General features: G+C 37.0%; 4 protein-coding genes across 9 annotated transcripts; 3 read left to right on the forward strand and 1 right to left on the reverse strand.

Annotated features, from left to right (window-relative positions):
• Positions 1–4,950: 4,950 nt before the first annotated feature.
• On the forward strand, positions 4,951–40,980 carry LOC139150317 (uncharacterized). Of its 4 annotated transcripts, none has more exons than XM_070722614.1 (9): positions 4,951–5,213; positions 24,127–24,768; positions 25,766–25,879; positions 26,737–26,904; positions 27,748–27,828; positions 32,989–33,089; positions 35,373–35,399; positions 36,370–36,502; positions 37,519–40,980. In XM_070722614.1, exons 2-9 carry the CDS (start codon positions 24,184–24,186, stop codon positions 37,939–37,941), a joined length of 1,632 nt encoding a protein of 543 aa, XP_070578715.1. In that variant the 5' UTR covers positions 4,951–5,213; positions 24,127–24,183; the 3' UTR covers positions 37,942–40,980. The 4 variants fall into 4 exon arrangements, with proteins under 4 accessions (XP_070578715.1, XP_070578717.1, XP_070578714.1 ...); XM_070722613.1 differs by lacking the exon at positions 4,951–5,213 and adding an exon at positions 12,644–13,257; XM_070722616.1 differs by lacking the exons at positions 4,951–5,213; positions 25,766–25,879 and adding an exon at positions 12,631–13,257.
• On the forward strand, positions 7,387–8,178 carry LOC139148843 (uncharacterized). Its single transcript, XM_070720273.1, has one exon. It carries the CDS (start codon positions 7,387–7,389, stop codon positions 8,176–8,178), a length of 792 nt encoding a protein of 263 aa, XP_070576374.1.
• Positions 40,981–42,122: 1,142 nt separating the features above from the next.
• Positions 42,123–87,554, reverse strand: LOC139150316 (kinetochore-associated protein 1-like). Of its 3 annotated transcripts, none has more exons than XM_070722612.1 (41): positions 87,455–87,554; positions 86,955–87,074; positions 86,165–86,308; positions 85,259–85,357; positions 84,382–84,485; positions 83,843–83,945; positions 83,585–83,722; positions 82,214–82,369; positions 81,817–81,960; positions 80,876–80,995; positions 79,852–79,919; positions 79,449–79,550; positions 78,874–79,043; positions 78,183–78,280; positions 77,315–77,537; positions 76,656–76,816; positions 76,145–76,243; positions 75,864–75,992; positions 74,950–75,066; positions 74,142–74,254; positions 73,135–73,324; positions 72,392–72,487; positions 71,811–71,906; positions 71,430–71,520; positions 70,961–71,019; positions 70,191–70,425; positions 69,288–69,361; positions 54,761–54,968; positions 54,273–54,394; positions 51,626–51,681; positions 51,142–51,211; positions 50,381–50,490; positions 50,064–50,199; positions 49,450–49,545; positions 48,625–48,736; positions 47,253–47,316; positions 46,771–46,900; positions 45,630–45,719; positions 45,044–45,189; positions 44,733–44,844; positions 42,123–43,444 (listed from the first exon to the last, which is right to left on the reverse strand). In XM_070722612.1, the coding sequence occupies exons 2-41, from the start codon at positions 86,973–86,975 to the stop codon at positions 43,367–43,369; spliced, it is 4,680 nt and encodes a 1,559-aa protein (XP_070578713.1). In that variant the 5' UTR covers positions 86,976–87,074; positions 87,455–87,554; the 3' UTR covers positions 42,123–43,366. The 3 variants fall into 3 exon arrangements, with proteins under 3 accessions (XP_070578713.1, XP_070578712.1, XP_070578711.1); XM_070722611.1 differs by having other exon boundaries at positions 76,656–76,810; positions 78,165–78,280; XM_070722610.1 differs by having other exon boundaries at positions 78,165–78,280.
• LOC139150320 (complement C1q tumor necrosis factor-related protein 5-like) lies at positions 56,873–63,963 on the forward strand. Its single transcript, XM_070722618.1, has 3 exons — positions 56,873–56,983; positions 60,294–60,508; positions 60,741–63,963. The coding sequence occupies exons 2-3, from the start codon at positions 60,301–60,303 to the stop codon at positions 61,370–61,372; spliced, it is 840 nt and encodes a 279-aa protein (XP_070578719.1). The 5' UTR covers positions 56,873–56,983; positions 60,294–60,300; the 3' UTR covers positions 61,373–63,963.
• Positions 87,555–114,918: the final 27,364 nt, after the last annotated feature.

Here is a 114,918-nt window from a genome sequence, read left to right on the forward strand (position 1 = left end):
GAAGACATGCGCGCCGCGTAACATTTTTGAGCTCGCGCAAATTTCGAACGCCAACTTGAGAGTTCAACACGCCGTAATGTCGAACAACTCTATGGCTTCAGATTGTTTTTGATCGTTAAATTTTAGGCTAGTGCAGCTTGACGAACCAAAATATGAAGAGTTTCTTTAAGCAGCGGAGTATGTGTAACACCACCACAATTTTTTAAAGTTTTATGAGCGTTTTTTTTAAAGAAAAAACTCTTCAAGTTCGATGTCTAATCGCGATATCGATGCGTTGCGTAACGTAACCGTAGTTTATGAATGCAACTGTGCACGCGCGCGCGCTCTGAAACGTTCGTTTTTAGAGTTTGTATGAGGCTAGGCTGGGCGCTCCTGAACTGTCGTTCCAACTTCGGCCCTAAATAACGAAATTGTCCACTTGTTTTTAACTTCAACATATTATAATGAGGTTAATATGTAACAGGTCTGACCTGAGAGCGAGCGCAGCGTAGTATATCGTCATTGATGTTTTCAGTCAATAGCATGCTAATTTCTGTGTTTGATGCATGATTCATAACTTAGCCATTGACTCGTTGAGGTTGAATCTTTGTCAATTGTTTTTTAGAATAACATTTATAGCAATTTAACTCGGAAATGCCAAGTTCACTAACGAAAATTATTTAAAACTGGTAAATTATATGATTCCGATCAGTTTATTATATTAAACAGGGGCGGGAACAGAGGCAGTCAAATAGCTAGCTCTCAGCACACTATTTTTAATTCTCGCGTGAGTTGACCGTTCGTTCTCGCGAGAGTAGGCTTGTTTCAAAATGGCGGCGCCTAGTGATGACCGATCCGGGCCTTCAAAAGTGATCGAAAATAGTCATTTTGAAACAAATTTCACACTTTCTTTGGAACAGAGAGATTCTTTTGTCGGCAATACACATTGTCGAGTAGTTTTTGTGTAGATGATATCTTTAATTTCACGCAATCCGTGTAAAAGTATTCAAAATGGCCGCCTCCACGGAACTGTGCTCTCTTTTCAAACTCGTAGGTATATAGAGATTCCATTCTAAATTTCTTGTACAAGCATTAGTCTTAATGCTCGCTTCGCGAGCGGCCTTCGGCCGCTCTCGCTGCGCTCGCTATAAACGGTGCGCTCGGTGAAAATTAGCATATTTGCGGGAAATAATCACCGAGCGAAGCGAGGTGATTATTTCACCCAAATATGCTAATTTTCACCCCAGAGGTCTTATATCCGCAACCAAATACCCTCGCTTGCCGTTTATAACCTCTAAATAAAAGTATTTTAGCATGTTCTGATCAGCTAATTCAAATTTTGCATATTCTATGAACTTTCATAATTAGAGGTTATAAACGGCAAGCGAGGGTATTTGGTTGCGGATATAAGACCTCTGGGGTGAAAATTAGCATATTTGGCGGGAAATAATCACCGAGCGAAGCGGCCCTAAATAACGAAATTGTCCACTTGTTTTTAACTTCAACATATTATAATGAGGTTATAAACGGTGCGCTCGGGTATTTGGTTGCGGATATAAGACCTCTGGGGTGAAAATTAGCATATTTGGGTGAAATAATCACCTCGCTTCGCTCGGTGATTATTTCCCGCCAAATATGCTAATTTTCACCCCAGAGGTCTTATATCCGCAACCAAATACTAGTACCCTCGCTTGCCGTTTATAACCTCTAACTATTCACCTTATCAACACGGTGTGTATATGATTTTTTTTATTGTTTACGTTTGTATTATTACTAAAATTCACTTTCCAACAATATAACCAACGCAGTCTATATATATACTGGCTGAGTTGACAATTTGAAAACTGTGTTCTCAACATGCCCTAGGCAGAAGAATAAGAGCTGTAGTTTACATGCATTACATAAAAACGAAAACATAAGATCGCAAAAAGTTACAGTAGCTGCATAAATTTCCGGGGACATTTCTTTCATGTGCTACTCGTGTTTAAAATACGGAGTTACAGGGTATTTATAACCTCCCAATGCTTTCACATATAAGACTGTTGAGTGGGAGAAGCATGGCGTCGACCGTGCATGTATACCGTTAAATGTAAGGGGATATTAAGGTACAAAGTGTATCATAAGAGTATCTTGGAACTAGTAGATGAGACTCACTCGCAACACATAAATTTTAAATATCTAGAAGATATTTTCATGTTAAAGTGTCATATTCGACAGTGCCGGAGAGATTTGGCGTGAGTCGACTATTTGCGAAATTTAGCCATCTATACGCTTTAAATATTTCAATTTTAATAAATAAACCTGCCATAAAATATGAGGAACGAAGTTCTAAGTCTTCTATATCGACTGCCATCATAATATCAGCTGTCCGATACTTTTGTTTTTATCCTACCTGACGTCGCGTCGGCCCGTTGGCATGCAAGTGTTCACCTTCTTGGATAGGAGTCTACTCATCCGATCAAAGTTTAGAGAATTGTGAATTTAAGTGTTAAGGAGCACGTTTTCCATACCGTGCCAAACCTAGCAAATATTTGGCGAAAGAGGTCAACAACAAATTCAAAAATCCCGAGTCACTTACTCTGTGACGTCAAAGTAATCAATAGCATGGCACTCGAAATTTAAAATGGAGAGGCATGGCATTTGACAATAAGTTTGAGTCGGTTACTTGTGACATACGCGGCCGCTGTCTGCACAGCCCATCACCCCAAATGTCAATACTTACATCTACCCAGATGATTTAGAAATAAAATAAACAACTGAAAGTGTGGACTCGGCATCATACCTAGACGTATTTTTTGAAATTAGACAAAATACACTATATACTAAGCTGTATGACAAAAGAGACGATTTTAATTTTGAAATCATAAACTTTCCCATTTTGTCAAGCAATATACCATCATCTCCAGCTTATCATGTGTATATTTCACAACTCCTTAGATACAGTAGAGCATGCAATTCATATGAAGACTTTCGAGTTAGACACATCCTATTAGCTCAAAAGTTAGTGAGGCAAGGATTCTCAGAAAGTAGATTAGTGAAATCATTTAAGAAGTTCTACGGTAGATACGGAGATGTTGTATCAAAATATGACCTGTCTGTTTCTCGAATGATGATTGACAGCATACCAAATTTTGACTCACAAAAGTAATTTGGCGAATTCACCAAATAGGCCTAACAATGGATTTGTCCGAGTCGCTTTGGGTCAATCTTGACGGGTGCAGCTAGCTGGCAGGGTACGCTTACCCATTCCGGACACCTGGTACCACCACTATTTCGTGGTTCAAGATGACCCCATTGCCTTTGTCATTTTCGATATATTCCTTGGACCTGGTAAATTTCATAGTTACCTTGAATGATAGTGATTATTCGACCTGATTTGATGTCTATTACGAGTTGCAGTCTAGTTTACTTTGCGTCCTGTGGTCATTGTTCTCTGTGTATTCAACTTACTAACATGGTATAGGCCCTATTTGACCAGATTCACGATGAATATACCATCATGACTAAATTCCAAATTCCTGTTTCAAATAAATTTGCTTGTCTAGTCCAAGATTGAAGCTCAGCTCGCACTAGCTCATTAGGCATGAATAGGCCTATATTAATATCATAATGATGAAATAAGAATATTCTTTATGAGATCCTTCTGGTATTTCATCAAGGTTGACATTGTTTTCTGCTCTGCAACGTTCACTGAACGGGTATGGGCCAACCACAGGCGCGGTGTGAACTATGGGTTCTGATACGTAGACTATTACGTATCAGAACGTCGGAACGTAGTGTAAACTCTGCACTATTCATTTTACTAAAACTACCCAGTTCACATCGTGCCTGCATGGTGGCACTCTTCTACACCATGCCATACCAAATCGGTAAGAATAAATCGGTAGTAAGGATCGTTGATTAATCGTCGCCTTCCTCCTTCGGTCTTTACAATTATATTTTTATTGTCCGAAATATACGAAATCTTCTTCGAAGATTCATGTCACGGTAGGCCTACCGTGTCAGTTATCGGTTAGAAAAATGTTGTCGCAGGGTTTTCCGTTAAAAGCTACAGGAATACAGGTTGTATGTAGAAATTTTGATCCATCACTGGTCGGGTTCAACAAATCGTGAAATTTGCCGAAACGTAGTGCCTGTATGTTTGCTCATTTTTGTTTTAATTAGGAGGGGAGACAAACTATTTAATGCGAGAGGCCGCTTTATATCTATCATTCGAGTTCGTACATATTGCATGGAACCTTCGATGTGTTTAAAATTGATGCCGTCCCACTGAACTAATTTGCAGCTGGGAGCTTTAATAGTCATTTATTTGTTAACTTTACTTTGTAACATGGGGTTTTCATGGAGATCGTTCAAAAAGATAATTAAAATCCAGATTTCTTATGTGGACGTTGGGTAGGTAGAGAATTTTTTTTCTTTTTGTCGCTCACAGTCATTCTACACAACCAAACAATTTTCGAATCGAAAAGTTTTAAGAAAGGTGCATTGTAGGCCTGAAGAATAACTTAAATTTGCAAATTTCAGCCGTCATGTGGCTTTGAACAGAAGACATAATGTATTGCTTTCTTTCAAATATTTTTCCGAGTATTAAACCATGGAGGTAGCATACAGTGATGTCGAACAAGTGAAGAAGAGAAGAGAGGAAGGGGAAACCTTGGCCGGCAGTTAAGGACCGGCACTGAACGTAATACAGTGTCAGCATGTACACATGTATCTCTCAGACTATGAATTCTCATGCGTACCTTCAACTGTGATATAGATTGCAGAGTCAAACACGTCTCCCATATTAGTTAACTTTTCCTGGTGGAAAAACGTCCTTAAAAATAAACTTTGCCAGATGTACAAAATTAATTTGTTCTGGCAGAACGTTCACATTAGTAGTGTCATTTAGCGGTCTCATAATTTTGCCTGTGACATGTGATTGGTCCATTTCTTTAATTTCTATAGGCCATAAAACGAGGGAAAAGGCCGAGTCCAACCCCCGGGCCCAACCGTGAAATTTGGAATTTTGTATGCAGCAAGTACGACGGTGGACTCGATGACCATCATTCACCGAAATACCAGAAAGTGGTATGGCATCAGAACGAGGCCAACAGGAAGTTTGTATTTTAGGGAAAGTTAGGGAGTCCGTTGCAGTCGAAATATTTTGTGCGGTTCGCTTGAAAAAAGTGAGGAACGTCTTCCGTGTGCGACTCGTGCAATATTGAAAATAATATCAAGAAGCGATAATGGAGGTAAGTTGTAGTTGTTTAAATGTTAATGCAGTTTGACGATTGCGGGTACGACTGGGGGGAAAAGACCGGGGTTAAAGTCCTACCGCGATTTTGTACAATGATATATGTTGTGACATGATTTTTTACTGTGCGGAATATTAAATGTTGGTAACTTGGATGAAGGAGTTTTTTATTCGTATATTTTTTTTAGCAGTACCGGTGTTTGGCATTTTAGTTCATGTAGTATTTGACCAATCAAATTCCTTTTGCCTAATGGCAAATGCTGCAAACAAAAGGAGCTTCATTACTGCAACTCCGACGCTGTAAGTCCAGCGGGACGAACTATATCATAGCGTATGCTTCAGCCTGGCTCGGATCGGTGAGGGAGCCGAGCAATGGCATACGTCACTGAATTTTGGAAGTCCGAAGTTGAGATTTTTGCTTGTTCAAAGTGTGACACAAAACAATGAACAAGATACAGATTGAGCCATCTGTTTTATCTAATTTTAATCTCAAAAATGTATTATTCTGTGAAAAGAATTTAAGGAATACTTAGTACAGTTAATTTTAAATGATATTACACTAATTTCAACAACTGCTGTTAACATCCTAACAGTTTTGTCTGGCATTCTTCCAAAATATTGATGGGACGCTCAGTACAATAATATATTTTATAGTGCAAACACAGGACCAAGTGTGCCCTAAGGTAGGTGACCATTTGTCTGATGTGAGGAGGACAACTGGTCTCCTGCCTTGAAAGTACATAGTCCCTTGTTTGGGCTGTAATATTTTTATTACAGGCCTCTCTTACATAATTTTCACTCCAAATTTTTGGGTGTACATACAAATGACAAATTGACAATCACACTTTACTTTCATGTTGGACAAAAATCTGTTGAAAAGTAGAAAACGATTTTAATCATTGAACAGTGCACTGATATATTTAAATCACTGTTATGTGGTTTATTGATTTTTTTTTTGCATAATTTTGGTGAAAATTATATTTCCTGTAAAACATGTAATTTTAAAATAAATCCCAAAGTTGTAAAATAGTTCCAGTTCACTTTCAGTCAAATAATAACTGTCATCAACAAGTTACCATTGGCGTGCGTGACGTTCGATATATGAGTCATGCAACAAGACATATCTAGCCTATTATAGAAATACAAGCCATGTTGAAAAGTAAAGTGGGAAGTTTCAGTTATTAGTTCATTTTTACGCACAGGATCTCAACACAAACATAGCTGTAATGACTCCCTTTTGTTCTGCCAGTGATCTATAGGAAAAGATGCAAGTACCAGTCTTTTCACCCATTCAGGTCTAACTTGGTCATGAATGAAATTAATGTGAAGTCAAATGTAACTGGCTTTTACAGTAATGCCATAAGAAAAGGTTTTCATTTCACTTTGTCCAATAAGAGTAGGATATGTGTTTCAGGATATTGTTGGTAGTCTAGACATGTATACAATCCTTCCTCAAGCCTCTCCAATATTTAATCAATACCGGTATACTCATCTGAATTATACTAAAGCAAGGCAGCATAAGCAACTGACACACCTTTGACAAAGGTATGCAAAAGAGACCCATGGTGATTTTGCTGATGTGGCAGTGTTTGTGGATGGCGCTGAACGATACTGTTCACATCACAAAAGACAAATAATGTCATTAATAGTACATGTAATACCATTGCAACAAGGAGTTCTTTGGTAATATCATGTTAACTATTGCACAAGGGAGCATTTCAATATTTTTTTATATTTTAATAGCCTTGTCTTTCAATTTCAGCTCTTTGCAGATACTAATTTGGATAAGCAATGTTTATTTGCAAAACATAAAAAGGGATATTTCTGCTGGCTTCTTAAATCATTCTTTTACCACAGGAGTTAAATAAGTAGGGTACTTTAGTATTAAAGGGTGATTATCTTACAGTCTTTGGCAAAATGATGTGGTAATGAAGATTTAATGAAAAATGGAATTTCATATGTGTGTATGTGCAACCCAGTTTCATCACAATGTGTTATAATCATTGCACCTTTTTGTGTTAGTTTAATGATATATTATGTAAGGTGAATGAATATTGAAATTTATTTCTATGGATGTAAAATTGTATAATTTTGTCAACTTCATGGTTGCATTGCCAAGCCACAATGAATATAAAAACCACATGTTCTAACTTTACAGTGATCATATAACTATGGCCATGACTGTAAGTAACTGGGCATATCAAAGCAAGCAAGAGTGTCTCCTGCACAGTAAAATTGTGGAATCAAGAAACAGCCAATGTCTGTCACTGAACAACACCAAACTCTCTTGTGTACCCCCAGAAGTGTTCACAAAACTTACAGGTTTGAAACATCTCTACCTGAGTGGGTGTACCCTGCAAGGGACGATTCCTTCTACTCTGGGGCAGTTCACAAAGCTAGAGACATTGGACTTGTCCGACAACTCCTTTGATGATTTTCCCGGAACAATATGTTATCAACTTCACCGGCTGACAACTCTTGATGTAAGCTTAAATAATCTTGTTACTGTTCCGTGTGCAATTGCTGAAATGAAAAATCTGAAAGAGCTGAACTTCTCTGGTAACAGACTTGTTGATCTTCCTGTGGAAATAGGATCTCTTCCCCATCTAAGGATTTTGGATGTTTCATCAAATTTGCTGAGAGAGATACCCTCCGATATGTTGACAGGACCTATAAGCAAGAATCTCCAAGTTCTCAAATTTGCTGACAACTTGCTGGAGCATTTGCCAACTGTGATTGGAACGCTGACTTCACTGGAAGAACTTGATTTGCGTAACAACAACTTTACTTGCTTGCCAGGGACAGTGAAGTCATTGCTGAAACTGAAAGCATTTCATTATTCTGGGAATCGATGGATAATGTACCCACCATTCATCCAAGGTGTTCCTTCGACAGAACAGTCCAGTTTTGGAACTGCTGCAGTGGAGAAGTTATACAGTTACATTGACCCAGACACTGCATGATCAGCATCAACACACACACACACACACACACACACACACAATGGAAATATAATTCTTGTATTCATGACAGCCTACTACAATATTTCAGGAAATCTCATAAGACTGGTGATTGATAAATTGAAAAAAAAGCCAGATTTTTTTAAAGAGCCATGGATTCAAGGACTATTTGACACAAATATTTGACACAAATATTTATACCTGTGTATAGAAAATGCAATGAATTAGGGTCAGTAACTTTTCTGAATGTACCCCTTTTTGAATACGATGGTTTCAATCGGGTTCAAATTCACAACGTACGGTACCCAATCACCTAGCGGAGAAAGCTACAGACAAAACCACTCGGCTGAAATTGATTTATACTGTATCAGACTTCAAAAGATTTGCACCATTTTGTAATATTATTGCTGATCAAATTGGAAAGTTAATGTACCGTTGAGTTTTCATCAGTGTGTGTTTGTTCCGATTATTTGCTCTGTTGTTGCTGTAATGTGTTGCGCGCTCATAATCAATTGAAATTAAGTAATAGACTGACTAATTTTAGATTGAAAAGACCATGGTGAAGATGTGACTGCCAGTGGATTATGACCATTTTTGGGTGCATGCCATCTCAAACATCTGTGCATTCTACTTGAGATTGTATGCATCTCAAAACTGAAATTCAATTCAATTCAATTCAATAGAACTTTATTTATCCCAAACACGGGCAATTAAAAAGCGTGGCTCAAATACAACATCAAAAATATATAATACAAATTACAAAATGGTAGGAGACGCAGGACTATACAAAAACAGTTTAGGAATCATTTAAAAGCCGCACAGCGGTTGGAATGAATGACAACTTGCGCCGGTTTGACCTGCAAGCCGGGTATCTAAAACGCCGACCAGAGGGAAGTGTGTCGAACTCTGCTGATAAAATGTGATCACTAGACAAAAGAATTGAGCGGGCTTTCCTGAGTACTTGCTGATTATAAAACGTAGAAAGACTTCTCTGGGGTATACCAATTAGTTTTGAGCTAAGTGAAACAATTCTATCAAGTGAAGTTTTGTTTTTAACAGACAGATTTTGATACCAACAAATGAATGAAAATGAGATAACGCTTTCAATGTAAGATTTATAAAAAAGAGATAAAATTTGTCTATCAACCATGAATGAACGCAGTTTCCTTAAAAAGTACAATCTTTGCTGCCCCTTCTTCAGTATAGCATCGGTGTTATGATCCCATTTCAATTTGCTGTCAAATATTGAACCAAGGTATGTATACTTCGAAACAATCTCGACTTCTTGATCGTGAACAATGGACGTAGGAGGGTTGGTTCTTGCCTCCTAAAATCAATTATCATTTCCTTAGTTTTCTTAACATTTAAGTTTAGATACGAATTATCACACCACTCAACAAACTCACTAAGAGCGGGACCATGATGACATTCTGATCCCTGTAGAAGTGTAAGCAGAGCACTATCGTCAGCAAACTTAACAAGATGGCTACCTTCATGTGTACTTCTACAATCGTCAGTATAAAGGATGTACAACAGAGGAGACAGAACGCAACCCTGAGGAGAACCTGTATTTGTTTTGAATGATACTTGACAAAATACCATTGGCAAACACCCTTTGTGATCTATTGTAAGAAAGTCAATAATCCAAAGTACAAGTTGATTGCTAAAATTAAATTTAAGAGTTTTTCTGCAAGGATGTGGGTTGGATTGTGTTGAAAGCACTGGAGAAATCTGCGAAAAGGATTCTTGCATGAGCACCTGTTTTTTCTAAGTGTTTGTACAGTGTATTGAGAATGAAAAGCTAAGCATCTTCAACACCTTTTCCCGGTCGATATGCAAATTGTAGGGGGTCTAGTTTGTTGCCAACCTTTGTCAGAATAATGGACTTAATTATTTTCTCAAATGTTTTCATTACCAGGGAAGTAAGAGCAACAGGTCGAAAATCATTGGGTTCTTTAGGGCTAGCTTTCTTTGGGACTGGTACTACTATAGAATTTTTCCATATGGCAGGAATACTAACTGTATCAAGAGAAACTTGGAAAAGGTGTTGTAAGACTACACTAAGCTGATCAGCACAGAACTTCAGGGTGCGACCACAAATACAATCAGGACCTGGACTTTTGTTCACATTTAATGATTTTAAAGTTTTAGCTACTTTCTCTGTCTCAATAGACATCCCTAACTCAGGAGATAATGACTGTTTTAGATTTGAGATTTGAGATGAAAAATCCTCTGTTTCAAAACGAGTGAAGAATGTGTTCAGGACCTTTGGCAGCGCCGCTGAGTCTAAGTTATTTAGTGTAACTTTTGATTCTGAAGGAGTAACCTTATTTACTGCTGCCATATGCTTGATACCTTGCCAAGTAGATCGAAAGTTACCAGAAAGAAACTTTTAACATTCATTCAAACTTTATTCAAGGAAACTTTAAACCTTTTTGTTTCAAAATCAAGAAGGAAATCAGGGGGCACCATGGAAATATTTGTTACCAGGACAAATCAAATTTACTGCTATTTGAAATTAAAAATGGCCTCTATATGTTAATTCTTGCTGGAAAATTAAATTTTGGACTTTCACAAAAAGTAGATAGTGAAAATTTCATCTACCGCACAAGTTCAAAAAAAGTCCAACGAAACAGTATACCAGCAAAGTACAGTGCTAAGGCATATACGACCAGTACCTTGTGAAAATATTTCTTTTGTCAGGATAGGTTTTAGAGAGAAATAGACAGAAATTTTCAGTGTGTCCACCAGCCAATGTTATGTTCCACTGACATACTCATTTCATTGAGTGGAGAAAATTTCACATAAGACTGAATCAAAAATATTTCAAGAATAATAGCTATTTTTAAATGAAATGTCAGACAAAATTTTTCATGACATAAGTTTGTTATGTATGGCCTTAGCGTAGTAGAAAGGTGATCTTAGTTTGGATACAATGTGTGCTTGAAATCAACATGAAACCTAACTGCCAGTACAGTGTGATGCAAACTTTAAATACATCATTTTTGCTGCCAACGCTGACTGATATTGTAATTAAGCGTGTCACTGTAACCCTGGCATTATTTATGATTATAACAAACTAATTACTGTCACTATTGTCACTGTGTTTTATGTTCAAATTGTTTTTCTTAATTTGGTGCTCTTCATTTATGCAGTAAACGACTTTTTTCCACGTTATTTACATGATATCACTGCTCAGAATGCTTCTGAACGAAACTGCATTAGTGATTATGTGTGGAGCCTTTTCTTCCTATTATAATCTCAATAAACTAGAGAAATTCCCCTTTAATTTTTGAAAGTTTTGTGTGGAGATATTGGTTTGCCTGTAATGTGTATAGTCATGCAAATGTAATATACACATAATAACAAAAGATGCATTGGCTGTTTTTTTTGCTCATACTGATTTTCTTCACTTGCTGACATCTTTGTTTAGTTATGGAATAATGGCTTGTCTAAAGTGATTGATGATTATCATCAGATTGACAACTTTCAAACTTTTTGAAATCAAACACGATAACATGGCTCCATGGATTGGTTGAAATACCATGTAGTATGTATGATGGTAAAAGCACTCTCAACCCATAAATCCCCACAAAGTACTCATAATAATAGCTGTACTGCTGTCAACCAATGCTCAAAATCTGCCTCACATTAGCATAATACCGGTAGTAATATACAGCCAATGATCAAAAGCTGCGCAGATGAAATCTCAAGTGTAAATTACCTCTTGCAAACTGAATTTTCCTGAACAAAAGACTTCCAACACTGTTGTTTCCTATACAGTCATTTGTCATTGCAGTACCAATGATGCAAATAGCTGGGGTATCGTTTATTGACATTGAAACCAGACAGAAGAATTACCAGGCTTCTATGAGTATTTCTTAAGAATTAATCCAGAGAGTGAAATGGGAGTTTTCATTTACTTAGATAGACTGGGGGTAATATTATGTGTTTCTGATCAACTCTGTGACCCCATCACCTCTGGCTATGTTTTCCCTTTTCTTTGGCTTGTTTCATGAGTACCATCCCAGCTAAAGGGATCACCTCGTCCTGCTTCCTCAAAAGTTCAAGACACAACAGAACATTGAAAAAAATTCTGTGTCAATTGTCTTCCATTGTGGACTGAGATCCTGGTAGGCGACTTTGTAGTGTTGAGCGTCGCAAAGAGAATTCAAAACCAACCCGTTGGAAAACATTGAAGCCAGCTTGAGATGCATTTATTCCAAAAGTTACCATGGGGTGAAATAATTTACAAGCAATTAAAGAATGAGAGTTCACAACAGGTTAAGTAGAGCCATTAGCTTGTAATCCATTAGTCAAGATAGAGACACATTTTCTTTGATGTACTGTTGAATACTTCTGTAACGTTTGCAAAATTTACAATGCTATTCCCTACCTACGGTACTCTCTGATACTTAGTGCCTCTGCAGTTGAGTGATTATTAAATGGCATCAACTGGATTACAACAGATTGTATTGCATGGTGTGTCATTTTTTGTAGAAAGTGAGAAACAAATAATGACTTACAAAGCTTTGATACGCACTGTTGCAGCACGTCAGAGTAGACATAGACTGTTGTCATGGTGAGAATGTTATTGACCGCTCTCTTAATGCACTTATGTAATAACCCTTATGGTGCTCTTGTTGCATTACTGTTACTCATATTGAACTGTGGGCCACAGGTCACCGGCCTGTTTATTGACAGCTCTGATGTTTGCATGACAATAGCGTTTTAGCAGTGGCTTGTGAGGCTTCAAGGAACTGATCAGCATAAGAAGAGAGCTAATGTTATTGTTTGCACTGCCTTGGTAAGGGATCATGGGAATAGCTGGTTAATGCATATTCAACAAGGTTGTTCTAATGTCTGCTTGCATGGAAATCATCAGGGTACCTCTATCTATGATGTGGGTTTAAATTCCTGACTGGAAGCTTATCCAGGTTTGAATACTTGTTGGCCTAGAAATCCATGGATGTGCCATGAGAAGATAGAAGACAAGACACTACATGAGAACTTTTCAAGAGATACTACTATCACCGATCACTCAATAATGTAGGACTTTCATTGACACTTGTCATTCAACAGGTAGGTATAGCACAGAACAATGATTTTATCAACGATTTACAGTCACTGGTTGAAAGTAAAACTGATGTATATTTTGATCGTTTATAGTGAAATGTATTAGCAAAGTTTGATTTATATGTCAAATAGGTTTCTGGGTTTTTTTATGTTTCCTACATCTCAGTCCCTTCACGGCAACAAATTAGTCATCAACCCTTTAAGATCAATAAAAGCGCTGTTGAGTTAACTCCTTAGTTGCAATTATCTTTGTTACAAACCATTGACAACAATGAGACTAAACATAAAAAGTGACGTTTCTGTACATATAGGCTTGGCAGTTTTATTTCATCCATACTGGTAGAGGAAGTTTTGTTGTAACCACTGTGATTGTGGACACAGCTCTTTGTTGTAACTATGGTACAACAGAATAATTATCAACCGAAACACAAAATAAATTGAGGCGCCGAGATGGGTTTATTACCATATCTAACAAACCAGTGACTTTATGGCTATAATGGAATAGAATGATACTGATTTATTCAGTTTGGAGATTCCTGCACAGATGACAGGTAGTCATGGACGTTAGGAATCGACAATTTGGCACAAAAGGTGATGAAAACATCCATGGATTTGTCACAAGGTTGGACATTGCTGTTGCTAAAAGGCATCTAAAACCTACTGCTGTACCAAATCGATTGTGAAAATGATTGGACAGAGTTGCTTAGGTCGCTGCCTGTGATGGGAAAACATTTGGCGGCCTTTCAACAGATATGTTTTGTCAAAGATGTTTCATGTGTAATGGCTTTAGTGATGGTTGTAATAAGTGAAAAGAAACTTGTAAGGTCTACATGTACAAATAGAAATGAATGGAATGAACTGTTTTATTCGTGGTCACTTCACCAAATTGCAACCAACACTGCTTGTTGTTTTGTCTTCTTTTAAAATCACATGTGAAGGTTCAGTAGAATATTTGATAGTTTGTTTTCATCTGGCTTCCAGTATTGATAAAAATCCATTAAATTCCATCATTCGCCTGTTTTGTGTGGAGAAGCAAACGTGATATCACCATTTTCAGGCATTTTTATCATATAGTGGCAATTTTCATGTTGATTTTTCATTCAGTTAAAATGCAATTGTAATGCCCCAGTCACTGTGTCTGGGAGTTCTCCTGTGGCATTCATGTACTCCATAGCCTGACATGTGCTCATGATGTATCAAAGCAACCATGCATAGTAGGCAGATGCCAATATAGACACTACAATGGTTCCATATCAGTTCACCCTTCTCAGTCACCGTTCACAAAACCTGTCCTGTGCGTATTTCTGTCATCCCTTGCCAATTGGAGATACCCGATACAGTTATGCAGATAGAATTTTTTTAAATCACAGGAGTCATTGATAAGAATATTAAAGGTATTTGATCTGTCAATGTGGTGTATAGTCTTGCAGAAGCTGTATATCCACATTCTATATCTTGTTCACAATAATCTTGTTCAAAGACATGTACAAGTGTTTGTCTAGAGAACTTCTTATCAGTAAAATCCACAATTGAACTGAGTAAACTCCCCATAAATTAAATACTTTTAATTATCTATATCGATCTTGACACAGGAACTCACCGTAACTTAAACACTTTTATTTACGTCGATGTTGACACATGGATGTAAATACCTACGGTACTTTTATTTAATACTCAGAAACAATCATACTGTTGTATGTACAGAAGGGATGACATTGTTCTGTTTCTCTCTCTGCACAATAAAACATACATACTTCTTTGACAATTTGCTGGAAAAACATCACTCTCTTCTTTGAACGTTATTATTGTCAATGTTTATTTTAAATATTGGTTTTTTATTATGTTACCTGAAAAGGCTGAAAGAGTTACAAGTTTATAAGACACCTCAAACTGCTGCTTGCAGATCAAAATGAAAAGGGAACATAATTTCTGGTATCTGCTGATGCTGTAACAATAGCAAGCCGCGATGGGCACACAGTCCATGTAGCCGACAATGAGATGCAAATGATATGCGGTCAAGGTCTCCTCAACTAACTTTCAGCTGGTTCTTCACTTTCTACTATTTTTTTAGTATTTTTTACAAAGGCACAGACTTATTCTACCTGCAACTTAAAACTGATAGTGATTTTGTAGCTCATTCTTCACTATTTTTCATTTTTTTTGGTAGCCGGTAACACACACTTCGTGTTCGTGTCGGCTACATGGACGATCTGCCAAGCGATGACAAGCAGTATACAGGGACGATATTCATCTCACCATGGATTTAGATCATTTTCATTTTTTTTTTGGTCAATTTTCATATTTCATTTTTTATGACATGCCAGGGAAATCTGTCCCATGAGTGGTTTTTATCCCTGTAATGAAAGATAATCTGCTGTAGATTAAGATATTTCAATACTACATGTAACATTTGGATAAATCTCCACAGAGCGGTGAAACATACACTGATATATTGATGGTGTGCATGAGCAAATTGCTGTCTGTAAATGTGGTAACTAGCCATAACGATCAGTAACGACCAGAAACGAGCACTAACGAGCAATAACGACCTAGAACTAGACAGAACGAGCCAATAACGATCCGTAACGAGTCAAAAAAATTTGATCTGACCCTAAGTTAACCTAAAAGTGCATTTCCCGCCAAGCTTAGAAATCACGCCCTCTATGACGTTTGGTATTGCCAAAAAATTGTGCAACAGTGCTCATACAGTAAGCAATAACGAGCTAGAAATAGAAAGTACGAGCCAATAACGAGCAATAAAGAGCAAAATAAAAATGATCTGTCCATAAATTGAACTACAACTGCACTTCCCGCCTGTCCTTGAAATCCCGCCCTCTACGACATGCTTTGTACGATCTCGAAACCTCTGCGGGATGCGGCAGTGCTCAGTAAACACGTGGCGTACGAGTGAAGCCTGATAAACATTTTTCGAAAAAAAGAAAAATTCACATTTACTATGTTTTGTTGATAAAAAAAGACAGAAAAGTCAATTCCCAGAGAGCTCATAAACTTGAGCGCGCATAGTATCCGTTTTGCATTCATGAAACCACATTTGCCTGAACTCTGACCCTTGCCGGTGATCATGGTAAGGGACTGGAGAGAGATTATGAGGGAGGGCCCCATTTTAAAAATTAAATCCAGAGTCTTGGGTGCTCTTGATCCGTATTTGGATGGAAACACTACTTGTATTTCATTGAGGCAATCATAGTTGAGTGCATTTCTCCTTGTGCAGTAGTATGAGCTGAGTATGTGAGAAACTTTACGACTGATAAATTCCCCGACAAAACAAGCGATATCCCTACATTTATATATGTTTGATAGCTGATATATGTATTTTATAGAAATTTGGAGGTAAGAAGTGCATGTGTGTGCATGAAATATGATTTGTCTCTAATTTTACTCAAGCTGTTGAGCTACTATATGGCAATCTATGAGAAAAGCATGGACTCTTTTTGCGATACAATACTGACTATGTCTTTGCATTTGTAAATGTTTGTCAAATACAATGTGGTGTTTGGAAGTGAAGATGTGAGATTTAAAAATTGATATGTGAATTTCGGGCGAAAACTACAACGTCACTTCACATGGTAATCCAAGGATAAACTATAAACAATTTTTCCCATACAAAACCACAAATCAGTCCCCTAGGGTGGGGAGGGAGGGTTTTTGTGCAACTTTTTACCTGATTTGATTTTATTTTGATTATTTTCAAAGGATAAAGCTATTCTTTAAAAGGTTCACGGTATCTTTTTTTTAAGCACGTAAATTGATGTGCGTCACTATTTTTCATGGAAACACATTTGAAGTTCACAATTCACTATTTTTTCCTCAGCGTCATGTTGAAAAACATCAGCCCTCCCGTCTTATAATTTCTTTTCTGTCCCTTAGCATTAGTAATCCATTGGGGAAAAGATCTTTGGGGGCTCAAGTAAGTTAATGCATGGGTGTTTGTACCCATCAAGCCCAAAAGTAAGAAAATGATCAATTATCTTTAAAAACCACCAGATTTGATTGATATTTGGCTTAATTATTGGAATTATTAAATTCTTCAAAAAAATGTCTACCTAAATCTTGACGAGTTGAGTCACGTGACCAAATCGGATATTTTGCCGCCAAAATTTACGTCTTTATTAATCTTAATATTCCAACCGTAAACCGTTAAATTTTCTTGATTTTCTTTGCACTTTTGGAAACAACATCTATCATATTCTTTCAAAAATACATGGCACTCATGAAACTCTATCTATACTTCTTTCTGATATTCAAAATATTCATGTTAAACGTCAAAAATATTGTATTTGTTGTTTTTTGTGAAGAAATAATATTCAAAATTCAATAATTTTGCATCTGCCACTAGTTTTAACACAAGCTCCTATCCCATTTTACATTAATTGGTAATAATATTTTAAATATTTTGATGTTTAGCGGTTGGAATATTCAGTTATATGCAATATACAATTTGGCGGGAAAATAACAGATTATGGTCACGTGACCTGACTTAGGTAATATATTTTGATAAATTTCAACTTAATCAAATGCGAAACATATTTTTGGCAATTTTCACAATTTTCTGACCAGGTCTGATTGAAAAGTATGTTCAAACTGATTTTGCATGTATGTAAGCCTATGCCCATGCATTAACATACCTGGGGGGGGGGGGGCTCTTTTAATATTGCCCCTCATTGGCTCGTTCTATCTTGTTCTGGCCCCTTATTGCTCGTTATTGCTCGTTACTGCTTGTTTCCTGTCTTTATTGACTGTAATTGTTACGCTGCAGCTCATTTCTGGTAACGAGCCGCACCATGTCCAAACAGGCCGTAGAGGGAGGGATTTCCAAGATTGGCGGGAACTGCCCTTGCAGATTAATGTATGGACAGATCACAATTTTTTGGCTCGTTATGGCTCGTTATTGGCTCGTTCTGTCTAGTTCTAGGTCGTTATTGCTCGTACTGCTCGTTTCTGGTCGTTACTTGTCGTTATGACTAGTTACAACATTTACAGACACCATGAGCAAATTGCTTGCTGAAGCTAATCTGAAGTACTTTGTTGATGGTTGCTAGGATACAATCAGCAGGTACCATTTGAGTAAATGAAGGTCACAGTTGATGACCCTAATCAAGTGACCTCTACATCAGATTATCTTAATCTGATTGACCCGTTCATTTTACAGAACAAACCATAAGGAAAGTCTAGTAAAATGTCAGAGTACTAAATGTCCAAGGCAAAACTGTGAAATGGACAGTGAAAATCTCTATGCTGTGGGTTTCAATTTCTCACTTTATGCAGCGTTTCCGTTACAATTTCAAAACTTGCGTACGATTTTACGCAACTGAGTTTTTATTTGCGTAAAATGTATTCAAAATGCGTACGGTAGGAATCAGTATCTGAAGTGAGCTGGGCAGTCTTTTCTGTAGAACTTGGGGGTTTCCTGTAATGCGCATGCTCTATTAACAAAAAACAACAACCTGGGGGGCTTCAAAGTGTAGCTGAACGTTTGCCATGCCGTGATGTATGTCCCGCATATGATCGTTGAGCAGCCCAATGAGTTCATGTTCAAAGAAAATACCTTCTGACTACGAAATTAGTGTTTTCAAAGGGCCAACAAAAAGCAGATACTGTTCAAAGTCCAGCGGGACCTCTCAAGAATGCAACCCGACAGAGTCTAAATGGTCACCCGTAAACACTTTCCAAAATACATGCAACGTAATGACCATTAACTGTATGTATTGTGTTACCAACAACGTAGACTCGATCGATTCTCGAATTTTTTGCATCTGTAGTGCCATTGTCTGTACAGAACTGATTGACATGACGTTTTGTGATGATGAAATACAATGTTGCATAAAGTGCTGCGGTCTGCTAAAGTCTAAAATGTTGCAATATCATGATAAATGTCACTTGCAAGCAGGTGCATATGTTCTATTTTTTTCCTGCATTGAACCACGTTCAGGCAATGTAGTGCGGGCCAAGTACGTCGTGTCATTGGGCGGCATTTCTCAATGCGTATTTGTTTACGCAGTCATGATTTTTTTTGCGTATTTCCGAACAATTTTGCGTAAAATACGCAGGATTTTGCGTTAACGGAAACACTGCTTTATTGTACCTGTTTCTAGGCAACCAAAAATAGCTCTGTATTCCATGTTAATGCCATGATGTTAGATACTAATTGATATTTGACTGTTGCAATGGAGTGAAATTACTTTGCAAACACTAGTGTCAGAATGTTCCAGATAAAAATTGCACTGTCATATATTTCATAGCCATGGGATGAAATCAGATTGCTGAGTCAAATGATACATGCACAGAAGAAAAGGAATTCGCTGAAATTTCCTAAATACCATTGTGTGGTCAAATGATGTAGTGGCCCCAGCTTCCATAAATCTGACAACTATCATGAGATGTCAAGACATTGTGTATAATTAGCATGAAGCCATGTGACAAAGTCAAGTGCATATGTATATGATAACATAGTTTTTTAGCTCCCATAGCCATATGTATATATGGCAATGGAAGCTATTCTTATAGGCTAGGGAAATGTCTGTATGTCTGTATGTTGTGTCTGTGTGTCTGTATGTCTGTATGTCTGTATGTCTGTGTCTGTATGTCTGTATGTCTGTCCGTCAACATCAAAAACTCCAAAACCGCTGTACATTTCATCTTGATATTTGGTGTGTACATGGATGATGGGCTGTAGATGAGATTTTGTTCAAATGAAGTTGTCATTGCCAAAAATATGCAAATTAAGTGAAAAAATGTAAAAAAAGTCAAAATTGAAAAAACTCAATAACCACTGAGCAGATTACATGGAAAATTAGCATGTAAGTACTTTAGGCTGACATGAAATGATTGTGCACATCTTGGGTCAGTATCTTGGACTTGCTATTTTTCATGAATTTTTTGTAATTTTCTCCATTTTGGTCAAAAAATCTCCTGCTCTGAAACCACAAGTCCGATTGATTTGAAACTTGGTATGGAAGTGCATAGGAGTGACCTTTCCCAAATTTGGGCAAATTGTGGTGAAATTTGCATATTTTTAGTTTACACGTCCATAGACTCCCATGTATAAGGCAGATCTCCATAGACTCCCATGTATAAGGCCACGAAAAATAAAAATTTAGTTTCTCATCGTATTCATATTGCAAAAAGGATGCAGTGACACAATTTTTAGTCCCCACGGATGAAGTCCAGTGAGCTTATAGATTGGGTCATGTCCGTCTGTTCGTCCATCCGTGAGTCCATCCGTTCACGCAGATATCTCGGATATTTTGACAAAATGTCATGTGACCTTGATGACCTTTGATCTCAAATATACATATTTGTCCATAACTCAGTAACCACAAGTGCTACCACCCTTCATATGAGGTATGATGAGACAGCTTGTGACGCCACATATTGTACCTCATTAATTATGCACATATCTAATTTGAGCGAGCCAATAGAGCTAGAGGTCTGATTTTTGGTATATAGGGATAACTTAGCAATACAATTTTTTTGACAAAATGTCACGTGACCTTGGTGACCTTTGACCTCAAATATACATATTTTTCCATAAATCAGTAACCACAAGTGCTACAGCCTTCATGTATGGTATGATGGGACACCTTATGACGCCACATATTGTACCTCATTAATTATGTGCATATCTAATTTTGAGCGAGCCAATAGAGCTAGAGGTCTGATTTTTGGTATATAGGGATAACTTAGCAAAACAATTTTTTTGACAAAATGTCACGTGACCTCGGTGACCTTTGACCTCAAATATACATATTTGTCCATAACTCAGTAACCACAAGTGTTACAGCCTTCATGTATGGTATGATGGGACACCTTATGACGCCACATATTGTACCTCATTGATTATGTGCATATCTAATTTTGAGCGAGCCAATAGAGCTAGAGGTCTGATTTTTGGTATATAGGGATAACTTAGCAATACAATTTTTTTGACAAAATGTCACGTGACCTCGGTGACCTTTGACCTCAAATATACATATTTTTCCATAACTCAGTAACAACAAGTGCTACAGCCTTCATGTATGGTATGATGGGACAGCTTATGACGCCACATATTGTACCTCATTAATTATGCGCATATCTAATTTTGAGCGAGCCAATAGAGCTAGAGGTCTGATTTTTGGTATATAGGGATAACTTAGCAATACAATTTTTTTGACAAAATGTCACGTGACCTCGATGACCTTTGACCTCAAATATACATATTTGTCCATAACTCAGTAACCACAAGTGCTACAGCCTTCATGTATGGTATGATGGGACACCTTATGACGCCACATATTGTACCTCATTGATTATGTGCATATCTAATTTTGAGCGAGCCAATAGAGCTAGAGGGGTCTGATTTTGGTATATAGGGATAACTTAGCAATACAATTTTTTTGACAAAATGTCACGTGACCTCGGTGACCTTTGACCTCAAATATACATATTTGTCCATAACTCAGTAACCACAAGTGCTACAGCCTTCATGTATGGTATGATTGGACACCTTATGACGCCACATATTGTACCTCATTAATTATGCACATATCTAATTTTGAGCGAGCCAATAGAGCTAGAGGTCTGATTTTTGGTATATAGGGATAACTTAGCAAAACAATTTTTTTGACAAAATGTCACGTGACCTCGGTGACCTTTGACCTCAAATATACATATTTTTCCATAACTCGGTAACCACAACTGCTACACCCTTCATGTTTGGTATGATTGGACACCTTATGACGCCACATACTGTACCTCAATAATTATGCGCATATCTTATTCTGAGCGAGCCAATAGAGCTGGATGTCTGATTTTTGGTATATAGGGATAACTATAGGAGAAAAATTTTTGACCAAATGTCATGTGACCTCGATGACCTTTTCCCTAAAATATATGTTTATGTCAATAAATAAGTAACCACAAGTGCTATGTCCTTTGTATTTAGTAGGATGGGAGACCTTATGACAACACACGCTTTACCTCATTAATTATGTACACATCTAATTCTGGGCAAGCGAATAGAGCTAGAGATCTGATTTTTGGCATATAGGGATTAATTAGCAATATAATTTTTTTTTCAAAATGTCATGTGACCTCGATGACCTTTGACTTTGATTATACATATATATGCATATTTCAGTAACTACAAGTTCTATACCCTCCAATTTTGATAGCATATTAGACCTTAAGATGTCACATCTTGTACCTCATTTATAATGCGCATATGTATTTCTTGGCTGGCCAATACTGCTAGAGGTCTGATCTTTTTTCCCGATTTAGAACCATAACTTAGACATGCCTCATGTGTTTCAAATTGGGAACAACAACATAGACCTATGTGCCCATAGATCTCAACATATACACCCCAGTGATACTTCTTAATGACCACATTTTCCTGCCCCATCAAGACTAATACTCCTATTACAAGTGGGGACTATGTCATTGTAAATGACTTGTTGAGTTAATGGTTGTATCACAGTATTCGACATATCTAATTCTGTATTTTTTCCATTTTATATCTGAATAATTACATTAAACATATTTCACTGTCTCCAGTACATTTCATTTAAGTATTTTCACTTCATGCACTTTATCCCTTTCACACATGTTCAAATATCTGACCAGAGAACAAACACTAAATAGTCCAGGATGGGAGCTACAGTGTCATTGAAACTATTTTTCTTGAAACTATTTGGTTCCTGAAACTGCTGTGCACCTTACACACATGACATACACTGATAACCAAGGTTTAGCAGGTCATCCAGTATTTGAATCATGCAACTAAGGTGACAATTCAACAGGTAAATTTCATTCCATTGATCTTAACTCTCCTTCCGTTCTCTCCATGACACAAATGTCAGTTCTATAAATCCTCCCACACAAATCATTGTCATTCTACGGTATATATACAAAGACAGTCAGCAGCAAAGTCTTTAACCACAAATGAGGTCACTTTACCTGATTTGATTGTTGCTTATAAAGTGGTTGTCAGCAGTTCAATTTTTCACTGTTTCAGCCTGTGGGTATAGCACACAGCTGTACTTTCTGTGGTTTACCCTGATTTGTAGACTTGTACAGTGTACTATGTGCCACTGACAAAACCTCATTTGATGTTTATTATAAAGAATGCATCTTGCCCACAATGTGATTTTCAGTAGATTAAATGCAAAGATATACACATATCATCAGCTTATGCCTGTGAATGTACATAATGTCTGAACATGGAGACAGTACTAGAAAATTACTACCGCCATGGTGTAACTACAATTACATGTACTCCTTGACCAGCATTGACAATGGCACAATAGTTGACCTAGATAGTGCCACTCTCAAGTGTTCCGCTCGTTTTATTTTCAATGTCCGATTCTGACACTTTTACATGATGTAAAAAACCTGTTTGTCAATGGGCTGGTGTTCATTGCACTACTTTTGCACTACTTTTTTAATATGATAATTCAAGTATAATTCAAGTACGCTTAGTTAAAATTTAAGTAAAATAATTATTATGTATATAATATATATATATATATATATATATATATATATATATATATATATATAGTACGCTTAGTTAAAATTTAAGTAAAAATTAATAATAATTATATATATATATATATATATATATATATATATATATATATATAGTACGCTTAGTTAAAATTTAAGTAAAATAATTATTAATATAAAATATATATATATATATATATATATATATATATATATATATATATATATATGTATGTATTTGCATTTTTATCATCACATATGCATATATGTATACATATGTATGTGTGTGTGTGTGTGCAAAAATAGAAAAACAAGTTCAGTATATTATGATTAAGAGTAATTTTTGACTGTTGTATCACTTTTTACCAGTTTCAGATTTTTCCTACTGTATTTACAATGGATAAGAAATCAACATAGACTTACAAAATGGCAAAGATGGAAGATGAGAAACATGGCGATGACCAAGACAAGGAAAACGGAGAGGTGGCTGACAAGACAGAACAAGGAGTTACATTAAAGGAACATTCTGATGGCATAGACGATGCTGAAAGCGGACTGCAACTCAGTAAAAAGAGTAAAAAGAAAAGAAAGAAGAAAAAGAAGAAGAAAGAGAAGGAAATTGATGTTGAAAGTGACAATGCAAAAACAGAGTTGAATGATTCAACTCATGCAGTGGACTCTAAAATTGATGAAAATCTGGTCAATGGACATGAAAGTGATGGAGACACTGATGATTTGAAGAATCAAAGCAAAGAGCAAATGGACTTGGATGAAGAAAGTGATGATGATGAAAAAGAGTTGATGGCCTCAAATCATATTGCAGAATCTAAAATTGATGAAAATCTCGTCAATGGACATGGAGGTGGTTCAGATAATGATGACTTGAAGCACCAATGCAAAGAGGAGATCGGTAGCCACACAATGACAGCCGAAATAGTTCAGGAAAGTGGAGATGAAACCAATCCAGTGATAAATGATGTTATACCAGAGGGACAGGACAGTGATACAGAAGTGAGTGCATTTAATTACAACAAATCCTATTTTTCATTTGGCTCGCAATTTAGAAAATTTATTTGACAATTTGTAGTTTCTGATTTACTATACTTATTGTACAGGAAATGGGCAGTACAGAGTATACTGCATATATAATTAAATATCAACAAGTAAAGTATATATTTCTGTACTATGTTGATATGATGACACAAGGGTGACTGAGAGTAATTACAACTACATGTACAGTTGAAATCTTTGAAAATTTAGCAGTTATCATTCTTTTAAAAGCCTTTTGATGATTTGCATCATAAATAAATTTACTGTGTATAATTTGATATCAACAAAGTAACAAAGAATCCGCAATATTGCAAAAAGACTGGCAATCTGTTCTTTGCTTAGTCAATCTGCAAGTCCACTTACAATGTATTTTAAAGTGCAACAGCATCATTTATCAGTCTGAAGCATGAAAAGAATATATGATCATCTGTTGTATCCAATTTTCTGTAAATGCAAGAACCTTATTGGGTGACTGTATGAACAGATACATGTATCTATCTTGCAGCTATACCCTCTGAGTTGTTGTCACACACAAATGATTTAGTCCAACAACATTGTACATTTAATTTTACAACATCAAGAACTAATTCAATGCATGTTCTGAAATACGTCATCCGATTAATCCTTGATCAGAAATAATCAATGTTATTCTTCATTGAAACATGTTCATCATCTGGAATAAACAAATTTTGAACTGAACATTCAACCAGATAATTTTATTTGCTCAAGCTGTAAGGCAGAAGATATCAGTTGAGAAACACAGAATTTAATTTCAATATTATTCATGTACATGCCATGTTTCATCATGGATCCTAGAGGGTCTATGGTTGCATTTATTTTGAATAAAACATGAGTATTCATCTAACTAATCAACAATATAACAGATCAATAATTCATTCTAATTCTACTTCTACTTGCCAGGTCTTACTAATTAATTTTTTTCTCATCCGCACCATAGCCATCAGAGCAACTGCACAATAAATACACTAAGAAATCTGACAGCAAAGTCCAGACATCAAAGAAATATGACAAGGACCAATATCTAACAGACAGAAGGCAAAGCATAGTCAAGGTAAATTCTGAGAGCTGTGTCGTCATTGCTTGAAAAATCCACTTTGAAAAGAAAACATGTATTGAGCTTAAAAAATTACCCCACATGATTTTATAATTCACAGGTAACCACAAATGTAAAATAGAGGAGTGTATATGTGGAAATTAAAGTAGTAAAAACCAACACACTTCATATTTGTGTGCTAGTGGGTGCAAGATTAATTGTTTTTTGGTTGAGAAACTGGAAATTCCATCTTGTGATGTTGTCCTTCTCTTGAGATACTGAGGGACACATTACAAACAGTGATGTAATTAATTATTGCAGATAGATTTATGATGTGTATGAATCTATTCCAAATCTCTAGAGTCCTGACTTATGACAGAAAAGTGTTACATAATGAATTCTATAATTGATTGCCTATACAGGAAAGTGAAGTTTTCTTCCTAGCAACATCACACGATGTGATCAACCTACTTTGTAGATGTCATTGTATGCTCTGCTCTTTCATTTCAAACACATTACACAGAAAAAGTCCTACTTCAATGTATTTTAAAGATCAAAATTCATAAATAACCATTTCACATTTATCACTACTAAAACATAAAGAAGAAAATGATTTAAAAAGTGATTATTACATCATATTTTCAATGTCTTTACTTTCATGTGATCAAAAGTCTCAATCAAAATCACAGTTGAAAAGCCCGTAAATCAACAGTCCAGTTCAAAACAAAGCCATTTAGTATCCACATTTAACTACAAATTTTCAGATATTACAACTTATTTGACAATTTCTGAAACATTAAAAATCAGTGAAGGCAACCTTCAAAGATGAAGAACCATTAATGATTGAAAATAATTCAATTGTCCTCGTCTTGCAGATTGAAAAATACCAACAGGGTGTGAAGCAAATGCAATTTGAGTCTCGCGATGCTGAACTCAGTTACGAGGAGAGACTTCAAAAGCTGGTAGAAGCAGCCGATGAGTTGACCTTGCTGGAGGATGAGTTGGAAAGAAGGTTTCAACAATGCCAGGAATACAAAGATGAGGTAATGTGTCATACTCATAGATACAGTATGTTGTGTTGTTCTCATAGTCACCACTGCACTGTGTCCGTCACTGCAGTCTTTGTTCAGTTTTTATGAGCTATAAAAATTACATTCTGCTGACAACTCTCAATACCTCATTATAAATCCTCCGTTGTCTGATCAAAACTGATACGTACTCTGTGTGAAATTCTCACTGTGGGTAGAGGAACTTTAAATTGTTCACAGTAAGGTTAGAATTTTGCTAAGCTACCAATACTGGCGTGATTTGCTTTCCTTGTGAGTATTATATCCAAACATTTGTTCATAGAGATTTCTTTCAGAAGAAGGGAAGGGCTGCCCTTGTACGCAAAACTACAAAATTTTGTAATGTTCAGGGGTTTCAGTAATGTTCCATTGATTTAACCCTCTCAGGCCTAAACCTTAATATAATAGGCATTGCTCTGGTAAGTTAGCAGAAAGTCAGGCCTGAAAGCGGACCATCAGATGTTTATAGGTGAAATTCATTATCTGATAAAACATCAGTCACTATCAATATACTGTTTTATAAAGCCACACAGTTGTTTTCACTGTTTATCTTGGCACACGGAATACGTCTGCAAGTTAATTCTTAAAGGGTTGAACGTTTCTCCTTCAAAAACTCACACTCCATGGCACATTACCAGGATTAACAACACGAAATGAAGCCATGCAGAGCTGTTCTACAGTTAACACAGAGACAATGGAAACTTTCAGTGAATTACTGAAAACAATTTCACTGACAAGGACTCAATTCAGTATATTTCCCTACTTGGCCATCACCAAATATTCACCACTGACATGTCACATCTGTTTATTCATGAACAGATTGAAGAGGCGGAGAAATACTTTGACAGAAGGCAAGATATCGTGAACAGCAAAGAGGAGGACTTGGTACAATTGGATGAGGTGAGTTGTTTAAACTGAAATGAGAAATGGTTTATAAAAATTTGCAATGTAATATCTTTAAAATTAGGCTTAAAATAATAGAATATTAGATCAGTAGTGTAGGATGCATGTAGAGTTTGAATTCTGTAAAAGTTTCTAGCGTAGATTGTTTACAGTGATACAAAGTCAAGGGGACGTCACAATTTGACAAAAACAACCACATTTTCTGTGAAGGTATACAAAATGAAAATGTACTGATGAAAAGGCAGTAACTTCAAAGGATGGGAATCTCTGCTAGTTGGTAATACTGTATGTGCCTCAGAACAAAGTAAAACTTGTCTCAAACTTCCTGAAAGGAAATGTAGCACTATTTATTTCCCTAATCAAGAATTTATTTTTCACAATAGACTAAAAAATTACCGACAGTTCCTGATATCATGATGTCAGAATGGCAGCTATGTGTGAATTCTGATGGGAAAAATTAAAATTTTTCATTCTTACAAAAACGTGTCACAGAAAAAATTAAATTTTTTCATTTGTATAATCAAAATGTGTTGATGAAAACTTCGTTCGCTTCACAGACTTCTAAATGAATCCATACAAGAAGCAGACAAGTGAAATATTGTAAAATTTCAATGTGAAAAAATCTGTCTCTGGGGTGCCATTCTACCTGTTACAGGATCCATATTTGTCTACGGTACCACATACAGAAAGTGTATTTTTAATGCCCTTCTTGTAAAGATGGGACTTCTTGTCTCAGTCTGCAGACATAAATAACATAACATGTAATTTTACAGCCCGTCTCTGACATTATAACAATGACATGTGAAATTTGTCAGCAAACTAATACTTCGTTCATACAGGCAAAAATTGAAACGTTTCAGCGACTTTATTTGTGATTTGTAAACACAGGGGATTAATAGTTTGGGTCCGCTCGTGTCCATACTCACAAAATTAAGCCATTGTTTTGATATTTAAGACGTCTTAATGCGCCCTCTCGAGTTCAAAAGGTGTGTATGGCCAAGCATACTGCATAACAAGATGGCTGAAACGAACGACGTCGTACTGGCTGTAAAGAATGTGAAAGAGGCTCCCCACCGAACTATCCAAAATGTTTTTGTGTCGAGTTTGTGTTTTATTCGTTTCTAAATTGTGTTCCTACATTCTTATCCGATTGTTTGTGTTAATAAAAATGTTTGTTTCGCCTCCCCATAAGCTTTCCTCACACATACAAAACATTACCGTTCACACTAATCCAAACTTCCCTACAAATATCCGAGGCGAAACAAACATTTTTATTAACACAAACAATCGGATAAGAATGTAGGAACACATTTTAAAACGAATCAAACACAAACTAATGACTCAATCGAATATTTTTGTTCCCAATTAATAAATCATATAGACAATCTCAATTCTCGGTTATGGCAATTTTTGTCGACTGATAAAAGTCTTTTCATCTTCAACATTCCATTCTAATTTCACCTACGGTATATAATATCCTAACCTCCTGTGACTTTCCTTCTAAACGTTGATTTGCCTTGTGCACCAAAGAGATGCTGTATTTTATGCCAAACGATGAAAAAATATGTGAAGAAATAACCATGTATCAGTCAGTACGGCAGGCGAAACCCGGACGGCCATACCGATTGGAGACAGAGCAGAGTAGATCGAAACGCAAACGGGGTGTTATTATAGGAAAGGCGGTGACTTATTTTACAGCTGAATAAAATGCTGTCTCTGGTTGTGTAAGTCTGTTGATCGAAATATATATTTGTTCCCAGTTGATTAATCATGGGGGATGGCAGTCTCGATCTCCCCTTTATGGTTCGATATTTACTGACTCGTTCCCTCTCATTTTTGTCAATCAATGAAAGCATTTTCGTCTTCCATATTCAATATTACTTTGACCGATGTTACATCCTGACCTATACTGTCATTAGTTTTGACCAACGTACAAAGATATTGCCCATGCGTCCGGCTGATGAGATGTTTGCAAAACGGTGAAGAAATGGGGGCCCGGGAGACATCGATGTCAGTCTTTCCGGACTGTTTACATGTAGCTAATAGGGGATATCAAAGGAGATGAATCAGTTAGTTGAATAAAACATAACTTTTCGGACTTATTTTATGTCAATTTTGTCAATGTCGGACTTTTGATTCAAGAGAAACCAGAATCACCTACAGAGATGTCTGTATTAAACACGACGAACAATTGGGAATAGTTTGTTATGCTACTGTCGGTCTCAGTCGTGGTGTCTCTCCCATAAAATTTCGAAGCTATAGGTCTACACTTGTCGTTTCGATTCACAGGTAGCGGTACACCGATGACCAGATATTGTACTGTTCTTAAAACTAGTCTAAGCAATTTTACGACACTGCACTATTTGCCATCGTGTCTCCCCGTGAACGTCCTTGAATCTATGGACGTGACCATTGTTTTACTGCGCCCATTAGAGTGTAAACCCCTGTTCGTTACCAGCAGAATACTTTTTAAAGTTCTGTACATCAGTGTACACTGTGTGTATAAGCCCTAAACCTAGTTTAATTCAATTATGGAAAGGTATTAAAGAATAAAGGGTCGTTACAGTTGCTAAAATTGCGAGAAAAACGGCACTTTTTACTCAAATAGTCCTATTCACAAGCTCTATTGTTTTAAATCACGTCCATGGTGTGCTGTTGATTTTCATTCTTTCGTGCAATTTCATTCGCTTGAAGCAATTATCCTTTCATTTGACTGCTCTGTGGGACTCTTCTGAATATGTGTTTTGGATAAAAAGAACTCTACAGTGAAAGACATAAACTTCGACGGTGATAGGTATACAATATCGGTTCGATGTGTGAAGATATACAGATTACAAGTTATTTTAGAAGTTCTCAAAACCAGTAAAAATAATTCTGCGCGCCACTTATTGATAATTTCTTCTTGTGAACGTCCTTGAATCCGTGACCGCGACCATTGTTTTCGAAGTGTTCGACGGTGGATGATCGGTATATGTTACTGAACTATCGTGTGATTGTTTAATGGCATGGTTAGGTAATAGACGGTGTAGTCTGTAGAGGCGATACGGCGAAATTCCACGGCCCAAGGGAGCGTACATCGCATGGTTTCTTACAACGAACCATAGACAGAGCCGTCGGTTTCCATAGCTACTACGTGAAATCCGGCCTCACCGATGTCCCGGGCCGATGTCCCTGTCCTGATTCGGAGAACAACTTTCAAGCTGCGTGTTGAGGTTCAGATGTCCGATTTTTTCATATTCAAAAGGCTTATTGATTTACAGAGAACGCCCGTCTTGTTTTTAGCTTTAACTTAGCGCAAGATGGCAATTGAAAATTCAAAGCCAAATAGCCAGTGGGAAAAAAATAGACGACTCGCTCTCACCAGCGGTCGAGGTCGCAATGAAAAAAAAATCGAAGTCTCTGAAATCGGTATCATTGCTCCGCCATGTTTATTGTTGGTTGTACGGCCAGTTTAAAGTCACAGACTTTCTTCAAGGTAAAGTTCATATAATTGCCATACCGCGAAGTTCCCTGTGCATTTCAATATGTCTATTTGGAAGCAAAAGCGCCACGGACATTCGATCGATGGTGATGAACTTTCTCCAGGGCGTGACATGTCACCAGTTACGAACTTTACCGGTTTTCGATACGAAATATGCAATATATTATCAGCGTTGTTCACGTTGTGTTTGAGTTTGATATGGAATATAACAGGAAAACACTAACAATTAGAGTGACGATAGAGACCATGCCCGATACGGAAAAATTGACATCAACTACTTGCAATGAGCAGTGACCTGAAACTTCAGACTGATATATAAATGTCGACAATATAAAACATTGAAATGCCGGAGAGATAGAGGGAGAGAGAGGTTTACGCGGTCGCGAAGTGATTATACTCTTTCGGATATGACTTCGGTGTAGACGATACACAGACATCGAAAATGTACACCTACTTTCCAGAAATTCGACTAATCTTATAATAAAGAGTGGAACAAATCCAAAAGTGTTGGTGGAAGTAAATCTTCAGATGTTGGTTTTCTAAAGTTAGATAATACTTACAGAAATATGGTCGTCATAGTCTTCTTTTAAAAACTATTATCTTCAACACCACGTTTCTTATGATCGGTGATGTCATTTTTTATTATTTTTACAAACTTTCAATGCATCAAACGCTATAAGACTATCTCATCTGCCTGTCAAGGAGTTAAAATATATTTCCAAGGGCTGGCACACGATGTCAACTTACGTGTCGTCCGTCGAGCGGCCGGTGGCAGTCTCACAGATTGTTCCGTTTGTAATCGCGGCCACTTTGATTTGATGTGACACCAACGTGCGTTTGAGGTTTTTTGTTACGAAATTTGTCGACCTCACAAAATTTCACAGTCCATGCTTTGAAGCAGTCTCAACATGGCAAACATGTCTCGCTTAAATTTCATCCTCGTCGTTACAATTAAATTCGACCACTAAATTATTTCGGCAGTTTTAATTTCCTATTAATTCGACGTTTTTCAAATCGTAATGAATTTTTCTGGTCGAATTGATAGGGTTTTTGGTAGCAAGCTTATCTCTTCGTCGGACCAGTATACCGCGAGATGTAGTACTGTGTTCGGCAGCCATGGCGAAAGTGAATATTGTATATTGGTTGTTGTTTGTTTAATGTTACAAATACCTGTCGTGTGAGGGCGTTTGAAACGCTTCTGAAGCGGCTCAGTCTGTCCACACAGCGATTTGCGGATAGAGTTAATCCCTACAACGGCTCTGGTCGGGCCGACTAAACCGTCTCAAATCTGAAACGCTTCAGAACCACTTTGGAGTGTCCACACATAACTTTCTGTGTCAGTATTGGCCCAGAACCGTTTCAGAGACGTTTCAATGGCCTGTGTATGAACGGCATATAAATCTGTGAAAACTAAATAAATGGCTTACAGAGGTCAGAAGTCACTCATCAAGAATACATGGTCTGTAAATCTTTACTTTCTGAAGTTTGAAAGGAAACTCGGTACTTCAAATATTTTATGACTTGGGTGTGTCTATAACGCAGACAACAAAACAGCACACAGTGATTTTATAGCACGGCTATTGACTTTTACAATAAGACTTTGCTTTCAAAGAACAGACGGAAATTACTTTCCAGCTCCGCTTGCTTTTCTTTCATGTCCTGTTTACCACGTCAAGGAACTGGAAATTTTACACCAGGAACTTGAGAAAGATAAGGCTCAGTTATCAAGTGCAGGGGTCAAAGTTGAAGAGGTCATCACCCCGTCACCTAGGAACAGGTATACACCATAGTGAATAATGATAGTTAGTTAAAGTATGTGAGGTTTTGAGAGGCTTTCAGCTTTTCACCGACTGCACAGTGACTTAATTGTTCCACAAAATAAACACAAAGGTTTCACCCCTTGCCTTGTTATTTGCACAATACTTTCTAATGTACCTCAGTCAATGGGTTTGTGCTTTCCCTGAAGATTAAAAGCTTTAGGTGGATAAGTTATCAGATATTTGTTGTTTTCAACAGAAAGAGCTGTAAATATTCAGAAGAGTCAGTTTATAGTAGTCTCTGTAAGCAATCATATTATTGACAGCATAGCAAACTGTACCACAATTGAGAAGCCTTGCCAGTACTTCTTAAATACGTAATTCTCTAAAAGTGAATGACTCCCTTTCTAATCTTCCCGCTGAAAAATTTGGGAAGGGTTGTTTGGAACATGGAGGAGTTAGCATTTTCATGTTTGGAAATATTTCACAGCATTATTTTGAAACAAAGTAAAAATTGAAATTGCTTGACAACTGACAGGCTAAAGGCATCCACAATACAGGAAAAAACTGACACATTCCATGAAAATAAATTTAATCAAATATTGAATTAAAGTCAGGATTTAAAACAACAAAGTCAGTGCTAGTCAAACTTGTTAAGTTTGTTGACCTTCCAAGGAAACAGTGTGCTGTAAATGTGAAATTATGAGAGACTGAATTTGCATATCATTGAATAATTGTCTCAGTTCCTCAGAAATGCCTTTTTTAGTCCCAACGGACACCGTCCGGGGGGACTTATAGGTTTGGTCATGTCCGTGCGTGCGTGCGTCCGTCCGTCCGTTCACGCAGATATCTCAGAGATGCCTGGAGCGATTTCATTCAAACTTGGTACAAGGATTACTTCATATGTCTACAGATGCATGTCAATTTGTTTTGTGATACGATCCAATATGGCCCCCAGGCGGCCATTTTATTACGATTTTTTCATGTACAGAGCCATAACTCAGACATGTTTCAACCGATTTTATTCAAAGTTGGTACAAGGACATTGACCAATGTCATAGATATGCACATCAATTTGTTTTGTGATACGATCCAATATGGCCACCAGGCGGCCATTTTGTTACGATTTTTTCATGTACAGAGCCATAATTCAGGCATATCTCAACCGATTTTATTCAAACTTTGTACAAGGACATTGACCTATGTCATACATATTCACGTCGATTTATTTTGTGATACGATTCAATATGGCCGCCAGGCAGCCATTTTATTACAATTTTTTCATGTACAGAGCCATTACTCAGGCATGTTCAACTGATTTTATTCAAAGTTGGTACAAGGACATTGACCAATGTCATAGATATGCACGTCAATTTTTCATGTGATACTATCTAATATGGCCGCCGTGCGGCCAATTTGTTACGATTTTTTTCATGTACAGAGCCATAACTCAGGCATATCACAACGGATTAGTACAAGGACATTGACCAATGTCATACATATTCACGTCGATTTGTTTTGTGATACGATTCAATATGGCCGCCAGGCGGCCATTTTATTACGATTTTTTCATGTACAGAGCCATTACTCAGGCATGTTTCAACTGATTTTATTCAAAGTTGGTACAAGGACATTGACCAATGTCATAGATATGCACGTCAATTTTTCATGTGATACGATCTAATATGGCTGCCGTGCAGCCATTTTGTTACGATTTTTTCATGTACAGAGCCATAACTCAGGCATATCACAACGGATTTTATTCAAACTTGGTACAAGGACATTGACCTATGTCATACATATGCACATTGATTTGTTTTGTGATACGATCCAATATGGCCGACATGTGGCCATTTTATTACAATTTTTTCATGTCCTGAACTACAACTCAGACATGTATCAAGCGAATTTATTCAAAAGTATTTTTATCACAGACCTAATGAAGAGGACTCTATCCTCTCTGAGGACCTGTAAGCAAAGTACCCATTAACAAGTGGTCACTGTGTCATCAACGATGACTTTTCCCCTTCAAGATATGAAACAGTATCTACGGTAATACCAGCATTGCAATATTTATTGACCAATGGATGTCAGCAACCAAAATAACCAGTGTTTTAATACTGCACTGCATCATCACCGTTGTGTATGTATAGTTAACTGCATGTTTACTTATTGGTAAGATTAATATTGTAAATTACTGATGACATATGAAATATTGTTTGCATGCACATGCACAGGTTCTCACAAACCACTAACAAATTTAACCACTAATTTTACATGTGTTTATTTTATCTCATTATAAGTATCAGTATACCCAGAAGAGCTAGTAGGTATGCACCGTTTAAGTACAACTTTACTCACTTCCTGTCTGCTGATCATGTCTTTTTTGTTATTTGTACAATGCACTATCTGAAAATGCTTGAAAATTACTTTGAGTGATCTATTTCACCTCACGCTGTTTCCATGAGCTCACACGGACCATCTCAAGCTGTTCCATGAACTCACATGGATCCTGGTATATATTCCAAATCCTGTCTGTCTTTCCTCAACAGCACAGCTGCATACCATGTACAGACAGTTCTGATATTTCAACTTTCATTTCTTAGTATTCCTGAGTGAAATTTATATAATTGCCACGTCATCTTTTTGTACATTCATAAGAAAAACATTTACTAAATTGCCAGTGCTATACATAGATGGAAATGTTCATCTCTATGATCATGTTTTCAACAATGAGGTTTATTGCTGTCATTGTGCTGCCTATCAGCATTCAAACAAACAGCTTCTGTTTGTTTCTTGTCAGCAAATTTAATCTTGAGTTTCAAAAATGTCCTTAATAAAGTTATACCCAAAAAACAATTTCAAATATCATTTTCGGGTTCAGTGCTCAGTACTTGCACATGTATCAGCCTGACTAGACTGTGAAAGAAATCCTGTGGATATTTCCATTTGGCATATCAGAATGACATAGTACAGTCAAGGCATGAAAACAGACATGCCAGTATTTACAACAATATATTCATCCATCCAGGTCATGCTGGAATAATACACCACAGATTTACAGTAATGTACTCAATGTGATTGGTTTCAAGTAATTATGATGTCGTGTTCAGTAATCTGAAAAAGGTGTTGGCGACAGTATATGTTGAAATTAAAAGGTTTTGATATCACACTTGTCTAAAGATACTGTCTGCAGTGACTTGAGCATCATGTCATTTCGCTTCAATCCCTTACATTGTAAGTGTAACAAAGTCATGTCCAATGTATCATCCTGTGATATGGTTGATTTTATCATCACAGAGTTGTGGCCTACACGTCCCACGATGAAGACTACATCCTGAAAGTTAACATTCGTAAGTTGCAAGGGGAACTGAAAACAGCAGAACAAACCATGGCTTACAAAGATGAAGAGTTATCAAAGCTGAAGCAACAGGTAAGCTGTGCTCATAATAAAACCCTTTCACAACCAAATTTTTGAAAAATCTTCTTTCTTTGTGTGGTAAAGGTGGAGCTAAGATAGACAAAAGTAGGGTTTGAAGGTTAAAACTGGTATTAAGATATTCTGGTATTTCCCTGTTGGCAAGGCTTCTACACAAGACAATGGCACACACCATATTATTGATAGGTTTGGGATGAATTAAAACTTGCTGGAGGTACGATATAAGTGTATATCAATGCATCCACAATACATTATCCTTTTACAAAGTTATGGATATAAATCCCTCTGCAAAGAAGTACTATTGAATTCAAGAAGGATTATGTTACAAGAATTTTTGATATCTGTATCAGGGGATCATCGAAAATCCAACAAAATGCTTTCCACGCATGGCTGAAACATCGCTGCTTTTTTTCCAGTAAAAGTGAATTTGGTTTCATACCTTGTGTTTTATAACCTGTACAGTGAGTTCAGTTTCATACCCTTATGTAAGTTTTCAAAATGTAGTTAGTATACATTTTCTGATCATCACTCCCTCTCATACAGATCTTCAGATTACCAGTGATTTAAACTGTCAAATTATATGATTTGGTGGATGGTGAATCTTGTGAAGTGTGCCACCATAAAGAAAGCAAAGGATTTTAGCATAGTCTTAGTGATGAAAGTAGTCTTCATAGTATATACAGTATACGGAAAAGGGAACATCATTCATGTAAATTTACACTGACAAAGCTGTCCAGAAATGAAGTCAGTTCTCTCATCATTATGGAAAATACATGCCTTAAAACTTTTTACATGACTTTAAAAACTTGCGTATGATTCTTTAGGTATTAGTAAACACTTGTTCAAAACCAAAATTTTCCTTCAAATCCTTGTTGGCAGCAGCAAAACCTGCATGCATGATACCCTAATAATTTGGATCAGCAAAATTATAATTGTTGGATGCACACGGTAATACCAATGGAACTGATCAAATACATGTATGATTGTAACATGGTTTTAATGATTTGTAGGTGTTGGAATTGCAGTTGGACAGACGGAAAAAGGATCAGAGAATTAAACATTTGGAAACTCAGTTACAAATTGCCCTGGGACAGCTAAATCACAGACAGTCTATGGCAGACACCTCGGCCAACTCTTCCATGGTGTCAGACCGAGCTAGGTCCGCCAGACGGCACGTATCGCTGGACCGGATGAATTCTAATGCTGAACTCAGCATTAATCAGGTGGCACAGCTTAATAGAGCCAAGAGGATGAACAGTGCAACAGGAAGTATGGCTAGCATTTCCAAACTCACTGAATCCACGGCAGTGAAATCGACAAGGAACTCAGACGATGGCACAGAGGTTGGTGATGCTGTGAAATCAACAAGGTTGGGCTCTTCTAGGAATGTGACTTCAAGGAAAGCTGTCAGCTCAACTTGCGTGATATTGTAAGGTGGAAATACAACTGAAAACTAACAACTGATGACTTGAGATGGATCAACAATAATCTATACAATGGGCCATATGTGCAGATTGAGTGTGAAGATGGACAGTTTTCCTTTACCCAGCTATGTGATATCAGGCATTTTATTTACAGCGGTTCAGTGCCAAAGTATTAGACAATGAGCTGCCATCATTGCAGAGAAATATTTCATTGCCCCAGCCATGGGACTTTGTGCTCAAGGGGCACTGTGGTAGGACTACACAGATTTGATTTTTCACACTGTTGATATATACATGAAAACTATCGGATATTCTTTCATTTTTGAAGTCTTTCTTATATATACTGTACCACTCAGTCTTTGAAGATCCCTCTTTGAAATAATGCAGATAACACACAGCAAATGCATCTGTTTGTAGGTCAATGGAATAAATATTTGCAACATTTGATATTGACTGTACGTTCAGACATGTAAAAATCCCTGGAAAATCCAGACTTGCGTGAATTGCCACGCCCATTACACCCAAATCAAGTGGAATTGCATTGCATTGCTGAGTGAAATACCACAGAAAGGCCAGTCATGCCAAGAGTTGACAGGAGACAGTTGTAATATCCAATATCATGGGATATCACATGCAATACCCTCCAGGGTCAATGCTGTCATGTTGGTTAAGTATGAATTACTCAATGGTTATCGACATTCATTCTATCACCCATGTGTGGTGTGTACCACAGAACAGAACCTAGATAAAAGGGTTTTACTGGCAGTTTGCATTGCAATAATCAAAAATGCAATAATACGTGAGGACCCCCTACACTATTCCCATCAGTGCTGGAACAAGAATCTATAGAGAATCCCATAAACAACAGCTCACAGACACAAATCCCAGTATAGCTACAGTAAATAATGTTTACCCATATGCAAATAAAGTAGTCAGAAATTCAGTATTTGAAACTTTTCTCTCACAAAATATTTATTTACCAAAGGAGAATGTGTAATGGCATCTAACCTTTGTACCCTTGCTCAGTTTCAACCACACACATAATGTTCATGTGTAAAGGTGATTTAGAGTGACCTATTCAAAGGACTTGGTTTTGTTTCTCTTGTATAACAGTACTTGGCTAGCATTACCTGCTGAGGCTTCTATCTAAACCTAAGTTACTGAATTGCTACTGTACAAGTGTATGAAATAGGTAAAATATTTCACAGGGTATTTTTAAAGGAATATAGCTCTAAATTTTCAAAGCCGCTGTGATCTTTTGTAATAGTGACTGCTACTTTTCATACGCCACATGAGTGGACAATTCATGAGAAGGGTTGATAGTATCATATTGTATATTTACAAACAATTTTGTCAAATCTGAACAAGTAATAATAATATTACTTGAAATTTTTTTCACAGTGATGACCAAACCAAGGCAATTTAAATTGGTGTAAATAACTACATGCAAATTATACATAAGTGGAAAAAGCTTATAATCCTAACTCATTATGGTACCATTGTTATCAATAGAAAGCCGTCCATAGTGGGCTTTTTTTATATATTTAAATGAAGTTTGTTTATCATACTTACATCAAAAAAATTTTTGAGATATGTTTAGTTGCTTGAAGCTCTCAAAACAAATGTAGCTTTCATAAGTTGTGTACACATGTGTACAGTAAATTGGTTTTAAATATTTTCTGAGATGTGCTTTAATCCTACCAAAAATAACCACCAAACTACCACTGCAGTAATTGCACATCCCTTGCTGCATTTTGTTTGTTTAGATGTTGTTCAGCAAAACTGAACCAAACATACCAAAATCAATTTAACAAAATGGGACTTAGATATTAACGTTATCACAGGAAGTTAGGACAAGTCTGGCATTTTGTCAAACTCGCCTCTTTTGCTTGATAACATGTGATCAGTTTTCCCAAGATATGTGTATTTTAATACTTTGAGCTACTAAGTCAAAATGTGCCTCAGGGACAGAGATATTTAGACTAAAGGTAGAATGTGCCTCGGGGACAGATATTTGCACTCTCAAACTTTTCCAATTGTTTTCTGATCTACCACTTGTTGGGGGGCTCATTTTTAAGCCCTTGGAGTGAGAAAAACTTTTACTGTCTTAGATTTTTGAAAATCGAAAATTTTTATTTTTTTTCATACGTTTAACACAGAGATGGTGGCCATTTTGAATTTCAAGTATCAGTAAATCTTGGATAATTTTGTTTCTCTAGTACAAAAATTTGCATGGTGACCCCCAATTTTTGTTCTTGATTTTGAAAGAAAATGGGTGAAAGATTCCTGGAGGAAAATTGAGCAAAAGCTTAAGTCTTTCACTTTTGAGGTGCATACTATCTTAAATTCTTATATTTTTCTGGTCTACTGCTTGTGTGTGCTCATTTTGAAGCTCTAAGGAGTAAATGAAGTATTCACAATCTTGTTTTTGTGAAAATTGAAAGTTTCCTTTTTCCCCATGGAGTAAATTAACTCGATGGATCACAGCCCTTTTTGAATTTCAAATATCAGTAAAAGTTTCAGAAATTGTTCTCTAGTACCAAAATTTGCACAATATCTGTGACCCATGAATTTTACTCTTCATTTTGAAAGGTTTTAAATTTAGTAAAAACTTAAGCAAAGCCTTTCAGTCTTGAGAGAGCCCACTACTTTAACAGAATATGAAGTTTTGACCACTTCCATTGTATAATATGATTGTAGTTGAATTGCCTACTAAGGCGAGGAAAAAAAAATTATCTGTTCAACGGGCCCGACCGACCCATATTTGGACCACTCCACATTTTTCTTTTTTTTTCCAAAATCTTTACGAATCTGAAGAAACGCGGAGATGTTATTCAGTGAACATCTGTCTGTAAGATGAATGACCTTCACATTTTCGATGACATTGACTTGAGTGAGATTGATACAGGCTATGATTTGAAGAGTAAAGGTGGAAGCGCATCACAAACATTTGGTCAAGGTGAAGGGCAGGGTTAATACGCCGTGGAAAATAAACTATTACGCCACGTGTTCCGTATAGCTTAGACACTCTGTACTGTATTGTTTCACCGGCGTTATTTCACGTCCGAGTGGTTGTACAGTCTATATTTCTAGTGTTCCTATTTTCAGTGTTCCTTGAAAATTCTTTATTGTTCTTTGAGTCATCACTCGTTCCGATTTTCGTCATGGCTTTCTCCTATCGAATGTGTGATTGTAAGCAGCAGTTCTCACTGCAGGACGGACATGATTTGTGTTTCCGTTGTCGAGAATGCACAAGGAGTCAACCTTGTGACATTTGTTTGACTTGGACACAGGACGAATGGTCTAATTTCGCTCCCTCGCTCGACGACGTCACCCTGGACATCCCCGGGGCTGACCCGTCAGTTTCTGAGTCGCGAGTTTTGGTTGGAATGCACCGTGCTCTGGCTGGTGACACCAACACAGAAATTAGCTCCGTTAGATTCAGGTGCCGCCAATGAAGCAAAAAGGTGTTCGTGCTAAGTTTTTCAGCGGGCAGGCAGATTTCAAAACTAATCAGCGGGCGGGGAGAAAATATCGATATTTACTGTGGGCGGGGAAGAAATTTCATTACTTTCAGCAGGCGGGGAGAAATTTTTGACAGTGGGCACCGGAAAATACGTAGAGGGAGGGAAAGCGGCGTGCTTAATAGAACCTAACTTAGAGGGGAGCAATGTTCCAAGGTATACTGCTAACTGCTTGCATGGTTTTGTGTTGATCTGGGTTGCATAGTGGGCATCTAGTTGGCAATGGGGAATTTCAGTAGTAGGGAGAGGGCAGCGGGGAGCTTGAATTGTTGTGGGGAGTGGGGAGCGGGCAGACTGTAGATACCAGAGGGCAGTGGGCATCAGTGGGAGAGCACATTTTCAGTGTATACCAGTGGGAGGGCAGTTACGAACAGCTCTCACTTTCCCCTCTAAGTTTTAGGTCAGGGTCAAAAATAAGAAAAATTGGTATATCAGCCTTCAAAACAGGTTTTGTGATGATTTTGAGAAATTCATGAAATTTACCAGTTGGCGGCACCTGTAGATTGACCTGTAGAAGTGAAGGCAAAGAAGCTGTTCTGAGACAACCAACCCATGTCAACAAAAAATTGAAAAAATCATGAACGTACTAAACAACATATCCAGTATATGTTATGTGACTAAGAAAAAGCATGAAACACACAAAAAGTGTTTATATTATATGTTCTGTTTAAGAAAAACCAAAAAAGAAAAATCAAAAAAAAAAAAAAAAAAATCCGACCTACCTACCCAACTTTGAAGTCATCCCGCCCGTTGAACAGCTTTTTTTTTTTTTTTGGCCTAATTGAAAATTACCAATCATGTAAATTATTTACATCAGGTCGGAGTTCAAACTCATACAACATATTTTGAATACAGCACAACACAACTGCTTTTGTTCAGTTGCAAATATGTGAATTCTTTCTTAACACGGTTTGACGTAGGCAAAAGTTCTTTCTCCCAAGAATTCACAATGGATCATTCAGGGTATTGGACAATGAGCCTGCATGCAATATACAATGCTTGGAGGGGGACATATTTGTGAGAAAATGTCATTGAACCATATCTAAGCAATGTGCCACTGCAGTAAAACTTTGAACTTTGAACTCTCAAGCAATGTTTACTGTACTTAGTTTGTAGTGTTGACTATCATCACCAGACATCTTTGTAAATAAAAAACAACAGATCTTTATTCAATCCTTGTTTGAAACTAGTTGTATATAATGTTATTTTTGATGTAAAATTTTGTAACCAGATAAAGTCCATTGTGAATATAAATGAACGATTTCTGTGATTTACAATTAAATGACAATTTGCAATAAAGTTATTTTATGAAAGTAGCATTCCATTGAGAAGCACTTGATGTTTTAGAGTATTTTGTTTGGAATTTTTGCAGAGAGTCTCTGGCACAGCTGATAAACTGAATGAGATTACAGTACAAAACAAAGACTGACATTTGATTTAAACAAAACAGGCTTTATTCAGATTATGCAGTAATTTATCAATCTTCCATCTTCCTTTGGAAAATTTCTGGTATTGTTAATTACTGAAAACAGGAATACTTATATGTAAAGAAATACTTATTCAGGATTAGCACACTATGTGGCTGTTATTTACAAAATTGAGAGGTGAAAAAAATTCAGATTTGTGAGATTTGTGACTTTTCTATATCACAAAAGTGCAAACTTCATACTTTTTTTGATACAGTTCACAAAACCTACCAGAGATTATAAAGTCACTGCTCAATGAAGTAAAGAACTGATTTCCTTGAAATAAAACACTGACTGAAAGAGAAACCACAACTTATTAATAATAATTGCCAGGAAACTATGTCACTAAATAAGAGTGTTGTAAATATATGCCACTACACACATACATTTGATTTTGATTTTGATTTTGATTTGACTGCCACTGAACAAACCGTTGGCAATTACTCAAACATCAAGGTGATCCCTCAACTCGGCCTCGTCACACTCCAATTTATCCAACAGGTGATGGGTTTCCAAGTAAATCTGTAGAAAAAAGAAACAACAGGTTTGCCTGTGTATAGCGATTTCTAATCAGTATCGCAACATCTAGTTTGGATGTCGTCAATTTTGTGGAGACAGTGCAATGATTGATAGCTACACTCCTATCAGCTGAGTTGATGACTCATACAAGTGCAAAACTCTCATAACTGATACTTTTGGCAGAATTACTCGATCTCTGCCCTCCAAAAAAACCACTTAGAATGTTTGTAACTTGGCCTAAAATTTAAATTCAATCAATTATTGAATAAATATTTATTGGTTAATGCTTCAAAAACTAAAATTGCCAAACAATGTTTTTCTGGTGCAGTTGTCAAATACAGAATTTTAACCCTTTCACCGCCATGGTTTGGCCCAAACATATTGTTATCTGTGGTGAGTGTGGACCTGTTCACAGGGATTAGGGGTGAAACAGGTTAAAGAGACTACACTTTCCCACTGTACTGATTTGTCATAAGAGACACATTTGAAAGTAAAATCCCCAATGTTGAACTGCTATGTTGCTATTGTCTGTCTCATTTGATATTATAGACCAAATACAGTGCAGATGACTGAACGCTGAGAATCAGTCTAGATTATAACACCCGACATCCGCAGTCTGTATTCTAATTCGTCAACTGATAGTCACGTGGGATGCATTCTTTTTGTGCTGATCCAGGTAAATGAGGTTATCAGGCATCAGTTGTCCGAGCCGTTGCCTGTCAGGCATCAGTTCTGACAACTGATGCCCTAACTTCAAAAACAAATGTAAACAAAGAGGTCATGTGCGGCTGAGTGAAACAATGGTCAAGAAATTTCTCAGTTTATCCTACTTTCTGAAGGAGAACTTAATACTCTAGTTTCCAACAAGGACTTGAAATGTACAAAAACGATAATCAAAAGTGCATTGAACGTTTTGTAGAAGTACTGCAACGCTGTCGGGAAAAACTTTGCCCATGACAAACCAAACACTCCAACACCATGTGTTACACACTATATGCTCCAAGCTTTGTAATTGCATATGTTACATTATTATACATGACTGTTAATGAGGTGTATTATAATCACATATACTAGCCATATGTCTGTAACCCCTTGGGCCAGTGAGTCACCCCCTCAAACAGGCTGTTTCCCTTGGCAATCGGCCTCGGGAAAGTCTGCTTTTGGGGGTGACTCTCAGTCTTTCGGGTATAGACATGTGCTGTTACCTTCATGGCCAATCATTATCATTATAGTGAACTACAGTCAACATTTGAAGATGATAGTGGTGTAGGAAAAGGTTTTTGATACATACCTTCAGTTTCAATGTTCCTTCTTTCATAGTATTTTTGGCAGACTGGTTAGCTGGCGGAGTCTCTGCATTGTGTTGGTAATACAGATTTACTAACTTCACACCATCTTCAACTCTGTAAAGATGAATAAAACAGCAATTTATTCAAAAGGAGTCAGTAGAGTATGTCTGGACACATGTATATTTAACCCTTTGAACCCAGCTCAGAAAAAAAAGTCTGTATGATGTCATAGGTCACCAGGGGGTCAGGGTGCAAAGGGTTAAGAGCAATTAATGAATCTTACGAGACAAGGGGTTCCTAATGATCAACTTACCCATTTGTTTCTAACAACTTGCAAAGCATGCCATCAATGTTCTTGGTCTTTGCTAGGTAGTTCTGGAATGCCTCACAGTGCGGTGTTGACATCAATGTAGCATAGTTTTCTGTGCAGACAATGTTATCAAAGACTGTGCTGACAATCTGAGTGACAAAAATCAAATTGAAAAGATGTGATGATGCTGTTATCTGTTCAATGGAGGGACCACACAATGGGAGAGCCCTGTCAATAAAGGGCTGTATGAAAGATACAATATTGCACACATTTTTAGATGTCAGACATACATTACAATTATAACATGCACCATTTCAGTTACTGTATCAAGTAAGTAAACATTACAGCTGAAGATGCACTGCTTTGCATATTGATCTGATGTCATTGTTATGACATTCAGCATATCACATTTCATATACATTCAAGACAGTGTGACACTGCTCTAGCCATCACTTTCCAGTTTAGGTTCAACTCAAAGCTTTGTTTGACTGTACATTCTGAAGAATATTTTTTTGTGTGGTGAATAGAGTAAAGGTGTTAGAAGAATAGAGATACAGCCCATATCAGAAATGTTCACCAGACTACTCACCTGATCTATCTGTGGTAGAAACAATCTCTTCAATGACAGTTTGTGAATCTGATCCAGTATAACTGCATGGCAACCAGAGCTTAGCAACGTCTAGCACAGAGACAGAAAATATTCAATAAGAGCACAGCAATGTCCAGTAATAGAGACAGAAAACATTTGAAGAAGTTGAAACAGGTGTATGAAAGTTCTGTGTAATAAAAGAGTTTGAGCAAATTCAGCGTTGCAGCAAGGACACGCCCTTGCAACAATGTCCCCAAAACGGAACCCGTTGTCCGGCATTCTCGCGCACTGTGGGTCACCTCAGGTGCACTCATGAGTCAACTTAGTTCAATGGGTGTAGTCTGCAAGTAATATCTAGTATTGACAATGGCCTTTGTTTTGCATGATTATTTTGAGGCTTATATTTATGTACTTTCAAAGCTGTGATTAAAAGTAACTGAAATGCTGCACTTGGTTGTAGTCCGACTGAGCTCTGATTGGAGGCAGATACAGTATCCTGATACAATTGCCTAAATTAAAGCATATATAGTGACGCGGTCTTGGTAGCTTGAATTTTGTTTTGTGAAACTTATTATAAAAGAATGTAAAATTTGATCGATAACAAATACATGTTGTGCCTAAAATGTGCAAAAATGTCCCCCAAAATAAACCGTAGTGGGACATAGTGTCCCTAATGGTTTTAAATTCCTGGTGTCCCTAATGGTTTTAAATTCTTGGCTGTATAACATTGCAGATTTTTAAACAACCAATAACTGGCTTGTGTGTGTCATATTTTCTAGTATATAAAATAAGATATCTATCACTAGTTAAAAAATGAAATGGTAAAGTTCAAAGGTTATTCAGATGTATCATGTATTGATTTAAGAGTGATATTATAATGTTATTCACTTATATAAGCCTCTCAGCATTAAAACATTAGGACACAAGAATGTTGATGTCTTATTGTCTGTGGTGAACATTCACCCGCCATGCATTGTACACGCAATTATAGTATATGCAGCTATATAAAACTGGAATTCATGTATGCTAAAAATGCAGTACAGATGTTTTTGACATTTTCTAACAGCATCCAGTTATTGGTATGGTGGATGTTTCTATATGCAAACATCCCAAGTATACTCTGTCACACTGTGAAATGTACCTGTATCTGCCGTTTCTTCTTCTCTGTGTGACTGACCAGCAGCAGACACGCCAAGGCATGTGATGTCATCTGTAACCGTAGAAACTGCCTGGAAAATTCTATCATGTCCATGTCAGATATCACAGGACAGCTGAAATCAAGCACCCCACCAATGAGATCTATGTTAATTACACCAATAATCACAAATCTGCAGCAGCATTTCAGGGTTGAAATTGCTGCTGGCATTGTGAAGCCTTTCAGTTATGAAATTTACAAAATGAAATTTTATAAACTTTCTGATGTATCATATTTTTAACAAATATATGCACATACATCCAATTCTTTACAACTTATCTGTTCTGACAATTTCTGTGATAACTAGTATGTTCTTAGATATCTTTCAAACCCTGACAGATATGATTTGACTACATTTGATATCATCTAGAGGCAAAATTCTCAGGGCAGAGAGAAAGCATGCAGGGGCATGTGATGTGATGACTTACCACAGAAGTAACAGCAGGGATTCATGACAAACTTTCTCCTGTTCATCATTCAGTGGTGGAGAAACTGTGAAGTAATAAAAGTAAACTCTGTTCAGTGCAGCCACTCCATATGGGACAACAATCAGGGATTATTTAAAGAGACTTGAAAACCACAGTCTGCACTATTGATCTGTGCAAATTTTAGTCTGCGCTTGGAAGAAACTGCTGGAAATTGATGTATCATTATCTAATTGTAACAATGCTCTCTCGGAGAAAGCACATATAAATATTTTGTCACTTTTGGTCTGTTTTGATGCACTGTTCTCAATCTGCACTCCAATCAAGCTTGAAACTTGCCTGAGGCAAATGTGCAGTGGCTAAAGAGGTTAAAGCCCCAATAGCTGTAACTCTTGAAATTGTTGACCTCAAATATCTTCCTATTCTCTCCTGGTTTTCTCTGAATTCTACCCTCTGAATGGATATGGGCTTTTTACTGCATTAGGAAACCATTCCTTTGTGAAATATTTGACAAGTAAATTCAAATTTAACAGTCATTTTGATTTCCCACCATTTTCAAAAATTTGTAGCATTACAATGGAAACAGAACATACAATGTCACAGTTGAATTACACTGGACTACTCTGTGCAGTTTATGTGAAGATTTCAGTGCAGATATGCACAGTATCCATGATTTTTGCTTTTCCACATGGGGCTGTGATTTAATATTTGGGCAAACATTTAATTGCAGTGTAATCTTTATCTTGTTCAAACCTGCATGTATAGTCCCAGCGGGTAGTTAATAATAAGTGTATGCACACACCTAAATTAGTACATTTTCACAAAACGTAGTTTAGCTTGAAAGTAAAATCATAAAAATAATGCTAAAAGATACAGCTAGTGGGGCTTTTAGGCTGATAGGTAGATTGCAATTATACACAGCAACAAAAGTTGTCGTAAACTAAGGCTATTGTGCAGCTGATTGGCTGTATGCAAATGATTCATTAATATTGTGATATTCAGCCAATCACAAGCTACAAAGTCCTGACACACTGCAGATTGCCAGAAGGCTGGTCCAGGTGATTTCTGGTTTCCCACCTAGCTTGATTAGTTGAGCCATAGACAGTTTTCCCTGATGAACGTAAGATTTCAATCATCGAACATCAAAGATATCATTCAGAAAATGAACTGCATTGTGAACAATGACAGCAAAATGTGCATAACCATGGTCTGTGTTCACAACTCTGTCCATGGAGAGAGAAAACAGTATATTCAAGTACTATGTTTCACCTAGAATGTTAATGTTTTGATGATACAAATTAGTTTGTAAAACACTCATCAGTGGCATGTATGACCCACAGTGTCTGAGTCATGTAAAAGTCAATGGTATACATACCTGCAGTGAGTGGTTGAAGAATTACTGATCTCCAGCTTCTGACAAGGCAAGGAACTTGCCAAAGTTCTTGTATGGCGGAAAGTTTGACAATCACATATTTCAGATAATTCATCTGATAAATGAAATGGAGGAAAAATATCAAAAAAATATAACAAATATTACAATCTCAAAATGAATACATGATATAATTTAATATGATATGGTTCAACCTTAAGCTTTTGTATATGAGACTTTTGAAGATCAGGGCAATACAGATGTTGTAGGTAATATGGAGTTTTTAGCAAACATATGTATCACCAGAATTTTACATACTGGTATGAATACTGTTTTAGACTTGAACGGATTTGACAACTGATTGAAAATGAACTTGACAGTCTTGATCATTCAGTACATCAGTATGGTATCTCTGCCAAGTGTGGTCATTGAAAGCTGTTCCGTCACTGTAATTTTCAGTTATCCATACATGGTACAATAGACGATGTTCCACTGATTGCGAGATCTCGCGAGACTTTAATACATGCCCGTAGAAACAGGTTTCCAGCTTAGTAATACAAGTCAAACTTTGTATGGAACTAGAAAAAGTGCAGAACTGAGCAAAGATTGCAACTTCATATATTTTATGCAGTGTTTAACGTAATTAGCGACTTGTCCTGTTTTACGCAGTTTGTCCTGTGTTGCGAGAACACGTCCACTGCGAACCACATATTCTCGCGATATCTCGGAATGTCTCGCACGGTTCGGAACATGGTCAATTGTTTAAGCCATATTTACATGTAGCATATCAATGACATATGTATAGTTTTGGAGAGGAATACATATACTCACCGTATTGAAGACCAGGAATTGTTGTAGTAAACCATTCCACAGTTGTATATCATTAATCTTATACTGCAAACACAGATCACTGATCAACCTTACAGCCTTGAAAAAAGATGTTAAAAGGAAATTTTATAAGGCATTTGCCATTCATGAAATACAATACAGCAAGAGACATTCTCCCTTTTCACAATATGCAATGACAAATTCACCACTTTGTGTCTATTTTTTTACTTCAGACCAGGATAGACATAAATTACATAACCATAAAGATGAGTATGGTTTTACCACAAAAATCTACAAAAAACCCACAAAAATTCTACTGTTCTTGGGGTTTGGATATCAACATGAAATATATGACCAACCATGACCGAAAGTTGCTGATGAACTACAGTTAAAATTCAAGAACAGGAGCACCCATGAGTTTACACAAGAGCACCTGCCAAAATTGTTCACTCACGAGAAATCAGCTTGATATCCTTATTTTATATTGTACAAATTCTAAATAGACATCTTTCTGTTCTCTTGTCTCTGGTATGGGTGCATACATGCCTGATAAAGTACACATTAACACAACACTGAGTGTGAAGATTTAGAATCATTCACATTACTGATCACATTACCTTTGGTTCATGGTTATGGTTTCTCCAAAGTCTTCTGACAAGTTCAACTTTATTACAACTTGTAAATTCATCAACACTCATTGTGATGTTCAGCGTTTCAAGCTGTGTCATATACAGATAGGTCTGCAAACACTCCCTGTAGAAAAATGTATCCCATACCAAAAGTCTGTCACAATGCTGTACGAGTCTTTGTGTATATACATGTACAGTAGGTATGTTCTAGAGTAGAACAGCCGAACAGCCGTACGTTTTCAAAGTTGTACAAGAGCATGATCACTGGTATTTAAACAAGATTTGGGAGGTTACATTAGCAGTACCTGAGTTTAGATGCAGATACCAATGCAATCTTCTCTATGTCTCTATCCTTCAGCAAGGCAAATAAGCATCTAATAGCTCTCACACGACTGGCAATGGATAAACCAGAGTGCTGTAAGAGAAAACACTGGAAGGTTAGCATTGACAAGAAGCTGTTTATCATGACAATTTTACATACATGATGAAAGTACCCGTCCACAGACTGATACGATAGCTATTTATTTGGCAGAGGTACATTGCTGTTCTACCATCTAAAACATGTCAAGCCATTTTGACATTTCAGTAAAATGCCTTTCATACAAAAAGTGCATTATATGTGTCTAGGATGTCACACTTCTTTTGTTTTCCTAAATCTAAGTAATAACTGTACATTGTCAAGTGCAACTGTTGTTTTGCTTGTCTTTAAAACCAAACATGACACCCTAAAGTTAGCAGTCAATTTATTTTGCCACATCCATTTTTAGGTCTTTGTGACATCACCAACATTTGTACCATGATTCAGCATATGCAATATCTGTACTCTGGCCCCTCCCCTTCAAAAAGACCATGTAATTAAAGTGTGACATGTTTAACTTCAGCACTCAACTGATTGGTTAATCTAATGTCACTTTTTGTTGCATCAAAGCGCTATCAGGGTATTGTCTACAACTGAACTTATATGCATGCCATGATACCATGGTACCTTGAAACAATACTGTGATGCCACTGAGACCTCTTTCTCTAGAATGAAAGACAACAACGTAAACAATATGCAGTGTTGTACCTCAGAGATTGACTTTACGAGAGAACTGGCATTCTGTTCAACTTCACCATATTGTAGAAGGTAAACAACCCTGTATATAGGGAGAAAGCTTGTGTCAATCTGTCACTGTAACTTAAACTACTACTGAAGTGGAACAGTAGAAAGAACTGAAGAAGTATGGAAGTAGGAAGTAGATTCCAAAGTCAATCACCATCACTTGAAATGTACAAAACACATCGGCATTTGTGTTGAGGAACATAGTGATGAACTGTTCTAGCTAAGGTAAGGCAGTTCTCATTGAAACACTTACAAACACATTCACAGAAAAACTAGCTGATCAGAAGTTTGAGTATCTGTAGTGTTAATACTGTACAAATAATTTCAAAGATGACAATGGAAAGTCAAAGGTTAAAACAAACAACTAGCAACTGTGTGCAAGAAGCATAACGGGCTGAAAATCAAGTACTTTGTACATGTATGAGAACTTATATTACTAGTAACAAACCTTCTAAAACTGCGTTCATCTTCTGTCATTTCAATCGGCTCAGAATCAAACAATATCTGGATAAAGATGATACACAAAGTGAATTTCAACAGACTGATGACACTCAAAATATGGTCATAACTTTGGCATGAAAACAGTTTGAGTGACAAATCAACGTATGATAACCAAACCATAGGAATGCCTGCCAAGCAGCTTCAAAAAGGACACCAATATCACACAAATTACCATCCTTGTGACATGTCTAGGAGACACAAAGTGGTAATACCTGAATTTCATCAAGCTATTGAATAAACATCAGCAAAGAAATAATTACTTTCATTATATGCTTATATTTGTACGAATATCTTGTTTTTAATTTATTTTTTTCACAGACGTTTTCTGGAACTTACATTTTTGAAAAACTGAATTTTGAAGAACATCTCTTTTGTACCTATGACATCTCAAAAAGTCAAAGTTTGACATAACTACCAAATTCAGACAATTGAAAAGATGGATAATTAATTAAAGTGAAACTTGTAGAGGGTAGTTTGTACATTCATTGAAAACCTACTACTTTTGATGAAATACACTCTTTTTCATCTATCATCGAACGCTCAACTTCATGTGAATGTTGATACATCTCATGAATTCATCAGTATGTTTCCTTTGAAACTTCATGAGTTGATAAGGAACTTCCTAAGAAGTTCCAGACGCTGGCGCGACAAGTTTATGTAAACATAGATACTTTGTAGCTGACTGGAACTTCCTCAAAGAGTTCACCGCCTCAACAGCTACAAACTCACCAGACTAGACAAAACGTCGCCAACAAATAAAACTTGCTGGGGCACACAACACGGGTGCGCCACATTTATTTTCGCTTACATAGAATGCAAAGTGGTTTCGTTGGTTTGTACACAGACAATCTATGGTTTGTACATGGTACCAATGAGTGTTGTACGTGAAAATGTCATCGGAATTTGTGTTTATTATAATGTTCACTTCCAATACTATCAGAAGTCTCGTGTTCACGATCAACAAATGTCAACTTCGAGTCCAGTTCTACTGCTATTTTTAGCCATGCTGAAAGAAAAGTAAATATCATGCTCTGCACTGTGTGCAGTAGACTGTCGACAGTCCCTCGTGCCTTCTTTTGACTGAATCACTTTATTATTAGTGCGGTAGCAATCCAACATAGGCGATCGAGCGCCGAACGTGCGAGGTCGAGTGCCGAAGGATTGTTGTACAAGCAAATACCGGAAGCTACGCCAATACGCGAGACCAAGCGACTGGCGAGTCTATGTGTGCAGAGTCCTGGCCGACACAGAAATGCTTTAAAATGTGTGAAATTGGAAACTAAGATTCACATTTCAAGAGACAAACAAGAATTGTAGTCGAACTTTCATTTTGAGAGTCAACATCGCGCTGGTTCATTTCCGGCACAAATGTATATGCGTAACTTATCGTGACGATTATGAATGATGATGGTCCCAAATGAAACCACTTTCTTTCGCAAAGAAACGACAAGCACCGGGAGTAATGTTTGCTATGGCATAAGCAGTCGCTAGTTCAGTGAACCTGTACGCAAAATCTTGATTAGATCTAAGCTCACTCTTTATAGTTGAAACACGGCTCGCAAGCGTTGAACTGGGTGGTAAATCAGTCGAACCCTTTCTCATGCAATGGTCGTTGGGATTTTGTTCAACACATCGCGAGTGGTGGAAACCATAATCACACAGTCACCGACGGCCAAACACGGATTTCCAAAATTACCTGTAACTTGAACAGCCTCATCGAAAAGGTTCAGTAACTCCAACCCGTTTGATGGTCCAACGATCACATCGGAATGATCGACACCCGTAGCACTGACAAGGAGGTTGATCGTGTATGTAGCGTTCGATGCATGCCATTGTATTTCAACTGCCGGTGTTCCGATTTCTGCGTGTCCAAAACGACGATTGCCTGAAGTTCGGATCACCAAAGACTCATCAAACCAATGAATTTGATTTATATTGTAGTCAGAAACAGTTTCTATGAACTCCAGTGTATATTGTTCGATAGCTGGAGTCATTGATTTGGCGGCAAGACTTGATATTTTCTTTCGACTCATGCTCAGGTATTTGGTTATCGCCTGGTGGATTGTCGCCAGCGATGGCACGTTTTAATTATCAAGAAGTTTTCTTCTGATTTCGTGTAAGTAAATACTTGGCTGCCGCCTTTTGTATAACTCGATCGATATGTTGGAGAACGTTGTCCATAACTCTGGTGCGTTCTCTCACTGGTCTATCACCGGCTGCGTTCAGGGAGCCTGTTCTCTCGTACTTACAGCAGATACTGTTCACAGTCAGCTACAAAGTATCTATGTTTACATAAACTTGTCGCGCCAGCGTCTGGAACTTCTTAGAAAGTTCCTTATCAACTCATGAAGTTTCAAAGGAAACACACTGATGAATTCATGAGATGTATCAATATTCACATGAAGTTGAGCGTTCGATGATAGATGAAAAAGAGTGTAAGTATGATGAGTGCAATCCCTTGGGAGGAAAAGAGATGTACAAGAAATTTTCAAAAGTTACACAGGGAGACAAATGTGACATGTTTCACCCTTGAAAAAAAGAACCACACAGAAAGAATCCTGCAAAATAGGGTAGTCAACAGGTATACAACTTACATCATCAGAAGTATCAGTTTTGCAGATTTGTGGAGGCATCCATTTGTCAAAGAGTATCTGTCTGATCTTCTGTACAGTACAATCTGTAGCTGCAGCAATCTTATCGGCTGCTGTGTGAATGTCTTGGAAAAAATCAGAAAAATAAAATCAACTGAAAAGAAACTTATGATCATCACGAGATCTGCAGTATGTTAGAAAATTTTCTCAAAAGGCAATACTTCTCATAAGGCCTGTAAAAAATGGATTGATTATACTATTACAACCTGAAATTTTTTTAAAGTCAGAATTAAGTTGAATTTTTGCATCATAATATTCTGCTTATGAATTTCACAGCCGCATGTTTCAGATCATTAACTTTGAACAAAAACTTGTACAACGTTCAACAAAAGTTCAGATTTCAATGTTTCAAGCCTCATCCATTTGCTTGTGATTTTTCAAAGCTAACTCAGGAAAGATTTACTGAGTGTATTTCTGTTGACTAGGATTACCTGGGAAGTCTGTGGAATGAGCAGATCCCCTCTCCTCGATACTCTTGTGTTCATAGAGCTGGAATATGAGTCTGGCTGGATTATTGGCCAGCATCAAGTAGGCGGGATCAGCCAGGTTGTATTTGTAGAGTACTTGCTCTGTTGACAGTCTCTTGTAGACGTCTGTCAGCTTGTCATAGGTGTGAGTGGCAATTTCATTTGTCTTTGGCTGTGGAGTATCAAAGGATCATGCACAAATTGAGATTCATCTTGATATTACTTTCTGTAGTGGGATTCTATATGTTGTCATCAACAGATAATAAAAATACCGCAATTATACGGTGTCGCTCAAATTTGATCAGAATTGGTACATACCAGTATGGGTACCAAAGATCAACAATAAATGTTGTTTATCTGTTCAGTGCAGGAAAATTCTACGTTGATGTTATGACAATGATTTCTGCACAGTACAACCAGAAAAACAACAAGAAATATTTAAACCAGAAAAACAAGAATGACAAAAGTAATTAAGGTCTGAAACTTTAGGTACTGAAGGTCAACTTTAGCAACATGCATAGCAGAAAGGCAGCTAGCCCCCCTTAGTTTGACCATAGACGGTCTTCCTCCCCTCTACTGATGGTCTTCCTCCCCTCTACTGTCTATGGTTTGAGCAGGTCTGTTAATATGTAACAGTTCATAAACAATGACAGGAAATGACTCAAGTCAGTGGAGTAAGATTGTTTCAAGCCTGTTTCAGAATTTCGCTTTTTCTTACCTCATTTGCACATTTTTGACACTGATGTGTTCATTTGGACAAATTCACATCTCAACCCCTACATCTACCTGTACACCAAATACTAAGACAGTAGCTTTGGCGGCATGGGAGCCTTTGTGTGTGACGGACATACGTCCGCACATACCCAACGTCCGCACATACCCACAAATATACAGACAGTTAGACTCATCATATAAGCTCTTTTTGGTATTTATATATAAAACCAAATATGAGCTAAAAATCATGGTTAAAAGGGCAGAAATTATGAATGATGACCATGTTCAAAGACAGGAGTGTTTTCAGAAATGTAGGAACCCACACAAATATGGATGCAACCCTACTTGCAAATAGTCACAAACAACAGATACATTTTGCGCTACATGGACTGGCAGAGGTAACTGTTGGATGAGTCTCTCATGGTTGGTTTGCAATCAGTCTTCTTCAATTTACTTTTGTCCAATTCTAGATGCATACATCCATTAAAAGAGACTACAACTGATCGTAATTTCATCATATTTCTTCTCTGAAACAAAAACGTTGTCTTATATTTCGTCATATTATAAAAGTATGTTGAAGCAGACAGCATTGGCTTTGCCAACGTAACATATTATGAGCAATGTTTGTGTTGGCAAATGAATTGTAGCCCAGGATTAAACCCACTTGTCAACAATAACATTGGACATAACATACATACAGGCTGTATTGACAAGTTGTACACAAGACATTTTGATGTGATTGTGGGAGTAGAAAAAGAAACAGTGTTTTACGAACAGAAAAAAAAATGCTGAAAAACAATAGCGATTAAAGCTAATGGAGCCACATAGGATTTAATGCAACTTTTGAAATTCAGTTGTACATTATAATCACAAATGAAAGTTATCACCTCAAACTCCCACTATTTTTTAGGGCAAACACCATAACAAAACAAGCAACATATAAACGCTTATATAGCCCTGTAATTTTATATATTATGCCTGAATACATGGGTTTATGTGCCGGCGAGCAGGTGACAATTTGCCCATGCCAGGAGGGCAAATTGTCTCCTGCTGCGAGGGCACATAAACCCATGCATTCAGGTAATAATATTTTTTACATGCTTTTATACACAGTTAACGCTATATGACATTTACATGCAGGGCATTTTTAAACAATTTTACCATTACCGATGAGCATCAAACAGATTTACATGAAAGTCAAAACAGCAATGCGCGCATGGATATTTTACATTTAGTGTTAGGCGTCTACTTTGATTTCGAAAACGTGCAAGGGCTTCACCAGATAAGGTAACCATGGAAACCGGTCAGAACATCGTTCACATGGCCCGCTGACTCCCCGGATGTTCCTATTCAAATAAATGCACTGATTTGCACTCACATCAAGGCCAGTAATAAAGCATAGAAGCCCACATGCACATCAGACCTTAGGATTCCATGAGCTGCTTCCATTATACATATCCTCAATGCTGAAAGGTACGTGACAGTAGGTCGAAGGTTATCACACAAATTCATATCAAATTTACTTCCTTTCAGAATTGTGTATGCACTCTACCACAAAGTGCTGTATACGGCAAATCACAACTATAAATCAGCAGAAGACGGCGACAGACAGAAGACAAGCCTTTGTACAGTTGAGAGCAAAGTTCACCCAAATTCTGCTAAATAAACTTCCGGCTCCATGCCACAATGAAATAGTCAGTACAATTTGTGTTAGAAAGAAGGGCTACTGAAGAAGAGTCATCTCGATATACTAAATCTTCATCTAAATCTTAGTTAAATATGTAATAGACAACCAAACTTCACCATAATCAAACATCACATCACCAGTGTACATCTTACATTTGCATAAATTAAGTTTTGTGTATTTTGATACAGCTAAATAACACCAATGTACAAAATTGATAGCACGTGTGATAGTTTGTCACACTCGTAAATGGACTCAAGACACTACATCATCCTTCCCCTGCTGTACAGCATACTAAACTATCGGTATGACAAATGTTTAACAGTAGTTTGATCAAACTCAAACTTAAGGGGTATTAAGTTTTGAAATGTCTACAGATACCATGAACTGGATACACACTTACAGCAAGTACAGAAAGACTAATGGACATCATTAATGGCTACAGCACATGGTGTCCATATAATACTGGTAGCCTATTCAAACAATATCCCTTGAATTCAAACATTTTAACACAATGAAACTTTGTCACTCTTGGTTTATATAGTTATTTGTTCAAGTGATAAATAACACCATAAATGGGCATATATACAGGCGACATGGTAGGAATCAAGGCTGTTTTTTTTCTTCCAGGTTTTGAATTCCCATATATGTATAATATCTGAAACCATGTTTATCAGTCTCAGCCATGACATCATCATGATTTGCATAAACTAGAACATATTAAAGGGCCTATGACATGATTACCAAAGTTTAACTCAGCTAGGGGACCTGTTTATGGATTGCATTTTCTCTCAGTTCGGAAAGATATGCGCGAATGGTGAAATTTGACTCCTATTTCATGGTGATTAGGAGGCCTCTTCGCACCCGAGCCAGGCAGCGGTATTTGCATATTGACCAACAGGTACAATTGACGTCATTTGTATCACGCTATTGTCACAAAAGTGTATTTAGCGGTCCTTGCATAACAGTCCAGTTGCAGGGACTTATCAAGTTGCTTCCAGCGAGGACAGTGTTGACCAGAATTCAGAAAGTGATTTCGAGGGGAATTAGCTTGAAGGCGCATAGGCAACCCAAGCATCCGGGACAAGTGGTTCCAAATCAGAGTCAGATTCTGACTCTGAAGAACAAAGCGCGAGTGGACAAAGCAATAGAATGCTCGGGACAGATTTGAAAGTACGATGAGGCTACGTTTCATTTCTTTGTATGAAATAAGACAGTATCAGTCTCAGTTTGAACTTTTCACGGTTGAATTTATTTTATAAAAAGTGGAGCAATCCCGCGCCTGAGTGTTTCGATTCAATGCATTGCATGTTGTAGCTGCAGTACAGTACACTCAGTGTGACAGTTTTCGGACGACCTCAGTTTTCGGACATTCAATCACACGCTGTTCGTCGGACTCACTTCGCTCCGCAATGATAGCATTTTACAAGTTGTGTGACCTCATATTAAGTGAAGTGATACTGCTGTCCCGTTTTGGATAGTTTGTTTAGTAGAAGCTATTTCGGGCTATACAAATTTGGTGAAATTAGCCAGACCATACGATAAAAGGTGCCAAAAGTAACAAAGAGACAGCCCATATGTCCGGTAGGTAAGCGCCAAACACGTCGAAATATGGTTATGTCGTCTATAAAACGTAACTAATTATAACGAAATATTTACATTAAGTTTTTTAAACACATCGAAAATTAAAATTGGGGTTTTGAAGTTTCAAATTATCAACATATAGCCCCTAATCACTTTCCAAATACAACGTCCGATTACTGAGATAGCGGTCCGATTACTATGCACTCAACACGGGGTCAAAAATTTGCAACTTGACCCCTAAATACCACTTTCGTCGTGTGAACAGTTTGAGGATAAACACAAAAAGTTTCAAATGTATGGTAATGAGACTTTGTAGTGCTCGTCATTTATGAAACGGCTTTGGGAGAAATTCACTACCCTTTCCAAAAACTATCACTCTTAGTGTAGCTGTGTTGGACGTCAACCTTTGACAGCACTATCATTTCCTTGGAGCACGAGACAAAGGGTGCAATCGACCCACGTTCTCGTGCATTTTCAGAGCAAACGAATCCTACAAAAGTGATGCGTTAGGCCTATTTTGTACATGTTTGTACATGTTTTGCTGAAGAAAAACAAAGAAAGCTTGTCGCCGCATTGTCGGGTCGCCATTTTGAATCGCCGTCTTCACCGTTCACGATTGTGTAGAGACGGGAAGCTTCCTGCCGCACAAATGTTTCCCGATGAATGAGAATGTGACATCGACTGTCATCCTTCTTGTAATGTTTATTTCCCATATTTGGCACAAAAGCATAGTACACCTAATCAGATAGCCTGACAAGTCATTTTAATTTCAGTCATTTTAATTTACTCGATTAGCCGTACGCGGCATGTGGCCATTGGTGATCTCCTGAAAAGACCATGTCACTACAGCAAACTAAACACTAAGCTTACAATGTTCTCTGTTCTCTATTCTGGGTGTACGTTCTTAGCAAAGGAAGCCTTGCCTCACACCCTTACGGACATGACATTGTGAAGGTGTGAAAGACTGTTTGCCCGTATTAAGATAAGTCTTTGGCTCAACTTCGAAAAGCTGAAAAAAGTTGAATGAGTTGGGCTAGGGGTACATGTCCACCGGTAACTTTTACTTGCATTTATCTGGACAAGGAGGGGGGGCGGCGATACGCAATGCAAGACAGTGAGTGACGTAAGCTAACTTCAAGACCCAAAGCGTGATTTTAGGTTTGGTTGTATGGGCATGTCATAGGCCCTTTAATGTTGTGATCAGACAGTTAATACAGGAGGTCTTCAGATGCTTTTCACAGAGTGAAGGCTTCTGTCTCATAACATTTCTTGCCAGAGCATTCACTAATAAGTCAACTTCAACTCATCTTTGAAATGCCACTCAGCTCTTTCTGACTATGTAAGGTGAGGTGGAAGGAGAATGCCCTCAGAGATGACTGACCTTCCTGTCCACCCTCCACTTCTCAAAATTAGAGTGAACTACAGGCATTTTATAGTCTCTGCATACTGTATTCATAATTAAAAGTGATGATGACATTACTAAAACCATGATTTTCTTCATTTTTGACATTGAAGTATCCCCATGAAGTTATTGAAACACCTATCATTGTTCATCTGGCTACAATGTTGCATCATTGCTACTTTGTATCAACTTTCAACATGTTTGGCTGAGGAGCAGACTGTAAACTCTCACAGTGGAATACAACAATCTGAAAGCCAAGACTTTGAGACCGGTCAATCTCAAACCCAACAATGTACAAACTCTATACATGGAATCCCTGGTGTTCCAGGTAATTACTGTAAGTTTTCTAGCTGGAAAAAAAAGTTTATGGCAAGACCATTATCATCTTCTAAGCAACTCCAGAAAACTTATTCTTCAGCCTGCTTGAATTGTTTTTTTACATAAAACACATGCAAGAAAGAAATGAGCATCTTGAAGTCACTGTTTCAATTTAAATCTGCACTGATGAGATAATCATTTGTCATGACAACTGATGTATTTTTTTATGATAACATTTCCAGGAATACCTGGCAGTAATGGCCCTGTAGGACCAGTAGGTCCTCCTGGTCTTAAAGGTCAAGATGGTCAAATTGGACGAAGGGGATCCAAAGGTGACACTGGACCACCAGGTCACAATGGTGAGAAAGGAAGTCCTGGTCCAAAAGGTCACAGTGGACATCCTGGACCACCAGGACAGCAAGGTCAGAAGGGAAGCAAAGGTCAGCCTGGAGAAGTACTACAACATCCAAGTAGAATGGCGTTTTCTGCTGCAAAGACTTCATCAATGGGACAAGTATCAAGTGAAACAACTGTCATCTATAATAGAGTTATCTCTAATGTAGGCAATGGTTATAATACATCTACTGGTAAATTTACCTGCACTGTTAGTGGTGTTTATTTCTTTATGATTTCAGCATCGAGCTATACTTCTTCTAATTTGTACCTATGCTTGATGAAAAATAGTCAGATACTGGCATGTGTGATGGAGAGGCGTTCTTCAAGTGGACTTCGTGGTTCAGCTTGTAACAGTGTAATCATAGAGTTGCAGGATGGTGATGAAGTGTGGGTCAGACTTGGCAGTGGACATGCTTTGTTTAGTGATGGTAATAAATACACAACCTTTACTGGGTATCTCTTGTATCAAAATTCCTAAAAAAATGATCAGAAATGTTGCATCATACCAATTAATTTATTTCAGCTACTTTAAGATGAAAATTAGTGATGGCAAATCATGGTCTGATTTGGAGCAGATTTCCTGGTTTTCTTGGGCAAAGTCATGTTACATTTTATCTTTAAAAATAGTGTTGTCTTACATGTAGAATGTTTTGGAGAGCTTTAGTGAGCTGTTCATATCTTATCTTTACCCACAGTTTAAAGGTAGAATGCACCTCAGGTACAGATATTCAAGATCTCAAACTTTTAAATATTCTTTTGGCCTACCCCTTTTTGAGGGGTATCATTTGGAAGCTTTCGGAGTAAACAAAGTTTTCACAAGCTTAGTTTTGTGAAAATCAGAAAGTTTATTTTACCAATATAGATAAAAGACAGGGATGGTGGCCATGTGGAATTTCAAATATCCAGAAATATTGGGCACTTTGTTTCTCTAGAACCTAAATTACACAGTGACCCAATTTTTATTCTTGATTCTGAAAGTGGATGGTTGAAAGTTTGCTTGAAGGTTTGAGCAAAAGTTAGAGTTTCAATTTTGAGGCGCAAACTACTTTATACACACATTTGGGTGCTTCTGATTGCTGACAGATTGACTCTGTTTTTTCTATTGGATATTATTCTAGCCTGCTGCATTTGATGTCTTAAAATAGCCTATGTATTCATTCAACTTCAATAGATACAAAGACTATATAGAATTTATCAGTACAATAAACAGGAAACTATCCTTGACTGCACATCAAAATAGCTTCTAAACTCTCTGCTCCCATTTCATCAAAATGAACAAGAAAGATAAACACATATGTGTACAATGCACTCTGGAACAGATATTTGGACTCTCAAATTTGTACAATTCCTTTCTGATCTACCACTTATGAGGGCTCATTTTTAAGTTCTTGCAGTAAGAAATATTTCAGTTTTTTGAATTTTGATCCCCCACACATATAACACAGGGATGGCAGCCATTTTGAATTTCAAATATTAGGTAATCTGTTTCTCCATGAGTACCAAATTTGCACAGTGACCCCTGATTTTTACTCTTGATCTTGAATTGAAAGTGGATGGTTGGAAGTTTGATTGAGCAAAGTTTAAGCAAAAGATTGAGTCTTTCACTTTAAAGGGCACACTTCTATAAACAAGTAAAATGTCTGTTGATTACTTTTTGGAGATGTTTTATACAATGTGAGAAAACAAGTCCAACACATTTAAATATGTATCAGACTATAAACCTCATTCTTCAAGAAAATGCCCACCAAATTTCAAAGATCTTGAACAAACTGAGCTGTTTTAAAGAAAATATATGTTTGAGCATACCAGACAAAAATTTCCCTAAATTTTCACTTGAAATTTGACAATCAGAACAAGAACCAAAGAACTAAGAACCAAAAGAACCAAGCTCTGCCATACCTGTGTATTGAAGTCCATGCTACATGGTCAAGAAGACTATAAATGACACAACTGTCATCTATAATACAGTTTTCTCTAATGTAGGCAATGGTTATAATACATCTACTGGTAAATTTACCTGCACTGTTAGTGGTGTTTATTTCTTCATGATTTCAGCATTGAGAGATACTGCTCATCATTTGTACCCATGCTTGATGAAAAATAGTGAGAGACGGGTATGTGTGTTTGCCTATCATACTTCAAGCAGATCACATGTTTCAGCTTGTAACAGTGTAATCGTGATGAAGTGTTGGCAAGACTTGGCAGTGGATGTGGTTTGTACAATGCATACACCACCTTTAATTGCTGGGTACCTCTTGAACAAAAATTCTTGAAAAGTTCAAACAGCTATGGGGCCATTAAACTGCATTTTGAGGCAACAATAACTCAAACAAAAATGGATTCAAAGTTTGAATTACTGTCTCCTTCATTACTTTATACTATTAAATACAAACATTCCAAAGTGGTACGATCAATGACATTTTGATGAAGTTTTAAAGCCCCATCTCAAAACAGACCTCTTGAGTCTTTGATGATTTTGCATTATAGATTTTCTTTGAGTATAATATTATGTAATTTGGTCTCTGTAAGGAGTCTTTCACTCCCATGTAAAAATGCTGCTTGCATTGAAGCCATGGAATGCCATCAGTCTTTGGGCTGAGGGTGCAAAGTAGGTGTACCGGTATCTTCTATCATTCATTATACCCAGGCTCAAAATACTTTTTTTCAACTACCGGTACCTGTCCTGGACATGGACAAGTCAAAATAAAAGTGCCTGTCCCAGTGAGAAAAGTACCTGTCCAAAATGGCATAATTTATTCTAAGAAACTATACTAATTTCAACTCACCTGAGACAATGTCCAGAGAAATTGAATGTAATTTTAATTAGTTTGATAGGAAGTTTTTGACAGAACACAACGAGTGAATCTGGGAAAATTCAACAAACTCATGTCTGTATTGTACAGGGGTTTTGTTAAAAAGCCGGCCACCGGCCATATGGCCGGCTGTAAGGCGATCACGGCCGCCTGTTATTACCTGAAAATCATGTAATTGTTGTGCCGCTTACAGGAATGAATAGCTGGTAACAAATACAGCATATCGGCAAAAGTTTACAATGATCTGTATCCTAAATGCTGAATTACTTGTTTTCAACACTTTTGCAGGGTTTTCAGTGAAAATTTTTTTGTTCGCTCGCATTCGTTGATCGCCTGATGCCTCGCTAAGCTTACAGATTTACGTACCGGTACAGCACAGAACACGTCTACACAACGTACACAGGGTGGTTGGAGGTTAGGGGTCATTGAGCGTGTGCAGTAACGCAACATTGCGTCGGCCATGAGATGTGGGTTAAGTGACTCAGTTGGGTCGAAATGGAGAAATACAGACGGGTTGATGAAGAAAGGTACAGCCGATGGCAATTTCTCAGATCATATTGATACTTATGCGGCGTTTTATGAATATTTATCGGGAAATGTTTCTTCTGAATGCATCAGCAATCGCCTACCGCGATCCATGGCCGTGGATTGTAAAATGTAAACAACACCTTGCCTGACATTGGTAGTCGACGTTCGTTCTCGGATTTTAATGATTTTGTTTAAGTGATGGGAGCTTAACGTTTGACTTGCTTTAACTCTGTGGGCATATAAATATCAAAACTGAATAAATTGAAGGTGTAAACTTTAGCAGACTGTGACGTTTAGCGGTAGGCTGTAGCACAGTTGTTTCAGGGTTCATACACTTCAAGTAAATCAAAATTCCAGGACTTTCCAGGAGTTTTTTTGCCATTTTCCAGGAGTATTTGTGGTTGAAAAATGCCATTTTCCAGGAGTGTTTGCACAATAAAGCGTGCAATTTTAATAAGAATCATATACTAATTGTTTCTAATGTTTTCCTTGTCCACAAAACTTCAGCCCATAAGACATCATTTTGCTGACAAATGCAGTCAATGACGAGTTGACAGGTTTTGACGGTGATGACATCTTGAATAACATCGCTGACGATTGAGACAGTAAGTGAGGCTACCCACAATTCTCCATGATCTGTACACACGTAGATCACTCACTGAACTGAAGCAAATTTCTTCTGTACACAGAACAATATTTAAAAATTCTGGCAACATAGTTCTGATCATCATAATTTTCTGATTTTTCACTTTGAATAATGAGATGATAAACCCCTTTTCCTCGGAGGAGATAGCAATTTTGTAATTTTGTCGACATAGATTTTTGACAGCCATACACAATATTTCAAGGAAACAGAGAGAATAAGTTGCATCTGTGTTGGCAAAGAAAGAGTATTGATTTTTTAATGTTCGTAACAAAGGAAATTTGCATGTCTGACAGGTGGTATGATGAGACCATCTTAGTTGCTGATAACTTTATCTTGACAAGTGTGCAATTTTTAACACCTCCAAACATCGACTTCTCATTCAATTTACTCTTGAATTTTAAACATAATCAATAATTTAGGAACACAATGTCAACAAATAATCCTGAATTTAAATTGTAAGTTAAAAATTGTTAAGAAAGTGATAAAATTGAAAAAGCCTTGAGTAAAAAATGTCTGAGTGAACAAATCAAGGGGAATTGTGGGTAGCCTCACTTACTGTGCAGTTGCGAGTGTGGTGTCAGGAAAGATAAACTCAGGGAAGGCTTAGAATTAGTCGACGACTTTACATTTGATGAAGATCGGGCAAAGAAATCATTAATTTTTTATTTACTTGCTCCTGTTTTTTCCTACCAGAGCTCGATGTTTGCTCCTGTAGCTATAGCATGGCTTTTCATAGCTCCGCGTTTGATGCTATGTGTTCCCTGCATTATATTATAAAGCGTCCCACTACAGCCCTGCTGAGGTCCATAGACACGCGGTCCCACTTTGGACCGCACACAAAAAACTACTTTTCTAACTACTTTCGGCCGAAATCAACTCGATTCCAATCTATGCCTACCCGAATCACTCAACCGCTCACAGACTGCAAAAAAGAACTGTTCGCATGACGTCAAAAACCATAAGTTTGCTGGAATGCACGGTGAAGGGCACAAAGGCCGGCAATATCTCGCATGAATGTGCCGAATGGCAAGCCACGGGAACACGGAGCATCATACGTAGTGCTAGGCTTTCCGATACATCGAAAGTCTTTTCACAAAGTTTGCATCTTGCCGCGAATTTATCTTGCGCCCGCTCAAGCCATCCTACGTACTCGGGCTGTTTCAACCAATGATCGCTGAATAAACACTTTGCAGGAGGCATTGCTGTGACTGGTGACCCGAACAAGCTTTAAATTTCAACACGGTCCCTCCACAACCTACTCATGCATACTTCGATGTCACTGTACGTGCGTGCAAAACCATGGATAATGGAATACACAACATGGTCTCGCCCACGCTAGTACAAGGGACCCCTTTACGACATTTTAAGAAACACTACTACGCTTTCCAAATTTTGTCTCGGGAGGGCTCCCCACCTGTCGCAAAACATCTTTTCGCATTTTTGCAATTTTGACGTTCGACAATTATTGTTTGACGTTCGCCTTTACGATCAGGCCGTTCTCGACCGTGTGCGATCGTAACTAGCGATTTTCCAGGAGTTTTCCAGGAGTAAATTTTGATTTTCCAGGAGTTTCCAGGAGTTTCCAGGAGTGGTTTTAAATTCCAGGACTTTCCAGGACTTTCCAGGAGCGTACGAACCCTGACAGTTGTCATACACGGCAATACAGGAAGTTGGTAAATGGAATAGCCGGCCATGGCCTCTATTGGCCTGCACGTATCGCTAAGTTCGAAGACGGATTCCCGCACCAAAAGCCACGATAATGCATTCAATAAGCCTGCATCGATATTGCTTCCAATCATCTCTGAATTCATATCTTCTATGCTTTTTGTGTTGAAGACGATGCATTTTTGAGTGTGGTTTCCACGGGATCCATGCTTTCAACATAAAACGAACACTTTTTAACAACAGCTGGTGTTGATGATTTGAAAGTAGCGGCACTGTGATCCAGGCTATCTAATATTGGACCCTGATTGTTTGAAACATGAAGTAGAAATGCCGAGCGACTGGGGACTAGTGTACTAAGGTCAAAGTCAAAATTCATAGAAATTTTCATACTCTTCTAACAACAATCATTGGAAATGACTATTTTCAGTAGTGAACTATAGAGGCAAACTGCATCCTAAATTGTACAAGTGAGATTACAATAGCTGCTGAAGTTCTTTGGCTGGATGCAGATTCCTTTTCTGAATGCAATGCATGAAAATTAAAATGTAACTTACCATTTGTGATTGATGAACAGTTTTGTCCAGTTTTTATAGATAGCTAATTTGGAACCATGTAGGGCCTATTGGCGGCGGTGGTATGTGTCATATAATCAAACATCCACATGCTTGGCGGTCGGTATGGCTTGGCCCCTGTAATTTTCATGTGGCCCCCGGTTTCAAAACTTAGTGAAACCCTGATTGTATGCAAAATGGCGTAACAGCACCATCGGTGTCGAGATGGCTCTGAGAATCTCCCAATCTAAGACGTGACCTTAGATAAATTAATATGGCTGCCCCCTATAAAAAGTGATTAGATATTATTGAACTTTCTTTTACTTTTTTCTGACAGGTAAATATCCAAATAATGATTTTCAAAATTTTAAAAGGTACATAAATTTAAACTTATGAATATTTGCTGTAGTCAACAGGTTGAAATACTGGTTGCAGGCTGAAAAAATCTACCTGTCAACTTTGACAAGTACCTTTCAAAACTACTCGTCCCAGGCCAAATTTCACTTGTCCGGGACAGGCAGACAGGTATTATTTCGAGTCCTGATACCGTATACGGTAAATATTCAAAACGTTCTCTCTCTGCAATGAGGCAGCAATGCCATTGGAATCAGTCAGTATTTGTAAGATCATGATCACTAAAACTAGTCTTTAAGATAGTGAGCTATTAATAAACTACCGTACTCGTCCGAGTATAAGCCCCTGCTCGTGTATAAGCCCCCCTACTGATTTTAGAGGATTTTAGAAAATGCATTACATCCGTGTATAAGCCCCTACCCTAGTGTAACTCAAATACAGAAAGGTTAGGAGAGTATATTTAGTCATTTAACTTGGTAAAATTACTTTTAGATAATAAAGAAACTATTAAAAGATGTTAAAATAATGGGAAACTGGAGTTCCCTTGACAGCATCGTAAGGAAAATGACACGTTTTTCCAGTACTGTCTTGATTCTTTGACCCTGCTCACCCAGTCGCCTAAATAGAATAGTCTCACTCACGTCGGCCATTGTTCATTTTCATTTCACAGCCACGATGTTTTCATGCTTGAAACATGCAGTTTCTTTTGTTTGAAGCAATTATCCTTTCATTTGTGAAGACTTTTCCTGGTGACTATTACAATTTTCACTGATATGTTGTTGTTTTCACAAGATGTAGACAGTTTGATACTGGAATATTGAGTTGCCTTTCCGTGTAGGCAATGCATGCCTGTTCACATTACTGTTGATCAGCAGCATACATGATGTCTTTGTTTCAAGTTTGGTTTTTTTCGACGCTGAAATTTCACCAAAATGTCACTTCTGTATTCAGAGATTGTACAATCAATTTCTTTGGATGTGTAAGTCGATTTTGAAAGCGATAGAAAGATCGAGTGGTGTTGAAAAAAATCGTGCATAAAATTAGCATAAATTAAGCGTCCATGCCAGATAACATGGGGTTGCTCGAGTATAAGCCCCTCCCCTAGTTTTACCGCGGTTTAGTGTTGCTGAACCGGGGGCTTATACTCGGACGAGTAAACTACATGTAGTCTGCTGATGTGCAGCAATTTTTAGAAACTCACTCAGTCGTTCATTGGTTTTCATGTAAATATAAATATACATAATTTCGTCTTCATTTCACTCTGTAAACACATTTATTAACAAAGGGTCTGGCAGCAAATATGTGTATACTTAACATATCATAATGTGGAAACCCTTGTGTTTTGTCCATTGACAGGAAATGTGTCAGTGTTGTCAGTATTTGTCAATACATTTTCATTTGTATTTTTTTTTAAATGCACTTGTATGTTGTCATACATCTGCACAAGGCAAAGGCTTTGTTGGACACAATTTCGTTCTACACCTTCCTTATTTCCTGAATATCAATAACTTAAAGACTATTTTGTTGTGCATACATATTATATCAAGTTAGTGGGATAAAATATATACCAACCCTCATCTAAAGTAACAGTGCATCTTTACCTACATGCAGGAAGTCTTTGCCCGCATGTCAAGTTTTGCTTCATCTTACATGTAAACATGAGAAATAAAGAAACTCTGAAGTGAGAAGACACACAAATGTTGTTGAGATTACAGCCCTTTATGCTGGGTGCATAATCTGGGTTGACAAAGCAGAGTGTCTGACTTCCTGAGAACTATTTGTTGCTTAAGTTTCATTGTAAGATTATTTCATAGTCAGAAATAAATAATAACTCACATCACTTTGTGTGGAATCTTTCCATCTACAAGCCAGCATTGTACAAAATTTCAAAACCATAACTTGATCTGGACCTGTTACAAATAGAAAAAAAAATGAATAAACAAGAAAACAGACTTGTGAAAAAGCCCTAAACAGCAACAGTTGCATGATAATGTTGTAGTAACATGAGATTGTTGTATACTGCCAGAAGGAGTATTCTAATACTGATTTCAAATAGGTCAGCATTTGACTGATGTTTTATGGTTAAAGAGGTAAATTTCAATCCTGGAGATAAGCCTTGTACTGGGTTGTGCCCTACTGTAGAACACTGACAAAAGAAGAGTAAATAAACTTGTGTTTGGTTTTCACAGCAAGATACTGGTGATAGTTTCAAATTGTTAAAATTCAACATCTCCAAGAACTTACTTATCACCACATATTGCTACCATTTTCAATAGAAAGCCCCATTCTTTTTAACCTTTTCAGAAACATAACTTGGAAGCACTATTCACTGGTACTCAACAGCAACATGTACCAAACTACAAACTATGCTGACTTTAGTTCATTGACACAATAGAAAATCTCATTTTCATGAGCATGAAAAGCCCTCTGTGAACCAGCTTTTGAATATACTGTAGATGCACTGCGTGAAGCTCAACATATTAAATTTATTGCACATTCACAGTAAATCAGTCCACCATGGCCTATAGCCATCAAATTGAATTTTTCCTCAGACAGACTGGAAAATTTCCAGTTTTGACAAGTATGGTCAAAACAAGAAACTGCAGTGGACATTAAAAACAAAAATACTGAAAAAATAAACATCAAAAAATTAGAGCTACACCCTTTAAAGCTACAACATCTCTGCATCTCTTTACTTACAGACACACACCCTCTCTATAATACCATAGTTTATCTTACCTCTGGGTAATTGTTTTGCTACATATCTGGCTGCAGCAACAGACATCTCGCAGTCCTTGATGTTCATAAATAATGTCTTGAAGTTTTCCAGTGTCTTCAGATCAAGACGTTTATTGCTATTCCAGCCTGTGTCATCGCTGCTTTCTCCAAGAGTTCTCTCCTGCAGTTCCCATTGCTTCAGTACTTTGTCCATCTCATTTTTGATGGCTATCATGTTCATCTGATCCGGTAACAACTGTCGGGAAAAAAAATACAGCTTCAAAACATGACACCTACAAACATGCCATTCATGTCATATATAAAGCATTTCTTTGCATGCTTTACAGCTTAAACTGTGTGGAAAATTGAAACTGCCTGACCCAAATTGCTGACAAGTATTCTACTATTGATCACACATTGATATCGCCGTCTATGTTTCTTGTTGGCTCCATTTTGTATCTAAACAAACTATATCCTTATAAACACTACCATTTCTTTACTTTTTGTTTACTAATTGCAAAATTGTTTGATCATAACATTGTAAAATGTGAAAAATGACATCAACCCTATCTTTCAAAATCATCATATCATTCTGCAAAACTTTATGAGAGTGCACTTTTCTGATTTCAAAATATGAACCTGTTTATCCCCCATTCTCGGTAAATGGTTGCCACTCACCATCGATAACAATGAGTTTGGGTTAAACCATGGTGGTGAAAGGGTCAAGCTAGCCAACGTTACTTCCATTGGCAAATGAACTTTACTGATATTGATGAATGAGACACACATACCTTCAGTACCTCTGCAATTGGTTGTAGACTTGATACAGTACTGGCATCTAACTCAGGAACTGCAAAATATATTTATTCGATCACATGTTATATCTGATGTGTGTACATGTTTGTAAAGCCATTTTCATAAACAGTTCAAATTTTACCATTTCGGTGCTTTGTGTTGTTTTACATTCATGGACAACCAAGATAACCACTTATGTGCTTTGTACCGGAAAGGATACAGAAACTTTTTTCAACAACATTATCACTTCATAAACCAGCTATGTTGATTAGCACATCTCACGGCAAAGGTGATTCATTGCAAATCAGGAAAGAGTTATTACTGGTTGCAACAAGAATAAGTGGCAAAAATTACCATAGTTTAAACACATTCAAGTTCAAGATGAACTCTGTTATGTACATGGTAAGTAGTTGGAAGAATTTCTGTGTTGGACAACTAAGAGTTAATTCAAAACTCTGATCTTACTGATGATTTTCCATGGACTTCCATACAGCAACGGATGGAATGGCAGTCTGGTTTTTGACATCTCTGGCAATGTTTCACTCCCATGCAGAAGCTGATTATCAAAAAAGGCAACCACAAAGCTATTATTAGAGTAAGATCTACAAAAAAAAATTCAACTTCAAGATTCATCAGATAACCTCCTTAACATTCTACATTGCTATACATATTGGAGGAAAAATGCTATCACTTTTTGTTGTTACATGTCAAAGCTTTCCATTCAAAAAGCATACATGCCTTGGCCAGATGACTTTTTTCTCATCTTTTTTTGCTTTTAACTATGCTTGGTTTTTTGAACGTGGAGAGTGAAATCTAAATAAAACATTGTAATGCATGGAATCTTACTTGATCTTCCTCAGTCTTGTATCTGTACATGATCTCGTATTGTGATGGCTTGGAACATCTGGTATAAACAGACAGATATGACAGCAGCTTCAAACCCTATGATGAAATCAACACAGATATAGACAAAATTACATTACATTTATGGCATTAACTTGTAAGTAGGAGCAGTAACAACTGTACTAATCAGAAGGGGAAGAGTGACTAGTTAAATTAAATGTTGGTGAAAGTTATCCTGCAAATTTCTTATGTTCAATTATTATTCATTTCCTTATCACTTTCAATTTCATTTTCACTACACTTGAGGAAAATTACCTTTACAACTTGCATGGACAATTCTTACAAGCTTTAAAAAAAACATAAACAAAGAGCTGAAGAAACTAAGTTTCTGACATCTAAAAACAAATATCATTTGCTCAAAACTCTTCAAAGACCTAAAGTGATCAACAAAATCTAGTTTTTCATTTGCACCTTGATTTCAAACATACACTCTTCAACAGGGTACATTGAATTGATACAAATAAATTATATAAAATTAATGATCAGTGAAAAGCAAAACAGAGCACAAAAGTAAACAGGATTACCATTTCAACAGTCTGCTTCTCTTCAGGGTTAAGTTTGCATGAGGACATAATCTGAACCATGACAAAGTCAATTCTCTCGTAATCATAAAAATCAAGCTGGAAAAAAAATGGAGGGGTTAGCACAGCTTTACTTTTTTAAAGTTATTTTTCTTTGTACATGAACTTTGTCATCTGTTTCAACAACCTTGTAAATAAACATGAGGAATAACTTTATTTCTTGAAGCAAGAAAATGGTTTAATGGCAGCTACATGCACTGAGCTCCTTGACATATCAATTCCAACAAAACATCCACCCTGAATAGCATGTGTGTTCAGTTTGAATACCCAATGGGAAGAAGTTGCTATTGTTTTGGTTTTCCCATAAGATGAAATATCTTCTTACAATCATGAACTCAAAGAGCGTCACCCATGCATGATATGCCTGTAACATTCAACCTCACTGTACATCAAAGTGAAGTTTTACTTTGTATTAATTCTGTCAGCTGGATAGCATGTGTTTCTGACAGATACCAGACATCATCTCATCATGTTTCTTTGTATGCTTCATCCATTGGCCAGGTAAACACTATGTTTACCTCTTCATGTAAGTTTCAAGATTCTAATCAATGTTAACTGACTAGAATGAAACTGAACAACATTATATCCACTTTAAAGCAATCGATACACATTACATTCTCAAGGGTGATTTGCACAGAATTATCGTGTTTTGCAGAGAGAAGAAAGCATGTCCTTTGTAATCTTACCTTGTCTAAGATTCTGCTCAATTTGATTTGTAGGGCATTTTTGTTTTGGATTAGTTCCAGAACACACTCCACGACAAACTCATCTATGGGAGGTGGTTTAGCAGCCTTGGTCTGCATTTGGTCTTGCGATGGCAACAGTAACATCTCCAGGTACAATAATAGGGCATCATCAACATTCAAATTAAAGTCTCTGCAAGCACAGAATTAGAGAATGTAGTAAAATACTATCATGCAGTTTTCATTGGACATTACATTAGACATCATCTCTGTGATTTTTAAAAATGGAAATGACGATCTCATGTCATATATTTGAATAGCAGAGTGGCACTCCAATGTACTGAGTTAACAATATTAGGCACTAATATTAAACACATTTGCTAAATGGTCTAGTCAACTGTAATGCACAGATTCCCCCCACTTTAAGTTCTGTTAGAAAAGCTGCCTATGCAGGTCAATAGGCGTAAATGCTATGCTAAAATGTATATCTGTCATGCACAACTTTCGGCCAAGAATGTGAAATCAGCGATAGCAAATGTTTGACACAAGGAAGTTTCCACCTTTAATGTCAAGTTATGAATGGCAACATTTAAAAACAACAACGCCCTACAAAGGTACCACATGCATCAAATACCAACTGCCAGGACATCTCTGTCAACTTTACAATGAATGTCAACCATCATGAGTGACTATCTGAACATCCTGCCAGTACCAAAGATGAGTTATGAAATCTTGACCCTCTACCGGTAATTAGGGTTGCATTAACAATTCAATTAACCATGTAGTTCAGCATAGTTAAATTCAATTAACAATGAGGTTAAGTATTCAATTACTGTAACAGTACATTGAATTCTAAGAATTAGCTTCACATTCGAAACACTGGCAAACACAGCCACACATAACAACTGTGAAAATTTGACAAAGCATAACCAAATATGTACACACAAAACTTTTGTATCCTTAACACTTATTGCGTTTCAGTGATGATGCATTTACATTGAAAAACATACCTACAGTAATCCTTGAACATCTGTCTATCATTTTTACCATGCAGTAACATCTTAGGCAAGACATTTTGATAATCTGTACTCTGATCACTGTTGAATGCATCACTGAAAGAAATCTGTACAAACCAGAGAGAAAGATGGTTAGCCTACACCAGGCACATTATTTCAATTGAAATGATGAACTATAGTACTCTGCTGATTTCTGCAATGCTCAATCTAAATTTTGTAAATATTTTTAATACATGTTAAGGGATGACTGGGGTGATGAACCCCAATTCATCACTTGGTGGTATACAGACCAGCATCAGGCCATGTCAAGCTGTCCTGTTGTCTAGATTTCTAGTCCTGCACACACACTGTCCTAAGAGTGCATTGTTATGTGCCCGGACAGTGTATTGGTAAATCTTCTGGGCCCTAGCAAAATTTGTGAGCTATTCCACCCCTTGACCATGTAAGAAATTGCTTCTGGACATACAAATACTGGCTTGACAAGAGATAAAGAGATACATGTACTTCTCAATGCTGAGTCAATGATTCACTGTTTGGAAACAATGTATTTGACAATCCAGAGGGTGGAAATCCTTTTTTGATAAAATTGTGACAGATGTATGCCTTAGCTGACACAGTTGTAGAAGAAGAAGACAGTTCAGGACTTGGTCGTGGAGGTTCATACACTGAGTGATTTTCCAAACAAAACTTCACTTATTTATATATCAGCAACATCTAAAAATCACATTTCTAAAGATAATAAAATGACATGGTTGTTCCTGGAGCAATGATCCGGTTCATTCCTTTTCACTGTAAGGTTTACCTGTAATTGATTTAATCTGTGCCCCCACTCAGCCTTGGTACATAGTCTCTCATAGTAACTCAACAATTGCTGGTCACTGTTGGAGAGTGCCACAGCTTTGCCAACTCTGCTGATATCCTGTTCCAAAATCAAACAACAGAAATGTTTTACTAATCACATGTGTTTCCATTTAGTGTTAAGGTACAACGCACCTTGTGGACAGATATTCCGGCTCTTAAACTTTTACACTATTCTTTTGGCCTACCACTTGTTGGGGGCTCATTTTGCAGCTTATGGAGTAAATAGTTTTCACAGATTTAGTTTGTAAACATCGGATATTTTATTTTCCCCATAGAGATAACATAGGGACAGCAGCCATTTTTAATTTCAGATGTCAATAAATAATTTGTTTATAAAATCAATAAAATTTGTTTCTCTGGCACTAAATTTTGCATTGTGACCCCCAATTTTTTGAAAGACAGTGGTTGAAAGTTTGCCAGAGGAAAGTTTGAGCAAAAGTTTCAATTTTTCAATTTCAAGACATGAACTACCTTAATCTCAAAGAATCATAGAATATTATTTCCATCCTTAGAAATGCATTATCAACATACAAACTCTATGAATTTGTCACATTACTCTGAATATGCAAGCATGTGTATCCTTTTTGTGAAAGATCTTTCATATTTGCCATCTAAGCATTTATTCAATTATCACAATATTTTCTACTCTATTTCAGAGCTATATCAGGCACATTGTTACACTCACACCACCTTTGGAAAAAAATAGACAGAAGGCTTGAGCCAGGTGAAATAATGTTGATATACTTTTATATTTGTTCAACAACTTAAACAAGAATGCTTTCACATCTGGATACGCTCATAAGGAACAGAAATACCTAGAGAACAAAATTGACACATGCAACTGATTTAACTTACAATAATTTTGCCATAATTATGCCCAGATGATGTACATATACTCTGTAACTTATCAACTGCCACTTTATAAGGTATCATGAGTGCATACTCCGAGGCAAGTTCAACATCAACCTTCTTGCTGCCAAGAACCTGAAAAAAGAAGATAATGTCACAGGTGGTTCTTCAAAGTTGTTGGAACGTGGAATCTGATGGATATTAATAGGCAGAATTCACTCCAATCATACACTTCAATTTTACTAAAAAATCTGAACAACAATACACATTACTGATGGTGCACATACCTTATGCAGTAGATTGAGTGAATACTGTTGAACCATGCGACTGCCATATCCATATATCGGTTTCATTATACCATCCAGCCTATCAGCTTTCTCTTCAGTCTGTGAGGGAAGGCACACAACAGCACTGATTAATTTTTTTTCAGGCAACTCTACATGTACATGTATTCTGCTGTAAATTTCACTGACATAAATAATATATTTGATGTGATGTACTTTGGTGTACTTTGAACACATCCCTTTGTAGAAACTGAATTCAGAGAACCTACAGTAACTATACACAGACATCAGCTGTATCTTGATGTCTTCTCTTCCAGAAATACACACTTTGATTCAGATGCTTTCCCTTGATTTTTTCCTGAACATATTGTGATATGATTCTTAGTAACTGCTACAAGAAATATGTTTTGAGACAAGCAATAACAGTAAAGTGCTGGAAATCCTGATAAATTATCAAAGAGAAAAATTACAATGAGGAAACTGAAATGACGGTTATTCATGCACATAAACTTACAGGGAATCCCATCAACCTTCTGGTAGTGTAACCTGCACAGGTTAACATCGTCTTGAGAACATAAGACAAAGCAAGACTGTTTTCTTGAAGCAGAGAGACCAAGTCAGAGGTACACTGGCTGATGGATTGTATCATATGCTGCTCCATGTCTGGCTCTTCCTCTGACAGATAAAAACAATCAAATGATAGCATGTTTCAGAAAATATACGTGTTATGGTTGGTTAATTGATGGTCACTTGACGTTGAAGAGTGTGTGGATACACACACACCATTGGAGAGACTTTTATGAACTGTTCCTCAGCAGTGCAACACTTGAGAACTGAATCCAGAAAAAGCTTGATCCACTAATTGAATCTGACCAATTAAATAAAATGTCACACTAGATGCTCATGCCTTGTGTGTAGTTGAGATAAATGAAAAAACAAGAGAAATTTCCCACTGGAGTTTCTAGAAATTGTATTATAAAACACTAAAAGACTAACCATGACACCATTGTTGTATGCTTATTTCAGGAAGTATCAGACTTGTTGACGCAATGGGCATATGGATGCTTTTACTCTGTGGGCTCAGTCAGCGTACTTGTAGTAACCAGAAGCTAAGTAACTCATACATTTTATACAATCTACTTTCGTACAAACAGAAAGACCATGATATCATACCTATTTGATGTTCAGCTATGCCAACAATGTTATCCTGTTGCAAGGGTTGCCGGTCATCAATGGAGTGAATTTTAGGAAGGCAGCAAAGTGTAAATTGATTGGCCAGGGGCATGGCATAGTTAGAATCCAGAACCAAGCTGTCCTCCTCATAGAAATCACAGAATGTCCAATCCTCGAATGGGTCCTTCTGGTGCACAGACATCTGACTGTCAGCTGACAAAGTCTGTTGAAATAAAATTGTCATGTGTGGAGTGTGGTGATGGCTTTTTAAGCTAGAATGCGCCTCAGGGACAGATATTCAATCTCTCAAACTTTTACAATTCTTTTTAGATCTACCACTTGTGGGGACTCATTTCAAAGCTCTTGGAGTAAAAAAATTTCAGTCTTTATATAAAAAGTTGAATTTTTATTTTTCCCTGTAGAGTACACACAGAAATGTTTGATTTCAAATATCAGTGAATGTTTGGTAATTTGCTTATCTGGTACCAAACTTCGCATGATAACGCTGATTTGTATTCTCAATTTGGTAAGAGAATGGTTGAAAGTTTCATTGAAGAAAGTTTGAGCAAAAGTTTAAGTCTTTCACTATCAAAGCGAATACTACTTCAACATGGTGATACTAAGATTCCACATTGTCTGTGTGATTGCAGTGGCTCATGGATAAATGTCTTGACCTTTGAACTATATACCAAAGTTTCAGTCATGATTGGTAAAATGATTGCTGCAGCTAAGTTATGACATGATGATGAAGCTGCACTTGTCATCATTCAGCTGATCGTAGAGACAGGAATATTTATATCTGTTCAGTTTGGAGTTGTGTCTGTAGATGATTGACTGTAAATACATAAACCTGAGAGATGAAACAGACCTGGATCGTGATGCCATACTCTTCATTTTCACATTGCTGATACACTTGATTTGCAAGTCTGGTACACCGACACAATTCCTGGCAATCTGCCAGTAAATCTGCAAAAAATATTGAAAAGATTGGTGAGCAACTCTATATCTGTAACCCATAAGTACAATGTGCATTTCAAATACCATGCAATACACCATAGATGCATTTATTGTTATGGGACTTGTATTTTCCAAACATCAACAAAAGCGAAAAGGAAATCTGTTTCCTACTGTTATGGAATGATGTTGCAGAAAGGGCAAGCATTCTCAACAAAATTGAGTCCATGGTGGCTCCCCAGCTAAAAACAAGATATATTTAGCATACATGTACAAGTCAAATCTATTTCAGAAAGTTTCAATATACCAAAAGAATTGTATGTAATGAAATTCTGTGAATGAGATATTGAAATGAAAACATCAAAACATTTGATGGGTTTTTCTGATACTGGTATGTATCAATGGGGTATATATTCCATGGTAAATGTTGTACACTTTCAAAGCCCACAGACATGGTATCTGCCAATCACCAAGCATGTAAACTATGACAAAATAAGCTACTATCATATCATTGCACTAGTGCATCTGGTGACTCCAAAACCATACACAAAAAGTACCTTCTTTTGTCAAAAAACTTGAAACCACAGAAATACATAATACTCTACCTGGACTGCAAATGATGGCAGCTTGGCAAGCTAGTTCATGAATCTCTTTAGAAAACCATTGATTTTCAGGATCATTGACCTCTGACTCCGCCTGAACTTTGCAGAGTGTATGCGCCACGGTGTAAAACACTTCACCAATTTTCTCATCAGGGACAAGTTCATACATCTCTCTAAATAAAGTTGAAGAAACATAATTATTTTCACCTATTGCTTGGTAAATACCACAAAGTTACGTTTCATCTTTTTCCAGACTTACTCTATTGCACACTGGTGAGTTTTCTTTTACATGCCTACTAAAGTAAAAGGGCAATAATGTTCATTCTGTTAAAAATGAAATAAACATGTACTGATTCAAAATAGTCTTTGCAATGCTACATAGTAAGTTGAAAGACAGGCTTGGAATAAACCTCAAAATTTGAAGTTGTAATTGGTTTGTCCTATTTCTATACAAAGTTCTTTAACATAACTGTACATTCAACATAATAGTTTTCTCACTCCATCATTCTCAAAACTACTTTTCTTGCAGGATATTTGTGTTTACATATATGTACAATCAACAACAGCAAAGACCTTACTTGCACATTTTGATAGCCAATTCCACTTGTCCATTTCTGGCTGCTTGGATTGCAAGTTGACCATTCAACTGATCGGCCGTGACTCGGAGTAGCTCTGCCAGTCTGCATTTGAAGTAGGATTCATGGTAATAAAACAGACATCAACGTGAGCAAGGGGATGTATCAGCATACAGTGCATTCCATAAATGAAGACTTTCTTCCCATTGTATGTTGCTAAACAGGTAGGAACACATGACACGTAATTGTATCTCTTTATTCAAAATTCTATATCAGCCATGATAACTCAATACTAAAATACTTTTGAGCATATAGTTTGCAATATGATACCAGTGACACATACCCATGGTTGCCTGAAGTTCAAACAGTAAAGTAAAACGATGTTTTAAACTAGGTTCTTATTTACCTGTAAATTTTATTGTATGTGAAATTTTTAGCCTGTCCTGGTTTTCTCTCTAAATCTCCTGGGCAGACCTGATGAACAAACAACAGAGGAATTCTATTCACTATACAGTATCACAATATAAGAATTACTGGTGATCCTCTACCTTCCCAAGGGGTTAAAGTTCACATCTTGCAAGTTGGCGTTTAATTGAAAGGAAGCCTTGAACCGACCTTAAGTTGGCTTTATTGGAAATGTAAATATGTATGGCAAACTTCAATGAATTAGATTTTATTTCAGGTAGAATGCACCTTGGGGACAGATAATTGAACTCTCACACTTATACAACTTGTGGGGGCTCATTTTGAAGCTGATGCAGTATATAAAGTTTTCACCAGTTTTATGAAAATCAGGAATTCTGTTTGAGTTTTGTGAAAATTAGGAATTTTATTTTCCACCATAGGGATGGCGGCCATTTCAAATTCAAATATCACTAAATATTGGGGGATTTGTGTCTTTAAAGAGTGACCCTGACTTTTATTTTTGATTTGGAAAGAGAATGATTGAAAGTTTGCTTAAGAAAAGTTGAGCAAAAGTTTGGGTCTTTCATTTTCAAGGCACATACCAATACCATATCAGTGTTCTCCCCAGAAATTTTTGTTAGAGTGACGGCTAATTAGCATAATAATTTGCATATTAGTTTACATAAGTTAACCTATGACCTGCAGTAGGTTAAAAGATTACTGTCAATACCTTCAAAATGCAGCATAATACAGTGTTATCAGTAACATGCAACAGCCTTCGACATATCCATAGACTACAGATCAGTTTGAAATAATTCTTAAATGAAATCAGGCATTCTCTGATAAGCATCTCGCATCTTCTTGGGTGAAATTGGTTGAAACACACAAAAGTTGCATTGCAGCATCTAAAACAATTATCAGTGAGAGGTCAAGTGCGAGGTCACAATGTCAAGTGCATGGGGAACCAATGTCAATGAGTTGATCAGCATTACAGATATTGAGGCTGAAAGGCTGACAAGACTTGCCTTGACAGAGGGCCCTGTAAGTTTTCCACTGAGGACTGATACCATATAATCCCTGAGATGCATTTCCCGTACTGGTTCCTCTCTGTAATCTTCAAGTGACAGAAATTTGCCGTATTCCTCCTGAATGACAAAGCCAAAATAAAAATGAAATTATGAAGTTACTTTTTGTTCAATACATCAGACTAGAAGTGCAAAAACTCTTACACCTTTGGTGAATGCAATATGATCAATACTTGTTGAAGGAACATACATGTACATTTGTTTTGTGAAGTCATGTTGTGAATAAAAGTTCCATTATTCACCATGGTTGATGATTTCTATTTTGAAAACAAAAAATCTGCTACATTAAGTATCTCACTACTGAATTCTTTCTAGAATGATCTCAACTCAACAAGCTAATGCTACACATGCAATGCTGACCCTATCTCACTGGTTTCAATGGTTATTGTTGCACGTTTCCTATAGTTTCAAATAACAAAGACAGTAAACCTCCCTCCCTGGTGGATCACCAATAACACAATCTATAAATGGTTATTTTTATCATTATCCTGTCCATCACTTCCCTATGTGCCAAGTTAGTAAAACACGATACTGAACCAAAACCTAGACGCACTTTCACCTCCTTGGCATGGTGTCTTATAGGTTCAGTCAGTGAAAATCATGTTTTCGGTATCTATGTTTTCAGAGGCCTTCAAATGTTAAAATCTTTGATGATGCGCAATATACGGGATATGATGTGCTACACTAGTTTTAACCAACTTGACCTGATGTTGACATATGAACTTGGCAGGATGAGGGTTAAAAGTATCTTCTTTTTATGACCAATGTTTACATGTTAGAAATGAACGTGTTAGTTACGTTAGGAGTTTCATCAAGAGAAGGCTGAAGTACATTTCTAATCACATATCAAGTATGAAGAGCTGATTAGATACACACAATACCTGCAGACAGTGGATACATTTCAAATCACTGAGCATTCTTTTCAATTCTTCAAATTCAGCAGGCTTCAATTCATCCTTGTCAAGGACAAATCTTATCACAGACAGAGAAGCCTCTGTCACAACCATCTTTTCTCTGCATTCATCCTAGCGACAAATATAAACATCAGCAAATGGTATCAAACGTGTTTGACCTCAAGGCGGGGGGGGGGGGGGGGGGGCTGTGAACATGCTGACTGACCAAAAAAGTCAAAGTTTGCTTTGACAGGTTTTACTTTAGTAATAAATTTAAATACATTCCAAACAATGGTATTTTCTGATGGTCCATGACTCACACTTTCTTGCAAAAGAGTTATTATGATTTCTATGAAAAACCACTCTGTAAAATAATTGTGCTCACATGGATCAGTTCTTCATTAGCTTCATACTCATTGTCGATGCAATCAGTGTCCTCTTTTTCCTGTAGTATAATCTGTATCCAAATCAACAGCCTCTTGGCACATATTAAACTCTCTTCACTGCTGATACATTTCAGAAGGTCAATGCACTCTGCCACCTGAAAATGACAAGCACACTGTTACAACAAGTCTACAGCAATGCATGGTGTGGTGGTCAATAGAAATGACATTCATTTCAATCAAAGCACACCTTGACATTTGTACAAATAGTGGGAAGTTTAGTCCTTCCAACGTTAGAGTACCGATCAGTATTATCATATCCGCTTCCAAAAATTCCTGCTGATATTTTGTAGCAACCAATCCCATAAGAATGTTTTATTGCAATGGCAACTTTCAAGGTGAAAAAATTATCTTGTCTGTTAGCTAAAGTTTGAGGATTTTATTTCATTTTCTCAATGTTCTGGAAGTCATTAATTCAGTAATTGATAGTCATAAGACGAAATATCTACTCAAGTCCAGCTGCACTGCAGTCTAGTCTGCCAGTCCTGCAGTCTAGTTTGCTAGTTCTGCAGTCGAGTTTGCAAGTTCTGCAGTCTAGTCTGCCAGTCCTGCAGTCTAGTTTGCTAGTCCTGCAGTCTAGTCTGCCAGTCCTGCCGCCTAGTTTGCCAGTCCTGTAGCATAGTTTGCAAGTTCTGCAGTCTAGTTGCTGGTCCTACAGTCTAGTTTGCTAGTCCTGCAGTCTAGTTTGCTAGTCCTGCAGTCTAGTTTGCTAGTCCTGCAGTCTAGTTTGCTAGTCCTGCAGTCTAGTTTGCTAGTCCAGCAGTCTTAGTTGCTAGCCCTGCAGTCTAGTCTGCCAGTCCTGCCGCCTAGTTTGCCAGTCCTGTAGCATAGTTTGCAAGTCCTGCAGTCTAGTTTGCTAGTCCTGCAGTCTAGTTTGCTAGTCCTGCAGTCTAGTTTGCTAGTCCTACAGTCTAGTTTGCTAGTTCTGCATACATGCTTTATCATACAAGTTATCCTTGTCCTTTAGTCACATAATTTCTATCCCATATACACGTGTGTTGTTATGCGCTTTCAATGTTTCATGATGTCAATTTGATACTGTTGAATGGTTCTACTCCGGAATAAAAAGGACGCGATGCGTTCTACAGACTCAATACGCCCAAATAATCACGTGATGCCGGTACAAACAAACCCACATGTGTACTAACGCGTATGGAAATACACGTACGTCTATGCGCGTTTGCGCACATGGCTTTGTTTGTACCGTGGTCGATTCGAATTCCGGGTTTGGCCTATTACAGAGTATTACAATACGCTTCCAACACTACAGACAGTTCAGCTTTGCCTGGGATTTTATTTCGTATTTCACTCACTTTTTGATGTTCTATTAGATATCGAAGTCTGAACATGTAAACATCTTCAGCTTTCTCTCTGGAATACACAGTGGTGACTTGCAGGGCATCTGCCAAGGATGTCTCCGTGTCTTGACTTAACAGAAACTTCCAAAGAGTCTGTAGGAGTAAATAGTACAACATCAAAATCTATTCAAAACTAACATCAATTCCTGAACAACAATTTCCAAAGATTGCTAATTGAAATGAGATCTCTGAAAGAAATAAGTTTGCACTCACGCATGCTCGAGATTCATCGGAGGTATTGTAATTGTGTATGTCATACTTCAGTAACATTATCCGCAGCTCAACCACCTTGTAATGCTGCTTGAGTTGACTGACTCTAGAAAAAAGCATCAAATAACACACAAACACTGTCAGTGTGAAACTTTCTGATTACATGGAGACGCCTCTACACCGTGTACTGTAATTCATTTTGCCTTGTCACTTGGTTTCATTACATACACAACTAAGCACTCATGGTGTGCTGTTGTATGTTGATCAAAGTGGACTTATTTTAGTTTTAATAAACTTAAGTGAAACGCACACATTCTTTTGAAGTATGAACAGCAGTGCCTTATGGTAGTCCTTCCTATAATGTATTTGCAGCACTCTCTAAATTATCTGGGGCAATTAATTTCAAAAACATTAAATCATACAACATCACGTTATCTTCAGATTTGTTGGTACCAGAGTTTTACTGTTCCACCTACAATGCATGGATATGAGTAGACAAAGTCTTTGCAGCAATCTTCCAGGGAGTACAACATAAACGTTACCTTGGATGGTCCACAGCCAAGCCTTGTTTGACAATGTTCTCAACTAGGTCACTCCATGGAAGTGCAGCTTTCAACATCAGTGACTGCAACGCTTGACAGAAATACTGAGAAGGAAATGAGAATCAACATCATCAATATAAGAAGGAATACTTGGAGATCCAATTGTCAACTTGGGAGGTACATTCACAATGTTTAGACTTTGAAATGATTGTTCCAAAAATATATCAAAGTTTGTACACTTGCCCCAGCCATATGTTCATTTTAAACGTGGAAGTCAACCTAACATTGTGACTCTATTGAATGAGTTTCATAGCTTCCCTTTAACCTGTCCATCCCTAATTCACTATAAACATGTTACATATACAATTGTTAACATTGGATTTGGGCCAAACCATGATGTAGAACGGGTTAAAAAATATCATTGAGGCAACTGACCAGCCACAGCACTTCATTCACAAGAATCCCCTTATCTAACAATTGCAATACTAGTCCTAGCTAGCATTTGTACATCATTGAAATGATTAGGTTCTATGGCAAGACCAAGGCTAACTAACTCACTCTTTTTTCCCCTTGTTGGTTATACGGTAATTCAAGGTGACCAGATTTAAAATATGCCAATTTTTTAATTTTTCCATAAAGTTGCAAATCATGCAATCTTTGTACTGTTACACTTTGATTTGCTAAGTCATCCATTCATGGCCTGTAAATACACTGAACACAGATGTTCAATTTTGAAAAAGATCAAAATCACTCTTACTTTCAAACTATGTTTTAAATGTAAACTACTCATATTTTGGGAGATGTCATTAACAAAACAGAGACCACAGAGAAATAAGGACTACTTGTTGAACACATTCGGAGAATTCACTCAACTCACATCAAGATCTTTGATGCACTTGATAACAGCCACTGCTCGGTCTTCCCATGATGCCTCATAGGAATACGATGACATGTTACCACTGCGTTCAATCAGATCCTGGGGAAATATGAGATGAAAATAAACAACTTAAAATCTATACAGCAAAAGTTTTGTTTTTCCTAATAAACATATGATTAAAAATTTTATAGTACAGGTGACAGTTTTGATGAGTTTTCTACCAGTAATTTGCTAATTCACAGTGGATGATATTTCTAAATATTGTGTATCAACCTGTATTTGGGGATCAAAGGTCAACTACTTCTGATATAAACGTAATACAAGTAATAAGATGATAAAGCAATCAATGATGAAAATTAAAAAATGTGTTTGTTCTATAACAAGGTATTAAATGATATTCCATATATTCAATATTAAGCCAAAGATTCAATTAATTTTATCAACAATCCCTCTAGCTGCAGAGAAAATAATAACCAATTACCATGACACATACAGTCCTGACATATTTGGAAAATGGGAATTTACAGAATGACAAAAGAAAGTTACATCTTTTTCCAATGCTATTGATTATCTCGATGACGTAATACCCACACTTCTATTTTTTTCGGTGTCACTATCCCCTAATATCTAGTGATTGAAAATCAAAAACTTAAGACCACAAAACATCAAATTAAATGAATCTTGATTCAAAAGTAAACTTGAGTCTCACTCTGCAGGAAATATAAACACCAACTGTACATGTTGCAAACCAAATACATAGGGTTGATTAACTCTGGATATTTCAAAATGCTATAAAAACTTAAAACAAGTAACTGCAGGTGACACATGGGGTCAACCTGAAAAAATTATAACAAATTTATAACTAACTGCCCCTACTATGGAAGGCATTGCTTTAAATACTGTTACCTCAATGTATTTGAACAGGAGTTCCTCTTTTGATAGTTTGTGTTGTTTTATGTATGGTCTAACCATTGTCACAATGGCTTTAGGTATCAACTCTGGAGCAGCTACTCTGTCCAACATACGGAATGTAATACTGCTTGATGTCTCCTGTTAGAATGACAAATATGTACATATGCTGAACATCGAAATTCATACTGTACAAAAGTCAACCTAACACTACAACGGGGGATTAATACATGAAGGGTTCTTGAGGGTGGGGTATGTGATATTTTTGTCAGACAGTCATGGTTGTTTAGATCTTACAAATCATGCTTGGATTTGTAAATGCCATGGGTTTCTCTAATTTTTGCAAGAACTATGCACCAGAGAGACAAAGGAACAAAACTTTTTGTTAGGAACCATGGAGTGAAAGCAATTGGTGTTAAAATTTTATATTAAAACAGTAAACATCAGTGTGCCCTGATTTTGCAACAGTCATGAAATCTTTTCATGCAGCTGTCAAGCCTGTTCTCCCCAAGTCCCTGTGAATAGGTCCACACTCACCATTGATAACAAGAGGGTTGGGTCAAACCATGATGATGTTTTTTATATTCTTGTTTTTTATATACCATAAGAATTACTTCTATATTGGAATTAGGCCTAAGAGTCGATAGCCAATAATTTTAACCGGTGGGTGATATATAGCAGTTTCGACAACAGTGGGCCAAAATAGCTCAGTGATTCACACTAAGTCAGTATCTACTGCTGTCAGATCACCATTCTTGCCCGAGGAGAAAGATAATAATAGTCTTACCTGAGAAAATTCAGCCAGCATTAATTTACATGAGTAATCTTTGTGTAGACTAATGAGTTCCTTCAACTGTTGGGTCAACTCTTTCAGTAAATTCACACCTTTTGCATCAAAATCACTTCCCTGGACACAATAAACAAAAGTCAAATCACAGCTTTCAACATCACTCTCCCAAAATATTGGTATTTCTAACAACATTGATATTTACCAACAGCGTGACTGTACAATATTTTATATGTATATACTACCTCCAAACAATGACTTACATTTCAATAAAACATTAAAGCTTCATGTATGATCAGCAGCATTCCTGAGTTTCAATTCTATGTATGGTCATAGACGCGATGGTCTATGGTATGGTTTATCATATTTTACCATCTACAAGCAACGCCTCTGTGCAACTTTTATTTGTTCTAGCATGATAGCAACACACAGAAAATTAGTATTCTCAGCCTCTCAAATGATATGTTTCAATGTGGTGTTACAGATTTTTTTCTACTCACAAGATAACAGTCCACTGGTTGAGGGCGCTGTGTCTAAAGTCACACTTCTGTGGTGCAAAGAATAACTCAGCCAGCTTCAATCCATTCATAGGCCAGTCATCCTAACAACACAAAATCATTAACCCCTGATTCTCTGTAAACAGGTCCACACAAACTATTGATATCAATTGGGTTGGGTCAAACCACGACGGTTAAAGAGGTTAAGTCAAACTCTGATCAAGTTGAAAATAAAATTCCATGTTTGAATTTATTACTGTAATCTAATTGCAAAGACTTCACAAACCTAGCAGTTCAAAAATAGACAGATATCTGTTGTAAAGAAACTTTTATTAAAACACAATAACCAAACCTCACACATGCACACCAACCACTAGATGCAGCCGGTAACAACTGCATGCAAAATACACATATATGTATTAGAACAATTAAGCTCATTTCACAAAAAGTTCACAATTGGTGGCGTTAACCGTCACAAATCTGTTTATCAAGAAGTTTAGTTTTCATATAAAAATGTTCATTTGATTTCTACACTGAGTGTTTATGTATGTTTGCTTTCCTATATGAGAATCCCAGTAAGCTGAAATTTTATCTTATGGAAATATATTGTGTGAATGTATACCTTAGCTGACCATTAATAACAACTTTCACAGATTCACCACGTACAACTACACTTGTGCCATACATACATTGCATGTTGTGTGCAAATATAAATATACAGTAACCTGGTACCTATGACAGCTTTGTAATATACATTCAATTTTCCTACAGTGTCCATAAAGCAAGTTCTACCCTCACCTTTTCAATGAATTCTAAGTTTCTGACTCGCTTGTCCAGCCATAATGCCAGAAGATTCTGTGGACACAACGATAACAAAGTCACATCATTCATTTCACCTGAAAAAATCATACTCTCATGTCAGGCAATACAGTTAATTTTCTTTTAACAAAGCAATTTATTGATTACAATGATACCTTTTCACTCATAACTTCTTTCCCTGTTAATTAATCAGTACCATTGTAAATTGTACAGTTAGAGAAAAGCAGCTTGGATTGCAAAGATGGAAAAGCACAAATATTCACCACAACTACACAAATAAAGCAGTGTTCTTCCAAATCAAAGTTTTATCAATGTTGCTGTCATGCCAATACCCAAGCTGTACACAAAACACCCACTGCATGGACACTGAAAAGAAGCATCTGACAAGAACTCAATTTTTCATTTTCTGTGTATCAGCTTCCCTTTGGCATACATGTCACCAAAATACTAGGCGTTTTTTATTCCTATCTCAAAACTTTCAACAACATCATGACATAAAAATTGAATATATTTTGTTGATGATATCTTGGATAACAGTAATTGCATCGGGATGACTTCATCATTAGCATATGAACCAACCTGTCCACTTGGTAAGACTCTCCTGACAAATGGTATGAGGTCATCTTGAAGCCAGGGAATCATATCCACTGACTTCACAGTCTCTGCAATCACAGAAAGTACCCTCTCTAATGTTTCTTCTGAGAATTTCTCTTCAAATTCATTCTGAAAATGGAAAAAAATCACTGATTTTCTTTCCTATAATTATGCCCTGGGCATTGCCGTGCTGTAGCCCTTCTTGTACATGTGACTCCAGGGTGTGACACTCAGAATTCAATGTCTTGTGACAGTTTCCTATTTTGAGCATATGAACTCACAAGACATATTTGTTGTGATGATTGGTATTTTCCTGAAGAGATCAGCAAACTGTGAAGCACACTAGTACTTTGTACAAAGCCATACACTAGGTTTTAGAAGGTGTCTACTACACCTAGCTGAGTTTACAAGAGTGCCAGTGATGAATATTCAATCTTCTGAACTTTCAGTTCAGTGGGTCATACAAAATGTAAACTTCTCTACAATATACAATGCTGTTATTGATTTCACAAGACTGGCACATAATTGCAAGGTAGATATTGACTGTTAGTATTATAATTACCTTTCATAAAGATGTTACAGAAATACAATGCCAGCTAACTACATGTAACAACAACATTCTAAACAATAATGTAGAATGTTATCATCACGGTCCCTCCACATCTTTTTCAAAATTGTGGAGGGACCGTGTTACTATTCAATATTTTGATTTTAGTTTTTAACATGTTCAAGGAGATACAGCCCCGTGTAGACTTTTGCCATTGTTCCAGTACAGTAAGAAAGCCTTGAGTATAAGTCAGACATTCAGATGTTCACAGTTTTTTTCAATGGATGAAAATTCATTATTGATGGGCAGCCGGAATAGTAAGGAATTTACTCAACTAATACATGTAGACACGGGATATTTGATGAGGAAATGGCACGCAAAAATTAGTCGACAGTTGGTAAACCTGTTATCCAGCTAAAAGTGATAAACTGGTTATTCATATCTACTGGACTGTAGTGAAAGATGATAAAAGTGTCATAAATACCTGATGCCTCTTCCACAAAATAGCAGCTGTACTGATAGAGCCCTCACTCAACAAGCTGATACACTCTGGTAGCAAATCCGCATGAACAAACTGATCCCATCTAGAACCACTGTACAAAATGAACATTCCATAAGTATACCAAGTTTTTACTATTGTTGAAATCAAGGTAAAATTTATGTCCATGCTGTTGTGTAATTTTGTAATTTTGTAATAAAATGTGTAATTTCAAAGCTGGACATCAATTTTAATCCATCATCCTTTCAAGCTTTTGCAAAATTTTGAGCCCGTGGACAAGACCAATATGTTGATTTGAGAGTTCAGTCATTTCAGCATCAGGTGCCTGATCAACACTGTAAGAATTACTACGGTAATACTCATTTCTGCTTCTGTTTGATGCACAAAACAGTGAAACAGATTGTAAGAATTTGAGCCATTGTTTGCAAGATAAACAGTGGTAGTCTAAATGAATGTAATCATAGATGTGTAAATCTGGTTAATACAAGAGGAGCTATGAACATTATGAAAATATTTTTGTTTTTGCACTTATTGTAGCCGCAAAGATGCCACATTTACCACGTGGCTTTTTTCAAACAATATAAATATCTTTCTAAGGTTACTTTACCTGAATTTCTTCTCTCCATACACCATAACAAATGTATCCAGTCTGTGCTGACACTTGATAATATCAGCCATTTTGTTTGTCAGCATCGCAGAATCACTGCTCAAATGACGTTTCTTGATACCTAGCAACTTTGAAACCTATTTGTAAAAAAAATCATCAGAGTCGCTTGATTCTTTTAGAGCAAATGTTTCAAACATGAAGTCTTGAACACAAACCAAGAATTAATTGCTTATGCACATTTTTCCACATACTAAATCTCATAAAGCAACTTTCTTTTCAAGCCTCATCTGATGTGTAAACATGTATGAAACATCAGGCCAGTGATTTCAGATCAGTCATTTTTTGACATGTTTCCATTGCCACTTCTGTATTTGAACTGATCAATGCACCACAAAAGTTTTGCACTCTCTCTCAAGTGGGAGTTTGTCAAATTACCACTATTTTGAATGGCATGGTTTGATCAATGTTGGAAAGTAAGTATGACAGGGTTTTTAAAGAGATGGAGCGGGCACATCTCTTGCACACAAAGCTATCTGATACACTTACCCTAGATTTAGCATAGTTCAGCAATTCCATTGTGTTATCATAACTTGGGAATGTAGCGAGAGTACACGTTTCCACCACCTGGTCAATTTTGTTGATGTGTTCTAGGCAGTCTTTTAACGACGCAAACAACTGTGGTATGTCCAAATCAAAATGGCTGGCCCATGGTGACACTTGATCCACTATGGTTCCACTCTTCACAATATACACAAGCTGTAATGAATGATTAGTACCGCTCATTATACATGTATAAACTGTTGAAGAATGCCAACATACTGAGAATGACTTAGTACATCTATCATCAATACTGTATTGTCATGTGTTAGCATTGTATGCTGTATACTTTGGAGATCTTTGGCAGGGACACAACCATGGATGATTTTAACTTTTGATTTCCTGAATGGAAGTCTATCATGGCAATCAAATGGATTGTACAGAGGACTGATGAAAATTTGAATTATAATTTTCTTTGGTATTTGTGCTATCTCTTATACAGGAGAAAACCTACAACAGTCACTAATGTAATTGTAACTCAAATTCATGAATATTCAATTGAGTTATCTCACGTAAAGCTTACCTCAACATCCAAACCAAACTGCTTGGCAAACTTGATAGCCTCTTCAAAACGTCTTTTGTGCAACAATCTATGGAATTTTGTTTCCGGCAAAGCTTCTAACAAACATCGGAGACGCAGTGTGCTGACGAAGTCACTCTCATCATCTTCCTGTACACCCTCTATCAAAAATATTCCATCCTGATGTAAAAGAAATATTTGCAAACAGAAGTTTTTAAAAAGCATAAATTTTACATAGATTGAATAGGTAAGAAGGGAAATTTGAAAATGAATAGTTGTCATGTTTAAAATAATCAGGTTATATCTAGGATGTGTTTGCTTGTTCCTGGATCAGTGTACATATATGTCCAGCAGTCTTGTAGTCTACTTTGTAGGTCCTTTCTACATTCTGTATCATACAAGTGCAACTCTATTCAATGGTAAGTTGGACTGGCACAATGCTAATGTCACTGGTCCTAGCTACAAATCAAACCACTAGATTTACTCATTCTGAAAACAGACTTTCAATCATGTCATATTTACATCCATTACAGAATGTCTTTCTTCATGGACAGCTACATCAATCAAAATTTGATCCTTTTCAGAATGAAAACATTTCATTTTCAAATTTCCTTGTTCAATTTATGTAAAATTTACAATTTTTCAAAACTTGCCGTGTATAAAAAATGTGCCTGCACTTCCTTACCAAAATGTTAAAAATCAGTGTTTCGTGTAGCAAAACATCAAAGTTTCAATTTCAGAACTCTGATTTCATGCATATTCTTGAGGAAGATCATGTTTCCACCATTACAGTACTTTGAACCGTTGGCAATACAGGAACCTGACATACTGTCTAAATTTAGGAGTTGCCAACACTGTCAGGTGTAACTATCATCTAGCAATAATATCAATTGATCACAAGAAATCAACTCTGTGACAGTTCAAACCGTGATTGTCTGGAAGGACATCAGACGTAGCTAAAACAACATCACCAGATCTGCACAAATAGGGCTATCCCTTGCAAATGATGCGTTCTGATTAGCTGTGTGTGGATGTGTGGTGTTGTTTTGACACTCGTTACCCCCTTCCAGACAATGTTTCAACTTTCCCTGAGTTCATTTCTTTGTTATCAGCCGACATTTCTGCATAGACAATAATTACACCTGACAGTGTTGGCAACTCCTTAATTTAAACAGTATGTTTATTAGTTCCAGTATTTCAAAGGTTCAACACAAACCACTGTATCTCATCCTACCAAACATATTTAAGGCAAATCTCAGTAGATAGGACACTGACTGTTGACTCCTTTACTTGGTTAGTCTTCTGTATGTCATTATGTAATACATCATACACAGTCCCTATGTTCTTTGTGAGTTGCTGATATGAAACACATTGGTGTTGTAAACTTTCACAGACAACTGTGAATGTGTAGAGACTGTTTCACAGGTTCATCTTGTTGTACACAGCATGCTCTCAAGAATTGAAGATTATCAACATCACTCTTACATCAGGGATGTACATTATCAACAACTTGATAAATCACTTACTTGACTCAGAGGAGCATCTACAAGAGCAGAATGAGCTCCAACTTCCAGGGCATAGATTTGATCCATGGCTGGCAGAGAGAACACTTTAAGGTAACATTGTGGATCAGGTTCTGTAAGAATTATCAACTTCAATCCTGAACCAAAGCTGTTAGAATGAGCAAAAGCCATAAAGATAATATACATTAGAAATGACTCTTTCTAGAACTTGGACAAAAACTTGTACATTGTCACAGAATTCTTGGAAATTAGTGCATCTTGTATAATCGAATGTACAGAAATGACAAATTAGTACCTTTAGCCCTGTTCCTGCAACTTGCAAGGTTCATACATCACTACAGGTACATTGTAAAGTTGTTGAAAACCAATAAAGCCTAATATATCCTACTTATACAGACTTCATCATTTGAACATTTCCAAGAACAGGTATGAACTAAATTTTCACAGATTTCTCTTGCAAAGACATCAAAAAACATAATGGTTTTTACTGACTTGACCTAATAGTGGTTGTGATCTTTCAGATAACTTAATATTTATATTCAGTTTTGAATGACCTGGAAGAATTAAGGTTCATTCATTTTGCATACATTCATCTTCTGTGCTACAATGCACAGGTTCAATCTCAAAAGGTGTCACCGTGGTTATATTATCGTCAATAAACAAAAACGAACAGCAGGTAAGTTTCAGGATCTGTGATGATTTTTTTTCACTTACCCATCTTTGTCTGTTTTCCCTGAACCAGCAGAAGCGAGGATGAAATCTTGGACTTTGATATCTGGCCAGTATGCAAATGCTACTAGTGTTCTCAGGTCCCATACACTCAGTGACTTCTAATCATTTAAACATAGAAAAGGACATTGTTTCAAATCATGCATCCATCAGTGTTACCACCAGCATGTACCTGTATATGTGAATAGTCATTTATAGCAGTGGCATTCACTTGATGAGTATACTAGCCAGTTTACACGTTTACTGTACCATCGACTTTAAATAGAACAGTGCTATATCTGTGAGCAAACCTATCAGTCAGATTCTGTCTCAAGTAAATGAACTACCAAAGACGACAGTGTGCAGAATCTACAGGTATGTATGTATGTATGTATGTATGTACAATGTATGTATGTATGTATGTATGTATGTATGTATGTATACATGAATGAATTTGTTTATGATATTCATAATTGCAAAACTTTTACGTGACACCTCTTTCAAATCATAATGAAAATACAGAAACAAAACAGTCAAGTCTTGTCTTTGATCATCAACATTTATCCAAGTACTTGGGTAGCAAAGGTGAAAAGGAGTAGCTAGGGCTAACTGGGTTAACGTGGGTAAACAGGGCTAGCAAGGTAAAAGGTGCAAGCAAGGGTACATGTACACAGGGATCAAGAGGGTAAGCAAGGTTCACAAGGGTACACAGGGATAAAGAGGGTAAACAGGTCTAATAAAGGTAAGCAAGCCTAGAAAAAGTAAGGGGCAAGCAAGGGTTGAACAGGGGTAACAAGGGTGGGAAAGGGTTAGGGTAAACTGTGTTGAGATGGGTAATGTGGATATATAATGGCTGTTTTTGTCATATTCTTACCATTTCATCCAGTGCAAACAATGTCTTCCCATCATGGCTTACTCTGCATTTCACAATACCACAATCTGTTGAAGAAATTATATTCAACAAAACATGACATCACATTGAAATGGTAAACATGTCAAGGACCAAAAATGAAAATGTAAATTTTGCCAGAAAGATAACAATTAGTTACAAATTTCTGACGGCAGCATAGTAGCATTGGTGTTTCCCTCCTAATATATGAACTTGCTGGTCTGGTCATGCATTTCAGATGATTTTGGAAAAAATGTGCAGGAAACATACAAAATTTGCAAAATGTTCACTTTTTTATTAATTCCTTCATATGACAACTACTCTCTAAACTTATTATACCACCCTTGCCCTTGATTGGTTTAAGTAGATTTAGCCATGACATAGTTAAGAGAAATCTTCATTGATGCATCTGCAAAAGGGGGTGAGACTACAGCATTGTATTCATTTTGGGAAAGTACAGTAAGTATTACTGGTGAAGGGATAAACTCTATAAAATATATTCAGTTATCAAAGATCCTGGCTACTACGCTGCGACACTGTAGGAGATTGTTCACTAAATTACAGAAAATGTCTAGAAAATCAACAAAATATTACGCCTAATGATGTTTGACTATCATGTGAAAACTAGGTCACACATACTGATCAAACATGAATATATGTAACTACAACTCACTACACCTAGTTACTTAATCATACTCTCTCCTTCCATTATTGTTTGAAAAGTTTCAAAGGTAATTACCACATCCATATATTTACGTTTTAAATATCAGAAACTTGCAAACTTGTGAAATTATTTACATCACAGAGCACACAACTCGTACATCTTACTTTATACATGTTAACAAAATTGTCACAAGCTAGTTTTAATATTTCTGCTAGATGTGTGCATATTTCAAAATATCACTATTAATAAAACAACAGGGATAGAAATACTTTTTTATTTCTTGTGGCAAAAGTTTGCCACCGGATATGAAATCTGGTGGCAATTATGAAAAATCTGGTGGCAGTTTAACACATTATGTGATCGGTATAATACAACATTTTGTCATTGCCACATACTCATTCTAATTTATAAATTCTTGAAAACATGGTGAGTACACGTCACAAAAAGTCAACCCATAGTGCATGCCTCGAAAAAAATTTTCAAACTTACTAACCGTGGGACACGTGAATTTCATTTTTACTTGCCCGAGAGGAAAAAGTACTTGCCCTAAATTTCTAATAACTGTACCAGTAATTTGTAAAGAGAGCAAGAGTTTGGCCATATGAAGTGAATTCAAAGAGGGAAAAAACAGATTCAAACAAGAACTACATCTTGTTAAAATGAAGGACTATTACCAAATCTGAAATGTCCCAAAGAAATGTGAGAATACTTTAGTCTTTTCTGTAGATTTTGGCCATTTAGAAAACATCTTTGAATTTGGAATTTTTCCACAACCTAGTCCAAATTAAAATCTTTGCATAAGAGTAATAAGATTGTGTGATTTACAATGTGCATGGCTGGCTGCTGCTCTTTATTATCAAGCTGAGATCACAAACAACTGCTCTGCTAGTGTTTATCTGCCAATGCATACGCGCACATGTACATCTTCAACCCTTTTACCTGTTTACATGTTTGCTCACTGAGCACAGCAGTCTTTCAAAGTTTTTTTTGATAAATGTATTCGTCAAGAGAGCAGATTCAAGTTTCGTTTTCGTTACTCTTCAGTGCAGATTTGTTTTCTGTAAGTAAGAGCCGATCCCTAAAAACCAAGGTCACGTAATTTGAAACTGTCTGCATCTCACGCACTACGTAGCTGCAATATGTGGCCTCCTTGGTCGACTTAGCTGTGGGTCCATAGCTGTGGTGTTTTCGGACGGTATTCCTGCCTTTTACGGGCTGGTTTTGACTTTTGTGGTGGCGGGGTTAAAATCTTAAAAGGTCAAAACCAGCCCGTAAAAGGCAGGAATCCCGTCCGAAACACCACAGCTATGGACCCACAGCTATGGTCGACTGAGCCTGTCTCGACTACGATGTAAACTTGTACTTTTTCATCTGGGTGTTGATTTACGTTGAACAGTAAGCATTGCTGAGATCTATGGCTTTGAATAAGTTTACATCCATTTACAAAGCACATGGTGCAATTACACTATCGCGTGAAGCCGATCGACTGTCATTCAACTCATACGCTTGCACCACAGGGTGTTGTCTAAATGTCCGTCCCCAGGTGTGGGTAGGTGTTTCGTTGTATTGCTAATAAAGATATATTCTACCAACCTTTGGTGTTTTGGTCTTAAACTTAGCACTGCCCTTGACAATCTTGCGTTAACGTTTTATCAACATGCTGTATTATCTATGATGAGTTTGAGTGCCTAATTGGCCAAAGTAAGCAAGGGTAAATTACTAAGCTGTGGACGCTGTCACCAGATTATCACCGGATTAAATTTGACAAAGTCAACAACGAACGCGCCAGTAAGGTATAACTGAAGTCTTCAGTTATACCTTACTGGCGCGTTCGTTGTTGACTTTGTCAAATTTAATCCGGTGATAATCTGGTGACAGCGTCCACAGCTTAGTAATTTACCCTTGCTTACTTTGGCCAATTAGGCACTCAAACTCATCAGATAATAGATACAGCATGTTGATAAAACGTTAACGCAAGATTGTCAAGGGCAGTGCTAAGTCTTTTGTGGAGGGACTGTGGCTAAGTTTAAGGCCAAAACACCAAAGGTTGGCAGAATATATCTTTATTAGCAATACAACGAAACACCTACCCACCCCTGGGGACGGACATTTAGACAACACCCTGTGCTTGCACAAAGAGAATGGCAACCACTGTCAAGAGCATACCACTTTACGGCACACATACAAAACAGTGAGTTCACTCCGTGTCGTCGGAGAGAACATGTCGCAAAACTCTATTTTTTACGACTTTTTGTGTTTTACAACAGCAAGAACGATTATTTTGCCGATGTCGGGCGGATTTTCAAGGGTTTTCAGAAAACACTTCTGAGAGTTGAAGGACTTACAATGATTGTAGACGTGTACAGACCTAATGAAATACGTTTTCAAGCTTGAATTGTCCAGAGCTTAGTTAATTCAACCGCTGGTGGACTTGCCCGTCGGACGGGAAGCATATTGATTTTAATTGCCCGACCGCAAAATTCACTAGCAACGGGCGTCGGGCGATAGGAATTTTTGAGCCTGTACTGGCTAATGAATTGCAAGTATTTATTATTATTTAATTCACGCATGCTGCACTTGGCTTTGTTTTCAAAATGTCACAACATGCTTTTATCTTGTGCCCTATGACTGCATTATGCGGCTATCACAGAGAACAACAACATGTCAAGTGTACAAAAGCTGCTGTCATCGATATGGAGATTAGCCAATCACAAGTTTGGATTCATGCTATGTTTTCATTCATGCCAAAATGTCGCAATTAGTTTGGTTTTTTTTTTACTAATGAGTTTTTTCCGCCGTCCGACAACGCGTGTTCCTTCAGTGTTCCTTCATTCAAGCCGTAGGATCGATGACATGATGATCCAAAATTTAGTGGCAGAAAAATACCACCAGAAAAAAATTTTGGTGGCAGATTGACAGTTTTGTGGCAAATGCCACCATTGCCACCGATTATTTCGAACACTGCTAGTAATAAAACAACAAGGATTACTTTCATACCTGGTATGATGTGATTAGCCAGCATTAAGGGCTGCATTGTGTCATCCATGTCATGCCAGATAGCCATGTTTGAGTTACCCAAACCCTGCATAGTCAATAATAAATCCATCGATCAGTGGAATGATAGAGTAATCCTTTGTGTACAATGCTGAATATTTTTAATATCTCACTCAGGCTCAGGAAATATCCAAACTATGAAAACTAAAAAATTGAACAACACTGACAATATAACATGTAGTTCTGATATTTCAAAAATAATCAATGAATTCACCACAGCTTGTAAAGTGGCATATTTCAGCCACAACTCTGGTATCTGTCATTTCTAAGATTCAGAACTCTGATGTGTAAATTTGCACATAAAGCACTACACAAAATCCTGTACATGTACAAAGTTGAACATACAGTAGATGTTGTTGAGGACACTGAAAGTAATATCATCAGAATTTTGATCAAAATGTTGCACATACATTATGGAAAAAGATGGAGAGAGAATTCAATCGTTGAAATCAATTCCAAAGTTCCTATACTTTTCTGATACAAATCACAGTGATTTTGAGATACAAACTTGAGAAGTGTTAATGTTTAATATAACCTAACTCCTATCATACGGTATATTTACCACAAAATATACCGTACGGTAATAGCAATATAGGATAGAGCCTAGATATGTAGGCCCAGACCTTGAATATAAAGTTTGACACTACGCTAACATGATAGTTGAGGCCAAAGGCCAGAAGACCTTATCATACGGTTGAACTTCCTATACTATACAAGAAGAAGCTGAGCGTGAAAACTTTACAACACAATAAACTTCTATCAGTCAGACAAAATGCTTGACTGTGTACTCACCAGTGTCAGTAGATTCATAACATCTTGTCTTTCAAAGGTTAAGGAATCACAGGTAGACTGTGTATGCAAGCAGTTTGTATCAATGCATTCCATTCTAATAGATTCCTTCACCTGAAAAAAATAATTTTCAAAATGAATATAAAGATTTGGCAGCATACATCTAAGAAGGTTACCATCAGCCTGGAAATAGTCAGAATACCGGCACAAAACCTAAACTATGAGCAATGGCTCATTTCTGATATGGATTAAATTTCAGAAGTTTCTAGAGTTTTTGACGTTCATACTACTGCCAGACACAGAGGAAGAACCCTGACACTATAAAACCCTATAAAACAAGTTGACCTAAATAATTACAAAACAACTTGGGTGAAAACAAATGGACACTTAAATAGCCTTGAATTAAAAGTTAGTGCACTTTATGGATCATCAATTGTTACAATCTGATGTCCACTTCTGGGAATTTTGCAGTTTAATCTTAAATTTTTCATCTAATATTCATTAAATGTCATTGTCATTTAATATTTCTTAAGTTGACCTGGAGAGAATTTGAAAATGTCAAAATATGTTATTGATAAAAGGCTGGAGGACTAGTACTAACCTGTTGTGCACTGGCAACATCCCTGTTATGAATGGCTGCAATGCAACAAGATACACATGGAGTGGTATTTGAAATGAGGTAATTTTGAGACAATTTTAATGAGTGAAATTAATAACATGCAAATGATATGGTGAGTAAGAAAGACAATAATTTTCAATAGATATGGAACAAACTAAATGGCTGGACTAGATACAAGCACACATTGCATAGACCATCCCTACCACTCTGTTTCTGATTTTGACTGTCTCTTTGGTTCAGATATGACAGATAAAATCTCAAAGAAGTTGTCATTTGTGCATTTTACAGACAAGTACTTTCTGTATCACTCTAATCAAAAGCAGAAATTTTCCAGCTGAACATTGCAAAAGTTATGAACTTTTATCATGAAAAATAAAAAAGTATTTGATATTTTACAGAGCTACAACAACAAAGATAAAGTCCATCTTTCTGATAACAACAAATTCACAATTATGCCACACTAACCTTCACAGAGTTGCTCCAAGAGTATATTTGAAAATACGAAACAGCCATGATGATTGGACGATATAACAAGATTGTAACTACCTAATGCAGTGGAAAACACAGGGAAAAGTTTAATAGCATGTCACCTTTTCTTCCACGCATATAAAGTATAACAAGAATACTCATCTGACAATTCTGAAGTTATTGCAGTAATCCTACTTACTCTTATCATGAGGTTCAAGGGTCATGTTATTGAAAGTAGTCTTTGAATCATTACATTCATCTGCTGGGGAGTCGCCATTCTCAGAACTATTCACTAATTCCTGTGAATTGAAAAAGTACACAGAAAAGGGAAATGAGCTTACATTACAGAGAGACATTACAATGAGCGCATATCAGTACTGTATATAGTGTTTATACACATAATTACGTTGATCTCCACATACATATTGAAGATACTGATGCAATATGGTTGTCATTCAGGATCAACAAACCCACTTCACTCCAATGCAGATGCACAAAAACATACACATCCATGGTTTGGATGAAGTGACCATGGTCAATATTCCTCTCCAAAAATAACAGTCGTATTCTGTCATATACTTGCAAACAATCACTGAACCAGACATTACCAGTCTGCCAAGCAAGAATCACTCATACTGACCAGCAATGGGTAACAGGAACATGAAGTCCCAATTCATAAAAAGTTGAACCTTATTGAAATTTTAATTGTTGAGAATAATTGTTGAATTTAAGATATTTTAAGTTGGGTGCCATATTGATTTCACATTTTCTATAGTACTCACTGCTAACTTACCATTTCATCAAAAAGAAATTCCTTCTACAATTTTATCATACTGTTGAAACAAACTTGCACAGATTATGAGAATTCACAACCATGCTAATTGCAATATGCCTATTGGAAAAGCAATAGTAAATTATAATAAATGTGTACATAATCTGGAAGAATCTATGTGTATATTCCTGTCAAAATTTATGTACACTAATCACAACTTGTGTGGGAAGATTACCTGAAAATGTAAACTATATTTACTTTTCAGAATAATACTCTCTACAGTCAAAATTGTTATCCAAATGAAAAAAAATAATGATGGCATCATTGTAAATAAAATGTGATTAATCCTGAATGCAATTGACAAATTTTTCTTTCTCAAATGCCAAGCTGATAAACTGATACAAAATGGTGTTTCAAATTTTAGGGCCAATCACAGTTCATTTAAAATATATTCTACTCTTGCTAACATCACATACACTCTTACCTGAGAAAACAGTATCTGCTCTGACTGCACACTCACAATGTGTATGGTTCCACTGCTCTCTGCCACTACAAGGAATTCTGAGTCAGCACTCCATGCAACGACATCCACTTCAGAATCTAAGATCAACATACACATGTAAGTACAATACTGTATCAATCACATTTGTGCTACAAGGGATTTCAGTAATCATTGCCTTCACAGTTGACATCCTGGTACAACAGCTTACAAGATAAGTTAAAGTTTTGTTACTTTGAAGAAAATAACTGAAACTGACTTCATTAAAGTGGCAAGACTGTCAATCAATTTGATTAAAATCAGACATAGAGTACGGCGACATCTTTACTTACGCGGTATTCTCTTGCTGTCGCCTCTCAACAGCCGATAGCAAGAGAATAACGCGTAAGTAAACATGTCGCCATACTCTATATCTGATTTTAATCAGATTGGGCTCTCAATATACTTCTCCCTAAACAGTTCCAAAATGAAACTTTGGAACACTAACAAATTGATTGTTCTAAATAAGTATATCCTAAGTTGCCTGATACCCTCCCCTTAATAAAATATTTACAAAATTAGCTGCTGTCATTATTCTGAATCCATTTCCACCACAGTTCTATAAATATCATACAATGTCTAAATTCCATAAACAAACTGAATGATGTGAGTGTAACAATGATCAGAATCCAACAGTAACTGGACGACTGTATAAAATATATATATATATATATATATATATATATATATATATATTATATAATATATATATATATATATATATATATATATATATTATATATATATATATATATATATATATATATATATATATATATATATATATAAATATGAGATGTTGCAGTTTGAGAGCATTCATAATGGTTACCACAGTGCACTTTACATAATTTAAGTTAAGCTGACATGGCCCAAAATTGCATTAACTGATGACATATGATACCTACCAAAACTCACAGTAAATTTAAATTGCTGACCGTTTCCATCAAAGACAGACAAATCACTTCCAGCAACTACACAAAGACCACTTGAAGAACAGCGGGACAGCAGCCTAGGATTTTTGAGAACCTGCAATAGTTAGATTTATTTAAGTACATAATAACTAATATATATATATATATATATATATATATATATATATATATATATATATATATATATAATATATATATATATATATATATATATATATATATATATATATATATATATATTTATATATTATTATTATTATCATTATTATATATGCTAGCCCTACTAGTATGGCAAGATGTCCTGCTTTGGCTACACTGCCTCCCAACTTGGGAGGCAGCGTAGCCACACAGGACACACAGGACAGGACTGCAACTAGGTACTGGACTAAATTTTGACAACTGCTTTTACCCAGACTTCAATTCCATTCTCGATATGCCCCTGAAACCCATGTAAAATTACACCAGCCTGAGATATTTTGAGTGTGATTTATATGCCACTCTATCTATCCCCGTTATCTAGCATTCATGCCCAGAGTATTCAGTGACAGCGTTCTGTCTACAGTGACAGAAAGTAACGATTGACTCTCGGAAAGAGTTCCCGGAATCCTGCAGGTCCCACCCCATTTTTTTTTCTTAGGTAGGATATACAACACTTTTAAATATGCTAACCCCAAGCCTAAACCTAACCCTAAACCCATCAAAAAGTTGTATTTGACACAGGCATTCAACTAAATGCAAGCAAACCGTCACTGATGCAACGAGTAAGAATACTGGTTGCATCAGTGACGGTTTGCTTGCATTTAGTCGAATACAAGTGATATTTGATGTACTGTTGTATTTTTGGTGTACACAACAATGGGAGCTCACTGACGTACGTAAGGCTGTCGCTAGCTGCAAATTGTAAGCGCTATGGTGAGGCATCGGTGATTTTTATTTTTGCGACTTCGCTCACCAGTAGCGCTACAATGCCGATGGCCCTGTAGAGGTCAAAATAAGCACATCCCACTGGACGTTGCATGTTGATGTGAAATGCTACATATAATTTACTGCATTTGGTCGTACCGATTTATCATTACTGAAGACTAAACACTATACTACACTAACATTGTCGTTTATGGGGTTTGGCATTTGTTTGCACACGTCGATCGCATTCCATAAACATTAGCATGGGCACAGTGGATAGAGGGACTGTGGCGTGGGCATCCGTATTTTTGGGAGCCACCATTACCGGAAGTTGGTGTTATGGCTGCTCCCAGAAATGTTTTCGGAATGCAACCGTCGTGTTATATATTCCAAACCCCATAAACGACAAGGTTAGTGCAGTATAGTGTTTAGTTTTCAGTAGTGATAAATCGGTACGACCAAATGCAGTAAATATGTAGCATTTCACATCAACACGCCTAGTCCAGTGGGATGCGCTTATTTTATAATCCCTAGGGCCATCGGCATTGTAGCGCTATTGGTGAGCGAAGTCGCAAAAACCAAAAATCACCGACCGCCTCACCGTAGCGCTACAATTTTGCAGCTAGGGGAGGGCCTAAAGGACCATCTCAAGACCATGAAAGCAAAAGTACTGCATCACTTCTTTGATGATGATTTATTTACCCTTTATCAATGTAGATATACAAACTGTTTTTCCAATATAATTCATACATAAGTTACAGGGTAAATAGGAAATGGAAAAATAGCAAACTGCTAGTCAAAGTCCATTTCCTCTATGAATACAATTATGATTAATCTAATAAACACATATTTGAGGGCGATAGTACATCAATTCTTGTGCAACATGAAATAATTCTCCGTCATGTCTATGGACGCATCTTTTTTATGTGTTTGACAATATTATTTTGAGGGATTGTCGGAAGGAGCTAAGAGATGGCTTTGATCTAATATCATGTGGTAGGGTGTTCCATAAAATACTTCCTGCGTAAGATATTGCATGTTTGCCCATAGTTCAGGGCTCGAAATACTTTTTTTCAACCACCTGTCCACTGGACAAGTCAAAATAAAAAGTGCCTGTCCCAGTGAGAAAAGTACCTGTCCAAAATGGCATAATTTATTCTAAGAAACTATACTAATTTCAACTCACCTGAGACAATGTCCAGAGAAATTGAATGTTATTTTTAATTAGTTTGATAGGACGTTTTTGACAGAACCAACGAGTGAATCTGGGAAAGTTCAACAAACTCACGTCTGTGTTGTATGCAAAATGGCGTAACAACGCCATCCGTGTCAAGATGGCTCTGAGAATCTCCCAATCTAAGAGATTTGAGACATGACCTTAGATAAATCAACATGGCTGACTCCTGTAAACAGTGATTAGATATTATCGAACTTTCTTTTACTTTTTTCTGACAGGTAAATATCCAAACAATGATTTTCAAAATTTTAAAAGGTACATAAATTTAAACTTATGAATATTTGCTGTAGTCAATAGGTTGAAATACTGGTTGCAGGCTGAAAAAATCTACCTGTCAACTTGGACAAGTACTTTTCAAAACTACTTGTCCCAGGCCAAATTTCACTTGTCCGGGACAGGCAGACAGGTATTATTTCGAGCCCTGTAGTTGTGTTGATAGTTGGTACAAAAAGATTTCCTGTCTCTTTATGTCGAGTACTATAGCAGTGTGATGGAATGGAACAGTAATTTGAAAAATGATGAGGCAAGGTATCGTTAATTAACTCGTACATAAAAGAACTAACTTGTAATTTGTGAAGTTTGAAAATATCAAGAATGTGTAACTGTCGAAATAAATCGGATGAATGTGCTGCGGATGAATTACTTCTAAGAATGTATTAACGACCTAAGAGGACCATCGTCAGTAAAGCGCACAGTTACGATAGCTGCAAAATTGTAGCTCTACGGTGAGGCGGTTGGTTAGTTTTGGTTTTTGCGACATCGCTCACCAGTAGAGCTACAATGCCTAAGGCCCTGTAGCATACAAAATAAGCGCGCCACACATGGCGCGGCATTTTGATGTAAAATCCCACATATTTACTGCGTTTGGTCGTACCGATTTATCACTACTGAAGACTAAACACTATACTACACTAACCTTGTCGTTTATGGGGTTTGGTATTAGCACAGACACGTCGATCGCGTTCCATAAACATTGAGCGTGTTTCTGGGAGCCGCCATTACCGGAAGTTGGTAATGGCGGCTCCAAGAAATGTTTTTGGAACGCGATCGACATATTTGAACAAATACCAAACCCCATACACGACAAGGTTAGTGTAGTATAGTGTTTAATCTTCAGTAGTGATAAATCAGTATGACCAAATGCAGTAAATATATGGGATTTTACATCAAAATGCCGTGCCATGTGCAGCGTGCTTATTTTGTATGCTTCAGGGCCTTCGGCATTGTAGCTCTACTGGTGAGCGATGTCGCAAAAACCAAAACTCACCGACCGCCTCACCGTAGAGCTACAATTTTGCAGCTAACAGTTACGAGTGTTTCGATACATACCGCTGTATATCGAAACACTCGTAACTGTGGTACAGTGAGTATAGAGTACGCTGTTACAATCACAATACAGGTAACAAAACAACACACCTCGTCCTGTGGTGAGATAGTTGCCAACGTTTCCACTTGGTACAGAGCCGTGCCACTCTCATTTCGTGGTCCAAAGTTCGTGGTTTCCTCTCCTCCAAAACCGACCTCTATGTTACTCCACATTTCGACTGAAATTATGACGGAAACAAACTATGTTCATTCCTAGGGAAACTATTGTAGAACGAAGCGGCAGTAGCTGGCCGACATCTTCATATTTGGCGCGCCATCTACCGTCTCGAAGAGAACTGTGGGCAATTTTCACGATGCTGAAGTTAGACTCGGTTTCGGATTCAGTTTCGGATTCGATTTCGGATTCGAGTGACTGAAGGAAATTTTATATTTTCAGCCGACTTTGTTATACTGTGGAATACTTTATTTTTACTTGGAATATATTTTCGTTACTTTCACAGGACCTAAATTTTTTTCAGCTAAAATAAAATCCAATAAGACTAGATGAAGTGAGAATAAGATCACAGTGAAACAATGAAAATCTGTTTTCAGCCAACATTGATTTAATGTGAAAATAAGATAGTCCTTTCGCGCATCCAAAGATAAATAGTTGTCGTTCTCTTTTCCAGCTTTTGGTTAACTTTTCGGTGATTGATCCGGCGCGCCTTTTTTGTTGTTTTTTTGGGGGTTTTTGGTGTGTTTTTTTTTTTTGTTTTGTTGTTTTTTTTGTTTTGTTTTTTTTGGGTTTTTTTTTTGAGCGAAGGGTCAATCGTACCGGGAAATGCATAGTGATCGAAAAACTCGTGCTCCGATGACTGTCAAGAACAGCCTGAGTTGACCCATCGTTGCAAAGCTTGAAACATTCTCCATACTACAGATGGCATGGTTAAATTAAAATTTGACCAAAAATAGGTGATATTTGGCGACAAATAACTTGTGTAAATTTACAAGGGTCAAATCCTGATTTCTAGGAGCGGTACGTTGCCAGGAAAACCATCAAAAGAAGTTATTTTCGATGCGCTGATCACTTGTGGCGGTCACCATCTCGACCGTACTGAACATTATGCGTGAGGTGTACATCTAAAAACTACCGAGTGCTAAAATAAAGGGTGGAATCTAGCCGAAAAGTTCCGAACTTGTTGCAATCTACGGGCCTAGGTTTGCAGGGTTAACTATTCATGACGTTGGCAACGGTAGGTTCGTTGATTGGTCTATCGTAATATCCTTTAAGCTTATATGGACATTACCCGGACTGATGAGGACAAACGTTTGCATTAGGGAGCATTCATTTTGTACTGAGAAGGGGTCGGTGGAAATCAGGGGACTGACTTTTACGAAACCGTTATTTAGTGGGGGGGGGGGGGGGTCAAATTTTCCGAAGGTTTGTATGGAGCTATGCCAAAAACAACAGAATTGACCAAAAAGTATATAAAACATAATACGCACGTGGCTTTATTCGGTCTGAACAGCTGATAACAAACAGAAAAGAGCAATTTTGTTCACAAAAATAAAAAATTCAAGTTGACCAAGAGAAACAAGTGTCATGCCATGCTCATGTTACAGCTTTGATAACATTTTTAAAACTGGGAAAATAGCTCAAATTTTTGAAAATATGGCGTTATATGAAGTGTTTGCAAAGATTTTTGGACCTTGTAATTCCATACATTTAAACAAAAAATTTGACTTTGGAATTTCACCGAAATGTTGATTCACTATACATTGTAGTCTATGAGGAAACTATGAATATTTTTTCCAATACAAAACCAGATCTGTGCTTTTATAAATGTTTGACAGTTGATATAAATATACGTGGAGAGAATAGGGTGTTTGAAAGAGCAGATGTGAACAACAAATATGATATTGGAATTTCACCCAAGTTATTATTTGCAAAGTTCAAAAAGGATGAAAGTTTAATGGTCAAATGAGAAATTACATGTCAATTAAGATATTATTGATATAGACTGTGACATCTGGGGAGGGTCACTTTTTTGTGCATGAAAATTGGGGAGGTTTTTCTCGCAAACACTTTTGAAGGGTCATTATTTTTCACCCCAGGGCCTTAGGGTGCAAAGGATTAATGAATCAAATCAGATGATTTTGGGGGGTCACATTTTGCAATTGATGAATTGGGGGTCAAATTTTACAAATTTAATTTGGAGGGTGTTGCTTTTTGCATTTCATTTGTAGCTTACGTTCCACTGACACCCCTCCTCCCTTATTGACCCTGGCATGGGGTTGAGACCCTGCAGTTCCGTGGAAAGGGCTATAGGCATCTGTACCGTGTTTATAGAACCCCAGATTTTTCAAACTTATATTGACTTATTCACCAAGAAGATGTTAAGACCTCTGACCCGTGTTTTTTACTCTAGCGCTAGCACAACTTTTGACTGCAAAACAAGCACTTTTGACCTATCATATTGTACGTAAAACTTCTCATCTTACAGGCGAACCCAATTACAGGATGAGGTACCCCGGCTGTCGATGCGATATACACTCCCGGGGAGAACGCAAATAAAATAAAGCGAACTCACATTTGTTTCAATGTGGGTAGAATGAAGTATTTGGCCAAAATAAACATTAAGCCGCTGTAGCACATGATGCAATACAGCAATGAATGAAACTCGAAAGTTTGGACACAAACTAATAAGCTACGTACCTGTTTCAAAGAAAATCATTGACATAGTTCAATCTAATCTTCATAAGCAACCGAAAAATGTTCGGACCAGCTTGTGAAAACAGTCTATTCTAAATGAGCATGACAATGGCATGTAAGGCTTATTCGAAAAAAATACTTTATATCTGATTCATAATGTACATAGTTTAGGTTAAGTGACTTAAAGAAACCATATTCTCCAGGGCAACTTTTTACAAGCAAAGTTTTCCCTACTCACAAGTTTTTGCTTTGTCTATAATTTTATCGGACGGGTGATTTATAGGAATAGATGGTTGTCTACAGGTTGGCATAATTTTTGAAATCTTGTTTTTTTTCAATTTCTCCATGTACATGTGTTTTTAGCTGCGCTTTCGCGTTTCATTGAAAGCATATTGAAACATTAATTGTCAACATTTCTCTCATATAAAATTCCCTACATTAATGTTGACAGGTAAATTGATTATTTTCGTTAAATCTATATGACCTGTAATCTTGATATTTTCGTTTGTATAAATCAACTAAACCTGAAACTGCAAACAACATTCACTTATTGCCTACTCAATTACTAAGATGACCATTTTATCAAGCTAAATGCTTTCATTTTTCTGAAAGCAAAACTTAATACCACCTACGATCAGAAAAGATGGAAACGTCATTTGGGAGTCATAATATTGGTTATAATTTAGACTGCTTTAGTCTTTTAAGTAATAACAGCGATCTCATTGTACCTCAGTGGTAAGAACAATCTTTGGACGTGAGCAGAGTTGCAAAATCATGAAAACCTGCTGCGTTCTGACGTGACGACATAGCATAATACAAAATTATTTGGGAAAATGATCAAAAGTTGATGCTACTGCCCCCTTTTTTCATTGTAACGGTAGAGGCATTACCGGATCAAGTGCTATAAATTTTGACATTTTATTCATTACCTTTTGTTCTGCGCCTAAACTGAAGGAGCTAGCTAGTCAGTAATGTTTTCTGAAATGTCAAATATATAGCTAATAAACAGAGCCTGAATAATTTGCTATCATTCGCCATGCGATTATTCGAGGTATAAAGTTGGAAAAACAACACCTACATAGTTCAACCATAATTGTTTACTGACCCATGGCATACACATTGGAGATGACCCACCAAGGAGATGAGCTGATGAGACTTAAAAATGATCTAAGAATGATGTCATTATTTTCAGAGATGTTTTATTTTTTAGTGTCTTCCAGTCCAACATTAAGCTCACTTAAAATTACCTAAAAACTGGCCAATCCAAATTATACAACTTTTGTTACAATTAGAAACAGGAGAGGTTTCCACCTAGAAAGTCTACAATGTGTCATAATGTCACTTCAGAAGGTAAACGTGCGCATGCTCCCATATTTCTCCAAATATCATTTCCCATATCAAACCAAATACCATATCAAAGACCTGAATTTCATCGTAATTGCAGACAAGTTTGATATCGAAGTCTTCAATTATAATTCTTTGGGTGTATAAATGCCTTGGTGTTTTGACGTTTTCGTCGACTTTTTCGTTGACCACTCCTGTGATTTTTCCATCCATGGTCATTATAAGTGGTATTATGAAAGAGAGTGCTGTTGGAATATGTCAGGGAATTTGTCGAGTTGGCCGGAATAGACGTCCACCATGGCTTCGGGTCGATATCCTTTGCGATGAGACCCCTAGATCCATAGTATATGTATCTCGCCATTGCTCCCGCAATATTGTCCATAGTCTTGATCGACGTCGGGTTGAACATCTCAAGAATTGGCTTGACAGGAAACTGTACGAAGTACGCACTCTCCGCAAGCATTACGCTTTTTCGCATTTCAAGTTCACCTGGTTTCACTTTCCGCTTGTTTTTCATCAAGCCATCTAAAGTAAAGTGGATTGTATGAAGGGAAGCGTTTCTCTCGTGGGCCAACATAGTCGGGTAAAGGATGCTGTTACACAAAAGGCAATCCTTCGCGTAACTTCGATAGTTTCCGTAGTATAGTCGGAGGAACAAAGAATCTCTGACGGAAATCATTACACTATTGCTGAGTCGTCGGTCATCTCCGGATACACCCATTACAAACTTGTAATGTCGCAATGGCCTCAGAGATTTCAAAACAAATACATCTGGATCTATTACCACGCCTCCATGGGCCATGAGAACGAGAACTTTAGCTACATCGGTTCTGTGAACGTCGAAAGATGAGCTAAAATTTTGGAGAAAAACTGTTTTTGGCTGTATTGAGTCGACGTACTGGAGAGTCGGTATTTTCCTGGCTTCCTCCCACCACTGACCAGTAGGTTCACAATCCGCATGGAAGTAAATCGTCCGCGGTTTCATGATTCTGTAGACACTGATCAGGCTAAGCAGGTTGTAAAAGTGAAATTCCTTACAGTTGAACCAGATGTACCGCAAGACATTGTCGCCTGTGACGTCACGTTTTGGTTTTTGCATACCACGTACAGGTCCCCACTTGCTCAAGATCGATTCATAGGTGATCTGTCGTTCAGAGACATACCTGTAAAGAATGGGAAGAAAACAGTTGAAAGTAACTGTAACAATGCTATCTTTATATTCTTCGTCACGAGTAAGGAAACCAAAATTTAAGTAGTGTACTCTAGTCATTTGGAGCAAGAGGGGATAAGAGAAGCACACGCCCCATAGCGACAAATATGACAGTTACTAACTCAAACTTACAGACAGGGGCATTAGAACCAGTAATGTAACGTACATATTCTGCCTAATTATATAATCATCCAAAACGCATTAGATATCAACAATAGTAAAAAAGTAGGACTGACTCATTCCAATATCTGTGGAATTGAATTGGCAGTTGCGCTTACAAAGTGCATCCATCGGACAGCATTTTTTTCCACTAAATATCGTCTATTGCCCGCGATCTATTGAGTAAATGTATTCATTTACGCATAGCGATTCGTTTGGAGATTAATCGTTGGCCTGGTCGTGCAACATGAAATGTATCTTGTTCATAATGTCAGAATTCGCTTTCAAAAATGTAATACTGATAGGAAACCGAATATCGTAAATATGTACAGATGGTGTAAAGAAATTTATATGCAATGTCTCCACAACACCTGCTATTGAAAATATTTCAGCTTACAGTGCTTTAAATTCAGTCTGACCGTTACGTAAGTACGATTATAAAAAGCCAAACATTTAAGTTATCTGACCATATCGTGCTGAACAATGAACATGTTTGATTTTTGGAACATTTTCTATCATTTTAATATTCAGTAGGAAATGTTTGTTATGCTTATGATGATATGATTTGTACTTGCGAATTTGTCTATTCAATATATCAATCCTCCCTAGAATTACAATGGAATATCTCTTATCTTCTTTCAAAAATTAAATTTCAGATATACATCGCCTAGAGGCGATAATTTTTGTACCCTACCTCAATACATGGCTTTCAGCGACCGTTTGTGGATAAATCGTGAGCAACTTTAACACAACACTAAACTAACTGTATTCACATTTATTTCTCTCCTGATACAAGGTATTAGTAGGCATACTTACTGTGATTGTTCTTCATACAGAGGATAACGCCGTGTTCCATAAATTGTACAGACAGACAATGCTCATACATCCAACCATAATCCATAGAGCCTTTCGGAGACGAAATGAGAGAACGTTACGACCAATCAGCCCTTGCAAATATCGCCGAACCTTCGATGTAAACATTGTCAGTAGTTTTGAGACCGAATTCAAAAGCTGAAAACTAAAAGAGAGAGAGAGAGCTAGTCAACACATTTAGACCATTTCAGCCCTTGTTTTATATAGGTTCTTTATTTATGATTGATCGGAAAGGGAGGGACGATACAGGTTTAAACCTATAATGGTCGGGCGTTCGGCACTGATTGACATACTCATACAACAATCGTGTACTCCTACCCACGGTCCATCTAAAGAGAGACCGTGTCCTACACATGCAGTCACTCACTACACTAACATTTTATGTGTATATGAAAAGTTGCGACTCTGTTGAACCGATTTCGTATTATTCTACATATCGTTGAACTTCATTTATGATTGAAACACGGGGATCTATAATTTATGTATTGGAATGATAGAAAACGAGCAGAAACATAGCCGCGTTGTAATAGTCGGATCATAATGGTTTGCGATGACAGCTGTTGTGCTGAACATCTGCATTAAGCAAATACCTATACCAGCTCAACCTCACTTGATCATCGTCAGTCCAGTCTCTAAAAACATGATGGTTCATGTTCGGGAATAAATATTGTCGAATTTTTAAAACAATGAAGTCTGAACAATAAAAGCAAACGCTGATATCATACCGAACGATGGTATACATTAATAGCCGTGGAAAGCTTAAGTGTTTTTAGAAGAAGAAATTCGTTAAGATGGTTTTTACCTATAGACCTGTCAGTTACAGAATAGAAGTTAAAGTATTTTAGTAAAAAATCTCTAGTACACCAGAGTGATTTTAAATCTACTTCAAAAAACGTTCGTTTAAATTTCCGTAGACTGCATATCTTGTGTGTACACAATCATGTAAAGCTGTATTTTCGATCCAAAATCAGTGGACGGTAACAGCTGCTGTAGATCGTGCCGGATGAAGAAGAGGCTGGACGAATAGTACTTGCGGGTTATCAGATTTGCCCAAACTAGGAGGAACAAACCTCCAATCGCAACCTACTGAATATTATAAATGAAAAGTGGACTGGATTTTGAATTCTGAGGCCAATCTATGTCATACATGTCAATGCTCACAACTACATGTATACAAGGCAACAGCTATGAACAATGACGTCTGCAGCGAACAAGCAAACCCCTAAAACAGCATGCATCGAATTTAAGTATTATCGCATTTCTTTTTCGTGACACATTTATATGACGACATAAATATTGCAATTAAGAGCAAAGATATTTCGAACCACATGCGAACCAGAAATAACTACATGTCAAATATTACTATTGCTACGCACGACATTCATCAGTGAACTACACGTGAAAACAAAATGCATTTGCACCATGTTAGGCATACTACTGTCTCAATCTGGTACTACACTCCGTTGATGTACCTTCAAAATTAAATGGCATTTAGTTCGATGTCGTGTTCAGCAGAAGTAAAATTTGACATGCATTTACTTCTCGTTCTGATACTAGTCTTGATAGGTATAAATGGTGCACCGATGATTCATGTAGGGGCCTAATGAAATAATTTTGCTCTACATTATTTTCGAACTAAAATTATGTAGCTGTTGGGCTGGTTAAACCTTCATTAACGGTTGTTAAATATTACATAGATCATGATAAGAGTAGGTCTCCATCTGTAGTTTGAGTAGTGCAATTCATGCAGTAGCCTATTGCAGCTTTTAACGATCGAAAAATATATATACTTGATGGGCGCCGCGTGTTTTGCTTTTTTACTAATATCACAATTACACAGTAACTATACACTGAGATCTCCCTGTCTGCCATTTATGAACAGTTCTGAGTTGCAATCACACGGTTTGCTTGCACTGTCGGAGTCAGTCTGCACTCTCTCGTTGGTTAACTATCAGAACAGACTAAGATCTACAGTAACGTATGTGAAGTACAGGCCAGGTAAGGAGAATACAATTGTATTACACAGAAGTTGTTATCGTTGAGTCGCGCCATCGCACCCATCAATTTCTCAAAATTTCCGATGCTCTACCCCTATTTTTAACGGTTTTACTTTAAGTTAGTAAAAGTAAATTCAAAACACCTCTCAGAATGCACCAGACTACACAATCGCACACATCAGTTTTCTCTAAATTTTCCACGCAAGAGGGGATACCCCTTCTGGCACTCTCCCCTCAGCCTCTCGCGTGTTCTCCCCATGCAAGTACTTCCAAATTCTTCCCTGTCAGAGATCCTTGTGAAAATCCTGCCACGATACTTGTACTAATCCAAATTAAACAATATTAAGCATATATGGTGTCGGTTTCACCTTTTTCAACTGTCATGCGATAACTGATAGTAATCTAGCGGGGTAAACCAGGACTTAAAAATTTTTTACTATTGCTGTATTTTTGTAAATTTTACAAATAAATGTATTGATATTTAACTTGCCTAGATGGAGGGGATTTCAGTCAAAATTTCTGTGTTAGAGAAGAGGGTAGGCCTACTCAAATTCATTATGGTTGACGGGGTGCGGGTACTCGAGATT

Source organism: Ptychodera flava, chromosome 14 (assembly GCF_041260155.1).
Source record: "Ptychodera flava strain L36383 chromosome 14, AS_Pfla_20210202, whole genome shotgun sequence".
In the NCBI taxonomy this organism is placed as follows: domain Eukaryota; kingdom Metazoa; phylum Hemichordata; class Enteropneusta; family Ptychoderidae; genus Ptychodera; species Ptychodera flava.

Bases quoted from the DNA above. Each gene is read 5' to 3' on its own strand.
- LOC139148843 (XM_070720273.1), top strand. From the start codon at position 7,387: ATGGCCATGACTGTAAGTAACTGGGCATATCAAAGCAAGCAAGAGTGT.
- LOC139150317 (XM_070722614.1), top strand. From the start codon at position 24,184: ATGGCAAAGATGGAAGATGAGAAACATGGCGATGACCAAGACAAGGAA. The intron at 33,090-35,372 runs GTATACACCATA...TCTCATTATAAG, and splicing joins ACCCCGTCACCTAGGAACAG to TATCAGTATACCCAGAAGAG. The intron at 35,400-36,369 runs GTATGCACCGTT...TTATCATCACAG, and splicing joins ATACCCAGAAGAGCTAGTAG to AGTTGTGGCCTACACGTCCC.
- LOC139150320 (XM_070722618.1), top strand. From the start codon at position 60,301: ATGAAGTTATTGAAACACCTATCATTGTTCATCTGGCTACAATGTTGC. The intron at 60,509-60,740 runs GTAATTACTGTA...TAACATTTCCAG, and splicing joins TGGAATCCCTGGTGTTCCAG to GAATACCTGGCAGTAATGGC.
- LOC139150316 (XM_070722610.1), bottom strand. From the start codon at position 86,975: ATGCTGGCTGAATTTTCTCAG. The intron at 71,907-72,391 runs GTAATCCTGTTT...ATTTCATCATAG, and splicing joins AGAAGCAGACTGTTGAAATG to GGTTTGAAGCTGCTGTCATA. The intron at 54,969-69,287 runs GTGAGTTATTAT...GATACTCCACAG, and splicing joins AAGATTCCACACAAAGTGAT to CCAAAGACAAATGAAATTGC.